At 40.9% G+C, this 123,828-nt stretch overlaps 6 protein-coding genes across 14 annotated transcripts in view; 2 read left to right on the top strand and 4 right to left on the bottom strand.

Moving 5' to 3' along the window:
* Window positions 1-8,457: 8,457 nt before the first annotated feature.
* On the bottom strand, window positions 8,458-87,789 carry LOC113163630 (diacylglycerol kinase zeta-like). 5 transcript variants are annotated; one of them, XM_026362396.1, is made up of 37 exons: window positions 87,334-87,789; window positions 86,991-87,103; window positions 59,573-59,681; window positions 59,083-59,178; window positions 58,058-58,135; window positions 57,755-57,817; window positions 55,926-55,982; window positions 55,719-55,787; window positions 55,507-55,578; window positions 55,298-55,414; window positions 54,524-54,595; window positions 53,634-53,732; window positions 53,020-53,102; window positions 52,720-52,780; window positions 52,410-52,523; window positions 52,149-52,286; window positions 51,953-52,031; window positions 51,742-51,797; window positions 51,308-51,370; window positions 51,134-51,207; window positions 50,471-50,582; window positions 49,582-49,668; window positions 49,340-49,452; window positions 49,150-49,250; window positions 45,334-45,413; window positions 34,000-34,066; window positions 30,238-30,278; window positions 29,824-29,966; window positions 28,757-28,843; window positions 24,710-24,796; window positions 24,333-24,389; window positions 21,457-21,521; window positions 16,126-16,169; window positions 15,648-15,768; window positions 15,460-15,496; window positions 15,051-15,150; window positions 8,458-10,964 (listed from the first exon to the last, which is right to left on the bottom strand). In XM_026362396.1, exons 1-37 carry the CDS (start codon window positions 87,454-87,456, stop codon window positions 10,848-10,850), a joined length of 3,195 nt encoding a protein of 1,064 aa, XP_026218181.1. In that variant the 5' UTR covers window positions 87,457-87,789; the 3' UTR covers window positions 8,458-10,847. The 5 variants fall into 5 exon arrangements, with proteins under 5 accessions (XP_026218181.1, XP_026218178.1, XP_026218182.1 ...); XM_026362393.1 differs by lacking the exons at window positions 86,991-87,103; window positions 87,334-87,789 and adding exons at window positions 61,130-62,424; window positions 72,940-73,037; XM_026362397.1 differs by lacking the exons at window positions 57,755-57,817; window positions 87,334-87,789 and adding an exon at window positions 74,988-75,277 and having other exon boundaries at window positions 86,991-87,087.
* A 4,275-nt stretch (window positions 87,790-92,064) lies between these two features.
* cryaa (crystallin, alpha A) lies at window positions 92,065-94,058 on the top strand. Its single transcript, XM_026363632.1, has 3 exons — window positions 92,065-92,270; window positions 92,725-92,847; window positions 93,849-94,058. Exons 1-3 carry the CDS (start codon window positions 92,073-92,075, stop codon window positions 94,056-94,058), a joined length of 531 nt encoding a protein of 176 aa, XP_026219417.1. The 5' UTR covers window positions 92,065-92,072.
* A 1,089-nt stretch (window positions 94,059-95,147) lies between these two features.
* Window positions 95,148-99,710, bottom strand: hsf2bp (heat shock transcription factor 2 binding protein). 4 transcript variants are annotated; one of them, XM_026363512.1, is made up of 10 exons: window positions 99,574-99,710; window positions 99,280-99,372; window positions 97,863-97,998; window positions 97,622-97,725; window positions 97,326-97,475; window positions 97,088-97,232; window positions 96,595-96,712; window positions 96,065-96,168; window positions 95,620-95,819; window positions 95,148-95,402 (listed from the first exon to the last, which is right to left on the bottom strand). In XM_026363512.1, the coding sequence occupies exons 2-10, from the start codon at window positions 99,301-99,303 to the stop codon at window positions 95,346-95,348; spliced, it is 1,038 nt and encodes a 345-aa protein (XP_026219297.1). In that variant the 5' UTR covers window positions 99,304-99,372; window positions 99,574-99,710; the 3' UTR covers window positions 95,148-95,345. The 4 variants fall into 4 exon arrangements, with proteins under 4 accessions (XP_026219297.1, XP_026219298.1, XP_026219295.1 ...); XM_026363513.1 differs by having other exon boundaries at window positions 99,280-99,365; window positions 99,574-99,645; XM_026363510.1 differs by having other exon boundaries at window positions 99,280-99,349; window positions 99,574-99,636.
* LOC113164283 (ankyrin repeat domain-containing protein 10-like) lies at window positions 99,703-107,342 on the top strand. Its single transcript, XM_026363509.1, has 6 exons — window positions 99,703-100,028; window positions 100,603-100,755; window positions 100,999-101,090; window positions 105,340-105,569; window positions 105,661-105,741; window positions 105,873-107,342. Exons 1-6 carry the CDS (start codon window positions 99,831-99,833, stop codon window positions 106,235-106,237), a joined length of 1,119 nt encoding a protein of 372 aa, XP_026219294.1. The 5' UTR covers window positions 99,703-99,830; the 3' UTR covers window positions 106,238-107,342.
* Window positions 107,343-107,884: 542 nt separating this feature from the next.
* Window positions 107,885-112,815, bottom strand: ccdc14 (coiled-coil domain containing 14). Of its 2 annotated transcripts, none has more exons than XM_026361563.1 (11): window positions 112,664-112,815; window positions 112,208-112,263; window positions 112,036-112,114; window positions 111,811-111,883; window positions 111,265-111,366; window positions 110,107-110,664; window positions 109,818-109,950; window positions 109,526-109,611; window positions 109,269-109,412; window positions 108,969-109,071; window positions 107,885-108,826 (listed from the first exon to the last, which is right to left on the bottom strand). In XM_026361563.1, exons 1-11 carry the CDS (start codon window positions 112,685-112,687, stop codon window positions 108,301-108,303), a joined length of 1,884 nt encoding a protein of 627 aa, XP_026217348.1. In that variant the 5' UTR covers window positions 112,688-112,815; the 3' UTR covers window positions 107,885-108,300. The 2 variants fall into 2 exon arrangements, with proteins under 2 accessions (XP_026217348.1, XP_026217349.1); XM_026361564.1 differs by having other exon boundaries at window positions 108,566-108,848.
* A 5,412-nt stretch (window positions 112,816-118,227) lies between these two features.
* Window positions 118,228-123,828, bottom strand: part of ddx4 (DEAD (Asp-Glu-Ala-Asp) box polypeptide 4) — an 8,450-nt gene continuing 2,849 nt past the window's right edge. Inside the window, exons 7-24 of the mRNA XM_026363573.1 lie at window positions 122,513-122,533; window positions 122,365-122,424; window positions 121,870-121,902; window positions 121,731-121,757; window positions 121,550-121,609; window positions 121,397-121,432; window positions 121,287-121,322; window positions 121,138-121,182; window positions 120,911-121,053; window positions 120,583-120,735; window positions 120,356-120,510; window positions 120,112-120,241; window positions 119,856-120,022; window positions 119,635-119,780; window positions 119,389-119,488; window positions 119,051-119,321; window positions 118,829-118,936; window positions 118,228-118,740 (exon numbers count right to left, since the gene is read on the bottom strand). Coding sequence (XP_026219358.1) covers window positions 118,663-118,740; window positions 118,829-118,936; window positions 119,051-119,321; window positions 119,389-119,488; window positions 119,635-119,780; window positions 119,856-120,022; window positions 120,112-120,241; window positions 120,356-120,510; window positions 120,583-120,735; window positions 120,911-121,053; window positions 121,138-121,182; window positions 121,287-121,322; window positions 121,397-121,432; window positions 121,550-121,609; window positions 121,731-121,757; window positions 121,870-121,902; window positions 122,365-122,424; window positions 122,513-122,533 — 1,769 coding nt within the window. The 3' untranslated portion in view covers window positions 118,228-118,662. The remainder of the gene's footprint in view (window positions 118,741-118,828; window positions 118,937-119,050; window positions 119,322-119,388; window positions 119,489-119,634; window positions 119,781-119,855; window positions 120,023-120,111; window positions 120,242-120,355; window positions 120,511-120,582; window positions 120,736-120,910; window positions 121,054-121,137; window positions 121,183-121,286; window positions 121,323-121,396; window positions 121,433-121,549; window positions 121,610-121,730; window positions 121,758-121,869; window positions 121,903-122,364; window positions 122,425-122,512; window positions 122,534-123,828) is intronic.

The raw sequence follows: 123,828 nt of genomic DNA, 5'->3' as shown, positions 1-123,828 counted from the left end.
CCTCCGCACATATGCCAACACGGAGACAGGACTGTGCTGTTTACTGAGCAACATGAAGGAAACAGGTCGGGATGCTGCAATAATGTAACAACCTTCAAAGGATGAAACTGTTCATTTTTCTGGCACATGGACAGTCGGTACAATGGAGGCGATGGATTCCGTCAAACACACAGCACTTGGATTTAGTTTTACGATCATGGGTCAATATGTCCAACACTGCAGAGTTCATGCTATCAGGTGTGTTTTGGAGGGCAAAAATAAGAACTGTTCACTTGGGAACTCACCAGAGCTTCTTTTTGATGAATTAACTTAAACGTTCTACGTTCACTTCTTCAGAATGTTTTATTGTTTATACAACACCAATGAAATGAGCATTACAAACTTCAGTCCCAGACCGGCACACTACCTGCACTTATCTCTAAAAAAAAAACCTGCACCCAGCCCAGCTCATTAAGATATTAAGTAGGACTAGTTGGATGACTGGTCTGGTGATACCGTCCCATTCAGATGTGCAAAACACTCACACAGTCAACTCCGAGTTTGATGCTACATACATATAGGCTACATATCTGTCAGGGAGCTGCAGACTCAGTTAATGATGAAAAATAATATGATGATTAAAGAATGATGCTGAAATTGTGTGTGGTTCTACTTGTGCCCAAACCTGTGATGTTAAATTAATTAATATGTTTTTAACCACATTACAAATCTATTTAGTGGGTTACCTGCGGATACCCGAACCGGTGCAGGAATCCTATTGGCTGACGTCATTCACGCTCTTCGGGATGTGATGTGCCAAGGTCTGCACCTGGCATTTGTGTTGTTACTTCTCAGTGCAAATTGGCAAACTGGTATTTGTCTGCTTTGTTCGGTGAGATAATTATAAGAGAGGAAATGTCAGACGTACTTGATCCATTCAAACAGCCATTGATTGCTGTGATCAATAGTCCCACTGTGTGGATGATAAGCTCCTGTATTTAAAGTGGAATTTAGCAGTGACATGTTTTTAAAAACACCACCCTGAATGGTGATTAGCTGGGGAAAAAAGTGCAGCAGCGTGCACGTTTTCTGAACTGTATAATTAGTCCTTGACACAAAGAATGAAACCTAAACCCAAGAGTGTGTCAGTCCACTGTAATAGTACTCGATGATGGCAGTTCCAGAGTAATCAATGAGAGAAGGATATTAGCAATACACGCCGCTTAATCCGAGGAAACAATACAGCTGCTCATTAAATATATCAACAACAAGACAAAGTGATCAATAGATTCGATCCGGGCGGAGCGGTTGAAATATCATACTGATTGGGTGTGGAACGTGAACAGAAGAGCGACCAGCTTGGTAATCTATTGCAATTCTTGACAAGTCGTAATTAAACCCATTTCTCCTGAAGGTGAGTGTCCACAGGGTGACAGGCAGGATGAGGTCTCTATAGTTTGAAGCTAAATTATTAATGCTGCACCGGCCAACAGGTAACAACTCAGAGACGAGGTCAGAGGACGAAGGACAGAAGATGTCCTAAGAAATGGCGAGGACATAAAGTGTCTACATGAGTGGGAGAAGTGAGAAGCATTTAGGAGTGCAGGTTGAAGAAAGAAGCTGCTTTAGAAAACAACAGGTTGAGGAAAACGAAGATTTTCAAGCACAAGTTCATGAACAAAAAGACAGTGGAGCCACAGTTTAGGAGAAGAAAGTTTAACAAGGAGCAGCATTTGTTTCCTGGTTTAACAGATCTGAAGTCTGGGGCTGTGGCTTGGGAAGAATATTTCAAGTTCAATTACAGGATTTATTTATTTATTTTAATTTACAGAAAAGGCTTTTTTCTGGTTATTAGGGACATGTTTACTGTATGTAGGACTAAACAAAGCTCACACACACTCCCAAGCTCAGTCTCCTCCAGTCCACTTAGTTTGCATGAGATTCATTCGAGTATATTATAGTGTATTATTATACTGTTTGTATACACGTGTTTGTCTGTGAAAGCATCTGATCAGGGATCATTTAATGACTGACTGATGAGTCAGTTCTATTTGAGCTAAAGTAGCATAAAAATGATAATAAAGTGCAGTGTAGACACTGGTAATGTTGATGACTCTTTGAGCTGGAAACATGTTTTTAATGGAATATACAGTAGGTCCATCATCAGCAAACATTAGTGCTGTGTTCCAAAGACATGTGCGCTGTGCTGATTCATGTAATAGGCTGATTCAAATATGCTTTTTATTATGTTAGTACAAACGAAAACTATTAAAAACTGATTAAAGATGCAATAAAACTTCCTTCCTCTGAAAAGCTGAGTATCTGCAGCATGGGTTCAATTATAGACTTGAAAGGAGCTGAAAAAACAAAATACTTTAAACAATACTCAACCTGATGCTGCTGATAACACGAATGTACCCGTCTAGTCCAGATCTGTTCCACATGTGCCTTATAAATAAGGTTTCTGCAGAACCATTAACTGTTTATCCTGCGGGGAGCGTCGCTGTGGAGCTGGACTCGATCCCAGCAGTCTGTCACAGAGCTGAGTCCGACATCGTGAGTACCATATGATACCACCTCATATCCAGCTCAAACTCAAATAGCTTTAGTTTAGAGCACAAACAGAGGAATTAGCCTTGATGTTCCATTACGTTTGGAGGAGACTAATTACACCCATGGCACCACATGAAACCTATTGGAGACTTTTTTTTTTTTTGAATGACGAGTTTAATGCTGCTTCCCTGTTTAAATTGTAATTCTTAGTCCTTGACTAAGGTTCTTTAACTAGCGTGCACCTTTCTACTACTTCTTATCTCACAGTTTTTAGCAGTGACAGTTCTGCACATCTCTAATAAATAATCTCGCCTGTCTTGCTGTCACTTGGACTGAACAGCGGGTGAAAGGTGCTTTCCCCAGCATCAGCTGTCAGCTTGGCCTCAGCGTGTTACACGAATTAAGAAGGAAGAGTGAAGGATACTGTTTCAGGGAATTGACCTGGCAAGAAATGTAATTCCTCCTGTTGAGGCTGCTATAGACACGGACGATGAATAAAACATAATGAGAATAACATTAATAAGAATAATACAGTAAGCACTACTGCAATAATACTTTATGTATGTGTCCAGGTGATATAGTGATATAACCAGTCTATTAAATGTTCATGCACAGTAGTTGCGATTTAAGTTGTAGCTTAAATTCTAATTTTCTTTCCAGTGATTTAATCCTTTTCTTTAAGTTGTCGTAATTTCTCCATCTTATTCAGCTGCAGCCCTGACCTGGGTCAGCAGCTAAAGCTTTTTCACAGCTCTACTTTTTACTTTATGCTACATATAACTAAAGACACACGCGTTCAGTTAAGAGTGAGAGCAACCTTAGGATTTCAGTCATGTCACCATCCAATCCCACTGCTGGATAAAAAATGGTATTAAATGCATTATACTTTTATATAAACTTTTAAATGCTCGCAGAATTGACACAATATACTTTAGGATGGACATTTATTTTTTCTGTTGTTGATGAAATACCTTTGAATGTAGTAATTTTTCTGTCTTCTCCAATAACAGCCTGCTGCCTGAAGCATGCTGGAGTGTTTCTCTGAGAGTTAGTATCTACAGTAATATATAAAGTGATTCATTTTTACTGCATTAAGTACGAGTGGAACTTTATACCATGGTCATACAGGTCTTACAAATTTGTATTACAGTGTATTAGTTGAAAGCAAAGTGCTGAGGGCCACAAACTTAATTAGATTTTTACATTATTACACTAATAAAATGTTAGTAAGTAACCTTTAACATCAGCAAATTATTTTATTTTAAGTCCAAATCATTTGAATTTTACATTTTCATCCTATTATCCCCTCCAAAAGTATTGGAACGGGGAGGCCAGTTCCTTTATTTATGCTGTAGACTGAAAACATTTGGGCTTATTTACGTTATTAGTAGTATTGTATATATATATATACACAGTGAGGGAAAAAATTATTTGAACCCCAGCTGATTTTGTAAGTTTGCCCACTAACAAAGAAATGATCAGTCTATAATTTCAATGGTAGGTGTATTTGAACAGTGAGACACAACAATGACAAAAAAAATCCAGAAAAATGCGTTTCAAAAAGAGTTATAAATTAATTTGCATTTCCATGAAGGAAAGAAGTATTTGATCCCTTCGAAAAACGTGCTTTAGTACTTGGTGGCAAAACCTTTGTTGGCAATCACAGAGGTCAGCCGTTTCTTGTAGTTGGCCACAAGGTTTGCACACATCTCAGGGGGGATTTTGGCCCACTCCTCTTTGCAGATCCTCTCCAATGTTTGGCAACTCGAACCTTCAGCTCCCTCCACAGATTTTCTATGGGATTAAGGTCTGGAGACTGACTAGGCCACTCCATGACCTTAATATGCTTCTTCTTGAGCCAGTGATTTGTTGCCTTAGCCGTGTGTTTTGGATCATTGTCATGCTGGAGTACCCAACCACGACCCTTTTCAATGCCCTGACTGAGGGAAGGAGGTTCTCACCCAACATTTGACGGTACATGGCCCCATCCATCCTCCCTTTGATGCGGTGCAATTGTCCTGTCCCCTTGGCAGAAAAACACCCCCAAAGCATAATGTTTCCACCTCCATATTTGACAGTGGGGATGGTGTTTTTGGAGTCATAGGCAGCCTTCCTCCTCCTCCAAACACAGCGAGTTGAGTTGATGCCAAAGAGCTCGATTTTGGTCTTATCTGACCACAACACTTTCACCCAGTCTTCCTCTGAATCAGTCAGATGTTCAGTGGCAAACTTCAAACGGGCCTGTAGATGGGCTTTCTTGAGCAGGGGGACCTTGCGGGCACAGCAGGATTTCAGTCCTTCACGGCGTAGTGTGTTACCAACTGTTTTTTTGGTGACTATGGTCCCAGCTGCCTTGAGATCATTGACAAGTTCCTCCCGAGTGGTTCTTGGCTGATTCCTCACCGTTCTCATTATCATTGAAACTCCACGAGGTGAGATCTTGCATGGAGCTCCAGACCAAGGGAGATTGGCAGTTAATTTATGTTTCTTCCATTTGCGAATAATTGCACCAACTGTTGTCACCTTCTCACCCAGCTGCTTGGCGATGGTCTTGTAGCCCATTCCAGCCTTGTGTAGGTCCACAATCTTGTCCCTGACATCCTTGGAAAGCTCTTTGGTCTTGGCCATGGTGAAGAGTTTGGAATCTGGATTGATTGATTGCTTCTGTGGACAGGTCTCTTTTATACAGGTAACGAGCTGAGAGGGCTGCCAATGTCAGCTCGTTACCTGTATAAGATCCACCTGGGAGCTAGAGATCTTGCTGACGGATAGGGGATCAAATACTTATTTCCTTCATGGAAATGCAAATTAATTTATAACTCTTTTTGAAACGCATTTTTCTGGATTTTTTTTTGTCATTGTTGTGTCTCACTGTTCAAATAAACCTACCATTGAAATTATAGCCTGATCATTTCTTTGTTAGTGGGAAAACTTACAAAATCAGCTGGGGTTCAAATAATTTTTTCCCTCACTGTATATATATATATATATATATATATATACTGTATATTATATAGTAGTATTTATTACGAGCACGTGATAAACTATATTTTGCGATGGGAACTATATGGTAAAACAAGGCAAAAATCCCATTGGCTTTGCATTGAGGGAACTGGGGTGATCTTAAAAATGTAAATTAGTTTATGGACTGACGGCGTTCATTCGTACAATGGGACTGTCTGGAATGTTTGGAGAGGGTCCATTGAAAGTCTCTGCGAGCAGCTGGAAAGCTTTGGAAAGGTCTTGAGGGAGTCCACAGAGTACAACTGAGAATAAGGGATATGAAGGTCTAACCCTCTGTGCGGCAGCACAGCTTGAACAACAACAACAGTCTTAGCAGCATAAAACGTAAAGCAGAATTGTCCAACAGTTCAACTCGATGTTGTTAATTTCTCAACAATTCAGACTCACACTTGAACTTTTCCTCTAACAATCTAACGTGCTGTACGTGCTGCTTCTTCTTGCAGCATATTGCAAGTTGAGTTTCAGCCCAGTATAAACAGAGCCAGTCTTGACAGTCATGACCTCATTACACATTTCTTTTCTATATAAAGTCCAAAACAGGCCTTCCTGTTGAACTCTTGAAAACCTGAAGTGCTCGAGTGCTCTTAGTTGAGAGTCTGTGAGCATCCAGTTGAAGGAAGACCTTCTAAAGCACTTTGAAGAAGGCTTTCATTGCTGAGGCTTAACGAGGTTCATTACATACATCCCAGCCATTAGGAGTGCACATGAAGAGGCTGTGTGTCCCAAGTTACGGAGCACTTCAACACCCTCCATCACTGGTCCAACAACGGCTGGAGGAGCAGTGGCATCACCTCAGTCAACACTGTAAATGCCAAGGACAACTTGTTCAAGCTGCCACTGAGCAGCTGTAACTTTTACAATGTGATAAGTCTTCAAACACTGCGCTGTGTTGAAAAATTAACATGTGCTCACAGTGTTTAAATTGTAGAGACATCATTATACAAGTTTAGGTGGTGAAGTAGAGTAGAATCTAGGCTGATGAGAAAGTTATTAGTTTTCAGATACGTGTGGACCCACTGTATGTGGTCAACTGTGAGGATGGATGTGTTAAAGATATAGATGTATATAAGCTAAATAAAATAGGAATTAACGTTATATGACCAGTCTGGATGGCGTGACAGGGTTTGTCTGTTGTTTCTTTACACTAGGCAGCAACATTTAGTCCATATGTTTGTGTTTGTTTCTCCTGGTAATCAGGACATTTTTGGGAACAGACTCTTTGGTTTGTCGTTTTGGATTTGCTTCACCTTCTCTTGCTCCAGTCTGGTTCACACATGCACCTTGATTAACATGGCATAAGGACTAAAAACTGATTGCAGACTGTGCTTCAAATATGACTCAGTGTGCCAGTGTTGTAGAACTGACAGGTGAGGAAGAAGACAACCATTGAAGTCCCAAAACAATTAAACCAGCTGTTCTAAGGAAACACTCCTGAGAACACCCCTCCCCTCATCCATAGTCTGTCCAGTTATCACTCCTCCATCAGAATAAAGGCCTACAGTCTTTAAATGTTGCCACCACAACGTTAAATGAATGTTCACACCGAGGTAGAGAAATATAGCGAATATCAAAATAATGTGTGGACTCAAATTGTAGCTCGATTTCAGAATAGATGGTACGATGCAGCTCTTAGTGTAGTCGATTCGGTGCCTGAGACAGCAGGGAGTGATGACACTAAGAGTAAAGAGATGCCAGGCCTTCCAGGTAAACGGTACTGCCTGCAGGGGCCATAGGAATCACCTGCTACCATTGTTATGGCCCCTGACAGCGTACAATGTACCTATTTCTAAGACAGAGGAGCTGGAGAGCATGTTTAGCATTTCACGTTTGAATGTGGCTGTGAGCCACATGCTGCCTCAGCAGTGTGGTCTTGTGCGGAGAAGGGATGATGGAGCTCCCTATAGCCACTTTAAAAGAGGAGTGTAAACGCTAGATAGGAGATGACGGCATACAGCACCTACAGGCTCTGCAGGAAGGAAGAGGAACACGAGGGAGGCCGTTTTGCAGGCTCAGGAAGCGCTTACACAGCGATACTGTAGGGCAGGTACAGAGTGAAGGTGGTGGGTTTGGTCTAGGCACTTAATGTTTGGAGAAAAGCAACAGCGGGCGATATGAGGAAGCTGGCTGTAGAGACAAGAAGATACAAGAAGATACACTAGAAAGGTGATACTAAACCATTGTAACATCCACCCAGCAAACTAAACACAGTAAAGGAACGGACAGATATCACCACTGTCACCACCCTTTTTTCCAAAGACTAGTGAATGAGACTGGGACTGCCTGTGTTCTGATCCAGCTTCACACCCATATGATCATTTTTTATGTTGACTTCACTGTGTTAGTGTGTAACCTTATAAGAAAAAACATTCTCAATGTGTAATGTCAAATATACAGAAACTGTTTATTTCTCAAAAACAAATTATACAAATATCAAACAACATAAAAACAAGTAAAGATTAAAAAAAAAAACACATCAAAAACAATGAAAGATTTCAAACTAGATTGGCCATAGATGTAAGTTTTAAAAAACAAAAAGGAAAAGAACCTGCTATTACAGCAGATGAATTTATTGTCAATGCAAAGCTAATCTGGAGACACTAACGCAGTGCGAATGCAGAAATCCACATGCAAAACCATAAAAGTTAGTGAAATTAAGTCCTTTTGGTTTGTTATTCTATTCTATTCTAATAATTTACTGTACAAAGTCTAGCTAGAAATCATTCAACCCTGAAACTCTTGGCAAACACAAACTCTTTTCTTTGGACTATGAATAAAAATGGGTTGGAGATCACTTGCTGCACAGAATTTGCTTTTCATCAAAGCAGCGTTCAGATCTTCAGTTTGCATCTCAGAGTTGGCTCCAAATACAGAGGAGAGGTTCAGCTGGTGGTCGCTCCCTGCTCCAACATCACCCACCTGGCCAACATGCTGAATGAACACATCCCAGGAAAGAACTGGTCTCAGGTAAACCTGTCTGAATAAGTTAGGTCACCGTAAACTGCCAGTCGTGTGGCAGAGTGAATAAGAGACGTTTGGAAAAAATATGTTTCTTAAAAGAGACATAAGTTTTAGGGAATGTGCAACTGGTGTTAAAACCAGAAAGATAGTGAAGTCTGCCGAATGTATGATTGCAAGAATTCCTTCAAACTCTCATGTAGAGATCAAAGGTTCTACACGTGAACCATCCTCACACATGACAAATCGCTGTCATGTAATGAGTGATGTTGTGTCCAGATGTTGACACGTGCATCAGTATCTCAGCCTTATCCTGGTTTTGTTCACAGAGAACATGAGCAACCTTATTCCACATTACTCTGTGGTTAAAGCTCATGTTTCCGCTTTTGCCTCTCGCTACTTTGCTGTAATTTATGACTGAAGGAAAGGTGTTCTCTCACAGCTCAGCTACACTGTCACTTCTGGACAGATTGAGTTACCTAAGCAGGCGAGGACGGCTGCTGGCTATGCCTTCATAAGCTGATCAGCAGTAAAGGAAGGAAGTCTTCAAATTACTGGCTGCTGTCACTTTTACTTGACAGTGGAGAGTTTCCAGTTTACCAATTAAAATGTGAATAGGACAGAAATCTGAAGTTGGTACAATTAAGTTTGCTACAAAACATATTTACATTTGCAGTATAGAGGGAGACAGTTGTAGTCTAGGTATTAAATCAATTAAGTCAACCAATTAAAGGATTGCAGCAGTCTTCAAGGATTTTGTTAAGGTTTTAATTTTTGACTTTGCTGCAGTGTGCAAAATATCCCAAATTGTCCAAATCTCCAAACTGGTCCTTACACCTGAGCAATGACGAACTCAACACATAACAATATTATTATAACATCAGCGATTAAGCAAACTGTGGTTTGGATTGTTATAACACAGCACTATAATTCTTTGTCTTTAATTAATAAAGTTTTTCTTCACTCAGACACTCCTCTGTACAGACACCAGAGTTTGGATGTTTGATACCAAATTCTGTATAAATAAACTGATCTCTAGAATATGTTCAACAAAATACAGTACAGGAATGTACAACACATTGATAATGTTAAACAGGTGAGGTACGAGCACCCAAAATGTAAAAGTAGAACATGATGATGATATTTATGTTCAGAGAAATAACCAAACACAGTTGGCAATACTGTATTCAGGGTCATATAGCCTGGTATTGGCATTCAAGAATTCTTATGATTTCAGTAATCAATCCTCTTGGTAATACAGGCCACACTAGAGTCTTTCCTAAAGCCCTTACAATTAAAGTGATGAGGGGCCAAAACCCACAGTCCTTCTACGTTCTAAAATGTATTGAATGTAGCCAAAGCTAATATGTGGCTTCAGCAGGCTGAAATTATTAAAGATTAGAGAGTCGGCCCCTCTCACTTTCTTAGGAAGGAGGTGGAAGTAGTTTCTGTGTTTACATGTGCACCTGACAGAGGTTTTAATATAGACTTGAAAAACTGTGAAGCTCTCCTTTAACACTATCACATTGAGTTTTTAACACTTTGGTCAATGTCAAGGTATTTCTGAAGCTTAGAGTCTCATTTCCATGCAATTCGCCGTGGACATTCACAGTCCCCAGAGGATAAACACAAGTGGTTTTGATATGAGTTTCATACCAAAGCCGTCATCAAATGTTAACACTACGCAGACCATTTATTTCATAAGCTCATCTCAAAGAAAAACTTTAATTCTACATTTTGGTAACGTTTATGTTGAACATTGCAGTCTCCAACTGGGCTTTACAGTTATATTCTTAGGTTTTGCTGCATGGCTGTATGAAATAAATCAAGTACATGTTCAGATATTCTAAAACTATGACATGAGAGTGTGCAAAGTAAAAGTTCAATCCCTCAAAAAAAAGAAAATCCTTTGAATTTGGCTGATATGAAGGGGTTTTGAAGAACAAACCTGTCAACGTTTGACTTTTAAATTACTATTCAGAGTCATTGAGGTGTTTCTATTGTCACCTTTATAAGACGGCGCTATTCAAAGTGAAAAATGACATCTCATGATCTTCACCATCATTAACACAAGCTTCAGCCCTCAGTGTAACTGTCATTACCGTCATTGTTTCCATCATTTTAATCACTGCCATGGTCATTATTAAATGCGTGTTGAGATCAGATTTGGCACAGCTGCACTCTCGGTCCTCGCTGACACATTGGCCATAAACAGGAATGTGAGTTCCAGTCCTCCTGTCACGCAGGCATCAGTGAGCTTCTGTCGGGCTAATCGTGATGAAGTAGAAGACAGCGCCTTCTTCATCCACGTCCGATTCATAACGAGCGCGACACTCTCAGACAGCTGTTTCCTGGTCCTCTCTCTGTATCATCTGGTAGTGCTGTCTGTTTTCCAGATAGGCTGCCAGTTCAGCATCATGAGCCTTCTCAGCCCTGTTCTTAGGAGTATCACCCTGAAAACAAGACACAGAAGATTAACAGATACTGTATTTCTATGTTTCACCTCTCTGTCCAACAATTACAGTCCACATAAAGTTGTCCCAGCAGCTACATCAAGACAGTAGAACGACTGTAAGCCCTGCTGTCCATTGTTTTTACTTGATTTGATTTGAACTAATGTTCTGTAGTTTGCATTACTAAATGTGTTCAAGCTTCCAGTGCGGCTGTGTCTACAATGTGGATAAGAACTTGTGGCAGAGGACAGATTTGACCAGTACTGCTGTATGTGTATAAAGTTGTAGCCAAGTGCACGACCCACCACAGGAGGCCAACTCATCAGGCAAGACTCAGCAGTCCACCTACATCTAAAGAACCTGGGACACTCCTCTGAGGACACCAACATTACTGTTCTTTGCTGCGAGCTGTTTGTGTGCATCAGCCCACAAACGCTCTCAAAGGTGCTAATCACAGGCAACTGGACTTGGTTGAGGTTCTTGAAGATACCTCGCAGACAAAAGAGGAGTGAAGTAGACCACCTACATTAAACAGGACTGTGGCTTAGTTTACTTCATTACTCCCTGGAGAAAATAATTTGTTGCACGACTCTTTACATTACTTTTGCGTTACTCTGCAACACCAGCTAACTGCCAGTTAATATAACATTAAACCTTACACATGCCCACATACCAGCAGAAATCCTTATCCTTATAATGAGAACATATGCAAGATGTTTCTTTTATGCTCTTTAGTAGATAAAAGTGATTTATACAAGTCTATAAAGTGACAGTATAAATAAAAATTGCCTCAAATGATGGGACTTTCAGACACCATGATGACAGATGTAAAAAGAAAAACCCATTTTGACTGAATGTGTACCCCGCATTTCACCTAATTAAAGATGGAATCGGCTCCAACACCCTGGTGAGAGGTTTAGATGATGGATAGATGTTTAAATGGGCCAAATGATCTCAAAAATCACCCTGCATTGCTCGCTCACCAAACCATTTGCTTTATGCTGGTCCAGCTTGTTTGATGTGTTTAGGCATGTTTACACCTCATGAGGAGGAGTGTCTAAAAGCATTTATCAAACCGATTCTCCTCAGAGTCGGCTCAAAACTGCTCAGGCTGAAGAGCCTCTCTGTGGGCACGGCAGGATTTTGGATGAGAGGTGAAAGGTCTTCAAGAACCTCAAGGGAGTCCACTTGCCACTCAGTAGCGTCTTTAGGACAACCATGACTTGGATTACTGAGAATCTACGGTAGACTGGTGTACATATTTTCCACAGCTAAGCTACAGTAGATAAAAGAAGCCGTTCACCTCGATTGATCGTTAAGTCTGTTAGTTCTCTGACATTTAATATGCTCGTACTGTTCCTCTCGGCATTATTTAAACCTGGCTGCTGACCAAATGAGACAGAATGTGTCCACATGAGCAGGAAGTGGTCAAATCTCTTTCGTGTTGTGTCACCATCAACCCTTTAAATGGTCAGACCTCTGAAAGGGCTCTAGTCTAGCAACTGCACCAGCATACTGTTAATTCTGTCTAACACACAGACACAAGAGTTTAATAAAACAGGCATTTTGTTAAAGTTTCATTCCCACATGCCACAATGACTAGCCTTTCCTGTCTGCTAGAAAGACTGTGGCATTTCATTAGGCTCCAGTAACAATGACTAAAAAGTGAGTTTACAGGCCAGCTGATGTCTGCGTCCATGGATTTTCCTCCTCACATTTCTCTCTAATTGAAAAAAGCTGTCATTGTTAAAGTACAACCGTCTCCAGCTGACAAACACAAGATCACAGGAAACAACTAAATTTGCAATGAAATAAACAACATGTGTCCTTGAGAGGAGCAGCATGTTGCGAGTGGATGTTTATGGGGGAGAGGCCACTAAATCACTTCCAGAGTTTAGAGCAGTCTCTAATTAACTGAATTCAGAGAGTGTGTGTGTGTCTGTGTATGTGTGCATTTGTCTTTGGGCTTCTTCCAGATTTGGAAACATTCCCAGAGAGAGACACAGAGAGAGAGAGGAACAAGAAGAGGTGAGAAAAGCAGCTAAGCTAGCGAGCAACACATCTGTTTCTAAAGCCTCCAGTTTACATTAACCATTCAGACAGAGAGACGAGGCTGGTGAGTGCACAGAGATGTCAAGATGAAACACGGTACTTTACAGTGAAAGTCAAGATCATAGTCTCAAGTCATTTTTCTCTCTTTCCACTGCACTCTCTCGCTGCCTCTCTCTCTCTCTCTGCATCCTTCTCACTGTAACTAGGTCATTGCTGCGTCCAGACAGTTAGGAGCTTTTGAAATCAACATGGGAAACTGTGAAACAGAGAAAGAAGATGCATCACACACACACACACACGCATTACACATACATACGAGGAGACAGTCCTTTTAGTGAAACACTCCAGAAAAGCCAGTCTTTACTTAAAGAAGCCAAAGTGTTTTTTTACATGCTGTGATTTAGCCAGACAGCAGTAACCACAGCTGGAGGTGCAGCAGGATGTTCAGTGGCAACCCAGTCTCCTAAAAATGACAATTCTATCTAACTAAACCACAACTGAAAAGATGGTTTTGTAGGGAACGTTAATGCAACCAGCTTGTTTTTTGTTATTATAATGATGAAATGTTATTAACTTATGTAGATGGCAGAAATACTGGTGCATTTCAACAACTAAAAAACGTTTATGTTCTTTTAGAGAATGGTGAAATCCGTCTATTCTGGTTTCATTACAGATACACGTACAGTGAAATATTACGAGGTTCTTTTATTTTAACTTTAGATTATAGTATACAGTGAAAATCCCGCCTCAATATTAGAATATTTTCTAAAATATCATCAAAACATGTTAACTAGTGATGCACCGATCACTAAAAAAGACAATGTATTACGAGGGCAGGTGGAAAAAAGTGAAGGTAACCTCTGGGTGGTCTGACTTGGTTATTAGTGTTCTCACATGCAGCTCGTCTGGGTAATATCTAAATGTGTTCAGGCTTTCAAGATTTTTTTTCCAGGGACGTAGGTTATTTCTTTGATTTTGAATTCCTGTTAGCACTGAATAATCCAAGTTATGTATTTTAATAATAAATAACAGTTTAGAACATTTATCTATGTGTTAATCTGTTATATTGTGTTTCACACAGTCAGGACAGCAATGTTTAGGTCAAGGCTGATGCCTTCATAGTGGTCCACAAGTTGAGGGAAACTGTTTATTAATTCAACAACTGGGTCAGATCTGTATCAGGAACCAGCCGCAAGACCAAGTATCTGTATTCAACCTGGAAGAGTCCAATCGGTGCATCCCTATTTATAACGGAGGTCACACAACAGAAAATGGTAAAAAGAGCGGCAAAGTCCATGTGGGGAAGAGGGTGGGGGGATGGGTGGGACGAAAAAACGTAGAACTTTCAGCTGTTTATTTGCCACCAACAGTCAATGTGGCTTCTGTAAGTGATTATTTTATTCTAATAATATTTCCAAAATCCCAAACTGTTGTTTTTGCACATAAACCTACCTAAGAAGTAAGTAGTTAAGTACCTAAGTGCTAAACTAAGGAAAATGATGGTCAAGCACATATCAGCAGCATATTAAGCTGATGATACTGGGAGCTTGAGTAGGACCCTATTAACCCATATCTGTAAGTAACACACTGCTTACACTGTAGATATCCCTACAGATATCACAAATTACTAGTGAGTATTTCCTGAATTACTCCTAAATAACTAAAAAGTACTGTGATATGTTAATGTATTAATTAATGATTGAGAAAGTATCAGTGACATTATTACATTATTATTACATTATTTGTATTTTTGACTACTGGGATGATACCAGTATACCTACAGAAATAATTACACATGTGCTGAGCAAGTGGTTATTAGTGAAAAGTGTCCAGTGTGACACTACTAAGGGTTTACAGGCATATTGGTGGACACCTGAGGCTGTAGTGAGGAGTGATTTTTGCAGTGTAAATGAAAGCAAACTTCCATAAAGGCATGTCATTCCAAAGGGTTTGCTTTCTTTATAATACAGTATGTAGTCAGCACCTAAAGTAAATGGGGTTCTGTAAATGTTGATCTCTATAAATTGAACCTACCTGCAGGTCTGTTTTCATCAGTGAGGCTCCTGCTTCTACCAGATAATGACAGATGGTCCTGTGACACAGCGATGCAGCTCGATGAAGAACAGTCTCCCCTCTGGTCCAGGGTTGAGAAACAGCAAGAGGGAGAGAGCGAGCATGAGATAAGAGCATCTCACATCTTCTGGGAGTCCAGCACCATTGATGACTAGGCTCCCTACTGTTGTTGTTTGCTTTCCTATGTTTATTCCCTTTCAAATTTAACACACTAGAAGGCCCAGTACATACAGAAAGACAAGGCTGCAGTGGAATACTGTCAAAGTTGGTCCTACAGCCACAACACAAGGCTTTAGAGTTTTATTAAGTTTAGAGACAGGCCTACAGTATGTTCATAACATACAGGCCACAATCACATGATTGTACTCACTGTAGTTTTTCTGTAACATCAAGCAGGTCACTTGGAGCTGGAGGACAGACACATGAGAAGAGCTTAGTGTAAACCAACTTCAGATCAATGGCAGCCATTTGAGTTTGATCATTAATTTGCAGAATACTGTATAACCTAAGATGTGAGGTGCTTAGAGTAAATTGTTATTTATAACGTGTGCTTGTTACCATTGTCAAGAATGTAGCGGACCATCTCTTTGCTTCCTGCACTGACAGCATGGTGCAGCAAACTGCAGCCTGATTTGTCCAGCACTGTGAGGTCCGACCCCTTGAGGTGCAATTCCTGCAACTTTTAACAAAAGAGCGGTTAAATGGGATTTAAATAGTTTAAAAAATGCAATTTGTGGAAACATTTTGATTGAAATAACTTTTTTTTCTGTTAAACAACTGCCTAGTTACACATCAGCCACCACAGAGGAACTTTAGTATATAAAGTAATGTTTTTAATCATCTGGTCAATATAATTCCAATATTCTCCCTTATTTAGCTCACTTTTGTTCTCCACCACTTGTTGAGGGAGCCAGCTTGTCTTTGACTGTGACCAGGGAGTGTTTAGTTGCTCTGTCAGAGTCATCCTCCACAGTAGCCTAAAACCATATCTTTAACACTGATGATGAATGGGTCAATGAGATGAAGCGTTACTCACCTTTTTTATGTCCTGCCTCTTCACACACTCAATCAACTCGATCTCTAGCATGAGCGGGAAAGAGGGAGACAATCAGAGAGAAGTCAGAGTCAATACAAGCTCCTGTAATGACGTAAATGAACAAGTGAAGATACAGAAATCATATCACTGTCACGATCGTGCGGAGCAGCATGATGTGAACACATAGCAGCACAAATTCATAGCCAGAGGCAGATGGTGTGGGATTGTTTAACTGTCAGCTAGCACAATGACAATAATAATTTATTCACGTTTGCTGAGGCAGTTGATATGCTCATCAGTTCGTTGGTGTGCAGTGCAGTACATTTTAGGAATAAAACATGAACCAGTTTTAAGAAAGGAAAAGCTGGAGATGAGACTGTGACATATGGCGTCAATGAGCTCTGGTAATCCGATGTCTGCTGCATTGTGGGCAAAATAAGAACCAGTTAAGACTTAATGAAACTCGTTTTTTGAAACTGTGTGTGGTTTCTGTGTTTAATTGTACATAATATTGATAACATTAAAGGAAGTAGTGTACATAGGAAACTGGATTTGAGTTTACGTATGTGACAGAAGATAATGTCACATACGTAAAACAAAAAACAAACCTGACAACTTCAGGTAGTTCAATTGTGCCTCATAGGAGACCTGATTTGAAATTAGAGGCAAACTAATTTGCTAAAGAGCTATTTTTTAAGCAACCATGTACTAAACAGTGAGTTAACTTCAACTATGATAACCAGGTATTTCTACTCATGTACTGATGGTCTCTACTGACAAACACCTCAGGGTCAGCACATACATTTGTTAATGCACAGAAAATATATACACAAGAAAAACATTTAACTGTTATGTTACTGTTGTTTGTGTCATCAGCGTACATTTGATAGGTAACGCCAGAGGGACAGACTACAACAGCAGCAGGCTCAAAACTGACAGCTAGAGGAAACTGGAGGTGAGTATTGTTATTTCCTACAGTTTCATATGGTAACACAGAGCAACCAGTGTGGAAATAAGAGTATATACAGCACCAGCTAGGGAATTAGACAGTGGCGACGAAACATATATCCTCATCAAAACCATTTCACCGGTTAGTGGTTGAAGCACATGCTGTGTGTATGGCTGAAGCCAAGCTGCGATATGAGATGAATGTTTATTAGGTTGACCTCAATACTCGCTCTCACTCCTCCTCTCTCTAAATAGCTGAGTCCTAATCCAGTTATGTTAGGCTTAGTGTGAGAAAGAGAAAAAGCAAGAGAGGAGGGGAGAGAGAGAGAGACAGAGAGGGAGAGAGAGAGAGAGAGAGAGAGAGAAGGAGAAGACTTCAAAAAAACCTCTAAGAGCTTTTGTGCCTGCAAGACGAACCAAAAACAACACACACACACACACACACACACACACACACACACACACACACACACACACACACACACACACACACACACACACCACAAAACCCAACACACACTCTGAACGTAGGAATTAAATAATTTAGCCCAGGGATGGAATTAAGTAAACCAGAGAAAATGAGAGTCTGTCTTAAGACATGAGAGGAGAGGAGAGGAGAGGAGAGGAGATTTATGTAACCAAAGGGGCTGTGGATGGACCTGCCCCTCTCCTTCTGTCTCTGACAGACTCAGAAATCAGGCACATCTTTCCCTCTGTCCGTCTCTCTCTCACACTCACACACACACACACACACACACGTCACTTGCACCATTGAACTCCTCAGTTTGATGCACTCAACCTGTCTGACCCATATGGGAGCTGCCTGTGTCTGTGTGTTGATGAAAGAGACAGGACGAGTGTCAGCGTTAGAAAGAGAAGATGCACGCGTGTTAGGCAGAAAGAAAGAGAAATTTAATTTCAATGATTTTATGACTAAATCTGTTTCTTTTCAAAGCTAATTATGCAAATTAAGCAAAATATCATCCTAGCAGTCTGTGTCATAGTCAACAGGCATTCAGGTACAGTCACGGCAACAGAATTTCAGTTCACTGCATGGTTGTGTTCAGATCGACAATAGTGCTGCTTCATAAACACAAACCTCTTCATTCATTTCTGTGAGAGCAATGTGTTGGAGCAGCAATGATGCAACCAATGCCTTTAGCAAGAAAAAAAAAAACACACACACACACACACACTCATTATCTGTCATCCAAAAATAAAATGGAAATGGCAGCTTCAGAGTCTGTGTCTATACCACATATTCTTATTCCACAGCATCAGACAGTGTCCCACGGTGTTCACTACAGACACTTTGTACGTCCTTTAGCTTCTCAAAGAAACGCTAAAGGTAACGTTTGGCGTCAACATGTGAAGCCTCAGGAGGGGCACAATTTGACACAATGGAAATAATGGCGTACGCATGTCAAATCCATTGTCGATTCAATATGCTGAGGTGGCTGAAAAGCCGCAGACAGTGGTCTAACTGGTGTCAACATTGGGCACACACTGCAAAAACTAGGCTGACAGACTCTCACCGACAGCCTTACATTGGCCAATGGCCGACTGTTGGCTTGATATGTAATGTCCTTATGCGACATAATCTGATGCCCTGGGAATGAGAACCAGCTGGTCTCTCTCCATATACAGAAATACTCAAGTCTGAGTTACACTAATTAAGTTTACATTCATTTAAGGACCATAGTCTGCATATCCTTGTGCCACTGTGCATCCTGGTACATACTGGTGGAGTGCTATATTAGCTTCAGGCCAACTTGTTTTTCACTGAACAAGTGACAGTTTCAGTGGATTTTTTTTTTCTGCATCTCTCACACGATACAGTAATCGATGTGACAAGGACTGACTCCACAGTCAGTATGAAGAGAAGAAATGATTACAGCAAACAAATCCCTTTCGATGTACTGTATCTATGGCATGTGGGTATTGTTTTAAGATTGACTTAAAAAGAAACTGAGCCTCTGCTTTAATCCAGAACCTTCTCCTTTTCACTGTGCCAGGCATGGATGGTCCCCATGAATCCTGGTATTCCAAGAGAAATCTGAATTTACTTACAGATTAAAGACTCGTCTAAATTTATTTATTTTTTAAAAATAATTTTATTATTTTATCTTAAATACTTTTGATATATAGTTGAAAGCTATTTTATTACAGAAGGTGAGGCTTTTAAAGTGGGCTGTCTCGTAGCAGTCCCAGTGGATGTGTAGCTGTCTGTAAACCACTTCTAAGGTTGGAAAACAAGGCCAAACACTTGAGGCAAGCTTTTAGAGGCAGCTGCTCATCCTCTAAGACCAGCACTGGTCAACCTTCTTTGGACTTTTGCTTTGCTTATGTTCGTCACTTAGTAAATTTTGTATCTTTGATGAAATTGCTTTTCTGTCTCTCAGTGAACAAGGCTTTGTTGTTGTGTTTATTGATCATCTGATGCTGTGGTTGCTTTTCATCTTGATTTTATTCACCTTGAAAAAAAACATCAGATCTGACCTTTTAGTAGAAAACAGTTGACACGGTCAGTGCCAGTAATTAGCTTCGATTTGATTTCTGACCAAAATAGTGCAAAATCTTAAGTGTGTCTCCATTTAAATGTCCTAACTTTTAATGTCTCTGATTTCTTAAATCCCACTGTAGACGGTACAAAATCCACTAGAGGTCCACTAGTCCTCCCGTTCTAGAGGCTGGACTAACCTACACTCCAATTATGCAATAGTGCAATTAATTTGTGATACTGTATATTTGTTTGACAATGCCGAATGTACTAGTAATAAAGAATAAAAATTTAAATAAAAGCGACTACTAATACAGACACAGTGCACTGTGTTGAAGAAAGTGGTCAGCTATGAGTTATGTGTAGTTATGTCTGTGTAAGTTGTGTGTAAACCTCTCCACCTGCTGTTTTGTTTCATGTAGCTGCAGAATCACAATGAAAGTCATGTCCAGGCACTTTACAGTGTTTAATGTTTAAGACCTTACAAAATATAACTGTATACATAATTGTATACAGGTAAAGAAAACCCAACAACCCCACTTGAGCGGCACTAGACAAAAGTAAAGAGGAAAAACTCTCTTTGAAGAAACCTCCAGCAGAACCAGGCAGGTATGATGAAGGAAGCTCAACTAATGAAAACCCAACTTCTCCAGGATGTGCAGCTGTCACTCATCTACTGTCTGGCATGTCTTTTTACTTTATTTATATTTTTTTTCAGAACTCTGTTGTTGCTGCACATTTGCTAAAAGTGCTGTATTTTCTCTTGTTGACAAAAATCATCTAATTGGCAGCAGATTGAGATTGCTACTAAAACAGATGTGGTTCTGTAACAACTAAGACCCAATTTCTATCAAAATACCAACAACTTGCTCATTTGAATGAACCTCCCATCTGTTTGTGCTTCTCCTTCCAACTGTGTACCATGTGCTTCGTGCAGGCCATCAAGCAGCGAGCAACTCTCCTACCAACCTGACTGTTTGTGTTTCTTGCCCTGTCAGAATTCGTTTTTAGTCACAACCTAGATGTCAGGCATTAACTTTGTGAGTATAACTGGCAGAAATGACAAAAATAAATAAAAATTATAAATAATAAATAGGACCCGTGTTGTAATGAACCATAATTATGCTTCATAGGTGTGAGTTTATGCACAAAATGGTAAAATGAACGCCGTTCTCTGAGGCAGCTGACTCAGCTGCTGTCAGAAACAGAAGCGGCACTGTATTAGTTGCTGTAGTTGCAGGATGGGACTCATTTCCATAGTGACTTTAATCACTGACGGCAAGAACTGGGTTGTGTTCACGTCAAAATACAAAACACCAAGACTAGAATAAAACACAGTCGAACCGGCAAACTCACCCCCAAGACAGAAATGGAACCTAACCGTAAAGTGAAAACATGCAAGTTCCCAGAGAATAAAACCACAGTGAAGCTGACAGAACAGAAAGCTCGGGCTCCCACACACCTACCCAGCGTGCACAGTGAGCATGAGGAGACGAAGGTTGAGGAAAATATGTGTCAGAGAAGAAAACAGTCTGTCTGGAGACGCAGAAGCCGTCTTTCTTATCTACAGCCACACACACACACACACACCTGTCAGCTGGTACTGCCATCTCTACGAGGACCTAGTTCACTTTTAAACTGTCATATCTGTATAATGAAGATATTATAGCTGATCCTCACTACTTCAAAGGACTGTTTGTGGGTTAAGACCTGGATTCACGTTGGAATCAGTTTTATAGTTTGTGAGGGTTAGGTTACACGTTGGGGTACGGCATCTAGTTGTGATGATTAAAATTAAGGTTAAGCCAGAGTAATGAAAGACAGAAAGGTGTGTGTGTGTGTGTGTGTGTGTGTGTGTGTGTGTGTGTGTGTGTGTGTGTTACCTTTTTCTCTGTCCCTTTCTGCTTGACTCGTCTTCTGGTTACTCGTCTTCTGGTTGCTCTCCTGTCTGAACATGGAGACAAACAGACACAGTTTGCAAGCATGTTTAACAACTAAGCATATCAGTTCACTCCACATTTACACCCATGTCTATGCTTCTCAGTCTCAAACACACACACACACACACACACACACACACACACACAATTTCTTTATCTCCTGTGCAACCATATTGAGTTTTTCAACATTGGACCAAAACATATACTGTGAATTTATGGTTCTTCCTGTTTGCTGTAGAGCCCCACTGCAGTGGCTAACAGGTTTTGACTCAGTCCCACACATATAGCCATAATATAAAATAGCCTTTTCTTCAATAGACCTTTAAGACATGGTCAATATAACTTTAGTCGGACCCATTCCATTAATGTTTTGACAGACAACACATGGCCCAGCCCTACACACTTCAACACTGGCATCTCAGTATTAGTGGAAAGTTACTACCAAAATGTCTACGTAGAGGCCAAACTGGCAACTTTCTTTTGTCCACATTCCTCAGTCTGCTTGCTTTCAGATAGATGCTTTATATCCTTCAGTGAGTATACACCGGCTGCTTCTCTCTCCCATACGCCAATTCATAGTCTCACTAATCAAACAAGGATTTACCATCTTTGCCATGTTTTTGTAAGTCCAATATTATTGGATGTACTGTCAGGTTGATTTTAGAGTGTAATAAGCCCTGGCATATTTGAATAAACAGTGTTGTTATATATTATCCAAATCCATCCCGTGCTTTCGCCACATTCTTATTTTGTTCATAAATCTGGTTCTGAACTAGCAGCCCATTCTCATTCTCAGGAAATGAGGAATTGATGCTTTGTCAAGTCCCTTCCACATCTCATATCGAAGGTAAAGGGACCTTTTGGCATCAATATTTGATGCCCCAGGACTGTCAGTATTTGACGCCATAGGAATGACAACAGGTAGACATCTCTTAAAATAGCTCCAAATTGGCTGCTGTGTCGAAACTGTCTTCATGACAACAATCATAAATACTCGGTAGCAAGCTGTGAAAACCTCACGGTTTGGTTGACTTTAAACACAAAGACAACAGCGCTAGGGTTTCACACTAAATAATCAGGGGTAGGTTAAGTGAAAAGAGTACAAAGATTCCTTGTATTGTAATGTTAATTGTTAAAACACGTCTCACACTCATCCATCCTCATCCTCCTACATACCGACATCTGAGAGACTGATTTTTATTTGTGTGTTTACGTGATATTTGTCAGACTGATTTCAAAGAAAAAAAGGAGGAAAAGCCGGGAGGAAGGACTGACCAGATTCCAGCCGAAGGGTGTGAAGCTGAGATTGTGCTTGAAGGGTGTTTTCAAAACACTTCTGAAGACAAAAATGTTTATTACAGATCGTCCTATTGGCTGCATTTGAAGACAGCATGAAAAGCCTGACACCACAGAGAGTAGTGAGATGTAATGAATTGTACAAATGGGCATGTTAAATGATTTATTCATTTTGACAGTGTAGTGACAGTAAAATTATGCAGCTCGGTAATGACTGCTGGTTAAGCTAGTATTTATGAGCTCTGATTTGATTCGAATTTCACACTGCTTCCAAGGTATGACAACAGAAACAGAAGATATGTAAATGAGAATGACTTCATTCTGAATTTAGCTATTATAAAACACTGTACATGTGGTGACAAAATGTTAAGGGGAGTGACCTGCTCTCTCTCCTGGACACATAGACCTCCGACATCGACCAACACCCAATAACATCACAAGTTCTGGAGTTTAATGACTATAAAGTAACAGAAGATGGAAAAGTTATAGATGGTTTAGATGAAACCTGACAAATATCCTACATTTGACCATGATCGGTGTTTTTAAAAAAGTCGTTCTGAGATGTCGTGTTGGCCAAAAAGGGACGAAAGGACAGACAACCTGAAAACAGGCTGCCTCTGGCCATAGCTGTGTGTTTTCATGTTTTCCTATGTCCTATGAAACAATATTTCAGTGTTGAATTAACATGAAATATACTGCACCACTGTGCAGACATACAGAGACAGAGCCGAAAGAGCCGTGCACGGCCACACAACTGCACGTGCACGCACACAAACACATGTTCCTATTTGTCTGTACAATAGTATTTAATGAGAAGAGTACTGTTTCGCTTTAACGAGTACTGCTGTTTTAATGAGCAAAGAGTGACAAAGTTTCGACTCGACTGACAATACCAGAAGAACTTGGCATGGGGCTTGTTAATGAATGAAAACTTTAAGTAGAACACACACTCAGACAAAAAACACACATCATCATCAGACTGCCAACAGCAGCTAACACCAGACCGTGTCACAGCTCTCGAAGCAGCTTTCCCACACCTTCGCCTCTCACATGTCGGTTGGTGTTAGTGTATGTGGTAGCCTGAGCCATGTTACAGGTTACAAGAGTCAGGGACAAAACTGTCAGGGTACTGGCCCATACTTGTAGTACTCTGTGGCACTGGCACAGTACATACAATAGAAACTGTATGTATGTGTATATGTCTAAGTACATGAATGGACTGCATTGTATCCAAAGATATTTCTCGCCCATTTTAAAGCAGGAAATTGAATAATGTTTATTCCTCGTGATACAGTCCAACATTTGTTTCTGATGTCATCCAGTCTAGGCCCTAATCAAGGATATTCCCATCAGTGTATTTCACCGTTTGGATGATGTTTTAATGTCGGTATGCAATGTACTTTTTACCACATGAAGTGCTGCATGCTCTTCCCAAGACCAATAGTGACATAATGAGCATACAGGTAATGTTTAAACACTCACTGACTACTTCTTACTATACCACTGTAAATAACAGTACTGACCTCACTCTGGGTTTGAAATCAGCACCAGTGGTGTTGGAACGGTGGATACAACCTGTCCTGCAAAACACAAACAAGGGGGACTTGGCTGAACAAGTATTTAGCAATCAAGATAGTTCTTAACATGTACTGGATCGAACTCAGACACATACAATAACGATAGCTCTGTCACACCAGTTTAATCTTCTACTTGAGGTTCTGTTAGCTGCCCTTTGTATGTAATTATGAACATTTTGTTCTGTCATTTCAGAGCAAATCACAGTTTATTAGTTTAGTTTTATGGCTTAAAACTTTAATTTCGCTAATAAAAACAAAAACAGTACAGTCTGACCACAGAAGCCCCTGCAGTGCAGAGCGTGTGTGTCTAAGAGTTTACTAACCTGATGAGTTTGCTGGGCACAGATGTATCGTGTGTTAAAGCTTCGGCTGCAGAGCTATCGCTGCTGACTCGCTGCCTCTGGGAAGAACTAAGGCAGAACACAGAGGAAAGGAAGTCACTCTGGCTCGGCCAGAAACAGCTTACGGTTAGTACTGAATGTTTCCTGCACTGAATACCAGTGGGTGCTGAGGTTTTGAACTAGCAGAGAGCTCCATGAATTTTGTACAGAACAATATGCTGCTGATTCTTCTCATACATCATATTTTTAAATCAAGAGTTTGAGAACTGAGACACTTTGCAGGAACATACTGGATTTGTGTTTTTTAACTATAACTTTTGTGTAAAGTTTTTGCATTAAATTATCTGGTAAGTTTGGATCCTTACAAGAGAGAAGTGTTAAAGAGTTGGTAACTGAGATAACGAGAGAAACACAGATGCTGGTAGAGAAAATGAGAAAGAAGAGGAAAGCATTCTGAATGCTGTTAAAATAGGGCCGAGAGCAAAGCAGAAGAAACAGAAGGTACAGTATGTGAAATTCTCTCTGAACTTTCAACTCATGAACAAACTATCAGCCAGGATGTTGCTAAAAAGTAATAAGTCTTGTATAAAGTTCTAAAACTGCAACCACTAGAAAGAAAATGGGATACAGAGGACATTGGGTTTAACAGAGCACAGAAGTACGGAGAGACTCTGAGCAACAGATCCAACAGGTGTTCAAGAGATCCTCTGAGGGGGACAAACAGCTTGCCCTGCTGCTGAATGAGTTTTAAAGATATCCTCAGCTTTCCGTAACCTATGTTCATGTTTCCCTGTCAGGTAACCTCTGGTGGAAAGCTGAATAATGGCTGTCCTCTCTCAGAAGGCGCAATCAAATACAGAGGACCTGAAAAACATGCAGTGATAAAGCACTATCTTTAAAAGTCCCTGTATGCTCATCTAAAATCAGTGTCAGTGAGTTATGTGCAGCGGTGAAACAGCATTTCCTGCAACTGTGAAACGTCCCGCAATTAGTGAAAATGCGAGATTTCTTTCCTGAAATAACCCTCACTAATGTCAGAAATCCCCTGACCTGTGGAGAGCCTAACTGTGTCTGCTCGGATTTTCACCTGATGCTCAAGTGTAAACTGACAGCGTGTGAACTTATCCGCTCAAAAATCATTTTAACAAACAAAATGCTGTGAGTGTGTGTGTGTGTGTGTATGTATGTAGGTGTCTTTCAGTGTGTTTGTCAGAGAGACGGAGGTATAGAGAGAAGCAAAAGAGAGAGGGGTAATTATAGTGGGAGGAATAATGTTCAACTCTCACCCTGCGTGGGCAAACTGCTACACTGTTTGTTTGAGAGTCTGTGTGTGTGTGTGTGTGTGTGTGTGTGTGTGTGTGTGTGTGTGTGTGTGTGTGTGTGTGTGTGTGTGTGTGTGTGTGTGTGTGTGTGTGTGTGTGTGTGTGTGTAACTACAGCAGATCCGTGTGACTCTTGAGTTCTCTGACATGCATTCCATTTCTCTCTCCTGCCGCTGCTTTTCTATCTTTCTCCTAAACCCATCTCTCCCTCGCTCTGCCCCTGCCTCTCGGTCTCATCTCTCCTCCTCATCCTCCCACTCAGTGCACTCAGCATTGCAAATCAGCCCGCCAACACACATGCACGCACGCACATACGTGCACAGAAACACACACGCACATAGCCAAAGGGAAGTGTTGTTAGGATCAGCAGGTTGTGTTGTTCTGCCTATACTTTCATTGTACCTGTTACTTTATTTATTCTCTCTTTCTATTCTTTATGCTAATTTTGATATGTTCACATTTTGTTCTTGACTTCTGCACAGCAGCTCAAATATCTCACAAAATACAGAGAGAAAAATGACGATGATTAAGTTTTTATTGTAGCGTGCTGTCATCGCCGGCATTATTGTTACCACGGCTCACAGTCCAAGTGTTTCTGTCTATGAGACGTCACATAACTAAACTGAGGTGACACAAAAAGTAAAACACCAGAGCAGCGTGCCCACTCATGTTTATACTAATAACTACTATTCACACCTAAAGTGGTATTGAAGAGTACTGATGCTGATGAGTAAATGCATTAGGTGATCAGGGATAGAGACAAGGTCACATTAACACGTTTGGAGCAGCTAATGGAACGACACAACACGTTTTTGTTAAATGAACCTGATCATATTATTATCTTATCCCTCGTCATCACAGTTTTATATCAATATCTTTGTAATGTACAGCTTTTCATAATCACGATGGTGTTTGAAAGTCATGTGAGGAATCTAGAATTGCAATTTCTTGTTCTCCCAGTTGCATCTGTTCTGTTTCCTTCTCTTTTGTCTCCTACTACTCTCGCACATGCAGAGATCCTTAGCTGGGAGAGGAACATTCACCTCCTCAACACTGTTCAAATGCCTAAAGTCAAATGTCTATGTTTAGCTGATGACAGCTGACAAGAACCTTTTGGTCATGTGAGTGATCTAATGCTGTGTTTTAACGCCGCAAAACCTCTCCGGGAATCGTCCAAATGTTAAATTAAGAGTTAAAACAAGAGTGTGAACACATTTTAAAATGTCAGGCATCTTTCAGGCATAAATGATCTTTTATAAGGGAGGGTGGGGGGGAGGGGTATTTCATACATATATATTGTACATATTCTAGCAGAGATTAAATAAAAGAGGGATTTTATACTTGAATTTGGAAGTTGTTTGGGGGTTTTGTCGGTATGTCCACAGTGCCAGGTTCTGGCTCAGTGTTTTTTTCCAAGTTCGCCTGGGGCTTACTCAGGATCAGCTAGGTTATCTGGTTAAATCTATGGGATACTTTCCAAGAGCAACACAACTTACTTTAGAAAGTAAGAAACTACTGTCTTCAAATGTTACTTTTTTTTTTGTTTTGATGATGTACAATTCTTTTCTCTGAAAAAAAAAAAAAAAAGACTTCTTTCCTCTCGTCTCTCTGAATCTCTGTTTCTGTCTGTACTGTCTTCTGCGCCTGGTGTTTAAAGAGCATCAACAGACAGCTGCTCTAACAGGTTCCTGTAGGTGAGAATTTAATCTGTGTGAGAGTGTGTGTGTGTAAATATGGTTAAAAGGATTGCATATGGAGTCACGGCAAGCAGAAATAATGTGTTATCCAGAGACACAAACACCGAGAACACACACACAGCTCATGTTATACAATAGTAACACTTGACTGTTTATATGTAGGAAAAGAAACCGTGGAAAATATTAATCTACAGCATTTACACGCACACACGCTTACATTTTAGAACCATGCAGCTCCACCTTCTGCATGTTTTGTCTTCTAACAGGCTCTTTAGCTTTGATAATTCAAACTGTGCAGCAATGCAGTGAAATTTGCATATACTTGCTCGGCCAATCAGAGTGAGCTGAGCCCCTCCCACAGTACCAGCCACATCTGTGGATGTTTTAATGTGACTTGACATCCACTTCCATGACTGAAACTTTTAAATCTTGTGTGATCAGAAGAATTTAGTGAAATATCTCAACTTTCTTTTACTGAAGTGTTTAAAGGGTGATTCACTCATTCAGTAGACTTGTTTTCACATATGGACTCGGAATCGGGTCTCTTTTCACATATTTAACACACAAAAGGAGATTATCTGTGTCAGACACTTTCTCATTTAGTAAAATGGTCTGCTTGGTCTGGGTGAGGGGGGGGTTCCTGGGCAGGAGATACGAGGTGACACAAAAACTACATAGTGGAAATCCCAGTGTTTGCTTACAGCACATCAAAGCAGCGCTAGTTGCATGGCTAGAACCTGTTATGTACTTAACACTGGTTTCCTGAAGGAGTAAAACATGACACAACACCAGAAAGCATGGTAAATATTTGCCGTACATTCTGGTGTTGTGCTGAGTGGATCGACAGAAAAGGACAATTACCTGCTGTATTCACTCAATAGGACTATATTTAGACTAGTAAGCTGGTGGGCTAACAGACGTTTAACGTGTGGGACCGCTGACTCTGACATTTGTGTTATTGCATACAGCTGCTCTAAATAATGCATGTCTGTGTTTATTGAGTGTTTTTACCTGGGGCCAGAGGAGGAAGGTGAAGGAGAAGAAGCAACGGCAGAGTTGACAAAGAGTTCGCTGGGGGACTGATTAGAGGTGCTTTCCCTAAGGATCATTAAAGAGGACATATGATGAAACATGGCAAAAAGCAGAGAGATCCTTCACTGTGTCATAGTTGTGAACAAAAACTGAGCAGTGATCTGACAGTAAAGGCTGTTAATCTCTAATCTCGGATGGTAATGCAACAGGTAATCTATGTGGTCCAACAACAATACAGATCCTGTCCACACTGAGGCAACGACTACTAATGAAAATACCACTTAGGGAACAAAAGCAGAAGAAACGGGGGAGCAGTAAAAACACACATCCTCTCATTAAAATAGAAGTTAAATGTTAATGGTTGACTGTGTTAAGTACATAAAAACAGAAGAGTTAGAGGATTCCTCTCAGCAACCTGCAGTCCCACTGAGGCCACCCTCTTGTTCTCTGGGGAGAATGCCATCACAGCAGCACTCCAGGTTCACGAGTATTTTCACACCTGCCTGGTGCCTCTGTGGGCAACTCCAGATAACAATAGATTCACAGTGGACCCGAACCTAACACGTAGTCCTGACGGTGGTGAGCCCACATGGTGGCCGCTGCATGTGATCTTGGGCTGTGTCTGACATGGGCAACAGGTCAGTGCCGAGCCACCAGACACTCTTGAGCATGCCCCCCTCCTACGTCTAGGTCTCCTGATCCCCTATAACATTTTTCTAGTGCACTGTACAGCAGCCCTTTATTTGTAAGTGCCATTTACTGTATTTTTAGTTCATTAATCTTTTTCCTTAGGCAGGTATGTGTCAAATATGTATGCGGACTGTGAAAGAAGCGATATCAGAGTATTATATCCTACATTACATATCACTGTACACAACAGATGAACTGATTCCAGGGTTTCTTTGTAAGGTCATAGCTGCTTTAGGTGCCATTTTAACCACAGATCAGGAAATCGTCAGTGTATTGTGCTGTACTAACTTTTTAAAACGCTTAACGTTCAACCAGTGCTGACACTGGCAGAATAAGTGTGATGGTGTTTGACCTACCTGCTCTGATCCAGGCTGGAGGCGGGGTTAACCAAGTCAGGCATGACTGAGGGGGAGGTGCCTACTGATGTCATAACAACCAGTTCAGGGTCTAGGATGAAGATCTCTTCCTGGGAGATTTCTGATACGTAGTTGAGATGTTCCTGATAGAACATGAAAAATTAGAAAGTTTCAAACAGAGGTTCATTTAAATTAATACTCTGCATGTTATAGAACCATAATGTGCCATTTTCAGGACCAATGACTCAACATAATAACGTGTACTGATAAGATGACCTACTGCCTCATCGGTATAGCACTTGCAAATGCGACTGAAATTATAGTTGTGGTGTTTATGATCATATTTCACACACAATATCACAGATAATGCCCCTTACTGTACCTATTAAATAGTGGAAAGTGAAGTGAACATACCTGTGCTCTATCTATCCTGTAGAAACGATCTGCTGTTGTAGCTGAGGAGACAAACAGAAAGACAGTGTTAACCCATTAAATATTATATACAGTGGTAAAATAACCTTTACCTGATATAAAACCTTGTTTTTAAGTCCAGGTGATTTAAAGAAGACTGTTTCCTGCAGTCTCACAAAAATCATTAAACTAAAATAATTTCTTAATGCTGCAGCAATATTGGTTAAACTTTTTACATGATCATGTGTGAAAACATATCACAGACATACCCAAAGAATGCATTTCAGAAAGACAGTAAGCGGGTAGGTAGCATACTTGTTATGCAAGCATGTTTTCTCTGTGCAACAATTGTGCCACACAGCTAAGATAGCATTCTAAAAATAGACATTTTCCCTGTGTGATTACTCAATCTACAATCAGGTACGTTACAAGGACCCAGCTACTAGATCAAGGCTGGCAGTGGCAGAGTAGTATCAACGGTCTCACTTGTGCAGGAAGTGGCTTGTTTTATCTCAGCTGCTACTGTGGGTTTGGAATACGAGGCTACAAGCTGTATGTTTATTGATGTTACTTTAAAGCTAGTTACAGCGCTAATAATGAATGAAATTTCCCTTTAAATCCTCCTCAAACACTACTCCCTTCTCTCGCTCTTTCATCTAGTCTTTTTTTGACTCCAGTTCTCTGCTAAATTCCACCAGGACGCTATCTAAGCAGAGGTAGGTATGTGTGTGTGTGTGTGTGTGTGTGTGTGTGTGTGTGTGCATGTTTAACATTGTGTAAGACTCTACTCGTTTACTTTTGATATTTTTGGTTTTGATTCTGTATGAGATAAATATTTATGACATCCTGCAACAAATATGATCTAATAGAACTCTGCTTTGTTTTTGTGGGAGAGTTCGAAGCCTGTTTGCATTTCTGCATTACTTTGTGTTACTTTAGCCTTCTTTAAACGAAAATGAGACTCTTTTATGATCCGAGTTTTACCTTTGCACTCCTGGCCATTATTGCTATTGGTTATGATAACGCTACTTAGTCCTGAGGGTGGTCCACTGTTTTCCAAAAGACTACATTTGGCAGACGCCTAAATGATGTGACAGGTTTTAAACAAAGCCCTAGTCAAGCATTAAATTAAAAAACAAAAAACAAAACAAAACAAAAAACCCACAATGAATGCTGTGAGTGTAGCTTAGAATATGTTTAACAATGTGTGTGTGGGTGTATGTTTATCAGTATCAGGAGAGTTTCACTGCAGTACGTGCTGATAGAAAGAACAATGGCGGTGTGTGTGCAAATCTGGTGGTAACAAGATTGAAAAGGTGGGCTTTTAAAAAATAATGAGCTGTGTAGGTTCCCCCTCTACAAGCTGTCAAATACTGATATTATGAACATCATTGCAGTTTATCTGTACACTTGATCACTGAGTTCCATCAGCCTCCAGACAAACTCATACTTACTAACAGATACTGACAGAAATCGATCGAAAATTGTTTCTGTATTGATAGGTAAACCCTCCACATGTCTTTGTAATGGGTTCACCTCCATGTCACACTCCCCTCTGATGAAACCTCTTAAAACAATGAACTGTCATCAAGTTGGGAAATAACAGTATTTTTAGGTTATTGCTTGCATTAAAATGATTCAAGGTTGTGTTAAAACAATAATAATGTGCTCATACTGAACCAGTACTATAATCATTCCTCCTGATACTGGCCATTAAGAAAAACATAGCTTCCAGTTCTTCAAATGAAAGAGAAGGGAACAAAAATTCTAAAGTTTATTTGTCTAACTCAGCAGTGTGTGTTAGTAAAATCATGTGGGTATCTTCTAAAGTTTCTTTTTGTTACTGTTGCTCCAACTCAGCTAAGCAAAGAAACTGAGGAACAACAAAGAGGAAATGTCCTACTAAATCACTTTTCAGAACATCCACTTAATTTGATCACCTCGTGCTGCTGAAGTCTAATTTTATCTTGAAATATATTTTTGCACATGACTGTGGAGTTTGTTCTCCACCACCTCCATGGGAAGCTCAAGAAGAAGGGGTTTCTTAAAGGTCAATACAAACATGAGGAATGATTAACGTCACCATTATGAACTTATTGCTTCTGTAATTCAAACTACACCACCATCTTTCCCTAACCCTAACCACACACTTTTGTGCAGAAACCAAATGACATGGCAGTGCATAATGAGGCAGCTAGCCTGCGGAGCAAGCACCTACTGGGCCTAATCTATAGGGATGATCACAACTGGTACCATTACAACTAATACCACTATTAGTCCAACCTGTCTTCCCTGTAAGAAAACACTTCTACGCTGTGAGAAATTCTCAGAAAATGTCTTAGAAACAACGTTTCTCTCTACTGTTCAAGTATCACCAGTTTAGAGAGAAGTTAATTTACCTGTATAATAATTTTGGAGACAGATGCACCTAATAAACCTGCATTAGGAGGGGAAGCCACTAATGCTTACTGGGACTAGTATACGGCACAATGTAGGGATAGAAACTGATAATACTGTATATTCTACTGATTATTTCTGTGACATTTTAACAAATACATGATAGATTTAGTAAGCTGTAGTAATGCAGTCTCTTGGGAAAAGGTGATGCCTGAAAACATCTACAGAGTCATTTCAAATTAAATTGTTGTGGTGAAGTTACACTGTTAAACTGCTGATTGCCATTTCAAAATGCTATAATGGAGTCAGCAGGGAGTGTGGGTTCAATCCTGTTACATAAATAGTTGTAGGTTGGGCTAATACATGCTGAGTGAATCTTTCCTTGATTTAAAAAACTGTTCTGACATTACTGGAGTAAGGTATACGTTAAAAAAAAGCTCCCCATTGCTGCTCTACAGATGAATTGAGTATAAGATACAGAGTTTTGCAGTTATCTTTATCACACAATAAATATAATATGCTAAATCTCTGAAGCGTGTTATGTGTTGAATAACAAACCTTTCAATTGACAAAAGGACAAAACAAGTATGTTGCAAATGTATGCAAGTGCCAGTGAGTAAATACCTAAAAGGATCTCTCTTTACATGTTGAATTTACCATTTGTAACTAGATTATGAGCGTTAAGATTTAAAGTTACACTCAAATATAAGAAGTATACTTGTGTGTACTTTCTCCCTGTTACACTTAAAACAGCAGTGTCCAAAAATGAAAAAAATGCAATGTATGATAGGAGAAGACTGTAATAAAACACCAGTGTACATCACGGTTGTGCATTGTCAAGTGTACTGGTGAAAACCGATGCACTTGGGCAGTTTTGGCACCCTTCAGGACGGTGTTCACATGTGAAGCAAGAATTACTGTACATGACTGTGCTGGTCCCCGTTCCAATGTAAAGAGACAATCCTTATTATTTAGAACATGAACACTTTCTCTTTTTGGTTTTGTTCTGTAAGCTAGTTTGGACTTTTAAACTCTGGGATCTCTTTGTCACTTCACATACATTGGGGCTCAGCCAGAGATACTAGATCCAACCCAGATGTGAAGCACTGCACATCCCTGCCCACTGTTGGAGCTAGCTGTGGATCATTGATTTAGGACAGCACTAGCCATCTGTATCCCTGTGATAGGCTAATCAATACAGAGGCTTCATTCTCTGTCATCACCTTTTTGAACTATTTTTAAAAGCATTTTCGTTTTAACAAGATTATATAAATGACTTCCCCTTTGCTTTTATTAAAAAACATTTTTGCACAGAAAATGTTGGAAACATGTTAGATAAAGAGACAAAGGAGTCCAGGCAGTACTTACAGTCAAGGAAACACCACTTTGGAGATAATCTCTGAGAGGAAAGAATCTTTGGCTTGGCTGCCTCTTCCTGAATGACAGACAGACAGAACAGCAAGATTACAGAGCAGGTAATAACAGGCTGACAGGGGAACAGGGGCTCAGCTGACCTGAGGATGAAACCTTTTGTTAACAGTCATCCACCAATCTATTGAACAGACAAACTGACAGGCTCAGAAGAATGGAACAGGGAGAGGAAGATAAGAAATACAGAGAATGGCTGGGAAAGGATTGGTTCTTTGGTTAAGAAACCCCGGGCTCGCAGGTTTTAATAAATTGTCCTCTAATTCAAGTTTTTTTTTCTTTCTTTTTTTTTGCATCTCAGCCTGTTGGCAAATTGCCCGACACCATGTTTGTCCCCATTTGCAGTAAAAGCTGCAGCTGAGCCTGTGTTTATACTGATCAGGTGGTGAAGTGTAGTTCTGGAGCTCATTTTCACATGACATTGTGTTAAAACCTACTTAGACCACCTCTTATCACAGATGCAGCCATGGGGCAATTTTCACGGCACAAACACACACACACACACACACACACACACACACACACACACACAGACACACACAGATCTCTTTCTGTTTGCTGCTTCCATCTGCTGCACATTGATATAGTGTATGCATCAAAATATACTTACTGACTAACAGTGATTACCAGCATCATTAGTCTCAGGAGTGCGAGCCTGTGACCTGGAGAAGCGTCAGTACTACTCTTATATGTGATGACTGAGCTGCTCACAACTACTTGTGAAACGTTAGATCGTTTTTTCTGTGTAGCTGAAGTTCAGAGCTGATGCTGGACAGTGAAAAAGAACCATACAAAAAAAGACAACACTACGCTCACTTGTTTCTCCTGTTCAGAAATAACTCACTGAGCACAGGCACATACTCACACTTCCTTCCAAATCCTACTTACTTTACACACTACTGGCACAGAGCGGATACCCAGGGGGCTGACCATTTCTTAACTTTCTGTTACCCCTGAAAGCTTCTTTCACTGTAACCTCTTTCTAAGCTCTCTTTATCAACTATTTCTGTCACTAATCATGTACTGTGGTTGCTAGAGCAGACATAATGGTTCTTGAAAGGTTGCATAAATCATAGTCTTGTGGCAACGACATTGAAGCAAACTCAGCACATTTTAAAGGAGGAACATAAAGACTTCGAGTTTGAGGAAGGGTGAGCAGGCTGTTTAATAATCTCAAGGTTGCTAATTTGTTTGAATCAAATAGATGTCTTACACTTACTTTGGTTCAGAAATTGTCACAGTCACTCCCGTATCTGGCGAGTTTTTTGAGGTTTTTTTGGATAAAAAAAAAAAACAAATGAAGTACTTCCTGAAGTTAAATGTCTGTCTCCTACATTCTACTGTCTCATCCAACCACCCCATTCTCCTGCATACACAGACTTTTGGCTTAATATTTTACGTCACAGGTCTGGGCGTCCAATATTGATGTGCCTGGTTTATTATTGCAGTCGACTGACATCCCCATGCGTCTCATAACAATGCACAGGGGTACCTTTAGCGTTGTTATGCAATGCCAAAGCATCATTATCTGCTGTCCTGGGAACAAAAAGAGGCTGGTATCAATATATTTTCAACTTGCCATTTACATTAACTGTCAACATGTGTTCATTATCTTAATAGATACTGTAATGTGAAATTTGCTCTGCTGCTTACGATGATCCACAAAGCACTAAACAAAAATCCTCATTTACTACTCTGTCTCAACATCTGACACATTATCTTATCTCAGTTGTGGCAAAAATATGCAAAACAACACAGTCATATTCGACTTGTATTGAAGTTTAAAAAAAAAAAAAGATAAATAAGACAGTTAAATCCAGCTTCAGTCGGCTTTGTAATGTTTGAAAACTCACTCTGGAGCATTCTGTGTCTGTGACCTTCGGAAAGTTGTCAACACCTTCATATCCACTTGCCTCATTACTGCGAGTAAGTTTTTCTTTTTCTTTTTTTTATTTTGGCATCACTCAGACTTTTTTTTTCCTATCTAGTCTCCAATTAGCTCAGAATGCTGCAGCAGGACTTTTAACAAGATCAAGAAACAGACACCATATCACTGAGATTCCTGCCTCCCTTCTACGGCACCCTGTTAGCTGCAGACTGAAGTTTTAAATCATCTTCTTTGTTTACATAGCACTAAATGGTCTTAGCGGTTCTGTCTGTGAAGTCCTGCCCCCGTACCACACTGTCAGACACCTTAGATCCTCCAACCACAGACTCCTGTCTGTCCACAGATCAAGCACTAAATGCTGTGGTTGTGCTTTCTCAGCAGATGTCCCACGGTTTGTCTCACTGGTGATTCTAACTGAAAACATACTTTTATCCACACGTAACTGTGCAACTTTCTTTGGATGATGTTTGTGCTAAAACCCCTTTTTGAGAAGTGTGGATTTAATTATGTGGTAACCTCGGAGGTTGTATGTGCCGTTTAGTGCTGTGGAGAAGTAACATGAAACCAATGACACTACTGCTTCAACTACATTTCCCAGTAGCATCTGGAACAGGAACTCTATAGAGCTTCAAAGTTCCACATGCTCCATCATTCAACCACTCGGAGACTGAGCACCACAACAATTTGTTTGTCATTGCTTCAAAAGGCTACATCACATATAAGCAACCAACATTTAATTCATTTAAAGCTTTGTTGTATTTATATCTTGTTTTTTTAATGTTGCAACCCTAATCTGAACTTATCTTATGTTAAAGAGGGGATGTTGACACCTCTTGACTCACAGATCAGCCTGGCAGAGGTGTGAGGATATTGGATAAATATAAATATTTCTGAGCAAGGCTTGTTCTCTAACTAATCTGCTTGATTATTAGGTTCGGCAGCCTCTTATTAATTATAATATGACAATGACTAATAACCTTTGCAGAGTGTGGCAGAGCACAGCAGTTGGTAGAAGACCAATGCGAAGCAGGGAGAGGGAGGGTTGGCTGGAGCGGAGTGGATTGATTTGGATTCTTGTGCTAGAACTAGCTCAAGTTGTATGTTGTAGCTTTAATGATAGTGACTTTTAAAAGTCAGTGTCATTAAGTTACCTGTGGTATAATAACTTATACTGCAAAATAATGAGTGCATGTATTCTGTAATGGATTTCGGTTTCTTAGGATGACACAGTTTCAGGTTCAGCTCCACTTTCCGAGTAGCTTGAAAAGCAGCTTACATTCAGTGAAAGTGTGGTGTTGCTGTAGTTAAACCATTTCCAGGGACGGGAAGGTGGGAGCCGCTCGTTTTAAATGTCAGTATAGCCCAAAGCCCCTGTGAGCAACAACAATACAAACGGCTGAGTGTGTGTTTGAACTAAATCAGTGAGAAATGAAATGTATAATTAAAATAATTTCAAGCTTCAGAGACATGAGTTGGTCAGCAAAAGTTGGAGATGTGCACACACATGAACTGCACAGTCACAACAGAACTGGGTCACAGCCGGATGCTATGGACATTGCTCTGGTGAGCAGGCATGAGGAGAATAGAGATGCTGAGTTTTGGGACTTGTCAGTGTTGTCAGGTGGAAAAGGGATCAAAGGATCTGCCTTAATTTAACTTTATATCTAAAAGGTAATACCACAACAGGCATTCATGGCTTTAACAGGTGATGATCTGCTAATAAGCATATGTAGATGTTTGCTAAAATAATATCACATTAGATAAGAGTAACACCTGTAACCAAGGTAGACCTTGACTAAAAACTGGTCATCGTGTTGATTAGTTACTACTGAGTCTAAAACACATCAGTGCTGTTTTAGAAGATTCAGTTCAATTCACAAAAGTGACAGAATGTCAAAAAGTCACCGCACGTCCCCGAAACAAGAGCAAAACAAGTCAAAGAAAGTACGGCTATCTTCCTTTCATGCCGACGTAAACACCTCTCCAACTCTCCTTCTCTGTGTTTGTCTGTACTTATCTAATCCTGCTGTCAGGTTCAGCAGCAGTCCCGAGCCGAGTAAAACGCCCTCAGGCTTTTACAGCAAACCTACAAACAGAATCAAAAGCTGAACTTGTCTGACTGACTCTTCTCTTCTTCACCTCCTTTCTTCTCCTGTCTCGTCTCCATTCACTCCTGGTGCTTGTTGAGTTCCTTCGCAGTTACGGTCAGATTTACTAGGCCTTTTGGGACTCGTTTCTCATTCGTTCCGTGCCTGTTGTGCATGTTATTTATCAATCTAGCAATGTCACTTTGTGGGATGCACTTGCTCCTCTCTTCTCTTATTTTCCCCTCTCTCACAACTTCACTATTAATGGTAACTACAAAAGACTTTAGAGGAGAACAGACAAATAAATTAACCCTTATTCTGCAAAAAGGCTTAAGGACTGCAGACAAACATACTAGGACTCAATAGGCTCCATTAGGGCAATTCCAGTGCCAGGGAAAACATTTATGTGAGTTTTTATGTAATGTTCCTCAGGTGCAAGTCTATTTTTTGAAACAGCTGGAAATTTTCTGGCACCAAACAAACCAACTTAGCATAGTTGGAAAGTTTTTTTAAGGCAATTTCTAACTCTGTAGTTATTTTTACTGAACGATAAAGTATAATTTTAGCCTGTTGGAGATGATGATTTGCTCTCCACAAAAACAAAAATGACAACAGGAAATGAAATTGTCTCTCAAAAAAGTTTTTTTCACTTATACTTTATAGTTATTATATACAGTTGTATTTGCCCTCAGCATCTTGTTATGTTTTTCCTCAAATTGATGCTAAATTTTTGTAAAGAAAAAATTGTCATCCCGGAGAATCGTTATATTTTTCCTGGACCACAACAGCTTTTTTTTTGACTCCAACCACCTAGAAGAGTTTATGACTATTCAGGGAATACCTTAAGAATTTGGATGAGTGTTGTCAAAACGACTCTACAGAGTTAGAAACGGTCACACCATGCACTGTAGTACATGACCTCACAGAGCTACAATTCTTCTCACCCAACAAACGGTGACTTTTGGTCCATAAACCAAACGGTAAAACACCCCATGTAACGCTCTTCATTTCAGTGGTCGCACAATAGTGGAACAAACCACCTACCTATGAACGCTCAGCAGATATATCTTGTGACTGACAAAGATTTCCAAAAATATCATCCACATGGGATTAATTCTGTATGGTATGTACTTCTGTACATGACTGAGCTTCTCAGCTTCAACCTGTAGAATGTCGGGTCTGATTGATTGCTTAATTTTACACATGGAGGGCAGTGTAGCAGCAACTTATTCAAATCGCTGCATTAACCAGTAGCTCTATTAGTGCAGAATTCACTAGAAAATTAACAGGGATACAATTTGTGCAAATAATTGAGATTCAGGCAAATTCATTTAATCTCCCATGGGCTTAGTCCTGAGCGGAACAAGTGAACATAAATCACTGAAATTATGGAGAGTGTTTCTGTTCCTGTATGCACTAGTGAAGACACGTCAAGTCCACATGGAATTGATTTAGACATAATTGCAGGTAGCACATCAGTTCCTGTTGAGTTTGCCCAACTGGGGCGGGAACAGGTTTGCAAATTGGCACATACAGCAGAAGAAGAAAAAAAAGACCTCACACATGTATGTGACCCTGTTTTAAAAATAATTTCTCTGACACATTTTACTCATCTATGGAATATCGAATTTTGTGGATATGCTTTTATGCATCTAAGACACAACTGGAAACTCTCACAACATAAAGGGAAGGCAAAATGATTTTGTAAATTACATCACCATTATATAGTTAGCCATTTTTTTGATGACTCATTTGCATATTATTTAAATAAATTAAAGGTAAAATTTCATTTACAGTACATGTATATAGTGACGAGAACAATTAGTTCAAGTATGCAAGTGACTAGCAAACCAACATTGTTTGGGTGTTTGTATAGGTCAGGGTAGCACGGAGTCCTCTCAGAGGACTCTTTGTGTTTTATCATCTTAGAATAATATTATGTTTGTTGATATTTGTTACTTTGGTGAATGTCAGATTACATTTATGACTAATTTATGCAGAAAACTGGGAAGTTCACACAATTCACTTCCTTTTTTTGCCGCTGTACTGTATATGAGATTTAAATATATTTTTTCAATAAAAACATTTTGTCAACACATTTTGATAATATTTAAAAGATTTCAACCATATATATTGTGTGTAAAAGCTAAATTTCTGGTCACATTTAGCTTGTTTCTGCCCAGTTCTACTAAATCCTGTTGCCATGACATAACAGACCTCCATCCATCTATCCATTAGCTTTACCCACTTTTCTCTTACGGGGTGAAACTGTTAAGTTGACCACAATAAAGAACAGAGACACACCAACGCACACAAGAGAGCCTCTTGTAGGAGAGTTGGTCGTTTAACAAAGTGACTCCCTCACTATGCCGTAAATGCCTCTAGTCACTGTCGAAGCTTCATCATGACACCAGTGAGCATCATCAGACACCACAGAACTGGAGATCAAACAGTGAAACAAATGTTACATCGTTGTGGTTGCTATGCAACACAAAGTCTCACAATCACTCATGAGCTGTCTTCTTGGTATCAGTGACCTGACCTACAGTAAATAGAAACAGGAACGTGCTGTTAAAAATAACATTGACAGGGTTTATATTGCTCTGCTTGCCCTTGAAGAGGAAAATTAAATGCTCATTTGGAAATAAGCTGATGTGAGTCCATGATATTGAGTTTTATTTTATTCACAGTGTCAGAGTAAAGAACACAAGAAATTTTACTGTAAGTGTAAGAATGCATCAATAGGCATACGTGGCCCTTTCTTGTTCATTCTCTACCTGCTCCCCAGGGGAAATATCATCCACAGCCATGGCCTCCATATCCACTGCTATCGACATGGACCACTCTACACTCTCGCCCTGCCCACATGTATGCAAAGTCTATGTAATCCTAGACACCAATCTGTCTTTTGAACACTGAACCATAACCACAGAAACAAACAACATGCTGGAACAAACCAGATGCAAGATGCAAGAAGTTTTGGAGTTGCAGGTACTGGCCCCAAATCAGCCTGTAGCTCCAAACATACACTGCTAGGCAGACAAAATATTCTCTCCTATATACATATTATCTCCGATGTTTCTTCCGTCATTCCAATTTCCAATATACGAACACCACTAGTAAACATGTTCTTGACACATTCCTTCATTTCTCCTCCTCGCCCGAATAACAGCAGTCATATATGTGCAAGTAGACTACACCTGCTTTTGAAACGGATTAAATATAGATGCAGTCACTGCAATCGCTTTCAGGCTTGAAAGATCACATTTCATGTTCTCAATTTATGAATTTGCATTTTCTCCTCCCTGTATTTTGCACACTTGGGCAAAAACACCTCACTTTGCATATTTATTAAAACAAATGTACAAAATTCACAGTTTGCAGCATTTTTTGTGGGTGATACTACATTTGAACATGTTTTTTTTTACATGCAGATCTTTAAAAATGTTTCATTATATGTGTACTAAATTAACTAAATGCTTTTTCACTACTGTGATCTAGTTACTTTGTTACTTTAGCTGGTTACCTGGTTTTAAGTCTGCTTCTATAAAACATAGCAATAGAAAGAACAGCACCTCCGACTGCTTCCTACAGACCACTTTGTGAACACAATTCAGGTTGCACAGGCCAGTAAGCTCTCAAAGCACAGCAACATAATTCCCTCCATCACACATGTGAGGGTGACAGAGCATGACAGTATTGCGTCCCAGGAGCGAAATCCCCCCGGTCACTAAGAGGAAAGAAAGGGAAGAAACAGACATGGGAAAAAGAAAATTCCTGAGACTGACTCACAGCAGCAGCAGCAGCGAGCAGGTGAGCTGCATTTGTCTCCTTTTCTGTGGTACTTAAATTGAATATGTTTTACTGACCCCCACCATACTTCATAGCAAGAGATCACGTTGTAAAGAAAAAGGACAGGCGTCCCTGTTAACCTGCATAAATCCATTTATACCAATGACTTGTTATTCAAACTCTGTGTTTGGATTTATGATCCTCCACTTTTCTACAAATGATCTTTAAAGGAAAGGATTTTCAGTGGTGTCTCTCGGGTCCCCAGGAGAGAGAAGTGTGGGTGTGGAAATGTATTGGCTGACCTTAAGGTGGGTTTGCTGACAATTTGATCCAGACTGCCTACATGATGTCCACAGACTCCACACTTGCTGAAACCTTCTTTAGAAGTCTTTAACGTCTTGTTACAAAAGTGTTATTATTAGTCATGATTTTAGGCGTGACACTCATAATCACATCTTACAAACTGTATATGGTCTATGTTGTGCTCTTCTGGAAGCACATATATATGTGATTGTAAATGCAGACATGCTAATGGCTGCCTCAGATAAGAACAGTAGTTGCATATGCAGATGTGTGGGATGATGTGTTGCTGATTTTTCTTATCTATACTTTGGAGAACTACTGTATGTAACAGCCTACGCCATCATGCCAGACGTTTTAAGCTCAGTCGTGCCCTCTCGTAGTTCAATCACAGCCAAAAAAGTTGAAGTGAAGGGTTTTTAATCTTACGTAAAGTGGAATTAAAAATAAACAGGTTAAACAGACTACACTGATCTTCTAAAGTACCACAAAGCACAACATGGCACTGAAAAACAGGACTGTCTTTGGAAATCTGTCTTTTATTGACTGATCAGTCAAGGTCACCTCTGTCACTGTCTAAAGAGGAAACCAAATGGCACAAATCTGCAATATTAAAGTCTGCAACAGAATGTGAAAAGAAGCCAGATGAGTACTGGCAGAACATTTTGGTGAAATGAACCTAAAAGAAAAAATAAGAGTGAATCAGACAGAGCGACCAGTGACCAAATAATGTTGACTGTGGAACAAAGAGGTGTCAGTGCACTGGTAAATGGTTGCATTAATGCAAAGGCTTTAGGGTAAATTTACGTTTGACATGCATAGATGTTACTGTGAATCAAATTCAAAGGTTACAAGCTATTTTTATTTATAATATAATAAATTTATAATTAGGTTTTATGTGTCTCCCTGTCCTCTGTTGACTGTGCTACAGAACAGAACTGTGAAAATTGTGTTTACTGAATGAGAAAGTTACCCTGAATGCAACACTAAAGAGATGTCAAACGCAGATTCGGGTTGTAAATTGTCTTTGACACTTCTTGTCATGTTTTTGCCCTCAAAGCTCTTCTGAGCATAGCGGGACCTTGAAAAGATTACCTAATTAACCCTGTAATTAAATTAAGCAACAATTAAACATAAAAGCCTAACTTTTAGTCACTGATCTCAGATTTCTGATCTCAACATCCTCTGAACAGAAGAAAACACTTCCACAGTATCCAACAAACTCACATGCGCACCTGCATACGCACAAAACAGAATAAACTGTAGATGCCACAAGCACACTGACACACACAATTAATCAATACACTACTTCAGGTAAAGGTCACACACACACACAAACTCATGCAGACATAGGCAGACACCAGTTCATGCATCATGCTGTAACACTGAGACACACGAGGGAAACTAATCTCTATGGAAAAACTACAGTGTACATGTATTTTTGTCTCCTTACAGGAGGAAGGAGTCAAAAAAATGCCACTGATGATGCACCTCCATTAAATCTTGGTTAATAAGTGTGAGTAAAATGTGATTTAAACCAGAGGGAGGCTATGTCAGGGACAATAAAGCATGATGAAAAAAGGCTCAATGCCATACAAACTGGCCACATCCCTACTAATTTAACACATGCTTCAATCTACTGTTTCCTACAACAAGTTTCAGTCGAGGAAGGGGATTATGGGCTCGATGTACTTGAACCTGGAACCCATTGTTATCTGACGGTTTGTTCTGAGTTCAGGTGTACATTAATAATTATGTTCAGGTAAAGTTCAGTCACTCATACCGATGTAACTGCACTTAAATGTTTCAGAATTTGAATGCTGTCCAAATTAAATTGATGAGGTGGCTCAGTTGCTTCTGGAAGAAAAACTCCCCACAGACCAACTTGTATTGGTTTTGGATATTAAAAGCTCTTTTTGGATCCGGGTCAGGTTGAACCACTATACTGTCCAGAACGGCTTTGGGCAGAAATATGTGGCCCCACCTGTGCTCAAGTCCAGCAGTAGCAATTAGAGCCATCATGGATGAGCTGACAGCAACAGCAACATCACGACCCACGGTATGAAAAGCCTCACACAAAGTGAGCACACCTGAAATGCCAGTTCTCCCTCACTGGACAGGAAGACGTCACCTATCTCACCCAACGAAGACTTAAAAGTCATCACCCGAAGCAGAATTTGAAATGACTAAGAGGATGTTTCTTCCTGAGCCGTAAAATGTGGATTTTTCTGCATGTCAGTGGGTTGTGTGATGCATTCTGTGCTCTGTAACCCCTAAAGTACAGAATCTGCTCTGTTTATACGTGTAGGTGTTTGTTTGTTGCAAATGGTGTGTGTGTGTGTGTGTAGCAGGATTTCATATCGGTAGAACATTTAGAGCCCACAGTAACAGACTCCTTCAGCTGTCAGTCACTCACACTCAGGACCATCAGCAGCACTGGTGTCAGCTGTGTCAGATGGGAAGCTTTCTTAGACTTAAACAAGCCTGAGAGAAGTGCAGCAATGTGAGCAGTCCGATTCCTCCTGCTTGAATATTTCTCCTTATTGATGTAAACCACAGCATCAATAATGCCTTTTAATGTACTGCTTCAAGCCGTCTGGGAGCCTGTGGCAGTGAAACAGGTCCAGAGAGATCTTGGGGGGTTAAAGGGGCTTAAAATCTTTTAACATACATTTCACTTCGTGTTGTGTTGAGTTTAATAGTCAGCAAGTTTCTTAAACATGTAAACTATCACATACAACTGAATCATTTTTTAAAAATTAAATGTTGAAGTGTAGTGGTATCAGTTATCAGTTAGTTTCCCGTGTGCCTCTGAGCCGAACAAAAACCACAGCGAGGAAACATCTAACCACCAACCTGCTGTCCCATGCAGGTAAAGGAGGGATGAACAGAGCAGAAATCCTAGAGGAGATGGGAGCGTATGAGAGTGGAGAGGAGAGTAGTCCAGACATTGAGGTATTCAGGTGTACACACACACACACACACACACACACACACACACACACACACACACACACACACACACACACACACACACACACGGTGCCTAATTAGTTCCCAGATTTTTAAAATTGGTTTCTGTTCCCTCTCGTCTTCATTCTCTTCTCTCTACTTACTTTGTGTCACAACCTTTTTCTTTAATTTCAGACACACAGCCACGACCTTTTCATCTCCACCTCCCATTTTCTCCTCCCCTCTCCCTCTTACCTCCTGCAAACGCTGGATGTGCTCTCTGCAGGTTTCCAAGTCGCTGTCACCGGGAACCACGATCAGTCCCAGAGGAATCGCTGGAGACACAGAGGAACAAGACAATTATCCAGCAGCACTTTGATACCTAATGGAACTGTGGCGCTCAACTCCAGCCCCCAGGACTTGGCGAGTACTGCTAGTTTTGATCCAGGTTATGTAGCAAGACGCAAACTCCACATAACTGTAATTAGATGTATGACAGCATGGACAGCTTGTCAACTGTGGCCACATCAAGTGAGGTGCAAAACAGAGCCGCATTAAGGAAAAATGCAGGAAGTGAAGACAGTTGCAGAAGGGACAAAACCCAGCATAATCATCAAACTTCTGATTAGATTCACTTGTCCCTGTGTTTTAGCCAAATCTTTGAATTACTTTAATTTAACAGTGTACAATATAATCACAGCATGGCATGTTTATTTTTCCAAAATGATCCTGTGGTGTGTGCTGTAAATTACACAAGTACACTTTCAGGAGTTTGCCCCTGTGCTGTTTCACCTCGTCTTTCTTGTTCTTGATGCCAGTGAGTTGCTCAAAGTGAACAAAAAAGCAAGTTGAAAAAATAATAACAATAATAATACACATCTAGCAAAGACATTTCCACTACCACTGCCAGTCCTCTATTAGCAATAAAAACAACAACGCCAATCGCACCACATTCAATGAGGGAATCTGTTAATGCCTGTACAGTATGGCCCTCAGCTGCTCGGTATCACAAAGTGTAAGCATAATTACTGTGGGGAATATAATTAAAACACAATACAGCCTGATAGTGTGTGACAGCTCGGCCCAGCGTCTCCAAGAGTAACACATCTGACAACGTACGCTCAGTGCCAAGTTGATGTTGGCACTGGTGTCTTTTATTTTATTATAAAAAATGAACCTGACCAAGCTAGCTTATTAAGCGTAAGCCGACATAGGTTGCTGAAACAATAAAGACTGATCCCAGAGGAAGCGCAGGCCGGACACCCACTTCTCCAACACAGCCCTGCTGGCTGAATATCACACAACTTGTGGTGCTGGAAGAGCTGTCAAATCAAACAAGGAGCTCCTGAACCCACACACACACACACACACACACACACACACACACACACACCTCTCATTGATACTAAAAAGCTTCGTGAGGAAGACAAAGACTACAATGGGAGACAGCAAGAGGAACTATAGTCTCAGAAATCCAGTCAGATTTTGGCAAACGGTATTTGTTGTGTTGTCCATTGACTTCTTTGGTAAATCACTCATCTCACATTATTTAGTTCTATCCATCTGAATGTTCAAACAATTACCACAGCACCACTTTCAAATAGTAACCATTACTTTCTCTTTCACAGACTCTCTTTGAGGATGTTCCTTTTTTTAACTGACCTTTTCCAGCGGCACACACACACACACACACACACACACAGCGACTGATTGGTTGTTGTTGTGTGTGTAAAGAGATGCTACAGCTCTTGTAGCATTTTAAATGGCAATGTTCAGGATTTTCATAATCACGCAATAAACTGGCTGAACAGTTTCCAAAGTCATACCCAAAACTAAAACACAAATTTGATCCCCCATAGTAGTTATATATCATCTATTCAGTTATATGTGAATGTTTCTCCTTCACTCAGTCTAGCCTGGTCAACCTGTTCAGTTGGAATATGCCAAATACTCCAATGTCACTGTAAATGGATGGATCTCTAATACAGTACAATCATTTCACATTATCCCCAGCTAAGCAGCTCCATCTGCAGCAAGCTGCGATGTTCTGTGTGTTGTGTCCATGATAGGCAGCAGTACATTTACCCCACGCCAACCCCTGTCCAGGACAACATTAAAACTACCAGGTGGTGTTAATACTTTGGCTGATGGGTGTATATGCAGAAAGAGGCTAAGGATAACTACAGGATAATATAGTTATTTCACATCTTCTATGAAGCAGCTCACAATACAACCTGCTACAGCATTTAGATATTTCTAAATGCTCTCTCCTTCCGTTTCTTTGACGGGTTTGTTATTGTAATTTCTACATTTGCTACTTTTGTTTTTCTGCAAAAACTCTGTGCCTCTGGGTATGAAATGTATTTTTTTACCGTCCCTCTACCGAGTGTGACACATCTACAAGTTGAGAGCAAACTGCTTAATGAGGAGACAACTAAAGTTTCAGAGAACAGAAGAAAAGAATAAATTATAAAAAAACACCTGAAACCAACAAAACAGAAAAGACGAGTTAAACTGACAAAATAAGAATTTGTGACAAATATAGATACATATGTATGGACTTACATGTTACCACTGTGGATTAGATTGAAGTCCATGTTTACTGTAATGTATATACCAATGAGATGCAAAACACAAAAAGGAAAAGCTCAAGATCTACACTATGATAATGTTTATGTCTATGTAACAGCGCCACCCAGTGTTGAAACTCTGAACTAACATGAATTCACTGAACGTACGTTTGCTCTGCTGCAAAGCCAGCTGAGTGTCACTGTGAGAGAGGTGGAGCTAAACAGTGGACAGCAGAGCAGTGGGGCCATACAGACGTACATACAAAGGTAGCTGTATGCAGTATGTGAATCAGACAGTTCCACAGCTAGACGACAGCACCGAGGAATGAGGACTGAGATGCAGGATGCAGATACAGCTGAAAATGATCTCTTTGACATCCTCATCCTACTCTACTCTGCTCTACCCTCCTAATCATCAAGCAGTTTTATTCCCACTTCAGCCTGCAGATGCTGCCGCCTTGACGCCACTCTGACAACAGAAGCAGCTGATTGTTACATCAGTTTGTTGCTTCAGTTTGAAACGTGAACTAATCTGAGCACTGAGCCCAGTTCCGTTGTGTCTTTGTCCATCTGTCAAGAGCTCGGGTGAATCTCTGCGGCTTCCTTCTTGCATAATAGAGTTTCACAGCGAACCACGACAAGTAACAACAGTTGTCCAAAGAACCTGAGCCTGTGGCTATAATCACCACAGCAGCAGGACAGATACTTAACAGTGGCAAAATAAAATCTATTATTTGTACTTCACCAGATAAAAGGTTGAAGCTGATTAACTTATCTCAGATTGTAGTTTTTATTGTACTTCAGAAAAGGTCCCACTAGTTCTCTAACTCCACTGCTCAAAAAATAAAGGAAACACAAAATCATTCTAATGTAAGTCTAAGTCCATCACACTTCTGGGACGTCAACCTGTCCAGTTAGGAAGCAACACTGTTACTGTTTCACCTGCTGTTGTGCAAATGGAACAAACAACAGGTGGAATTTAGAAGCAATTAGCAAGAAACCCCTAGAAAGGAATGGTTCTACATGGAGGCCACAGACCATTTCCCTCAGGAGAACATCCATCGTCACATCAGGAGTATGCCCAGGCGTTGTGGGGAGTGCATACAGGCACGTGGAGGCTACCGAGCCTTAATTTGAATTGTGTTTATTTCCACAGTTGGATCAACCTGTCATTTGACTTTTCCACAATTATTTTAAGTATGATTCTGAATCCAGACCTCCATGGGATAATGATTCTAATTTCCATTGATCATTCTTGTGTTATTTTGTTCTCAACACATTCCACTATGTAATGAATGAAGACTTTCAACTGGAAGATTTCACTCATCGAGATCTATGATGTTGTTTAAGTGTTTTCTTTATTTGTTTGAACGGTGTTCATTAGATAAGTCGTCCATCATTAAAGAATATAATGTATGTTATACTTCAATTACTGCAAACATTGTAGGCACCACTGCAGACATGGATGTAAGTTTGTTTGTGTCCGTGTGTGTTTCCTTACATGCTTGTCGTAGTTTGTCCTTGTCATAGTGCAGAGTCTCATAGTCAGTCATACTGATCCTGCTGACTCTGATCCTGAGTCTCTCTGGGACTGGCTGCTGACTACAACACAAACAGGGACAGACCAGTTTTACCAAATGAATTAATAGAAGTTATGTGAATCTCTAACTACATCTCTATGCATATCTTACTCATTGAGATGTGGCAGTGATGTCCGTCGTTTGGTTTTCTGGACCATGTTGGCCTGGTTTCTAAGGCTGATGCGGATGACAGAAGGAGCAAGTCTACACGGTTCACCATCCACCTAACAACAACAACACGAATCAACCAATCAGACAATTAGGTAACTGAAACATTTTTATTAGGAACAGTAAATGAATGATTGAGCAGTTCAGTAAAGCACAACAGAAACACGTGTGTGTAGAGTACGTACCTGCACTGGAAGAGGTTTGGTGGTGGTGAGGGTGACTTCTCTGCACTGGTTCAACCGCTCACCATGACCTCCAACCTGCAGAGTAGCCTACACACACACACACACACATCATCTCACTTAGCAAGTATTCAGTAGTCCAGCTAACACTTTTTAAATACTGTAATATTCATTGGATCCTCTTATGCCTTCAAAGTGTCTGTGGAAATTCTCGTTTATACTAGTCATGGTTATCCCATGGTGCTGATGCTGTTCAGTGGCGGCTGGACTTAATTACTTGAGTTCTCTCATGTGAGAGGCTTCTAAAGTTCTATTTGTCTGGTTGGGAGGCCCATGCCGATAACCTCTGGTGAGTCGATAAGTTAACACCTTGAAGGTCACTGGGACTACCTGTGGGTTGTTGTTCCACCTGACCGTCACCACTCAAAATGTGAAGTGTGCCGAAACTGCATTGTATCAAATTGAATATATCAATTTAGGCTTCATCACTAATCAGAACTGATGCATTCTTTCAAGCAAGTCCATTTGCCAGCAGCTCTGGGATTTCAAAAGCTCAGATCTCATTTACCTAAACTTACTGCTGCTGTTCAAAACTCTCTTCTGACCACCTAGGTGGGAAAAAATATTCTAAATGCTGCACAAAAAATTATTTCCTTACATCTTTCCTGAGCTGTAACTACAAATACTATATTTCACTGTTTATTATGTACAACAGGATACTGATGTGTAATTGTGCATGACAAAATAAAGTATGCAAAGTTAAATAATACAGACAACTAGCAACTATAGCATAACATCACAATTCAACAAATCAGGCTCTCGCTTCTTATAGATTAAAGACCTTTCCTTCCGTGGTTTGAGTTACTAGCAGGACATAGTGAGAGCTTCATACCAGTGAAGTCATAGTGAATCCAATGACCTCGATGTATCCGTCATCATGGCGCTGAGGTTCAAAGTCGTGATGTTCACCAGGGTTTCCCCACGGTGTAGTGCCTGCACAGTACCTGAACATGCACAACAAACACATGTTGTGTTATAGAAAGAAGCAGTAACACTAATCATCACCATCAATCTCCCATTTAATAAAAAATCTTTATGAGTGATTTCAGGATGGAATTTCTTCATGACAATATGTACAAAATGAAAGGGGTTCACAAACTTTATGGCACCTCATCATAACAGATGTCATTATCCTAGCTGATTTCAACTTATTGTCTCAGAAACAAACGAGTAGAAAGTAGCGGCTAAGTCTCCAGTATCAAATGCAACTTCCAAAAAACGAACCACTCGTCTCTCTCTCTCTCTAAATCCACTCTGCTGTAAATGGGTCTATTCCAATTATCAAACAAGTCTTATTAACATATAACTCAAACAGAATCGTCACTTTTAGGGTTTAGTCAAGACAGCGTGGACATTTAATTATATGAAATGAATAAACAGGAAGATAAAATGTTGTGTGATATTTGGTTTGGGCACAAACAGTGGTGTATTAGGGTAAAACGTAGTGTAGAGAGCAGCAGCTGCAGCAGTATCACTTCTAACAGCTCTGACTAACCTGGGGATGTTGAGGAAGACCAGACACTGCAGCTTCAAGTCCTGAACCTTTGATGTTAAATCTGTCCCATCACACTGGAGACAGAGGAAGACAGTGACAGAAAGACGGAGACGGAGAGGGGGTGACTCAGTGGTTTCACATAAATGACTGACTGTTTGATTGACAGCTACTCACCACCACTTTGATGTGCTTCGACAGGTCTTTGGAGCTTCTCATCAGGAAATCAGAGAAAGCTGTCTGCATGAGAGACGGAGCATACACAGACAGAGAGACAGACAGACAGACGGGTAAGCAAGATTCTCTCAGAGGACTTCAGCAAGAAACCCACAGTAGGATGTTTTCTAGGAGTTTTCTGCCTCCTGCATCAGCCAAAGTCGGGGACAGACTGTTCCCAAACTACACACTCCGTCACCACTGCACACATATCTTTAAGCTGTGCATCTTTCACTACACTTCTACACTCCACGTTTACCTCACACAAAGACCTCAGGACCAACATTTAGACACATGAAACACAACCTGTCCAACAGCAAACCCTTCAGCAACCGTATGTATGTAAGGTATGCATAATCTATCTACATGAAGGGAATGGATAGAGAGACACTCACCCCAGCATAGAACATCTTATTCCTAAATCGACTGTTAAACTTCTCTGGATTAGCCTCTAAAACAAACAAAGAAAGGGAAAAAAAATCTCATCAAGTGAACGTATGTAGCTGATTAAACCCAACGGCAGCGTTTTCCCACCTTTTCCACACATTAGTACCAACAGTCAGTAACATTTGTTTATCATTGTTCTCATTAGTCATGTGAATTTACCTCTTGATTCGTGGAACTCCAGAGTCACATGAGCATCGAATCCAAGGCTGAAGTAATTGTTGAAAACATCCAGAGGAAGCTGAGAGAGCAGAGAGACGTACAGGCACTCATTTAATTCATTTTATTTATTTATTTTTTGTGTGTGTGTGTGTGTGTGTGTGTGTGTGTGTGTGTGTGTGTGTGTGTGTGTACTGACCTTATCAGCTTGTTGTTCATCTGCTTCAGCCCCTGCAATGCGGTTTGGTTCAACATGTAGATTCCACCTGTCTAGCTGGACAACAGTTCCATCTTCAACATGGGACAGGATCTTAGACAGAGGTTCATCTGTATAGCCCTGGGATACATGCAGACTTACATGAAGCATACAGATGCATTTCTACAAATATTTACTTACCGAGTGCATTAATATTAGCTAAAAATATTGGACTGGTCTTTTTTTGTCAGTGTCTGTACACACCCCTCCCCAGTTGAGGGTCCTGGCGAGATCATTTCCTGTCCCAAGTGGTAACACGGCAACAGGGGGCTGAGGGTTTAGTGCCAGTTCATCGAGGCAAGATAAGATCCAGCCCACCTGGTTCAACACACACACACACACACACACACACAGACGTGCAGTTACAGAAATGAAAAAGATTCTCTGCTGTATCAACATCTCCGGGGGTAAAAATACATTGTTCACACTTCAACTTTCATCTTTTTTTGTTCCAGAGATGCATCTTGGCTCGAGCTCATTTCACATGTGTTATATGTGTTTTGTCACTCCTCACCGTGCCGTCTCCTCCACATGCCAGGATCCTCAAGTTGTGGACTTTGCGATAAAGCTCCAGGCTAGAAGATTTACACTAGTTAGTGGGTGAGTCAACCAAATGTATCTGACATGATGACATCATAATTTGATGTTTCCTATGTTGTGTGTGTTTTAGGAATGTGAGACGAGTTAGTTCAGAGCTCTCACCTGCTGTTTGAGGGTTATTACATGCTTTACGTGGTTGTTTAGAGGTAAATGTTTGGAAATGGAAATATATGTCCTGTTAACTATACAAAGACATACAGTACGTGTGACCTACCCCTCCTTTGGTCCTTCTTGACTCAGGTCAAACACCTGCCTGGGGTTCAGATACCACATTAGGGACTGCAGTATCTTAGTGCCCTGTCAGAAGAAATAACCAGGATGTTGGAAAACTGGAAAGTAACTTAAATTAATTATACTATAACAGCTGAAATGACACTGATTAATACTCAAGTCTTGTTCAGTCCCGAGTTGAAAGCAGTCAAGGTCCACGTCCTAAACACTGAGATTTTGTGTGACTGTGTCAGTGTAACTTGTCCTAAGGATGCCAAGTCTTTCAACCTGGCGGCTACAAGCTGAAACGCACTGGCCTGATAACATTGTTCTTAAAAAATGTTGCTGGAATAGTTTCCTCCTCTGAGGTTTTTCAAAACATAAGGGTGCCAGTTAATGATTATAGTAAACATCACCTTTAACTGTTTTTCAGTAGTAACTAGTGTCACTGGTTTAGTGACACTATAATTGCAACTTATTTCTAACTTATTTCCTGACTGGACAAACTGAGTAACTGGAAGACATGTTGGTTGGTTCAATGTGAACTGCGGTTGTTTACACACTGACTGACTGACTAACCTCTCTTAGAACCAGTCTGACTAATCTATTGTTGAATACCTGGTTTCCTCCACTCTTGGGGTTGACAAACACCAGAAGTGGTTTCATCAGTGGTGAAGGGATAGGTCGGATTATAAATGGTTTCCACTGCCGTCCTTCCTGTCAGAGAAGAAACAGACGACCCATTCACTGAATTGTATTAATATCATTTCATTTTCAACAACAGTAACAGCTCATTAATCTTTCATTTGTAGCTCTCTGTATTTGTCAAATGGGATCTTCAAACAAAAAATAACCATGTCCCTAAGTCCCTTACTATCTATTAATACTGCTTCAAAGTTTCAGTGTGTCACACACAAAACAAAAAGACTACATCACCATCAGGTTTTCTTATCTGTGCACCTTCAGCCATTAAAATAGATTCCAGTATAATAATGTACACATTCATTACAATATTATGTTGGAGAGTCTCACAAGTTCAAAAGACTTGGTTTTCAAAAATATTATATCTGGGTACTTTGCCTTTATATGATTGAAGTAATAGTATAAAGGCAGACGAAACATGGTACGAGAGAGGCTATGACACGTGGCAAAGGTCCAGGTTAAAGTTTATACAGTAAAGAGTGTTGGACATTTACTGATGTGATGGTTAAGGTTAGAGCAAGAGGCTGTAAGTGTCAATATGTGTCCTTGCAGCTGCAGAAAAAGGGAACCTCTGGAGTTTAACTAGAGAAATTGGTCATGTGTTTATGTATGCCCAAATAGGCAGATGTATCTCTTTGCTAGGAAACTGAATGTACCACTTCCCTAAACAGCAGAATGAAATCCAACCCTCACCTTCAGCAACACCGTGGATGATAACAGCCTTTTCACTGACATTAAACACTTGCTGTTTATTTCTCTACCATGTTCTGCTGGTAGAGGGTCACACACAATATTGCAAAACTGACCTCTGCTCCTTTCTTGCTGCTTTTCCTCTTGAACGACGTTCTCTTCTTTTTTTTACTTGATTTCATAGATGACTGTCAGAGACACAGAACACAGCCAGCTATTAATCACTGCAGGTGGATTTCATTAGGAAATGCAGCCTGTTCTCATAATGAAATAAACAGTGGTTCCCTTTATTCAAACAAATGCATGTGATCAAATGAAGCAGAGCCCGAGCCTGAATGTGAAGGGAAAGAACCTGCTGCTGCACAGTTCACCAGGATGTGTCATAACAGTAGGATTGCCTCTAAATTTCCTGTTTTTCACAAACATAGATATCTTACAATAAACAAAGTTGATAGTGTTATGTCATGCATTGCTCATTATGTGGCTGCACACTCATTGAGGGGTGACGTATGTGCACAATGAGCAGATTAAATGTAATACTCCAAATGTACAGAGCTGAACATACAGTACTTTGGATTAATTAAAAGACAAAATAATTCATACAAGAACAAAGGATGCAGAATGTTATTTTTTGTTTTTGAAATACAAATGAAGAAAAAAGGTTGTAAAACCTCTAAAACTTTATTATACTTACAGAATCTACTACTACAACGGTGAAAAGTAGAAAATAGAGAGGTCCTGTTCATTAAGTACATTATTGTTCAGCTTCTTGAAATATTTGAGATGTTCTTGTTGATTTCTAGGTCTTTGCTGTTCACAGTGGGCACCTTGCATTGCTGACAGTTAAGACTGAATGTCAGGAAATCACTGCGTTGTTCTTCTCCAGTTACCTGGTGGCGTCGGACTCGAATGATCCATGTGGGTGGAACAATGAGGGCAGCGTGTGCTCCTACTGGACAAGCCTCCTCAATCTGCTGCAGCATGAAGCAGGAAACCTTGTTGTGGTACTACAGAGAGAAATACACCATTCTAAAAAAGATTCATTGTGTTGCACAGAAATAATCTTTTTGTTGAAAAATTATTTTAAAAGCACACTCACGGCCTGTTTGCACCAGGAGCAGCTGATAGCGACAATCTCTTTACTGTGGAAAGTAAACTTTTGCTGGAAGCCCTGCGTAGATGAACACATGAATTCAGTTTTCTTCATTTCTGTTTAGTTAAGGGGATATTCCATTTCCTACATCTGGTGGGTTTGCAAGAAGGAAAGATAAATAAAAGGGATTCTGAGGAAAGTTTTAAATCAGTACCCACCTTACCACATTGTTTACATTTGCCTTCTTGCCTTCTCCGATGCACCCAGTGATGATGCACCACAACAGGCTGTAAGAGGACACAAATTATTTTACACCTAAACTTATCTAACATTTGCAACAATGGATCACAGTGAAAAACACATATCCCTTGATTTCTGAAATTCATCAGTTTTTTCTTCTGTCAGAAGAAGCTTCTTGAACTCACCTCTCGATAGTTCCTGGAGCCCGACTCTCTGAAAGACGGCTTACACCTGAAATTAATCTGCAGGAGAGCAAAGGAAGAGTAGAGAGGTGTAAATACAGAGACAGAGACTAGGCTTTTAAATCTGCTGCACAGACCATACTGAGTACTGGGAGAGGTTATAAGGAAAAAGCATGGAGCTCCAGGACAGGCGGCCGTTACCACACGGACACACCTGTAGAGCCATGATTGTAATGATTTCCAATGATCAGGTCAGCAAGGCAGAACATGTTTCAGGAGAAAGAAGTAGTTAGGCCAAAGACAAAGACACAAGTGACTTTATAGAAGTGAAAGTGGGTTCTGCCTCCAGGGGGAAGCATCATGATTCCCCGTAATGAAGTGACCACAGAAAAAAAACAAAAAACAGAGCAGGGACACCACCAGGCATCTGTGTCTGCCAGGCTGAACACACTGTCAGGTCAACCAAACTGTCCCGTGGGCCTTGGGGAAGGCACATGGAACAGGCCTGTGATCTGTTTTAGTTTTAGCTCAGTGTGATGACATTGTTCCTGCTTACAACGCATGGTTCAGCCCAGCACATCACAGACATCCACATTCTCACAATGAATAATGTATCCATTAGGGGTTAGTGTCACACAATAAGAGTAACAAAACGCCTCAGTTTTATTTGGGTCTTTTATTTTAGTGATGGATCCATCATTAGCAGAGTGTTATTCAAATGTGAAGTTAAAAAAAGGAGTCCTAGCACGACTGTGAGGAAGCTTTTAATCAACAGCTTCTGATTCAGCTTCTTGTTAACAGTCAAATTATTTACTGATCAATCTACAAAGCTTTCAACAAGACGTGGCCAGTACCATGCTACAAAGATGTACCACAGCGTAGGTGTGATTTTCAATGCCACCCTTTTCTTTTAAACTGATACAGACAGTTTTTAAACGCCAAGTACTGCAGCACACAACATGTGCCACCACAGGTCAATCATCATACAAATCAAAACATCATCCATTACATTCTGGTCACCTTATAAATGTCGGCTTCATATCCATCCATTAGTTATATCAGTTATTTACAGCATTTTAACTGATGGTATCTGTCCTTCTCAAAAAAGAACCTAAGAAAGTTAGGTGACCTATAATAGAAGTGAGAAAATGGAGGTGATGTTTTTGTTGGATTTGCACCACAGTGAAGTGTGTAACTAGTGAAGGGGTGTGAATACTAAGAAGAGTCGGAGGTGGCTAATAAGTGTTGCTGATTTTTGTTTTACCCCTAGACAACCGTACAGTCTAGATGTTCTCAGTCAGCATTGTGTGCTGATTTGTTCATTCAGACTTTGTGAGCAGTGCTGTGTCTCCAGCTCCACTTCCTGAATGAAATCATACCCTTCCCAGAGAGAGACCTCCTTCAACTTGTTATTATTGATTAAGAGACCAGGAGATGAAAAGAGAAGAAGAAGATTCTATGGAACGGAAAAGAAAGGGCCCATTTTAGGAAGATGGAAGAACAAAAGTGGTGATTTGTTTCAGAGGGTGTGTGTCTGAACTGGATCAGCTTCATTCATTCATTTTGAAAGTGGATTATCCAATAACTTGTTTACCCATAGAATTTATTTCTCTCACAGTGCAGAGATTTCATTTGGGCAGCAGGCCTCCGATTCATTTGCTCCAAATAAAATCTCATCCTGTTGGAAACACGGGTATAATTTTGTGCACTGGTTTCATTATGAATGAACTGAAGGGATGTTGAGACACCTCCTCTGATCTGTGTATTTCGGTCAGCTTGAGGGTCACAGATGAGGAGAGAGGAGAGAAAATGAGTTTTTTTGTGTATCTCACTCTAAAGTTGGGGTCATTGAGGGGCAGGGGTTCTTCCAACAGACTGGGTCTAGACCTTTGAAGCTGCAGGTTAGACAGGAGGGACAGTTAAAGACAACCTACCGTCCTCTCCTTCACATATAGACATGAATAAAAATAAATACATAAAGAACAGCTATGGGCAGAAAAGCAACCACTCTTCAATAGACTGACTCTTGCGTCACTAGGTTTCTTTGTTCCAAGAAGTAATTATAAAAGGTGAACATTCGTCCTGCATGAATCATTCCACTTATTAACAGTATTGTGAAAGCACAGCGACATTACCTTCTCCAGCTGCTCTATACACACGGTGTGAGCGACTATCTTACAGGCAGCACACTTTCTCCGACCGACAGACTTTTGCTAGAAAGAGCAAGAAAGAGAAAGAGAGCACATTTTGTAAGTAAGGAAAGACAAACACAGAATTATAATCACAGGTGAAAGAAGCTGTATTATGGCAAAGATCAGTAGTAGTAATGCCATCTGTGAACACTGGGGGTCAGTCTTGAAAAATAAAATGTTATTAACAGGAATGACCACAGACAAGCATTATGATTATTTATTTTGTTAGAAATGAGGAAAAGAAGAAACTATCATGCTCAAATCCTTTGCATTGTTTTCTGTCTGGTGTCAAAGTGGAAGAAATACACAAAGTACCACATAAAATCCTTTATTCAATATATCAACATTCAATCAACATGTATAAGTTTGTTAGATTGTGTATTAAACTGAATTTTAATATCTTCAAATACACTAGTAAAAGTACAGGGGCCTAAAAAATGTTCTTAAGTACAGTAATGCATGTAACGTGAGGATAGAGATCCACGTAGGTAAGGTGTGCAATACAAACAACTGGTGCTTCCAGAGAAGATGACTGCACACTTGTTTGCCCAAAGATTGAACTGTTGAGGATACACGTATGCTAACTCTACCCTCAATAGCTGATACACCGGTTCTGCAAAGATCTGATGCTACTGAATTGTATAGTGCTGTAATCACCAGCTGTGGGACCTCAGTTGTTTACTTGGCGCAGATGTTGTGGAGTATCCGACTGAAAATTTTTGGCAGTGAAGATTTATCAGACGTGTAAACACGCATGAGCTGCAAACACGTACTCGTATAAACATTTGGCCAGATAAACTGAAGAAAAGCACAACAGATGGGTAACTGATGCTGCACCCCAAATATACTTTGAAAAACAGCTGCACGGAAATGTAGTTTGTCACAAACGCTGTTGGTGAGAGCACAAAGTGGGAGAGAGGAGAAAGGGAGGAAAGCAACAAGAGAGATAATCAACGGGTGATACTAACCAGTCCTCTGGCAACACAGTGTTGTTCTCCCACATAACAGTAATCTCCAGACACATTTGTCTCAAACCAGATATGATCCCCATACACAGCTGATTCCTGCAGAGACAAAGAGAGGAGACTCAGAATCAGAAAAAGAGCCTCGACTCCTGGAAAGCTGTTTCATCATCACAGAAAAACAAACAGCCTCTATCACGGTGGTCCATCACCATCACTTTCCTCATACTGAAGCATGAGGGTAGGGCTATGCAAAGACCGCATCGGGCTGTGAGGGTCCTGGCACATTATTTAAATTTTTTATTAATCAGTCATTAATGTGCGACAAACAATTGTGCCAGTAACAGAGGAGACCTGTAGTGATCCGTCTGATGCCATGGACATATTTCCTGTGTGATGTCAAAGCAGCAAGACATGAAGTAAATGTAAAACATAGATAACATTTTTGTGTAATGCCTCAGATTCCCTGTTCTGGTATACTGATACCCAGACTCACAGTCCAGTCCACAGTGCTGCGGATATTTGCTTCTGGGTCGGTCTTGTTCAGAGTTGATGTACTGGGCTGACAGGACAGGTGGTGCAGGCTGGACTTGGCTATTGCTTTCCTGGAAACACAAAGAGACAGAAATTTAGAAAATTAAATTCAAACAATATTCACAATAATCAAGCTAAAAAAATCCACATTCAAATGTCAAAGTCAGAGAGTGAAGATGAGATTAATGTGTGAGACTGGTGATGTCATCCATCCTTCCTCAACAGTACATAAGACTTTTGCACCGACCATTTTTAAATAAGCCTTTAACCTATAAAGAGATACATACAACATTATGCAGTACACACATTAGAGACACTTTGTGCAAGCACACATTAAACTGTGTGCTATTCCGACCTTTCTGGACTATCCCGGTTTCTCTGCATTCTGCAGTATGTAGAAGATTTCTGTATATGATTGGCTCTTGATACAGCTTACCTGATCTGGGATTTACTTTAAATTGCCAATAGGGATGAATGTGAGTGTGAATGTTTGTGCATCTCTATGCGTCAGCCCCGTAATAGACTGGCGACTTGTCCAGAGTGTACCCCGCCTCTCGGCCTATGACATAAAGATATGTGTTTCCAGGATCTTCTTTTTTCATTGAAGAAACAATTGACCCAAAAGTTCAAAAGCATTTATCAACAGTACATACACTTCCTCATCTGATGATGTACAGTTTCTGTCCCCCCGCACCTTCTGCTGTACATGTAAGGACTAAAACCCCTCCAGCATCAGAAGCAGCAAAAGCACAAAGAAATGAGGAAAACAAATTCCCTGACAAGCATGAAGTGCGTCACACCTTCCACAGTTTGTTAAAGAAAAAGCAACAAGATCACTACCATCTAAAAATTTAATTCACCTGTGGGTTTTTTCAAATATTTTTAGGCATTTTTAGCTTTTATTTAATTGACATTAGAGGGCGTAAAAGTAGAGAGAGAGTGGGTGTGACATGAAACAGGTCCCCAACTGGACTCGAACAAGGTACGCTGTGGTTACCTGTGTGATACAGAATCAACCATAAGGGACTATGAACCTCCACTGCAATATGTCCAGGTTCCTTCTAAGACTGATGAGACCACAAAAATGGTGATAAATGATAAGTTACCATCCTGTAACATACAATTTGGGGTAGAAATCAGTACCAGCAGCTACTTTGAGTGGCTGGTGAGAGTCCCACCCTACTAAAAACAGACACTGACAAGCATTAATTTAAAGAGCTTCCATTATCAGTTGTCCTCTTAACCCCTAATTGCTTTTCAGCACAGAACATTAAGCAATAATCTGTAGGTCATGCTGACTGCAGATTTACTGCAACTATGTTGGTGAACACAAGACGGTATTGACAATGAATTTGACACCACCGTGCTGACATATAACCGACCATCAAAGCAGTCCACCGGAGCTCTCTCATATAACACAGAACATCCATTCAGGAAAACTAACCATTCAGTACTAGCTATTGTGCTAATTAGAACAACTGCATGTGTATGTGTGTATGTGTGTGTGCACGTTACATACGACAGGAAGCTGTCCCATGTATCCAGATAAGGATCATAGTATATGGTTCCCTCTGGTCCCGCAAGAGGTGAAGAACAGCTTTTATGCAGCGTAGACCCGGGCGAGGCCAGATCTTTTTCAGGACTAGCAGCGGAGCTCAGACCTGCTGAGGCCAGCTGGCCCAGACTGGGACTGGTCACGGAAGTCTGGATTGGTTTAGTCTGCGTCAACTGAACCTGATTTGAACTTCGTTGGTTATAACGGCCGTAAACTCCACAGCCCATCTGACTGCTCTGGAACACAGAATCTGCTGGGAGGAGATGTGAGGAATTTCGTCTCAGACAGCGAGGAGGGCGGAGCAATGGGCGGAGTTTAATGTTTTCCATAATGATTGCCTGGGTTAGGTGCATCTGAGATGTGGTCCTGAGGCTTGCATCTTTTATTCCTCCGGTGTTGTTCTCCGCTTCTGCATCACTCCCTTCCTCTTCATCAGACTCAGAACAGGAGCACAGAGAGACGTCTACATCCTCCTCGTCTTCCTTCGCTTTCTCTCCTCTGCCCATCTGAACGACACTTGCAAGTAACATAGAGGATCCAAGCAAATGAGGTTCAATGGAATTTACTTTAGAAGGTCGTCGATACCGCACGGCCAACCCACGTCGTACACAGGAGATGGTACCAGAGGCACGGCGAGGATGATGAGGTTTGCACTGGAACACCCTTCTTCCTCTGTTCGTAGCTACATTAAATCCACTTCCTGGTTCACTTGTGTTTGTTACTCCTAGCTCTATGATGGAGTGTCGCTTCTGTCCACTGGCCACAAGTAAGCCAACACTGGCACGTCTTCGCCCATCAGTACACACTGGAGGCAAACCAAGGGAGGACCGTCTGGACTGAACTAATGCTACAGAGGGTAGACCAACACTAGAGCGCCTCCTTGCTTTGCTAGTCGGAACAGCAGGACCAGCAGGGTGCTTCTGAATTTTTTGACGGCGTCCAAAATGACGGTGAAAGAAAAAATCCATCATGTCTCAGTGCACTAGGCAGGGAACTATAAAAAATATGTGTCATCTATCTCAGATGATAGATAGGTATTCTCTAGAAAGACACAGTGCAGCGTAGTGCCTCTCTCAGATCTTTCTGATAACAAGCTATGGTAAGTCCTCCAGCTGCTAGTCAGATATCAGTTCACATGATGTTTTAACCATGCAACAGGAGACCATATCCACAACAGCTTGGTTCCCTCCTCCAAACGCCAGTATAAGACGATGGTCAAGTTTCTGTGAATACATTGCCTCTCCTTCTCTGCAGTGTTCCTTGAGGGAGCAAATGAATTAAATTCATGTTGTTTCATTAGCCGAGATACCTGTTACAACAAAGCTTATTGACATATTAAGTACGTCCTTGCCAGATATAAACTATTATCTGCTTAAATGAAGCTACATTTTTCATCTAAACAACTTCATCAGATAGATTTTTCTGATGTTTACTGAGCTAACCCACTTTAAACTATTAGTTTAAGGGATTATTGATGCAGTGCTGCTGTCTTCAAAGTCACTCAGACTATTAAAAATAGTATCAACTAGTGGCCCGTGTACAGGTGATAAGTAATGAATTTATCTGCAAAACTGGGTCTTTTGTCCTGTGTAAACACATTTTTGGCAACCCTGTTTCCTAAAAATTGCAATTCTGTACAACAAACTGCAACTGTAAATATGCTACATAAATAAAAATAGGATATGTTGACAGTTAACATACATGGGAAGTTACAAAAATACTAAACATACTAGTAAAATGTTCCTAGAGCACATATTTATTTTCACAGCAAACTATCCAGCATTAACAATTAATTTTTCGATTCACCTATTGATTAATTTTGTTCATTAATACTTTCATTATTCCGACGACAACGAGTCTCAGATACTGATACCAACCCCCAATCACACAAAATCTACTGTAATAAATACGTACACCTCTGTAGAGCACAGAACGCTCGATAAAATGATTACACAAGGTGTTCAGTTAACATGTTCCGCAGGTTTGACTCTGCCCAAACCTGACGCTGCCTCATCTGACTCATGTCCCTTTTTGACAGGAGGATCTTTTCCAGGACCCAGAAACATTTCCTGTATTTTGACTGCAGGATCCTATTCTATTCTTGGGTTTTAAAGGTCACTAACTAATCAAAACAAACCTGGCAACTGCAACAACTTTTATACAGGATTCGTAATACAGCTCTGCACCATAGGAATGTGATTTTTACTTTATTCAGTCTATTAACAGCTGTGGGATTACTATGTCACATACAAATCTATAAAACATGTAAAGTACCCTAGACAATCTTACTCATCCCCTCAGCATATCTCCTTTCCAATACATAGCAGACATCACAGTCACAGCAGTTTACAGAAGCAACTGATGACCTGTGTTGTGTCTCTTGTTGCAAAGATTAGACATGTCTCCATGTCTTGATCGGGAGCTTCATGTCAATCACACATGCATTGACTAATACATGGTTCCTCATTTAGAGTTTGGGTCTCTGTGTCTAAAAGGGGCAAAGACCTAATTCAGGGGTTCAGCCAGATTCACGTCCGGTTTAGCTTAAGTTCCCCACCTTGATGGGAATTCATTTTTTTCTTAGAGGTGTGTCAAGGTAAAATGAGAAAGCAGCCTGGCCACACCATGAAAACTAATCTCAACTCTGCAGCTTCACATTGAACCAAGGCCACAGATTTACAGTAACTGTAGAGTAGCACTGCATCACTCCTGCCTCCATCCACTGATGTGAGAGTGTTCACAGTAACATTTAATTTACTGCTGTTACTGGTTGAAATTAGAGAGCTCTGTTTGAAAAATGTTTTGTCAGTTCTTACAAATCTCTGTCAAAAGAAAAAACACAAATTAAGGCAGCATTTATTGCAGCACAGACGGAATTTGTTTTAAGTAGGAGGACAGTTTCAACCTTGAAACTGTACATTTGTTCAGGATGACTCATGTTGTCAAACAATAGGCACTTTTTGTATACTGTATGACACATCAAGTCAGTGGGCCTGAAACCGCAAAATACACAAGTAGTAACTCAAAAACTGCAATCATTTGATCTTAACCTTTAGTGTCCTTCACTACCAGTTAAAGGGATCAAATAACTGTTGTGTTTCCTGCTGCAGCTTCAGTTTACAGTAATTATATGTGGATAGCAATGAGCGCCATAAAGTTGTGGATTATGATGCTGACCCCATAATGTCTCTGACAATGATACAGAATCTCTAACCTGCAAATGAGTATTTGCAAAATAAATTTTTTCACTCATATTCATCTTTTTTTATAATGTTAAAGACAAATAATTAAAAAAAACGAAACAATAAAAAAAGCCTGTGGTTATGGCGAGCATGGAAATGTTTGTTTAGTTGCACCACTGACTTTACAAGAAACCCAATGAGTGAGTCAAGGTCATATACAGACACTGCTGCAGACCACAGCGCCACAAACGAAGCTAGCTCAGTACAACAGATGAAACGGTGACACAGAAAAGGAGACAGAAAATATGGCGTGATGCATATGCTATCAGTGTACCGAGTAAATAAGAACAGAATAGAATACCATGTCACACAATACATCAGATGAGAACAGCGTAATATGAAAGTGTGTGCAGCTCTGTCACTAAAACCACCATACATTCTGACAGGAAGTCGCATCACAGAGTCATCGGCACACTGAAACCTCTGCTGTTCACTTAATCCCACCGCTGACATTAAACAGACACGCACTCTGCCTCTTAATGCTCTGTCAGAAAGGTCAGGGGTCGTCACAGCGATGACTGGCTTCCATAGCGCTATGGAGCCATAGTTTGAGGTTCAACTTCAAACAAAACTATTATTGCTACATACTAACACTAATCCTATTAATCATTATTATGTGTTCTTTACTGAAATGATGACTGCAGGTCAGCTCACATTTGAAAATGTGCTTATTTTCCTATGCACGCTTAGAGCAGAAATAACTAATCGCTTCAGTCTCCTCGCTTCACTGAGCTCAAACAGCATCTGTATCGCACTAGATAAAATGTCACGTTGAGACCATGTGGTCAAAAATAAACCACTCTCACTATGTTTGGCATTACTGCAATTTAGCCGTCTCATGTCACAAGATAGCTGATAAAAGGATGCACAGTCAGCGGACTCTGTGTCTCAAGTGATGCATTGATGCAGATGAAGTTAAAAGAAAAAACAAAAACACTCTGGTTCATTCGCTACCTGCTCCCTGTTGAAAGCATTATCTGCAGTCATGGCTTCCATATCAACTGCTACGCTGATGACATTCAACTGTTTAACTGAAATGCTCACAAATCCATTACTAAAATTCTTCATGAAATTTCTGTATCAGCATCAACAATTCCTTCTCCCACACCCCACATCCCCCCTCCAAACATATCTGCAACCTCTGTGTAGTCCTAGACACCAACCTCTGATCAACAACATCATGTGAATCTCATCACCAAAACTGCCTGCTTCCACCTGAAAAGCATAGTTAAGACTGCAGCCAATCCTTTCCCTGCACTGGTATGTCATCTGTAGAGCTCAATAAACTCCAGAGCATCCTGAAGTCCGCTGCCCTTCTACTCACTCACTCCTGCTTCCGTAACCATATCACCCCGTCTTATAGAACCTGCACTGCCTTCCCACTCTTCTTCTCGTCCTACTTTTAATGTGCCCCTGCTACTCCTGGTTATTTTTAACTCCTATCCTACACTCCTTTTAGCATCTTCTGAATATTATATAGAACAAAACCTGATTATTCATATCTCGGTATGACTCTCACATTATGAGGTTTCTGTTTATCTATGTCTTTGATCATAACAGTCAGCCTTATTTGTGTCATTTTTGTACTGAGGAGTGGGTGTTACTAATATACACTTAACACAAGTGTATGTGCTTAATGTGAACACGTTTTATAACAATATTTTTTTCTTTAAATATACAACTCACAGTGCACATTTTAGGATTCCAGTATGAATCTTTACAAGCAGACAGGGCAGGATTCAGACAGACATTACTTAACCCCAGCATAGACAAATAGACAAACTCACACCATCATAGTATGTTCTATAAACTACTCAATCATCTGTAAACCACCTGGATTTGTAAGAACTTGTACGAAAGGTGGTACACTAAATAAATAAAGTTTGATTGATTGATAAATGACTGACTACATGACAGGAGTTGCACTACTATCTAGATATCATTAGATCAAATAACAATATGGTGTTTGCACGGAACATTTGATCTATTTATTCTAATGCGATTCTTACACAGCGGTGTGAGCAACGAACCGTGCAGTCAGAAAGGTGGAAAATCTGCAGGTTATGTTGGAGTTGGCCCGCGGCAGAGTGTCCTTCCACAGCCTGACTGCAGTGCCCTCTCAGGGGTTTGCTGCAGGAAATCTTTTTAAGTATTAAAGAGGTGTGAGTAACATGTTTTTATTATAGTTTACAAGTAACTGGCAAACATTTCTTCCTCCTATTTTGATGCATAGTTGGCAAGAGACAGAGCATACGTGCTGAAGTTGCTGGAACCGTTTTCTTCCTGTCATTTTAATCTACAGGAAGTAAATGGCTTTTTTCCACAGACTACTTACCGACATAGTTAGACTTGGGAGGAGCAAACAATGTTTATTAACTAGACAGACTGCATACACCACTAACCATCCAAATTATTATCAGCCTAAAAAATCTGATCTGGTCATGCTATAAATTTCTAGCATGTTCAGTTGTATCATGTAAATAATGGAAGCTTTACAGTGACTTACTTTCCTTACGGTTTAAAAGAGCTTTGCTCTCATCCTTTCCTCTCTATCCCTCCTCTCCTCTCTTCCTCTAAACAACTCTATTATGACTGTGCTGGTCCCCGCTGTGTGTGTGTGTGTGTTGCCGTTATGTAACAGAAGCCTTCTACTATGTTAATCCTCTACCATAACGGGGATGTCTGAAGCAAGACTGAAATCACACAGGGGTGTACAGTTTATAACAGGAACCCATATACACAATTTACTGCTCCCTGAGTACTGAATCACCAGATAAGGTGAACATATGCCTGTTACCCTGTACAAAAGTTACAAGATCTAGCATCACAGACCGTAAATTTCTAAGTCCCGATGTATCCTGCATTAGGGACAATAAACAGTGTACTAAAAATAGCCACAGACACTCATCTTCTTTATATTAATGTCTCACAACCGACTTTACCACACTTGAGTTGTTTAGATCTTGCTATGGCTTCTACATTGGTCTAGTGATGGTAATGTGACACGCAAAACATGCAAGCAAGCACCTGGTAGAGGGGCTGTTTCTCCCTATCAGCTGAACAATAAGGCGAGGATTACCGGAATGCATCATTAAAGAAGTAGGCAGCAATGAATTCAAGGACACTGAGACCTGCGAATGACGCACATGTCCGTCAAATGTTGGCAACAGAGAACACATTTCTTAGAATTTGTACAGAAAGGAAAACATAGTGGTGATTTTCCCCCATTCTTGGGACCAGAGGTGGGCACGACAGTAAATACCACCAGGATATCAAAAGGCTTTGTCCCCTTAAAACCATGAGTTGCAACGTTGCAACACTGTCTTCTAAATTTGACATTTCTGTGTCACTAAACTGGGTTACAATCAGATCTATTAAGATGATGATTAATATGTTGTCATCATTTATCTAAGTGGCAAGTTGCAAATGCGTCAAACATATCAAGAAAATGCTCCCACACAACATATTCTTTATACATCCAGTCTTTTCTCTTCCTGCATCAGCAGATCTTGCAGTAAAACATAATATAGACTAAAGCGTTATCAATCTTTGCATGGTTTGGTTTAGGCCCTCACAGCACTTTTACTATACAGAAGTTAGGGTTAGAGAACGTTTAGCCAAACTAAACTCCTGTTGTGTGCCAGCTATCAAATCACTGCTGAAAACGTTATATGACATGGCTGTGGAAAGTGGCTAAGACTGGGTTTACTCAAGAAACAACTTGGTTGTTTGCTTGATAAGTGATATATGTGTGTGATGCTATTTCAATACTCGTAAGGTAAAAGATTATTTTCACTGGACTTACAAAAGAGTGTAAGACCTCTGTTGAATGAGCAACCAGGTCAGGTGGACTGCTTCAGTGCACTTCATGGAAAGAATAAAGTGGTTTTGTCAGCGTGTGTGAGAATGTGTAAGGTTATCCAGAGCTCTGAGCTGGTGGGTTAAATATTTACATGAATAATAGGGGTAAACTATGCAAATACAGAGACAAAGAAAGTGCCGTGTGGTTTTTCCCTACAGGGTTGTGACAAACAAAATTGGATATCAGTACCAATGCAGTGAGACGTCTACAACACTCTGACATATTGTTTGACTTATGTTATTATGTGTCCCAGAATGCCTTTTTAACTACTGTACATCTGTTTGGCTGACCAGACACAACACACCTGTATCCAGTGCAGAGAGGCATCGGCCTTGCTGCCACAATTCAATATTAAGTTAAACAAAAATCCTACATAATGACATAAACTATCATTATGAATGATATGTCAGAAACATGCTTGTGATTAAACGTAAAATACCGCACCATGTCAAGAGTCAGCGTCAATGTTTAAACCATGAATGTTTATCATCTGCAACAACCTCCAGCAGCCTACAAAGGCTATTTTTACACAATGTCATTTCAGAGTAAAGTCTGAATGTGCAGGGGCAACACAATGAGGAAGAAAACCTCCATCATATTCAGATGATAGAAAAACATCTGTTATTTCATATCATTTTCTACTGTAAATCCCTCTTGATGGCAAAAACTGTGAGTTTGACAGAATGGGATAATTCTATATGGGAGAAAGTTTGTTACCAACCGAGAAAAATTAGCTCCTACTTAAACAAGAGGCTACTTCAGTCACATGTACGTACCTCGCGTATGACAAGTCAAACACAGTCTAGAAAACTGTACTTATTAAAGTAGGCCACAGACCAGTCCCCACGACCAACTCAAACCCCAACCTCAGACACTGCAGGAGGCTTTTTGCCACCACACGATAAAGCAAAGAACCACAAAGAAGAAAGCAAATAAATGTTGCTCTTCCTGCTTACATAAACTGGATTTGGTAAGTTGGATCCAACACTTGGTACCCATCTTTAGCTTTATCTGGATATGAAGTGACTTCTGTCAGATTTAAGACTTTGGTCATATGGCACAGCCCTAGTTCTGACTCATCTGTTTCATCCATAATATGACATTATACCAGTGCCTCTGTCATAAACTTCATCCAGTCCATCTGAATTCACCTGGTGCCACTTTCACATTTTATCATTAGCTGTAGGGAACACATCTCTCCTTGCATATCCATCTCACACAGTGTTGACCAGGCTAACAGGACTGGCCACAGACCTCACATACAGCAATGCGCACTCTGTGAATTCTGTCAAACGTAATGTCTACTCTCCAACAGGCTTGATATTTAATGAGAGCTCCACTTGCCTTAAAGCGGCTGATGGAAATGCTGCTACTCGATATAAAAAGACAGGCTTCAAGATTTTACAGATACAGATTTTACATCTAATTAATTTAAGAGAGAGCGTGGAAGTGAAAGGCGCTCCTTTGACTTTACTTAATTATATTATGTATTATAATATAGTGACATATTTTATTAGTATAGAATAACAACATGACATTTAAAACAGATCACTATGTTCACTTACGGTGTATTTTATATGCTCTTGAGTCTGTTCAGAACTCACTTCCTACTAAAGGTCAAAAGTAACTTGAATCATGCAACATTTGTTTTATAAATATTTTTCCCCAAGACCATGATCTTCTTCTAACCTTAAGCAAAGGCTGGATGTTAGCATGGTTTCTAGAACACAAGCAGGGTGGGTTAAGGACTTGGGGACCTGAGAAGCTGCACCCCTGACAAGCCATCGTGTAACAGTGTTCAAAACACAGCACAGTTAACAGTCGACCTTTAAAACATCAACAGCGAGCTGGACGGAAAGTGAGCTGGAGCACAACAACAAAGATCTGGAGTGTATATTTAACTGTTAATTGTTTGGTTTGGTGGAGCTAGTAATCTCTACAGGCTGCAAAAGACAGTCAAGAGAAGATATAAAAGCACCGACTCCTGTCAGATCTTTACATCAATCTCTGGCACAAACCTTTATCATGTGGTTTTTTATATTATGTTTGGTTTCAGGCTCATACGTGGTCCCTCTCCCTCTTTCTTTTGCTCTCCATGGAGATGCTAAACAGCATCTCACACTCAACACTATGTTTCCACTCATGCCTGATGACAGGTTTTTTACAAAATGAATGAATAAGAACAGAAGCATGGAAAGTGAAGAATTTGAGAACAGGCCAGATAACAAAGGAAACAGGAAATACAGCTTCATAAAGTGAGTACACAGCTGCTGCTTATAGTTTGCTTGTCTTGGGCACGATCCAAGATAAACCAATGACAAGTGCAGAACCAAATTCTCTTTTTCACCCTGTTTTTAAGTCTCCTCAAAGTCCTGAGAAAAAATGCTGCACTGAGTTTTTTAAGCAGCTGAACGTTGCTTAGGCAGGTTGTGGACCCAGGTTGTGAACCGTAACTTTTACAGCCGCCTGCTGCTGCTGGGAATTACACTATACCAACTGTTAGACCGAGAAGTGAGTGGAACCACACAGTCAGGTGATGATGTTCTGTGGGTTCATTACCCATTATAATTGGAAACTAAGGTCATGACTTCCTGTCTACCCTCTCTTCCACTAGTTTCTGTTACAATGCAAACTTTCAATCATTTCTTTCTTTGGCCTTAAGCAGTTTATTAAGTTTTACTTTCCAATTCAAATGAGGGGATATTACAAACGGAAGCATATGTAATGGATTACTTTGTAAACACTGTAAAAAAAGTAAAAAAAAAAACAAAAAAAAAAACAGAGTTGGTAGAAATATCGCATCTATTTAGAGCAAATCTGCTTAAAAAGTACAAAAGGACTTCATGTAACGACGTATTTCAAAAAGTATTGAATCTGAAGGAGAAAGTTACGCCAAAGAAAATGAATAAAAGCTAAGGCTCAGTTTTACTGTAGAGAGAACAAAAATAGCAGCTTGTTTTATTTATTTATTTAATGAACAGCTGCTTTATCCAAAATTAACACTACATTTTAAATTGACTATATTTTTTGAGAACCTACATCTGCAAAAAAGACCTAACGTAAGACTTGCAAGTACAGTAGATGAGTAAATGTACTTAGTTACTAACTACCTCTGCACCTTGTCAGAATAAAAGACAATGATTTGAACTCTACCTTACTGAATAAGACTAGTGGGCACTCAGGATTGTTGCCATGCAGGGATTCACTCATTTACAAGTTATATTCACTGATTTCTTTCGCTTTCTACACTATTAAATATAACTTGTTGCTACAACTTAAAAATATGAAGGAAACGACTAAATTAAAATGTTAGGTCAGGTCGAAAGCTTCTGTTTGTTCTTCTGGTATATCCAAATATTACCTTCATTAAATACGCCATGTTGTGTAAACTCTCGTCTTTGTTTGGTTGATTTATTTTTGTTAATTTACTAAAGTGCTTATGTAGTTGTTGAACTTCCGCTTAATTAGAACGGTCTGTTGTGCAAATCTTTTTTGTTTGATTTGAATTTGTTGATTTACAATAGTAGCTCTATGAACTTAATGATAATGTTGGGAGGAGCTGGCAAAGTCATGAGCAACACTTGCCCTGCGAACCAAATTTATACTAGAATGGTATGTTTTGAAGTTTTCTCTTGTATGCTAACGTCCTAATGATGGGCAGAGCAAGGCTGGGAAGGACGAGGAGGGGACTGAGCGGAGCAGAATTGATTTTGAGTCTCGTGTTTGCATATGGTTGCACACTGTAGCTTTAAAAAACCCATAAACAAATGTCTCATAATAAATGTCTCCTGCCTGATGGATAACAGTGCAGCAGGCAATGGAAATTATTAAAAACATCTCACGTTGATATCGGGAGCCTGATCAGTCATTAAAGATACCAGTTTAAAAAAAAGTTTTCAACACATAAGTAACACTTTGCCTTTACAGAGTAAGTCCATTAAGCTAAATCTGTTTCATAATTAGGGCATCAACAACACAAATCACCTTTCCTTTTAGTCTCTTTATGGAGTTTATTCACAATAACATAAATATGTAAAATAATTGAATGCTTTTTTTTTTAAACCACATTCAATAAACCTAATGTTTGCTGTATATTGATATTCATCATAATGACACCACAAAGTGGTTTTCTTATCAAAATCTGGGTCGGAAATTCCGCTGAAGGCCAGTCCTGAATGTTGTTGTTGCATATTTATAATTAATCTAGAGAACCATTAGACTGTACCTGTTCACATTTGAACAATTTCACATTATTTATGTGGAAATAATTGGGAAAGTAAAGTGCTCATTCTCATATCTCAGTGTGAGACAACATTTTAGATCACTGAGAGCCACTGTATTGTGACCAGACGCATTATGATCCATATTTTTGCCTTATTTGTCACGGAAGCTTTCTCGTATTAAGTGATTCTGCCCCCCACCCCTGTCTGACTGAGTTGACTAAACACTAGAAGAACACAGCACTGCATCAACCGGCTACACACACTGACATCACTGAGGATTTCTTCTGTTCACTTTCAGTTGCAGACTAAACAGTTTTTTGTTTTTATTTTTCATAGTCGAACACAAAACTCAAAACAAGCTAATTCTTGTTACCACAGTGTCATGAATCCTTGCTAAATTCTGCATCCTAATAAATACTGTTAACAAAGAATGAATTGGGAGCCAACCTGACAAATGAAGAGAAAACTATCCATCCATGCTTCCACTCCTCTTTCTCATCTATCTACCTATGTGTCGAGCGCAAGCTAAACCCTGGTGTGCAGTGGCGCTAACAGGGAGCAGAGGGGGAGAGAAAAACAGAGAGGCAGGGGGAGGGAGAGTGGGTGTTGCCCAGAGAGACAGCAAGCTGGAGAGGACTAAAATAACTTACTTCCTTGACAAGCTGGGTGCAAAACGGTCTGATAAATGGTAACACACGTTCATGCACAAACACACACACACACACCAAACACACCGTGCGAAAGAGGAAATGGAAAAGGCTTAAGAAAATTTAAGTAAAATTACACCATGAGGTGAGTTACATCCCCTTTTTTGCAGCACACTGAGTAAATCATGTAAAGTAGAGGTGAAGCACAGTAAGAACAGTCGAACAGGAGTTCCTACAAACCCATGTAAAAAGTCATGTTTTTTTAGATTTTTATCAGTTTTTCAACTTTTTCAATTTTTTTGGTGACAAAAACAGTGGGTTTCAAAAAATAATAATTATTGTGTTTTCGTGAGCATAAAGCTTGCTCATCCCCGCTGTTCAGTAACAACTGGACTTACTTGAAGTTCTCTGAGGCATTTCACCTCATCCCATCACCTTCTCACTGATTTGAAGTCCCAGCTATTTAAACTTGAGGTTCACTGAGACCAACTGTGGGTTTTTGTTCAGTTCGTCGTAGGATCGTACTGCAAGTGGCTGATAAATAGTGTCATAGGGTCACACAAACTAGGTTTGAATCAGGAGGTAGGCCGTCTACATTAAACTTGAACAACCATCTTAGCACATCACAGTCGTTCACACGTATGTTCACACTTACGTGGCTGACATGACTGATGTAATAACACATCATGTCTCAGAGTAACACCAACCACAGATGGTCTCAACGGCCCTCAAGGTGTGGACGGCTTAAAGACTCCTAACCAGTCAGTTAGAACTAAACGAGCTACGACTGAACAGCACCTCTGGGGGGAATTTTCCTGGATGTTTTTACACTGCATTCATGCAGGGGATTAACAGGGTGTAAAACGCCAGGAACGCATGGACTAATGACTTTTCTACTGACATAACAAGACTACGAAAATGAATGTCTGTGGGAGTCGTGATATCTGGACAAACAAACAAGAATAAAACATGAGAGAAGTTAAAATAGATGTAAACATTGCAGCTATGAGAAGTAGAAGACTGAAGACTGATGAGTTATATCCAATATATCAAAACACACATACTTCATAGTTCCCCTTCAACCCCAACATGCAATGTTTCAGCTACGCTGCCTACCAGCCGGCGGCCATCACTCCGCAAAACAAGAAACCACTGGGAAATTACTCAGGCAGCAGCTGAGTTTATATGGAAAGACATGACGCCCCTCGATACAGTGACCATGGCTGCATTTGAGGCCTTGACGTGGATACTGAACAAGCTCAACCTCACAAACACTGGCTAGAGTTTACCACGGCCTCTAGCCAAGCTGGAGGCACAGGCTGCCATCGTTGTTTCTGCTGGCAAGACAGCTGCGATCCCCGCTGCCGTGGGAATCGTGTCCCTGCCATTCACATGATGACTAGTGACCCAGATGCAAGGTTATCCACACATTCACACACAAACATATACACATTTAGAATCCTGCCCTGACTCACTGGTTCAAAAGGAGATAGCGCTGTTGATCATTTCCCAAACGTGTTAAACTTAATCTTTAAGAAGACAGAAGGCCTCGTTGTGCGGGTGTGTTCTCTAATATCTGCAGATCTATGTGTGTGTGACAGTCTAAACCTATACTTATTTTACTAGAAACGTGCAATGTATGTAAGAGAGGGTGAACAGCACTACATACTTCAAGGATGTGAAGGCGTAGGTGTGCGTCTGTGTGTATCGGGAGCTCGGCTGCTTGTGTGGTTGTAGACATCCTGTTTAATGTTGGTGCTACAGCCAATGGCTCCACCTGCTGCTCAGTGTTAGGTATCACATCAGTGCACTGTAGATCGTTTTGGACCTTTGTTTTTACCGTCTTACCTCCTGCCGAAGAGCTTGAGCCCGGTGAAGGACTTGGAGCAGCCAGTCTCCTTCTCTTCCTCCACAAAGACTGGGGGGGACATCGAGGACGTGGATGGAGGGAGGGTGGAGGGCAGTGAGGAATGAGATGACGAGGATGCAGAGCTGAATTCTCCATCACTTGCTTTTACATTTAGTAACCCTTCTGTTTCTGCTTCTAGCCTGCTTTCTTCAGGTGCACTACTACGGGCCTCCTCCACAGTCCCACGTCCGTGATCAGTGTCTGCGTCTCCCTCTGGATCCATGATGTTCTGTCACATTTTGAGAGGATTAGCTACAGATACTGGAATTCTGAATAGTCCTTGCAAATTGTGTAATGTTCTTAGAGAGTAGAGTCCTTAAATGAATATCCTCAATGTAGTCCAAGCAGTCCCAGAGGAAACGTGTCCTTAAGCATACAAATATTCCACAAGGATTTTTTGGTGTTTAAATGAACTTCATTTAGAGTTTCACTTGAATGTCTTTGCAGGAAATAGTAGCAAGAAGTTTGTATAATGAGACTGGGAATGTATTTTATATATTAGACCCGTTTCAACTGCAAGAAGTTCTTCCACAGACCAGGAACCTTTTATTTATTCCCCTACCTGTGTTTCCACCAGAGCCACAAGGGTTCCAGGACTGTTGTTCCACCCCCTCAAAAAAGTTCCTGGTTTAGGGGAGTGTTTTCTGCTGGTCTGCTGTGCTGAATGTGTGAAAGCATTTTACAACCTGGGCATTTTTTAAAAACCAGCTGTACCCAGAGGTTGTAGCATTTTGCTTGTTTGACACAAAAATCAAGATGAAGCGGCCCAATGAAGTAAATATGATGACATAAAATCTTGCCTAATCCTGGGGCTTTGGCCCTGCTGTGGAAATGCAAATAATGCCCTGGAGGACTTTAGTTCCTGGGAAAGAAAAGTACCAGGAATTTTCCAGGGGGAACACACCTACTTCACTACTATTCTGCTCCAAGTACAGCAACAGCAGTACTGTAAACCTTACTACCAAAGATGTGACAGTTATAGTCAACCAGTATGATAGATTAGCTTTAAAGCAGTATTACTACCAACGGTCATTCTTAAAAGTATTACGCTCAGTAATTTTAACATAATCAACTATTACTCCACTTCAAATATGGCTACGCTGCAGAGTCTACAAAGTCAATAATCCACATGCCAAAGGTCACACAAAGTGTGTCTGTGTGTGTGGAGAGGGATTAGTTTAGAGTCCTGAGGGAGAGATAATCCATCCCAGCATTCCTCTCCACGTCTCCACTCAGTAGTAGAGCACAAAGCACAATAGTAGTATCAGTATGAGTAAAGCAAGAGTCCAGTGTCCCTGTGACTGTCAGCGAGTGTTCACTCTCTTCTGTTTGTTTTTCAATCCTCTGACTTCCTCCTTCCTCTCTTCTTCTCGCTCCCTCTTCACTCACTTTAGATTGTCTCCTGTCCTCCTCCCTGTTTTCTTCTTCAGTTTTTTGCCAAGTTTAATTAGACTCCGTGCGAGGCGACACACACACACCCACACACACGTACACACATACAGCTGAGTTGCACGCTGCTACACACACACACACATTCGTAAACACACGCTGATCCTCTACTACCCGCCCGGCTAAAACCAGGAAGTGGATAATGACAACAATCAGGGCCTCACTATTAGCTTCCCTTCCACATGCCTGACTGAAAATCTCATTGACTTACTGCTGCTCACTCAGCCACTGTCCTCAACTGACCACATGCACATTAACCAAACAGATATTAAAAAAAGGATTGGTTGAAGATTTTTTAACCTGTCAGTAGAATATTAAGGCACTTTTATATATTTGATATTGTGAGTATTAGAATAGACAACAATGTGTCACGTTTTATAAGATAAACATTTTGTTTTGTCATTTTCATTTACAGCAAGACTGAACTGAATAAACCAAAGCCATGATTACAACTGTCCAATAAGATTTAAACTCATCATATTAATCTAAATCTGAATTTAGACAAAATGATCATCACTAAAATAGTTACTGTGCAGGTACCATCAGGAGTAGAAAGCTGGAGGATTTTCTGATCTTACGTGACAAAAGGCAGCCTTTTTCTGATCTAGGGTTAACGTTTGGTTCAGATTTCAGGACAAAAACTTGTGAGTGAAAACAAATTACTGGTGGGGTTTAGGGACCATCATAATCAGAACAGTCATGGTGTAAAGAAATATTGACTATGAGTAAAAAACACAAAATAAAGAGCAGCTACCGGTTGGTGAATCATCCAACCAGCCGGCCTCTGCGTCTCTGGCTTTGCAGCACCATCACACTCATCACACTGTGTCTTCTGACGGCACTAATTGCTATGACCACTGGAGGGCACTCTCACTTGAACATAAACAGATGAATGTTTGCTCAAAGGTTGTAAAACAGTAGTAGGTGGTAATAAATATTCATTTTATCTATTTTTTAATATATTATTATTATTATTATTATGTGTTATATTAATTATATCAATATAAATTAGTTTATTTCCAAGGACTTCTCCATTAATTAATTTTTATAGAGGGGTATCAGACTTTATCTAATATCACAGGTTAAATAACTGTTCCTTCCTCAATTTCAATACATTTTATGTGCTTTTATTTTGCTTTTACTGTTAACTGTTCCTTGCCTTTGTGGCTTGTAGTGACTTGTAAGCTGTATTTGGAGAGCACCACACACCTATCACATTAATTAGCATTTCTCTTACCTGTTGACCGTTTATGGAGTCACACACTTTGCCTCTTTGACAAAAACCACATGGCCATATACACCCATGTAAATACTGCTGTGTATTTTAACAGACCCTGACAAGACCACAAGCCAAAACACTTTGGCTTTGACACTTTAACAATAAAGTAAACTGAAAGTTTCACCAAACAAAGGATGTGTAAACTGATTTTCTTTCTAAGACAGGATCACTCATTTCTGCAGGAACCATTAAAAATAGACCGCTTTATCACACATCTCCTCCAGTAATTTAATCAAACAATATATTTACTGGTACGTCAGTTTTGCTTAACTGTCCTGACTGTTATAAAAATATATTCTTTAATATAGCAATCACATTTCTGCTGTATGCACTGTACTGTACTGGACTGTACAGTAAAAACAGAGCAGAGTGTTATGGTGCAACGTGATTATAGTTTCAGTCTCTCAGACAGACAGAGCACATCTTGGTACTTTTATACATATGCACACACACACATACAGACACATACACACAGACACACACCTGCTCCTCTTTGTTCTGTTATCACTGTTCCCTCTCATCCTTCGCCCACTCAGTATTTCCATGACAAATAAAAATGCCACTCGACAGCACGACACAGAATGCAGAGAGATCCTTTTTAACTTCCCCACACCCACAGCCGACCTATTTTCTCCGTCTCTAGCGTACGACTGATTATAAACTGTTATATTAATCCTAAACCTGACCCCAAAGCAAACAATTTTCCTAATGATTCGCACAAAGCAGTCCACAGGCCTCATGTCTCTCTATAGTCTTACTGACATTTACATCAGTTGAAATTTATGACATGAACTGTGGTGTTCACAGGCATTTAGTCCACTTACAGCTGCAGAGACTAGCAAGATGTATGAAATAGTGTGTAAATATAACTGCATTAAACCTGCTGCCAGCGATGAGGACTGGAGGTTTGTTGATGAAGATGAATACTTAGTTCATCCAAATGGTCCATTTTAGAATCAAGTCAGGTTGCAGTTTGCAGTCGTAGTACTTGCCAGATCAGTGTTGGAGAATACTCAGTTATATGTAATTAAAACTCAATCAAAGTGTAATTCATCATCAATCGCCATGACGTATTTTGGCATATATTTCTATAAAACACAGGTCTCCATGCATAAATGAGATCCATTCACTTTGAGCGTTGTTTTTGGTTCTTTTGTTTGACTTTGCACTGCTTCATATCTGCCAATCACATCGAGACATGTTGCTTAATGGCCCGCATCTGCCATGCCAAGCTGCAACCAGCCAACAATGGTGGGTGGCCATGTTGTCAGACAAGAATTCCTTTCAGTGCCGGAAATTCAACAGTATTTTCCTTTTGACATCAGGAGAGGCCGAACATTAGTGTGCAGTGTAAGTTTGTAAAGCAGTGAAAGTGCTGCCAACATCAACAGACTTAATGTCAAAGTTGAGGAAATATCTTGGTTTGAGGTTTATAACACTACCAAGAAAAGTAGTCAAATGAGACCACAGTAAGTTAGATCACTTTGATTAAAAAATAGTTACAGCACATTAGATATTATGTTTTAACAAGGTAGAGAGGAACAACATGAGCTGTAGATTGTAACAGCAGGGAGAGTTAGTGCAGGTGTAGTGTAGGTGTAGGTGTAGCAAGTGTTGCCTTGTGTATTATAATTATTTAAAATATTGGGTATGTGTGTGTCCAGGTATACTTCAACATGTGGTCAGGAGGATCCAGGACTCAAACTACAAAGCCAGGTCACCCAACTCTCCCAAGAAGTGTAATTTGTATAAAAGTGTTGAAGGCAGTGTGTCTGTGAGAGCTGGTATCAGCAGCAGCAACAAAATGCTTTAAAGACATTTACGTGTCAGCTGAGGTCCCGATACACACAGACACACACCTACGCCTTCACATCCTTAGACGTTGTACTGTTCACTCTCTTTCATATACTGTATGTTGCACATTATAGGTTTGGACTGTCACACACACATAGATCTGCAGAAATTAGAAAACACCCTGACATAACGAGGACAATATCTAACCCTGAAACCTTGCTTAAAATGCACAATAAACATGACAAACCACTAGATTCTAGATGAAAAGGAACAAGACATTTGAATGGAAACTGCATTTAACAGCAGCTATAGTGATTAATTAAGGGGAAGTTTAAATGTGTGTGTTCTGGTTTGGTGTTGTGACAGAAGGTGGCTGTGTTAATAGTACGCAACGGTCTCAGCAGACTGAGCACATCAAGCTACATTAAGCCCCAAGCAGAAAATGTGTCAGTCTACCATCACATTTAGTCATTTGGCAGAAGATTTTATTCAAAGTGATTTACATAGTACAAAGGCAGGCAGAGTAAGCGTTACAAGGTCTTGCCTAAGGACCCCTACTGGAGGGAGGCCACAGCTGGCCCAAAGTTTAACTTTGTCACAAAACACTCAAGTGAGCATATTATGTTTGTATATGTATCTCCTCAGCTCTTCCTGTACTCAAATAAAACAACGAACCCCAGACTGCTCGTCATAGTAGCTCCTTACATGGTAGTTCCCTCTCCATCAGCATGTGTGCCTTTTTAGTACAGTTGTGCAACATGGGTTTTCCCACTGTGTTTACGGAGTACCTTTTGCACTACAGGTTGCTAATACCAATTTATGTATTTAGATTAACTGAAAACATAATAAACACTCTCTACTCTCTATTGTTGTGGAAGGACAGTAGTGATCAGTGAAATTGATTAACCTAGTTACTTCTTCTGGCTCTGCAGACTGACCGCTAATCCTGCTCACTGCAGCACTGTTACTGTTATCGGGTCAAAGAGGAACAGTGCGCTGACTGTAGGTGAATAGATCAAAGTTTTTCACTTCCAGTTGTTGGGTGCTCAACGCGGGTCGATGGTTTCTGTGTTATTTTCAAACTAGCAGAGACAGAAAGACACAGATTTACCAAAAGTTGGTAGGCAGTTGTCTATAGCCCTCCATAAAATAACAGTATCTTCTCTAGTTTAATCATGGCTGTCTGCTTTCAGCAGGACAGTGTAGTACCAGGAACAAGCCCAGTTATCAACACAATCAAATTTCTGCTCACTGCAGTAATAAACCAGCCAGCGTTTCAGTAAAGTAAGCCTGCTGTGCATCTCATTATTGCCCCAGACAAATAAGAGATGGGTGACAATAAATCAAAAAAGCTAATAACTAGGAAGCACACATGCAGGCAAAGACATCAGTTAGCCAGATAGCATTTGCTGTAAGTAACTATAAGCTTGTAGGTTAGACGAAGAGCTAAGGTCACACGTGTAACAGCAATACTGTACGTGGGTGTACATCTCTTTTGCTGGACTGCTCTAGTTCATATTTGTCTTTTCAACGTCTAATAAGGTCGGGTCTTCTACAGCGATAATGTATACGGACAGTTCAGGTTTACACAGTTATCACTGCGTCAGTGTTGAAATGTCTGCAGCAATACGTGAAATCCATGCATACTGAAAACTACACAAAAAAACCTGCGAACAGAAGGAGTTGTGCAGTTTTGTATTGGTGTTGTTTGTTTGGGTGTTACTGCCTGTTCTTTTTGCTGTTTATCTTTGCCGTCCGCGTTTGCTTCCATCTGGTGTACTGTTGTGCTACATTATGCAACTTTTTGGCTTGAGGCAAGAAGTGCATTGTTTTTCCCTTCCCACTCCCTCAGCTGTTCCAAGTTAATGCATCTACACATGTCACTCATGATCATCAATAGGATCATCACTGTGCTGCCTAAGGCAAAGGTAAAACCAGGTATCGAATGGCAAACACAGACATTAAAAACAATTGAAAGACTCAAGTGGTGCTAGAGGCTAAAAGTTTCATGGAAGCTCACATTACAGGCCAAAACAAATACATTAATTCACTAATCTTCCAGTCCAACTAGCAGTTTAAATACTGCAGGTGCATCTGAACAACATTTGAACAAAGATGTTTTTCCTCTATGGACTATGACTGTTACGAGGCTAAAAACACAACGGCCAACATTGCCTGTTGCTGTGCTGTTCGATTTCTTGATCAATGTCTATTTACAGCAGGTAAACAGTGCAGTGGCTATGGCACATGTTTGTTCTGGGCTATTTTTATCACTTAATTGACAGACCTCAAACCTGACACAAACCCTTATTACTCATCTTTGTCTTGTCTGTTTTATTTCCATTACATATCATTCAAACAGCAGATATAATTACACTGAACAAATAGAATCTTGTTCCAATTGGTCTTATAATTGCCAGGAAGACAGCATTCAGTGTCCTCTTCTTGTCAGGATCTGTCATCAGCAACAACACATGTACTGTGTGGGGTCCTTGCCTTTCAGTTAATTCAATGTTCAAGCTGTCTGAAAGAAACAGGTCTGTTTTATCTGGAGGCTCTATAGTCAGTGACGACCATTGTCAGTATGTGATTATAAATAACAGTTTCAGTGGTAACCATGATTACACTTGCAATAAAAAGTAGGTAAGATATAAAAGCAGGATAAGACATCTTAATACTGTATCTTTGTCATTATCTCAGATTAATCAAACACTATGGTTACGTGTTTACTGAAATGAAACATTCCTCTTTGTCTTTTGCATGTTGACACATGTCAAACCACACTCAGGCCAAGCATGACACACATCCTTTACAGCTCACAACTGGTACTTTCCCTATTACATTTAAGAACGTTGGGAACATCCCACAGTTTAAAAAGCCTGCACTTGTCCCATTCCATGGAGAGAATTATGAACCTGTCCCTTTGCATCAATTTCCGTCCAAGAGCCTTAGAGGTCTTAGAATTTCTATCTCTGAACAATGATGTCAACCTTTTTGGCCATAGAAAAAATGTTACCTCCTAGCAACTTTGGAAGCTCTGCAGGTTCCAAAAACCACAGACCAGCCCAGGTCCTCCATCTCACAGTGGTACTTTCCTCAAGCCATCACATTAGACCAGTGAAATAGAAAACATTCTGACATCCTATACATCTTTCTGTATGAAGGCAACACATATGCTGCATCTATGGTCTTCCTCTATGATCCTATGAATTTTGTTTATGACTCTCCACATCCCTTATTAGATGTATATCCTGGGGGGGGATGTCACTCTTTATTTCCATTATTCTATCTGTAATGCCCTGTTCATATTGAACATTCTCACTTCTTAGCTTATCTTTATATTGAAGAGAAGACAAGCAGACTTTGATGAATGGACAATGAGCACCAAACCATCTGAGAAGTAATGTGTGGAAGATTTTTGGATTTGAAACCAAAGACCTAGTTTTTGTGGAGTGACTCCTGTCTGCTGTTTCAGCAGGTTAAATCAGTGGTAGACCCCACTTTGTTTATGGTTTGTATATATGCAGTCATAGCTCTTCTTGTGCTTTTTGAATGGCAATAGACTACCACCACCTGCTGCTATAGAGAATTTCCTAGGGCCAATTTTTGGACCAGGCAAAGATGACACCAGGCAACTCAACAGTTGTTCTACGTCAGCCCTAATTCTTTGATGTTGGCTTTGTGTGTAACAGTCCTTAGGGTTAGGTTACAGAAACTGGAAAATGCTATTCCCATGTTTCACTCTGTAACAAAATCAAAAGATAATTCAAATTCCCTGTCCTCTTTCATCACTAGCAGCCTCTCAGGACGTGTAGCAGCAGTGAACAAGAAGACAGTATCAGAGCTGAATCACCACTTCTCAGATTTTTCCAGCTTTACCCAAGAAGCACATTAAACAACATGTTACAATGTTCCTTTAGAGCTAATAGTGTTTCCAGGGTTAGTAGTCCACTTTGAAGTTAGTAGTGTGTTGGGAAGATTTCTGACCTGAACTGTCAATTAAAATCTCTACACTCAAGGACCGTTTACATGTCCGCGCAATTCCTAAATGTCCTCAGAACACCGCAGAACAGAAACTTGTCCACACAACCATGGAAGGACATGCACGCTCGCACACACACAAACACACCATGCTGCAGCGCCACAGATACAGCTGATCCTTACATAAGTCCTCTAGTGAGTCAGGAGAATTGACAGCCATGCCAACCTTCCCTACCCCCCACTCACTCACACACAGACACACACACACTCACACAATCCCATCTGGCTTACCGATTATACTAAATAATGTTAAGATTATGCCTCATGCTGGCAGTGACATAAGAAGTCCGCTGATATGCAGCTTTACAGTGACTTGCTATGTGACCTCCAGCTCAGTGATGGAAAACATCCAGCCTTTTTCCTGAAATGTTACACCTGAAATCAGACACCAGTGACATTTGAAAGGCTGAACCAAAAAACACAAATAAAACAACTGAAGTAGGACGGGAGAAAATCTGTGCATGTTATGTAATGTAGCATTCAGTGCTTGGCATGCGTTTGTTTGTCATGTTCTGTTCAATATCAGGCTTAAAACTGGGTCTTTCACTGGTTGTCCCATGGAATGCTACTGGACTTCATCCAGCCACATCCCAAACTACAGAGAAGGCAAACTGTTATCATGTACTGCATTACAGGTATATTATGTGTATTACACTAGAACATTTGACAAGGTTATATAACCACAGTGTTCTCTATTCCATCTTATACCAGATTTCTTAAAGATTTCTAAAGTTTTTCTTTAAGCTACATCAGGAGGTAGTGTCAGAAGCGAGGTGGTTACTTTTTTTTCACCCCATAGCCTGTGTAAAAGACCAAAGGCGATATCCAGTGTATGTGGGAAGGTGTGTGAAATTTCTAGTGATATTTCATTATGAGACCAGCTTCTTCTTACATCTCCGGGGAGACTGAAGCAGCATTTACGACATTATTCCACCTCAGCTGAAGTTACTATAAATTGTGTTCAGTATATTAATGATTAAAGTTACATTTGGCACACACATAATGCTACTATATACTCCATACTGTACGCAGTTCTGTATTATTATATTTAATTAGACCCCAGTCCTACTCCAACTCTAACTTTCTTTGCAGCAGACTCTGATGCAGAGAGATAATTCTGAAACCATAATCAACTGTGTTTGAGACCAAATCCTGGAGCACTTTTAAGTTCAGTGTAAAAAGGTGTCTTAAAGAAGGAGCCCCCTTCTCAACAATATGGCTTCTTTTCTCGAGATTCTGTATGTGACTAAAACATGATTTATCTTGTCTGTTGGTGGGTTCACATGCCTGTTCACACTTTGCATATGTTCTGGCTCACTTATTCTCTGACGCATCATCTCTCTGGCTCCAAACTGGTTAAGTTGTCATAGATCCTGCTGTTACATGTACATGCGGGTGCTAAAACGAGGTTTAAGGTGGGAACAGAGAAATCAGCTGAGAAGGAAAACTGTTTATCAGAGTCAAGAAGCTAGAAAAACATATTTGACAGGACTTACTGGTTGCTTCATCACATCTCATAAGCTTCCATTGCATGTTCTCGTTGGTCTTGCACGTTTACTTTTCCGTTGCATGGAAAGTTTGCAGTATGAATATAATAGGAGGTCGTATATGTGGGGAGATGGCAACGCCGGTCAAAGATGATCTCTGGTGTTAAGCACAAGCTAACTAAATCTAACTGTGAATTAATTGATAGATTGATCTTTCTCCAGCCATAATATACTGTGAGACTCTGGACCAAGAGGCACAACGATGAAGAGACTCCTGGGTAGATGCCAAATCTTATGCACCAGAAGTCAGGTTTTAGTTTTTTATGTCTGTTCAAATGCACTAGTTCTCTGCCAGTCATGTTCCAGTGGTGACTGCAGGATCAATGGGGGGAAAGAGTGACATGAAGCAGTCTAGCTTGTTGTTAAATTAGCCTTTAAATAATTCAGACTGAATATTCATCATCATCTGTGTGTTTAGCTGTGTAGGTTTGTTTCTCTATGACAACAAGAAATGACAGAAAACGTTTAGACACTGAGGGTCAAACTTCACTCAGCGGGTTTGTCTGGAGCAGTGAGGGGGCAGCTATTAACGCGAGGAGCGACTACAATTCGATCAGATATTCACACATAGCATCTGTTTCTAAGGTAACAGACAAGCCAATACTTCATTCACAGAGAAAACAACTGCAGCAGCTTAAGTAATCACAATAAAGTGGGCCTGTAAAATACAGCATCATCAGCTGGTAACATTTATTCTACACAAACTCACTCGACATCACAGGAGCTGCTGGTAAATGAATAACTGAGTTTAACATTCAGAAACATATTTGGCTAGAACCCACTAATGTTTCACTTGCCCGACCCAGTGACTTGACTTGACTTGACTTGCTAATAAGAGAATGTGGACGGTCTCGCTATGATTATGTGCGATGACACTGATTATATGATGCTGGAGATGATAACTGAGCAGTGAATAATAATGAATAATAATAATAATTATTATATCTACTTATTGTGTAAACTGACACAATCCACGACCACTCCTAGGAAGGGTAGCAATAGAGTTGAATGTTCTCCATTAGTACATGATGTGCCTGACAGTCGACTGGTGCAGCATCAACAACTCTTCTAACGCTTCAGAAATCTCTGACTTCCCCTTGGTAAATTAACAAACAAGTGTAATTCTGTAATTTATGTAGTTTGAGAATTTATATAAAAAATACTGTTTTAGGTCATATTTATGCAGAAACAGAGATGCATCAAAATGATACAGTTGTGCTTTGATGTGTGTGTTAAACTCATAAAATTCACATTTGTGAATGTTATATTTTAAATTGTGTCTCTTCTCTCTGCGTGAGATGTAAATACGCAGTCTCGCTGTTCGGTGCTGATTTTAAAAATAGGCCTACCAGTTTCTGTGTGGGATGTGCTGATGCTTGGCTTTAGTGCATCTGCATTCATTACACATCTGATCCGAGGAGTGAGTGAACAGATGGTGGAAAGATCAAGGTGACCAGAGTCATCCAGTGCCAGAGATCATCTTTGAATAGAGGCGGAGGTTAACTTATCGCCTGTTATTGTTTGGATTAAGATACTTAGATACTAATGAAGAGTTCACTAAGCCCAGTTCAGTCAGAACTACGTGCAACAATCACCTGTTCTTGTTCATGTTAGCATGAGGTAATGTTAGCACAGATCACTGCGATAACACTGATCTACACAGTGGATAAGAGGGGCCATTAAACGTGAGGTAGTACTTTCAACGGCTGTGTCACACACACACACACACACACACACACACACACACAGGCTGAGGAACAGGTTACAGTGTAACGTCCTGGTAAAACAGGTTGGCAGTAAGCATGTCTGGTATTGTCAGGAATGTGCTCTACCTGTAGGACACCTGCTTCCTGAGGTTCAGCTGGGCAAACTCGGCCTCCATCTGGGACACGGACATCTGGCCTTCCTCGTCCTCGTCCTCTTCCACATCCTTGTCTCCTGGTGCCTGTGATAAATCCATGTATTAATTCTCTATTTCACTTCTCAACTTCTAAGTTGACAGAGCTCCCTTGAATGCACCCCCTGCCGTGCACAGTGTGGCTCTGCTGTCTGCTGGTACTGGTGGGTTTGACAGAGGAAGTCGTGGACACAGCTCAGAGTATTTTAAGGATGTCCTGGGTGAGTGTCAATGAATCTGGCTGTGGCCTGAAAGACGGACGCACAACATTGACTCACCTGACAGCTGCTGGGGTCCAGCGTGCTCTTCGAGCTCCCTAACGCCGCGAACGCGTCCTCCTCCTCGGCTACGTCCTCCAGCTCAGGCCGCTCCACAACCGCAGGAGTGGAGCCTCTCATCATCCCTGCGGTGTCCCTGTCCCGTCGTTGTCCACCAAAAGCAAGTGACTAATAACGCTATGAAATCCCAGTTGTGCTGTCAGCAGACTGTCTGTGTCCTGACAAGTTGCTATTTCGGCGCGAACTGAACTAAAGCTCGTCCTTGTCCCATCCTCTGCGCACAAAGCCCGAGTTGTCTCGGTTTGGTCGAACCGAGCGGGACCACGGAGCTCGGAGAGCGGCGAGGACAGGACGAGATCCGTCCGTGAGGTCTTAACGCAGCACTGACAAGTTGTGGTGAGAGGTGGATGAGCCGTGTTCTGCTCCGTCACCCAACTAAATGTTGCAGGAAATAAGCTGTGAAATCCCCCCCACCTCCTCTCTCCCTCCTTCTCTCTCTCTCTCTCTCTCTGCTCCTCTTGAATAACACAAGTGTGAAATCATAAAGACAAATAATCAAATCATGCATTCATTAAAAATAATAATGCAGTGATGATGAAACGTGTCTGCAAATCAAATCCTGGATTTTCAGAGACCAGCACAGAGACAACTTTCTGTTCTAGATATTTTTGTCAAAATCATTTGAATTTGAACAGGTTGGACGGTGAAGGGTCCCTGAACACAGACTGGGCTTGTTATTAATTTTATTGTTTGTCTTGGATTCATTTGTAATCTCTGTGGTACCTTTATGTCTACGTTGGGTCTTTTCCTCTCTTTGCTGTGGCCACTAGCTATGACTTCTATTTATTAACTCCCTATTGAAGCCAGATCAGACTTTATGATGCTTCTGATGACATGTCCTAACTGGAAGTGCTTCTTCATACCTGTCTGGTCTATCTTAACTTTATACTCTTTGCTCTCACAATACAGGTCTCCCGTCTGTCCCAAGAGTTTAAAACAAGTCATCTTGCTGCAGAGCTTTTAACTGTTTTCTTCCAGTTGCTTACCATGCTCACTCACGTCACTTTGAATCTTGTTGAACTTTTTTTCTCACGCTTTCCATTCACCCCAATCGATGGCCACACACACTTTAGCTGTGATTTGGTAATAAACAGTATAAATAAAATGGAAATGTGTCTATAATCTGTGCCATCATGTGTACAAACCTGCTATCATCTGAATATTGTCGTTGTTTGCTAAGTTCTTGGGTGTGCACATCACAGATGTGACCTGGCCTGGACCCTAAACACCTTGTCTGTAGCCAACAAAAGCTCAGCAGCAGCTGCACTTCCTGTGTCAGATGAAGTGAGCCAATCGCCCCCTTCCCATCATCACCACGTTCTACAGAGGCTGCACAGAGACTGGTTTGCTGTGCCTCAGATCTCCTTTTCCAACCAGCCAGGACATACGCTGCAAACACAGCCACCAGGAAGACTCCACCTACCCCCACCACAAACTGTTCACCCTTCTGCTTTCAAACGATACCGCAGCATACAAAGCAGAACTGCCAGGCGATCACACTCTTAAACCTGAACAGTCAGAATAGAATCTGAGCACTGGCGGTGAGGGAAGTGGGCTGATATAAACACTAAGAGGCTTAGGAGCGAATGAGGAACAGGTGAGCAGAGAGGTGGGGGTACATCAGGTGACTTGAGTAGTGAAAGTAGGGAAAAGCCAGGTTTACTGCAGGACAGATGGGTGTGGCAGGGTCTGAAATGACAAAAGAGTTGGTAAACATGCACATGTAGTCACAGGATGAAGAAATAAACGGACTGTGAGAAAGTCACCTGCGTAAGTGAGAAACCCTGAGAGCAGCAGCATGCTCTGGAAAATCTGCAACAACTTTTACACCATGCATTTCAACTAGTAGTAGCAGGAAAATCACAGATGAAACTAACTTCTCTAACAATGCCTGCACAATCCATTAACAAAAATCCAATAAAAAACAGAGACAAACTAGCTGGGAGACAGGTGTTGTATGGTTAGCACATTCATTTCGCTCCAAGTCTTTATGAAATATTTGGATGACTGCACGATTCAATCAAACACATTTGATCATATGCAGTCTGCTGTGGTCCCACCTGCTAATAGAGGGGATATCATGTCAGTCCAGCAGGAGGCAGCAGAGGCCTCTGTGAACGTGAGAGAGGAACTCTGACAGGAATATGGGCATGTAGGTCTGTTTAGAGACAGCTTTCAACTATCATTACAGCTGCTACTGTTAACTTTCTCTGTCTTAAAATACCCTTCACACGCTTCTACCAGATGTATGCAAAAATTAGACCTTACTTCCTTTACTCTTACCCTATCTGCACATCAAGGCTGCACACCATAGCTCCTGTCCCACCTACAACTTCCTGCCGATCCTTTGGGGGGGTTTGATTTGACTTTCTATCCAGCAGTCGTGAAGTTTTCTCAGTATTCTTCTGCCTTTGGATTGTGCTACCTTCACCTCTGCTCTGTGGACGTTGTTGGTGATGCCACTGTTGTTTCTGTTTCCCTCCTCACAGCTCTCACATGTGTCTGTCAACAGCTTTGGTTTTCCTTGGTCGACCCATGTTGCTCAGTACACCAGTGGTTCATTTCTTTTTCAAGACATTATATTAAATATTTGTATTGGCTGTACCCACTGTGCGATGGCAAACATAATGAGATGTAAATACATGAGGATACAAGCTCTCATTCTTCACTTTTGTCTCAGTTTTATCTTTAACATGATGCTCGCTCGTTTTATCCCCTCCTCTATGTTCTCCACACCCTTTTGAACTTTCTTTACCCCTGAAAATGAGTGTGTCTGCCCTGCAGGTTGCCAGGTTGTGGGCCAAAACAGCTTTTCAGAGCTGTGGAAGGACAGAACACACAGCTTTTGTCTGACCCATTGATAAAAACCAGAATGCTGACTCTGCTGAACTCCAGCCAGTCTAAAAGCATCTGTGTCCGGTCTGCAGTAGCTAGCTACCCCAAAACCCCAAAACCTCCCCAACCTGTCCCTAAAGCAGCCCCAATCCCGGCCCAGTTGCTCTTGGCCTGTGGGTACATGGATCAGCTAAGCCCCTGTGCTAGCTGGCTAAAGCCCTGTAGGATTAGACTAATGCAGACAGTGAGAAGCCGCTGGTAGTGAAACAACAGCCATGGGAAGTAACCCTTACCTTGACAACAGAATTCACTCTTGTTTTTGACATAACCCAAAAATTTTAATAATAAATACCCATCGAAATGTGAAAAAGACAAAACACAAAGCTCTGTTAGTTGGTTAGTCAAGCCAAGGGCCTTGGTACACAGAAGAAAACTGAACATCATCTCTTATGAGAAAGGAGCTAGAGAGGGTGCAAGCTGTGGAGCTCTAGCATTAACTGCAGATGTAGCTTACCTCTACATATACTCACTGGAGTTGACTGTCCAGAACTGGAGGTTGCTCCTGGCCTCTGTGGTCTCAGTAAACAGTATGCATTAAAATTCTGAAATCAAACCACAGCAGAAACTCATCACATCATCATCCCCAGATTTATTATTTACCTCTTTTTCCCTGTAGTTACACCATAAATTCTAATATATGGGCTGTAAACTTAAGCAGTGATTACTACCCCCCTTGTTAATACTATAATATAATAAGTACTGAGCAGGTTTCCCGTTAATATCATCTTTTGTCTGTATTCTTCCAATAATGGTAAGTCATTCTGAAAATCATAGATACCCACCTGCCATAGATTTCCAGTTTTGTTGTCCTGTATCCTGTAATGATAGAACAGGTACAAGGCTGGTGTTTAGCTTAGGTCATATGCATAACATGTTATATTATACTGATAGATTACAATGCATACATACATACAGAGTACAGAGTGTGTATATATTATAGCACCTAAACAATCACCACCATAAAGTGATTAACAATGTATGTTTTCAGTTCAGGTTTGTTTTCAGTGCCCCCTTCCTTATGCTTCTTCCACACTGTCCCTGTCCGGCTGTATTCTTCTACAGGTCCACTCTGATTCTTCTCTAAAGTTTTGACCTTACTATGTAAAGTGCTATAGTGTATTTGTATAGCTCAGATCTCCTTTAGTGCTACGTATGTATATGGATCACAACATCTGTCCTCTCTCTGTCACTTGTTGTTGCTCCATTGACATTGGGAAGCATTGTTTCTAAATCTGCGCTCCGTCCACCCACATAGACAGAACAATACAGCAGTATTGTGTCACTGACGGACTGACAGAATAGAAAAGTCTGTATCTGTTTGATGCATTATCATGCAGGTAGAATTCCTGTCTTTAATTAGCTTCCTAACTGCACTGTCTGTGCCATACTCTCCTCTCTCGTGTCCGTCTGGCAGGGTTTGTTTTGGCAGCCCTCAGTGTCTGATGTGTGGATGGCACTGGGTCGCACCAGGGTCTGGACCTAGCAGTGCGCCCTATCCTCAACCTGGATTCTGCTGACAGGGCCCAACCCACCATGAGATAATGCCATTCCAGAGGGATTGTGGTTTAAGCCTCTCTTTCTGGCTCTCAGGTATATAAAGAGGAGGCAGCTGGAGAACAGAGGACAAACCCTCCGGAAACTTCCTACAATCACTGCCTCTCATCATCATTTCTTTTACTCCATCTTGCTTCACCTCCCTTCCTCCAACTGCTGGATTGTGAGCTGAGCAGGTTCACCCTCCAAGCTGAATCAAGCCAAACCAGACCACACTGTCTCTAGTCGCTATGGATATTGCCATCCAGCACCCCTGGTTCAGACGTGCCCTGGGCTCTGCCTACCCTGCCCGACTCTTCGATCAGTTTTTTGGAGAGGGCATATTTGACTACGACCTCTTCCCCTACTCTGCCACCACCATCAGCCCCTATTACAGACAGTCTCTGTTCCGCAACTTTTTGGATTATTCTAACTCTGGCATCTCTGAGGTAACAAGATCTCACACCGGCATCATGAATATAGCAACTTCAGTACTTTGTCCTGAGTAATGTTTTTCTGTGTTCACCAGAAAGTCTTTAGTGATACAAAGACAATTCAGAGGCTCATATTAACACTTATAGTTCAAGTAGTAATCAATATCTTTTTAAATAGAGTCGCACTTTACATTACTACTCACTGTGTACTGAGAAACATGCTTATTCCAACTGAATTCTAAACAATTTAGCTTCAAACTGGAGTTTATCACAACAATGAATACTGCACTTGCATTAGAAATCCTAATATTGTTTGGTTGGTGCACGTATAAAGCTAGTAATGAGTTAACCACAAAATCACATTAAATGTATAAAAGCTTGAGAACTTAAACTTTGAGAGGTTCCTAATAATGAACATAACACAATGTTATTATATAATTGAGCTGCTATGTGTTGTATGTGTCCCCAGGTGAGGTCTGACCGGGATAAGTTCATAGTTTACCTGGATGCCAAGCACTTCTCTCCTGATGAGCTCAATGTGAAGGTCACTGAAGACTATGTGGAGATCCAGGGTAAACATGGAGAAAGACAGGTAGTGCTCATCTTCTCACATACACACAAAATCAAAGTTAGTCATACTGTTTCATAAAGTACAGTTACATATGTAAAAAACAAAACTGTAACCCCCCAAGAAACATTATGTGCATAAATATACCAACAGTATTTAAGGATATTTACATCAAACTGGCAGAATGTGTCCAGACTGTGCTCAACAAGCTCTATTTCAGTCGAGTTGTAGCAAATGATGCATTTAAGCAAATTATTTGAGTCTGTTTCTGACATTAGCAGCCCAGATCTCCTTTGACAGACAAATAATTAGATCACTCCACACGCTGCTGGGATTAAGTTGTTGCAGTGAGAAGGATTCAAAGGTTAGCATTTTGATGTACATATCTGATGTAGTGTTAAATTGCCTCCTTAATTCACATACCTTAAAACCATGTACAGGTAAACACACAGCAGAATCTATGGTGGCTGTACTAGACTCTGCAATGCTATTTTTAAACTAGAAATCTACCTAGAGATGAAAATAGTGTAACTTCTACTATGACCTGCTAATTTCCAGTGATTGAAAATTCATATGATCATATTTTAAAGTCAAACAAGATGAACTACATCTAATAGGTCTATCTTAGAAGAAAATCATAGTTGTCAATAGAACAGCAGATATAGAGGATTCCTGAATTTCTTTACAACACTGAGATCCATGATTTTCACACAGCTTTCGTTCAGTTACGACATTCTGGAAGATATTACAGAAGTTTAGCATTTGATGTAGTTCCTGATAGAACAGTATCTCCAAATCCAAAACGTTCATCGTAGTCTTTTATTATGAAGTTCAGCTGTGACATTTGTTGAGTTTCAAAACATTAGAAGTAAGATGGGAACAAATGTGTGTCTATGACAAAATCACTAAATTTTACCTTTGGAAATAATAGATGTTCATTTATATAAGGCCTTAAACTGCTCATTTAATCATTAGTCTTTGCCTGGACTGACTTTACCATCATTGCACTAACCCTGTTTTTCCAGGATGACCACGGTTATATATCTCGCGAGTTTCATCGCCGCTACCGCCTCCCCTCCAGTGTTGACAAGTCGGCGATCACGTGCTCCCTTTCAGCTGACGGCCTGCTGATTCTGACCGGGCCAAAGCTCACCGGGGGTAGTGAATCTGGCCGCAGCGAGCGCAGCATCCCTATCACCCGTGATGACAAGACCAACGCTGCTGCTTCCTCCTAGAGGTCGAGTGATAGAGCTGGTGGTGCTGGAGTGGCTCGCTCTCCAAACAGCCTGCATCAACCACAGAATTCTTCTTCACCATTTCTCTTAGAGGTGTCTGTGTCCTCCTTGCTTCACTTTCTCCTCTGTAGATTCTTCTTAGCATATTCTGACAGTATTATTAGTATTGTTGTTTAACAAAGATCTCCCAATGTGGGTGGATAAGTGAGGGGCAGCTGGAGTTTTTAAGGAGAAAACTCTACTAAGGATAAGATGTTCACATGACCTGACACTTCATTTGCTGACTGTTGTTGATTTGTTTCAGAGTAAACCCTCTGACAGTGCAGATGGTTAACATTTGGAAGTAAATGTATATGCTTTTCCACCATTGAAGTTCTCTGAGGTCGTGGCTGCTGCAATTCTTGTGCTGACTCTCTGAACCCTCTCCTCTCTTGTCTTAAATATATCCTGCACTGTAGTCTAGGCCTTGTTTACTGGATATCAGCTCATTACTGAGAAGTCCATACTAAAGAAACATATAATAAAGTTGTTAAATTAACAAAACTCAACTCCTGTGGATTTTGTACAGTGTACTGAAGGGGGTGAAGGGTGGGACATGACAATGAGGTTCATTTAGAAGCTGGAAGATACCAATATACTTTGTCTACCTCCACTCCACCCTCATCTGACATGGTATCTTCCAGCTTCTGACTGACTGCATAGCTGGAAAACAAGCAGGGCCTGGGGGGCCTGAGGACTTGGTTTGGGAAAGATTGGAATATTTCAACAACTTTTGTTACTTTAGGTGACACAACGTCACTAAAATATAATACGAATAACCTGTTTAGTTTAGGATATGTACGTATAAGCTAGAATTATTCATACTCACATTAACAACCTAATCAGTCCAAATCTGAAACCTTAACAGAAAATGCTTTGTTTTACTTATATGCTTCTCATTTTGAACAGTGGTGATAACAGTTCACACACAGATAGATCTGAAGTGACATGAACAGAAGGATCGAAGATCCTGAAAACACACAATCATCTCCAAACTTTACCATGTGAGGCACAATAAGTCATTCGTTATTTTAATTAGACCTCCACATGTTTCTATCTACACTTGACAATATGCAGAAGAAATTGATGTTATTTTTTTTGTTTTTTAAATAAGTCCTAATTGTTAGCTTCACATCAAGTTCCCTGTACAGAATGTTGTTGTATGGGCAGAGTGTGTGTTTACATTCATCTGTTGAAGGGGTAATGTTCTCTACACACACAACTTAAATCTCGGCCTCTTCACAGACATCATTTTGGAAAAGCTCCATGGACGAAGCGCTGAAAAGAGAAACAAAAAGCAAAATTCTGCCGAGTTAAGGTGAGCACCTGGATGTACCTGCAGGATTTATGACATAACAACAAGTTTGAAGCAAATTATCTTCTAAGACATAAATGCACATTCATCTTTGTAAGTCACAATGCAGATTTAACTCAAACGTGAGCCATGTGTGCACAATTACAACAACGTCATAGGTTTTAGGCTTAGGGTTAGGGTTAGTCAAATTGTACTCAAATACTGTACCTTTTGGAGGGCCTGCAGATCCTCCAGGGTCTGCTGGGCAGCCAGTCTTAGACGTGGTTGCACATTGGATGTGAGCTGGCTGACACGAGCCTGGAGTTCTGGATCCAGCAGAGGAGAGTCCAGCAGAAGCAACATGTCCTCCTCTAGCAACATTGACTGCAGTAGACGCAAAGAGTGGAGACAAACCTCCCAGTCTCCATCTGTCAGACAAACAGAAGACAAACATAAGAGATGGCAACACTGTTTATGTGGCCGGATAGTGTAGTGAGAAGATTGCTGCCCTCTATGCAGGAGACCTACCTTCAGTAGGGGTCCTTAAGAAAGACCTCCTTATGCTTACCCTGCCTTTGCCTTGTAAGTCTCTTTGGATAAAAGTGTGTGCTAAATGTGAATGTGTGTGAGCGTGTGTGTGTCCTGCAGTTTCTAGTGATAATGGGTTTCCTACCATCGAACAGGGTCCAGATGAGATGCAGGAGTCCTGGGTTTTCACTAATGTACTTGAGCCCTTTAACACTGATGCTCACATTATAAAGAGCCATCAGCATCAACCTGCAGCAAAAAACCAGTACAGTAAGTTTTACTGAAACACTACTGTGTACAGAAGAAGTACAGCACCTCCTGCCCACACCTACATTCTTACATGCCTGACTGACCTTCAAATGATGTTAAAGCTGAAAGATTCAGTATTGTGACAAAGACAAACCATCTGGTTTTCTAGTGTGTGAGTTAAGAGTGATAATATTGGCCGATTCCTCTGAATGTTGTATTAAGACAAAACATGAACCTCTCATTTAAGAAGTCCCACTTCTTTATCTCACTGTCTCACTTGTAGTATCTGCTGGACTTCATTTTATGTTAATTAGAAATCATTTGCTACCTTTGAATCCACTACATACATCATACATAGTGTAACTACAGAACAGTGAAAACAACAGGATTTTAATTATTTAAGTTTATGAATTCAGCTTCACGTACACTTTCAGTTTGGGGAAGACACCAGGCTTCATCAGCCCTAGAAGCTTTATTAGCGTGTCCAGTAGGACTTGAGCTGAGCTGGACAGGAAGTCCCGGCCACACGTCACTGCTGCTATGTCTGATTGGTGGGAGATAAAGACAAGGTGGGTGATTAGGGGATGTCTGATGTGGAGTCCATATAGAACTCACTGAGACATTTTCAGTTTCTGATACATTCAGATCCTGGAGTAGGAATTTCACGACTGACATCAGTGTGGTCACTGCAGGTTTCTGTTCTTCTCCATCACCCTAAACAACAATCTGACCAAACAACCACCCCCCATTGACTACTGTAATTTGAACACATCTTAACTGAGATAAAGAAATCAGATCCACATTTGAGTAGATGCAATTGTATACAGAGCAATCGAAAAGTGGTGCAAAAACAAAATCTGCAAAAAATGTGTGACTAAAGTTACAGGTTGCATTACTAAAGGTCTGAGCGTAAACTCACTAGTGATTGTTCCAGCCAGAGCCAGCACAAACTGGTGCTCCTGAGAGTTTAGGTCCTCGCTTTGAGTTTTTACCTCCTCATCCAGAGACCCAACAAAGCTCTCTAGAGTCTGAGCAGCTACAGTCAGGAAGGACTTAAGTTTCCCCTGCACATAGACACAGAGAGTTTATAGTTTAGCTTGGTTGTCACTGGGATGAGTATAACAAACAGATGCACAGACTTAGGGACGAAAACTCACATCAGCCAGCCACTGCGTCACCGTGTCCTCTCTGGCAGAGCAGCTCCACAGCAGGCCGCAGGCTGCAGACCCAAGACCAGAGCAGAAGTCTGCCTGCTGCTGCAGCTCTGCTCCACTCTGCCAGAGCTGCTCACGTAACAGCAGCTTTTCCTACACAAACAAGTGGTAACGCACACAACAGAACAAGGTTAGTTAAAATGAGAAAACACTACGCCAATGATTATGACTCCCTCACACATGCAATGTGAACCCCATGCCTGGTCAGACACCCTCCCAGCTGGCCTGCCCTCTCTCACCTCTCTTTCTTTCTGACATTCAGTCTGCGCCGCGTCCAACCGTGACTGAAGATGAACACACTCCTGTCGTAACTCCTCCTGCACATGCACAAGCTGCTCCTTCACTACGCACAATGTTTATATAGTTTAGTTTACCAGCTCAAGTTAGTGAAACGCTGAATCCTATGTAAAAGTCTGTAACTAATGGTCAACACAGCATCCCCCCTATGCTGTGTCAAGGTCAGGTTTTATGAAAAAGCACCTGTCTGAGTTGTTCGAGCTTTCTGCAGCGTTTGAATCAGGTCTCCATTCAGAAGTCTGGGCAGGAACTCTCTCAGCTGCATGACCTCTGTGGTTAACTTCTCTAAATCGCTTTTCTTCACTGCGACGAAGCCATCCTGCAAGACAAAAAGACAAACCTCATGCATGTACCTGCAACAATGTTAAGATTATACTTTCCAAGGTCAAGTCAAGAGTCAAGAGTCAAGAAGCTTTATTGTCATTCCAACCACATATAGCTGAAGCAGTACATAGTGAAATGAGACAACGTTTCTCCAGAACCATGGTGCTACATAAAACGGCAACAAGACAAACATGGGGCTGAGGACTGCTAAGTTGTCCTAGGAAAACACAAAGTGCATCCTGTGCAACCTAGTGCAAACAGTGCAAGAACACAAAGAAAAAGTGCAGACAGACGTCAGAAGACAAAACAGAACACAAAACACAAAACAGCAGCGACCAGTAGCGGAAATGAATACAATTTACAACTGAAAGATGGAAACATGTCAAATCTAGCGAGAGTGTGTGCTCAGTTCAGTTTGTTGTGTGTGTGTGTTGAGGAGCCTGATGGCTTGGGGGAAGAAACTGTTCAAAAGTCTGGTTGTGAGGGCCCGAATGCTCCGGAACCTCTTCCCTGATGGCAGAAGTGTGAAGATTGGGTGTGAGGGGTGGGTGGGGTCGTCCACAATGCAGGTAGCCTTGCGGATGCAGCGTGTGGTGTAAATGTCCGTGATGGAGGGGAGAGAGACACCAATGATCTTTTCAGCTGTCCTCACTATCCGTTGTAGGGCCTTGCGATCCGAAACGGTGCAGTTCCCAAACCAGGCAGTGATGCAGCCGCTCAGGATGCTCTCAATGGTTCCCCTGTAAAATGTAGTCAAGATGGGGGGCGGCAGATGGGCTTTCCTCAGCTTCCTCAGGAAGTAGAGACGCTGCTGGGTCATGAACACAATTCACTCATTCGAAATAAGGTAAGGGAGTAAACACAAGTTTTTAGTTCTCGGTAACCCACACACAAGCATGAAGATAATCCAAGGGCTGGAGCTCCTAGGTAGGGCTTCACCTCACACCTGCACACCACTGGTAGGCCCAGTGTAGCAGTGAGGTCTTCTTAAATCAAGTGTAACACAGCTGCACTGAGGTCAAGTGACGGACTAAGTCTCAGTCTTAAATACTTCACTCTGTGCCCAGAAAACACCTGGTTTATCCTGTGGGGGTGTTATGTCAATGTCTGCTCCCATTTCTGATAGTGCTTCCTGCTCGGGGTGAGTCCTTGGGTTATGGATAGCTGTAACTTATGTGTTACTTTAACGTGTTACCATGATGGTATGAACTGCATGTGTGTCTGAATGTTAACTTTATGTTATTACTGTGTAAAGCAGCTGTTTCCTTGACTTTACCTTTGCTCCCTGCCTCACAGACATCTTGAGTTCAGCTCAGTGTGTTTACTGTGGTCCTCTGCTTGTTGTCCTGTTGGAGTGTCAGACTTTGTTCTTAACATTAGAATCAATGAAATGCAGAGTTTGTCACAAATTAGTAATATTAGGTTAGCTTACTAAACCTAGCATAGCACAGTTAACAGGCTAATATGTCGCTATTTAATACAGTGAACGCGGCTATAATTGTTCGCACTACCATAAATAACGTTTGTTTAATTAAGTTCTTAATAAATGCGGGGTTATAATGTTCCTTACTCTGTAGTTAGGTACAATTTCAAGCTGCCTCCGACCTCTGGGGGCGCAGCGGCCGAAGTTTGTAACCAAAACCCGCCAAAGGTGAAGAAAGGCAGCGGTGCGTTCGAGTCCAGTTCGGGTTTTGTGATTCTCCCGCTCGGCAGCAGCGTTGATCGTCTCTTCCTTTGTGTTTGAACGTCTGTGCTGTGCTGTGTGCGGGACCGGGGACACCGGAGACACCGGAGACACACGTTTGTGTCAACTTTGATGGTCCACTCATGTCGGCGGTACTCGAACCCGACTTGTCCAGCGACGAGGTGTTTGTCAGCCGGTTTCCCGTCCATCGCGCCTGTCGGGATGGGGATGTTGGAGCTCTGGTGTCCCTGTTACAGCAGCTTTCGAACCAGGCTCATCTGACTGCTGAGGACTCCTGCTTCGGATGGTCCCCTCTGCACTGGGCTGCTCACCACGGACAGGTGAACACGGTCCCTGTGTGAATAACGACATGTAGCTAGCAAAAGGTCCTTTACTTAATAGTATTATAACGTTACACTTGAATGACTGCTTCGCTCATAATACGTTTTAGCTGCACCATGGCGGTGAACTAACTCGAAGCATTTTAGAAGTTTGTTATTTTATATTAATATAAAACTATTAGTGAATTAAGTATTAATAAAGTAATGTCCTATTGCTGTTAAAGCTGTTACTGAACAATAAAGTTTTCTTGGGAAAAAAACAATTAATGGGTTCCAGGGTTCTGATTGGTTCCAGCTGAGCCAATGACTGTTGAGGCGCCAAAAGTTATGTAGGAAAACAGGAAGACGTTATGTCTGTTTACAATATGGTAACTGTAGCAGGTAATGCTAACATGTCCTGACATCAATTCATCAATCTTCTTAGGTTAAATGTGATGACTTCTTAAAAATATAATTAAAATACTTTGTATTTTATTATTAAAAGCCTAAGCTAAGTATTTCCATAAGACCTCCTTTTACTTAATTTAAACTTTCTGACAATAACCATCAAGTGACAGATGTGTCTGTGTTTCAGCTGGAGTGTGTGGTGCGCCTGGTGGAGATGGGCTGTGAGGTGAACACGGTGACAAGCCGCTTCAACCAGACACCGACGCACACTGCAGCGTTTGGAGGACATCCTCACTGCGTGGTGTGGCTCATTCAGGCCGGAGCGGATGTCAACAGACAGGTCAGTCCAGCAGTACCACCTAGCATCAGTGTATTCAGGTGTAAGACACAGTTGAAAGGTGATATGTCTGTTATTTTACACTCAAGAGCATTGTCATAGTTTTCAGATTTTCCACTTGGCATCTGAACATATTTGTTATGTTCTTGCACTTTTTCCCTACGTGCTACACCTGTGTGCAAATGCTGTGATGCCAATATCCTTCATTATTACCTTCAGAAATGGATATCCATTATGTGTTTTCAGGACTTTGTTGGTGAGACTCCCATCCACAAGGCGGCTCGGTCAGGTAGCTTGGAGTGTGTCCAGGTCCTGTTGATAGCAGGTGCTAAACCCCAGTAAGTATCCTGCAGTCTGACCCGTGTGCAGTAACACAGCAGCTATGTTGGGCAGCTAAATTGATTAAATTGTTAATGTCACATCAGCTGTTTGGGAGGAAGCAGGTGCCATTGTTTAACTTTCATCTCTTATCATCACCAACTTAGTATGCATTCTTTATGAGGTTATAGCTCATTTTACTAAAATTTTAACCATAAAAATCTTTATATTCAGCTGCTGTCCATCAGTGGCACAGTTCTTCAAAGGATTACATTTTACACTGTTCAAAAAGGAATTCTACAATTGCTAATCTAAAAACTACTTTCTGTAAAAATGTTAAAATGAGTCAAATAGAGGATGTGGGCTCATGCCAGTTGTTTCCAAAACAAAAGCCAACATAGTGAAATCTTAGTTATCAGTCCAAAATGTTGGCCTTAGTTCTCGCTGTGATGAGCACTCACAGCTAAGTTAGAGCTTTAAGAGTGTCACAATGTAACTGCAACTGCAAACCACATGTGAACAGCAACCAGTCAGAATACAACATGAAATGACACCAGCTGGCTGATGCCAGTGTTGTTAAGCGCCTTTTGGTGTGTGTTTATCTAAGGCCTATGTGATGTTTCCTGTAGCACACTTAATTATCTCTTTCCATAAACAAGAGTTTTAAGTGTAGAAATATTTCAGATGTTTTCCTGGCTGTTCTCTTCCAAACCAGCTAATTCAAACAACTGGGTCATATTTTATACAATCATAACTTTAGTAATGTTATTTTGTGTGTGTTGTTTGTTTTGTCATTTCTTTCAACAGCTGCACAGGTAAAAAAAATGTTCTCTAATTTATAGAGTTATTCAGTATCAATGTTGACATTATGCAGAAGCAGAAAAGCTCATGTGTTTCTATATATATTTGGTACACTGACAAAATGACTTGGATTATAAATAAAATTGCCTGAAATGCAATAAAAACTCAAATCTATGATTTGTTAATTCACTCAAACACTGGGACTGATAGCTTCTGTTCCTGTGTTTTATCTGTTTTCCTATTAATAATTCTTGTAATTGTTTGGGCACTGATGATGCCAATTGTTTTAAGTGGAATATTTGCCCATTTTTCAATGCGCAAAGGCAAAGGGTGCAGCCTTTAGAATTGTTCTTTCTAAAGGGATTGACAGTTCTCTCACAGAGGAGAAGTGGTAGAAGGTGATGAGTCATAATGAGTCATGATCCCCTTGCTTGTTCCCTATTAACATGCATTAGCTAAATTATGTTGTATTTTCAAAATTCAAGTAGATAAGTAAAAACACTGAAAACATATTCTTTGGAATTTTGCCAGATAAATAAGGTTAATAAGGTAATAAGTGAATTAACAAATCAAATGTAATTATATTTTAGAATTTCTGAAAATTGGATTTTTATTATGTAAATGTAAAAATACATCAAAGCCATCTGTAAGTGTACAGGTATACTACAAACTGTTTCAATCATTCCATCTATTCTTACACTTAAGGAAGTGGAAAGTTGTTTGATTTCTCTTGAAACTCAGCTTTCTGTCTCCGTTTATTTAAGCAAATCTCTTGGACCTGATTTGTGTTTTAATGTAGTGATGCATATGAGCACCTGGCTGTTTATTACCGGACAAAATAACATTTGTTAAAGTGAGGCATAAAAAAAATAGAAAAATATTAATGTGTCCATTCGGTCTCATTCAGTCAAAAAAGATTACAGTAAAAATTTTATATTTTACCTATTTTATTTATTCATTTATGTTAAGATCTTATTTCATTGGGTACACAGTAGCTCAGCATCTGTCTTTCTGATACACAGTAACTCACTTTTATAGAGGTGATACCAAATAAAGTATCAGGTACTAGGTGCGTCAAGTCATTATTTCTGCATTCTTCTAAAAACATGCCACAGGGCACATTACCCGCAGCAGCTGACTGACAGCGAGCAGGTTGTGGTGACTTAAGAGTCCTCTTGATCTTCACTTCAGTCAGGCTTAGGAGTTACTGAGATACTATATTTTCTCAATATAAAATATTTTCCCAGTCAATCTAGACTAAACATTTAGGAGATAAAACCTAAGAAGAGACACGGCCTTTAATGTCAGGAGCCTGTCTTAGGCCAGTGATTTTGAATAAATAAAAGACTAATACCAACTATGACGTGCATTCTTCTGCTGCCCCCAAGTGGACAAACAATCTATGAAGTCAGCTTTAATGTGTTTGTACAAAAGCTTCAAGAGAAATCATCACAGTGGTGGTTGATCAGTGTCACTACTTAGATGCCATGAGCTTTTCAGCCTGAGGGTCTTTTAGAGTCAGCAACAGTGAAGCGGGTGTGTGTAGAAACATTAATCATTTGAGACACGTTGACTGCTCTTAACATGCTGTGTGTTTTTATTCTTTTGAACTCGATATTTACATTTGCTTTTGCACCATGTGCTACAGTATATTCTGTAAAGAAAGGATAACCATGAGCTTCATTTTCAAACTGTGCTGGCAGAGACAAACACCCTGCACGTTCTGATGTTTTACAGCTATTCAATTTGAACATGATTTTCTCAAGTAATCCCAGAAAGAGGGAGCAATCCAAATAGGCACTGCAGAATCTGGCACACGCGCATCAGCGAGCATCTTACAGTTGTGGCAATGAGTGTTCACTATCGCTTCCTACAGTTTCTGCAGCTGGCAAACTGGCGAGGTATTTCCTGCAGTGATTGGTTTCCATGCTAAGAAAGCACTAATGATGATAGTTCATGTGTAGACCTGCATGCTTAGATTAACACTAACTGTTTTCAGACAGCGTGCTAACAAACTGTGAGTTTACTGGACGCTCCTCAGGAGTCAGAGTAGAAAAATCACAGGAAGCTCAGTCAAAGGAGAAGAGTAGACGATGAAATATGTGAAGATGTATAAAATGAAATGCTTCTTTTAACGGTTTCTTATTTAAATATCATGGTTTAACTGTTAACACAGGGTTTCTACACAGTGCTGGTGTGACCAAATAACCCCAACTCAAAGGTCCATTAACTTTTTCTGAGCTTTCACCTGCATCTTGCAGCTCAGGTGTTACCGTCCGCTTTGACCTTAGTGTGGTCACAATACATCTAAGCCATCGCAGTGACGGCTGAACAAACTCTGAATGATGACTATGAGAAACAACTGAAAGTTCAGCAAAAGCTAGTAAAAGCCCTTAAGGAGCTTCCATACTTGAAATTAGTTTGGTACATAGCAAGTAACACTGTGTAGGAACTCTGGAGCTTCTCTCAACACCACACAAGATGTCAGAAGATGATCAGATAAAGCCCATTCAATAATGACATTTTATTTTCCAACACTAAAGTTAACTTTAAACCTACAGTCTATAGTTAAACACACTAAATGTCTATGGAACATTAGAAGCTGGCCATGTCTTACAACATGTCTGTTGGGTTTTTCCACTCTGTAAGACCTGTAAGACCATACGAGACCTAACGACTTCCTGCCTTTCTAAATTACCTACTACAAAATAAAGGCACAAATACCCAAAAAAGGCCTCTTAGTACACTGGCACCCAGGACGATGATGGTGAAGAAAATATTAAACATTGAGAGAATATATAAAGGATAGCATACATTATAATTAGACTGAATCAGTTTTCCATATCAAGTAAACTTAATGCAAATGAAGCCAAACAAGTGCTGTATAATTCCCCTACAAATTAAAACACTCTAGACTGGAGAAATGTCTGCCCTGTGTGCAGAACATACCCACACTTTTTTCACTATACTTTTATTTGTCATTTTGTCTGGTGTTGAGGAAGATAAACTGTGTCTAAATTTGAATAAGTCACAGCCGAGTTTGGAGACATTTCATTTTATGTAAATAACCTCTAGTTGAGATTACGTGCTATCTCAGTCTGATGGTTAAAGTGCAGATTCACTGACTGTTCAGGTTTTAAGTAGTATAAAAATAAATTTGTAACATTAATGTTAATCTGGTCTTGGATATGCTCTCTGAGCAGATGAAGGTGTTGCAGGGGGAAATCATCAGAGCCACAACAAATTTCTAAGTTGTTATTCTCAGCTGTATCTGACGACAGCTCTATTCGATGCCTGTTGATGGGTCATGATCATTTCTCCCTGCAATATTTAGGCTCTTACTTTCAGCTTTAGGTTTGGCTAGATTCAGTCAGCGATGAGTGCAGGATGTAGTCAGACTGTTAGAGATGACAAACTGTGACGTCTAACAGGAAGCAGTTTGTCTCACTCCGTCGTCTTCTTGTTCAGTTTAAGAAATGGCAGCGGGCAGACGGCAGCGGACCTGGCCCGCGCTCACGGCTTCCTCAACTGCTTCCACCTAATCGCCAACGACCAGAAGCACGAGCCGCAGGTCAACGGGCTCTGTGACAGTGGAGAGCTGAACGGCAACCCTCCCTGTGGTCAGGCCCTGCTCAGCAGAAAGAGACTGCTGACTGCAGTGGACAGTGGTCACACCAAGAAAGCCAGGAGAGCTGAGAGTAAGTCTTTTCAGAAGAACTCTGCTGAATCTACTGTATGATGTTGTTTCCATGCAGCTGCCTTCATCTGTGTCACTGTCTCCTGCTGCAGATGTGTTGGTGCAGATGCACAGCAGTGGAGACGAGGAGGTGGAGAGCATGCACATGGAGTCTGTACAGGACCTCAGTTCAGGTGGGACTGCAGCATTCATTTTTCCTTATTACTGAGAAAGCATCTCTGCAAGTCATAGAACATTAAAATCAAACGTTGAAGGTACAGTTTATCAGAATGTTTAAATAAAATGTTGTATATTTAAAAAGCAGATGATGACACCAAAGCCATCACCGACGGCCACCATCACACACTGCCTTACGCTGCCCAGGAGCCGCCCAGAAGCCTCTCCCCACCATCTCCTCCTCCAACAGATCAGCACCCCTCTGCTGACATGTGCGGCTCCCTGCACCTGGCCGGCAGTCCGGGCAGCTGCGTGTCCCACCGGCCAGCATGGTGGGGGCCGACTGGAGCAGATTACGGGGGCTTCCTGCATTATGGACACTACCACGGCTTTGGAGACACAGCAGAGGAGCTGAGTGACAGCAGCTGCCTCGAGCACAACGGCAGCATCCAGACTGAGCCCAGATACAAGAAGGCTGTGACCAGCACCATCCACCTGTACCACGGCTCGTAAACACACAGCCAGACAGGGAAGGATTGATATTCAATATGCTTTTTCTCAGCTTTAAGGGAACGCTGACATTTAGGGAAGTAATCACTTGCTGCCAAATCCAGAGTCACTGCTATAAATATCCAGGACACGTTGAGCCCAGTTTGATGAAATATTCCTAACTCCCAGTCCACTCAGTAGCTCATTTCGTCAGCAGGGATGCGGCTGGAGAACGATTGAAGTTTCTTCACATCTGACACCAAAGATAATCAAATGTTGAAAGTACTGTAGTGTTGCTAGAACTGGAAAACTCCAGATTATGTCCCATAGTTCCTCTTAGTGTGGAGAATGTAGGCTTTTTAAGCACCCACCCCGTCCGAAGTAGATCTGAAGTAAGCCCAATACTAACAATACTCTTTGCTCAGTTGTCCTGGTGACCCATGTGGATATGAAACTGACACTGATCTTATCCAGCTCTGACTAAGACAGCAAACTATTCCCAGAATGTCAGACTGCATCTTTAAGACTACAGTATTTCTGAGTCCAGTGTTCAAGCGAGAACAGCTGTTTCCATGAGAGAGCTCCTCTGTGGCCAGTGTTTGAACTCTGTGTCACCTTTTGATCTCTATACTCATTGGCTAAATGTAGACGGACGCACGTCATTTCCTGTAATGCATTTCTGTATTTTCAACAAGTAAATTGCTACTACTGGTTTGCACTATTATAGGCTGTTAGGCTGGATTATGTGGTGTTTTGTATGTGTGTGGGTGGGTGGAGGATGATGTCTCTGAATGTGCCGTCCTTCAGCAGGGACGAACAACTGCACTGAAACTGAGAACTCCCTGCTAGCCTTGATCCCCTAAAGGGAAACGTTATTGGCCCGTGTGTTATGATGCTAATTTGTTATTTATGTTTCAGACCTGTTTTATAAGCATACTGTCAGTTTTTTGGGAATCTTTCTTCTGATTATTGTAATATACTGTATAGACAGCGTGCTGAGGACAAATCTCTTTTTGTAAACACTATGGGAGATCTGTGAGGATGTACCAAAAACTAATGTACTGACCAGGCACTGCTCCTTCTGACAGCACTTATTCTGGTTTTGTCTCTTTTCCTATTAAAAGCTATTTTGCAGTTTTATAAAAATGCTACAAATTGATGAGTTTTTCTTTTTAAACTGTGGTAGGTTTTCTGCTGGAGATCGAGTAACCTTTTGTCCTTGGAGGGACAGTGTGTGTGAATATACATCATTTAGTATCGGTCCACAATTTCATTTTAGTGAAACTTCACTTACTATTTACTTTTTCTTCCAAGTTAAAGTTAGAAAACAGGTTTTCTTCTGGAAACTGCATTCATATTACCCTCAAAATCCAGGGCTTGGTGTTGAGAATGAAAATAAGCTGAAGGTTAAACTACATCTTCCAAAATGTTAAATCTGTCAAAAGAGTTTTGGTCATAACGTAAGAAGCTTCATGTCCGTAGGTTAGAATGCACTAGTTTAGTTACTTGTTAGTACATGAATATGGGAATATCAAGAAATTAAACATAAACAGCAACTAAATTATAATTAAGTCACAATTTAAAAACACTCCACACCTTCCATCTGCAGCAACCATTAAACCAAAGCAAACACACAGTGCTGTTTTATTTTTAATGTTAAGAGTGGAAGAACTTAAAAAACTGAAATGCTCTTTTTCATCACACCCAAGATAATATATTAAATATATAATAATAAAATATTAGTATGACAGGATGATTTTGCCTCATTAAGTGTAATTTTATAAAGAATGAAACTAAGTTGTGAACTCAACATCAAAAATTCTGGATGGAAGAATTCTCCAGGAGGAAGGTGTATCAAAGTCCACAATCAAGAGAAGACTTCAGCAGAGGAAATACAGAGGATGTCAATCACTGATGCCAGAAATAGGAAGGCCAGATTAGAGCTTACATACAATACAAACATACAAAATGCTTTATTTCCTGTCTTAAATATCAAATAAAATCACCGTACATCATCCAGAAAGTGCAAAATGTAGAATATAATACGCTGCGTTACCACAGAGTATATCATGAAAAGGAAGTGTGCATCACCTCCTCAGGTCCAGCTGGATAGTCTTCTGCAGACTGGCAATGCTAGCATCCAGGGCGGCTAGGCCGTCTCTGAACGCTGCTTCATCTCTGGTGTTAAAGGTCGAGTCTGACCTCATGCTCCAATCCAATCGCACCGATTCCACATCGCAGTGGGACAGTGTCGAGTCCAGCAGTCGGCCACTGGACTCGACTTCCTCCAGACAACGCAACTGGCCGAGATGAGCGTCTGAAGTCTCTGCAGGCTTGTCAGCTCGCTGAGATGTGATGTCAGTGTGAGATGACGTGTCTCTTGGCTGGAATGAGGTCAGTCTCATTTGCCCCGCTGCGATGTCTTCTCTCTCTGCGGCCACACGCACGTGCTCAGTGGGGTCCAGCTTTTCCAGAGACATCAGGTACTGGGTGATGTGATCGGTGAGGGGCCCTGCTGGATTCTCCCTGCGCTGCTGTTGTATTGTTAGCTGAGTGTCTGACACGGAGTCGACCACTGTAGCACAGTCTGATGAATCCTGACTCTGAAGCATTCTGTAACAGAGAGAAGGCCGGACTGAAATGGAGAAGAAAGGTTTTTTTGTTGCTCCAGAAACATGGAGTTACCAAGGGAGATTAAACTCTGTAGTCCTGGTTAATGAGGATGAAAGTTCAACACACACACACACACACACACCTGGTAAGGTTTTCTATCTCCTCCAGTCTTTGTTGGGCGAGTGTGGCCAACTCACTCTTCTTTCTTTCACTTTCCACCAACCTGCTCCTGGTGCTCTCCAAGTCTGCACACATACACACAAACATCCACTGATTTAATGTTGTTAATTATTTCCGACTGTAATTATCAGCAGCTTCATTTTATTTGTTTAAGTTGTATTTGTTTGCTGGTGTAGACGACTTCTTTAAAAAGCCCACACCGTGTCAGAGCATCAGCTCGTAGTGTGTGTGTGTGTGTATGTGTGTGTGTGTGTGTCACAACCTGTCTTGATAGCTTTATTCTCCGCCTCTCTGTCACTCAGCTGACTCTGTGTGTCCTGAAGAGCTATCCGTAGTTCTGTTAGGTCATCATGGAGCTCCTGCAGACGGGACTGGGCAGTGGCGAGCTCGTTCTGCAGAGTCGACACTGTGGAGACAAAGGAGTCAGGTCATTCACATCAACTTCACAGACAGCAACATCAACACACACACACACACACACACACACACACACACACACACACACACACACGTTATTACCTTCTGAGTTAGAAAGAGTCTCTGTGTTCTGCTGTCTGTCTGCTTTTTCCTTCTCCTTTAACTGCTGCTCCAGAACTCTCACACGTCTAACACACACACACAGACACACACACACACACCATGTGAGCATCAAAAGCATTTTTAATGTACCCTACTGATGATACATTCTACGGACAGAATGTAAAACCCACTGAGGCATATTTGGGATTGATCGGATTGAGGATAGTTTAGGTAAATTAACTAGAGTTTCAAAGAGTTGTCTAAGGGTTTAACACTTGTATGAATACGCTACCTGCGGAGCTGAGTGTTCTGGCTGTGTAGTGACGACGCATCTGGTACAGTCTGGATGATCGAGCTCCCATCATTCATCTGTGGTGAAGACACAGTCTGCTCCAGGTGACTGAGCAGCATCTCTGCTACACTGCCTGGACACACAGACACACAGATAAACACACACACACACACACACACACACACACACACACACAGGGTTTTTACTGTCTCCATCTCACAGCATAAGGAGAATCAGCACCTACTCCTCTTGGTTTGTGTGGAAATATTTAACAGGAGACAAAGTTTACCTTGTCCAGCGATCAGAGCTTTGAGTTCTCCCAGCAGATACTGAACGGTCTTCACCTTCACATCTGTCTCTGCGCTACAGTCCTTCCTGCTGTCTGTGTCCTGAGGGACTTCATCGCCCGGTGCAGGCTCCAGCTGCTGGTTTGACATCTTCATTGTACAAGTGTGCAGGTGTACGCCTGCGTGTGTGTCTGTGACAGTGTTTATGTCTCTCACAGGAACCAAATCCTCCTCACCTCCATCACAGTCTGCGTCACAGTGCCTCACAGCGTCTGCTTCAGCCTGAAGGACAGGCAGCTGGCCTGAGTGAGAGGACGACTGGACCACAGACAAAAGAACAGAGGGCTGCGTCTGGAGTGAAAGGGCCGAGGGGGTTTTTGGTGAGAAGAGCGTTTTGCTGCGTGAAGGAGGTGTGTCATGAGACTGCAGCCGGGCGTGAGGCTGCTTCCGAGGTGGATGTAGCTTCACTCCTGAGTGTGCAGCTGCAGCTATGAACCTGTGAGATGGTCTCGGAGTTGTGGTGCCGGCTCCACACTGGGGTGACTGAGAACTCTTCTGGACTGGAGGAGGAAATAAGGGAAGACACAGCAACATATAGATAAAATCATTTGTTCCATGCTGGGTTAAGACTATAACTGGGAAACAGGATAGTGGCTATGAGCCCAGATACTAAGGGGCCATGAAGTAATCGATGAGTCAGAAGCTTTAAGAATAAAAGCTTATAATGACAAACAATTAAAGCCTCTCTATCTACAGAAGATACCACTGAACCGAACTGCTACACTAAAATGTGCACTATACAAGCTGTAATATTGGGAAAAAATTGAATACTGGATAATCTAATGAATTCATAACATCCATAAATGATGGTCTACATTTTTTATATTAAATTCATCAGGGTCAATCTCAAAGAAGTGACTTAATAGATTTGTTTATTAGAGTTTGAAGCCTTAGAAATGTGGAGCTATGTTAAGTTAAGGCTTCATCCACCCAGCACTAGCTCCCTAGACTCTAGACATCTTAACTCTCTGAACATAAGCAACCAGAGTGTCAATAAGTCTTGGACTTGCAGTTGTGAATAATGCAGTGGCTCCTTCTCACAAGATTATCTAAACTACACACACACACACACACACACACACACACACACGCACACATACCTGTCTTCGTAGGTAGTTTCTTGATGGACTTCTTCCCCAGTGAAGTGGATGGTCTTGACTTGGCCACTGCAGCAGTTACTGTTCTAGGGAAGCTTGGGGAGACTTTTACACACAAACACATTTTTGTATGTCATTGTGAGGACACTCATTGACATAATGTGTTCCCTAGCCCCCTACTGTCACGTGGGTCATGCTAATCTACTGTGTATTGATGTTTAGATCACATGTACTGCCTTACCCTAATTTTTACCCCTAACCAAAACGTAATTCTAACCCTAACCTAACCCAAAAACAGGCTAAAACATCCTCACTTTGTAAAAAATTTCCTCATTCCAAAGGTTAAAATAATCATGCTGAAATCCAGTGATGCCATACAAACACACACGTCATTATGGTAGACATCAGATGTCATCAGATAAATCATATAAGGAAAGCAGCTGGAGTTCTGTTTGATTAGGACTACTGTATGGAAATTTTGCTGATCAACTAATTATTTCAGCAGGACTTGTAACAAACATGGTCATCATGTTAGGAGACTCTTCTCACCTGCCTTCTCAGCCTGTAGGATGCCACCGAGCAAGGCAGCACAGCGGTCCAGCCCTTTATGCAGAGTGGTGACCTGAGAGGACAGAACACAGCAGTGAGCATCACTGACACATTTTAATGAAGACCACACGTTCAGATATGATGCTCAGATCCCTCTTAATAAATGATGCCAGTGTGCGAGGTTCCTGTAGCACACTATCAATGTAAATCAGGCCGCTTCATTACCTGGTCTTCAGAGTCTGTGGAGTAGAGAGAGTAGGCCGGCTCAGGGCAGACTGCTGATGCTGCTGGATTTGGAGCCACCCTAGCAACACAGGTTAGACGAGCAGAGCACATGAGCTCAGGGATGGTGAGAAGCAATTACACTAAATAAAAACATAAAGCCAGGTGTGCTCACTGTTTCCTGGCCAGCTGTCCTTTGGCTCCTCCTGTCAGTCGCCCTGATGTCACCACCTGTCAGTCACAAACCCCACATGTCAGCTTGAAAACTGTTTCACAGGAATATCTGGATATGAACTTAGTCTGCAAGACATTTCTGTCCATGTCACTGTGCTGACAGCTGCTGGGTCTGTGAATATTAACCTTATTCTAAAAAAACGCTCAATGAACACGTTTTATTTATGAGCTACAACAATGAATTAACTAATGTCTAATTTCAGATTTTTTCTGACATTAAACTCAACTTAAAGGACAGAATTCAGAGTTTAAGAAAACAGAATTAAAACAGTCAAAAGTTACAGTTTTGAGTGAAGTTAATAAACTTATAATAGGAAAGATGAGCGTAAAGCTGGACTAGGGTTCAGTGTAGGACAGGTAAAGTCAGCACTGCTAACATCACTCCAGACGGTCTTACCTTGCGTCTGTCTGCTCCTTTCATGGTTAACGACAGTTTCAGTGTAGACCACAGTTATCCAGATATAATCAGTCTGCTACACAGCCTGTCTGTGCTGTCTGTGCTGTGTCAGTGGACTCTCAGTTGACTCTCAGTTGACTCTCAGTAGAGTCTCAGTAGACTCTCAGTAGAGTCTCAGTAGACTCTCAGTGACTCTCAGTGACTCTCAGTAGACTCTCAGTGACTCTCAGTGACTCTCAGTGACTCTCAGTAGACTCTCAGTTGACTCTCAGTAGAGTCTCAGTAGACTCTCAGTGACTCTCAGTAGAGTCTCAGTAGACTCTCAGTTGACTCTCAGTAGACTCTCAGTAGACTCTCAGTTGACTCTCAGTTGACTCTCAGTAGACTCTCAGTAGACTCTCAGTTGACTCTCAGTAGACTCTCAGTAGACTCTCAGTAGACTCTCAGTGACTCTCAGTAGACTCTCAGTAGACTCTCAGTAGACTCTCAGTGACTCTCAGTGACTCTCAGTAGAGTCTCAGTGACTCTCAGTAGACTCTCAGTGACTCTCAGTAGACTCTCAGTTAACTCTCAGTAGAGTCTCAGTTGACTCTCAGTGACTCTCGGTAGACTCTCGGTAGACTCTCAGTTGACTCTCAGTAGACTCTCAGTAGACTCTCAGTAGACTCTCAGTTAACTCTCAGTAGAGTCTCAGTTGACTCTCAGTGACTCTCAGTAGACTCTCAGTTGACTCTCAGTTGACTCTCAGTAGACTCTCAGTAGACTCTCAGTTGACTCTCGGTAGACTCTCAGTAGAGTCTCAGTAGACTCTCAGTTGACTCTCAGTTGACTCTCAGTTAACTCTCAGTTAACTCTCAGTAGAGTCTCAGTTGACTCTCAGTAGACTCTCAGTAGACTCTCAGTTGACTCTCAGTTGACTCTCAGTTGACTCTCAGTTGACTCTCAGTAGACTCTCAGTAGACTCTCAGTTGACTCTCAGTAGACTCTCAGTAGACTCTCAGTGACTCTCAGTAGACTCTCAGTAGACTCTCAGTTGACTCTCAGTAGACTCTCAGTTGACTCTCAGTTGACTCTCAGTAGACTCTCAGTAGACTCTCAGTAGACTCTCAGTTGACTCTCAGTTGACTCTCAGTAGACTCTCAGTGACTCTCAGTAGACTCTCAGTAGACTCTCAGTTAACTCTCAGTAGACTCTCAGTTGACTCTCAGTAGACTCTCAGTTGACTCTCAGTAGACTCTCAGTAGACTCTCAGTTGACTCTCAGTGACTCTCAGTAGACTCTCAGTAGACTCTCAGTTGACTCTCAGTAGACTCTCAGTAGACTCTCAGTTGACTCTCAGTAGACTCTCAGTAGACTCTCAGTTGACTCTCAGTTGACTCTCAGTAGACTCTCAGTAGACTCTCAGTAGAGTCTCAGTTGACTCTCAGTAGACTCTCAGTTGACTCTCAGTAGACTCTCAGTAGACTCTCAGTAGACTCTCAGTTGACTCTCAGTAGAGTCTCAGTAGAGTCTCAGTAGACTCTCAGTTAACTCTCAGTAGACTCTCAGTTGACTCTCAGTAGACTCTCAGTTGACTCTCAGTAGAGTCTCAGTAGACTCTCAGTAGACTCTCAGTTGACTCTCAGTAGACTCTCAGTTGACTCTCAGTTGACTCTCAGTTGACTCTCAGTAGACTCTCAGTAGACTCTCAGTAGACTCTCAGTTGACTCTCAGTTGACTCTCAGTAGACTCTCAGTAGACTCTCAGTTGACTCTCAGTAGACTCTCAGTTGACTCTCAGTTGACTCTCAGTTAACTCTCAGTAGACTCTCAGTTGACTCTCAGTAGACTCTCAGTAGACTCTCAGTTGACTCTCAGTTGACTCTCAGTAGACTCTCAGTAGACTCTCAGTTGACTCTCAGTAGACTCTCAGTAGACTCTCAGTAGACTCTCAGTAGACTCTCAGTAGACTCTCAGTTGACTCTCAGTAGACTCTCAGTAGACTCTCAGTAGACTCTCAGTAGAGTCTCAGTAGACTCTCAGTAGACTCTCAGTTAACTCTCAGTGACTCTTCAGGCTTCTACTTTGACGTTTGAAGCGTTTCCTCCTCCGGATGAAGTTTGAAACTTGTATCTACCAATCAAAACGCTCCGCCGACATGACGCGTAGTGACGTGTGGGGACCTGCCCGGAAGTATTTGTTCCACCGAACTTGGCGTTAAACAGCTGTAGTAATGAGTCAGCTGGGTTTATGTGGGCTCCGCGGTGTTTATTTAGTTTCCGCAGTGTTACGGATAATGATTTGCAACTTGGACTTATTTACTTCTTTTGAATTGTTTGCGTTTCTAATTACGGCCCCTAACAACCGTTGCTATGGACACGACGCCGACCAGCTCAGAGACGCTTCGTTTTTCTTTATACATGAAACAGAAATTAACAAATTGTCGAGTTTATTTTCATGTGTGTAGTTTATTTTAGATTTGGAATCAAATTAAGTGAGATGAGTTGACTTATCAGAACTTTGAGCACTGAGATACAATACTGGTCCTTGACAAACAGTCCTGGATGTTTTCAATTCAATTCAATTTAGTTTTATTTCCGCCAATTTACAACAGAAGTTATCTCAAGGCACTTTACAGTGTAAGGTTTAAGACCTTACAGAAAATATTTATACAAAAAATTATAGAGAAAACCCAACAATCCCATTTGAGCAAGCTTTAGGCAACAGTGGAGAAGAAAAACTCCCTTTAGAGGAAGAAACCTCCAGCAGAACCAGGCTCATAGTGGGCGGCCATCTGCCTCGACCGGTTGGGGTGAGTGGACAGAGAAGAGAGAAAAGAACAGCAGGCAATAAAGACAACAACAAGCAGCAAGAACATTGGGCAGATGAACTGGATTCTGGAGATGTACAGCTCCAGGCCGAGGATACCTGCAGAAAAGTACAGAGAGGAGGAAACACAACTAAAAGAGAGAGAAGACACAAAGTTAATGACATTCAATGGTGGCATTTGCATTGATACAGGAGAAAGGAGAGAGGAGAGGAGCTCAGTTTATCAGTAGAGGTCCCCCAGCAGAATAACCTATATCAGCATAACTAAGAGATGGTTCAGAGTCACCTGATCCATCTCTAACTATAAGCTTTATAAAAAAGCTAAGTTTTAAGTCTAGTCTTAAATGTAGAGACGGTGTCTGCCTCCTGAACTGGGAGCTGGTTCCACAGGAGAGGGGCTTGGTAGCTAAAGGCTCTGCCTCCCATTCTACATTTGGAAACTCTAGGAACCACAAGTAAACCTGCAGTCTGAGAACGCAGAGTTCTACTTGGAAAATATGGAACTATGAGGTCTTTAAGATAAGATGGAGCCTGATTATTAAGGGATTTATAAGTAGGGAGAAGAATTTTATATTCAATTCTGGATTTTACAGGGAGTCAATGGAGAGAAGCTAACATTGAAGAAATATGATCTCTCTTGCTAATTCCAGTCAGAACTCTGGCTGCAGCATTTTGGATTAACTGGAGGCTTTTTAATGAGTTATTGGGACATCCTATTAATAATGAATTACAATAGTCCAGTCTGGAAGTAACAAATGCATGGACTAGTTTTTCAGCATCACTTTGGGACAGGATGCTCCTAATTTTAACAATGTTTCTGAGGTGAAAAAAGGCAGTTCTAGAGATTTCTTTTATGTATGAAGTGAAGGAGATATCCTGATCAAAGATAACTCCGAGGTTTCTTACAGTATTACTTGAAGCCAATACTAAGTCATCAAGGGTGAGAACGTGATAAGACATAGTGTCTCTGAGATTTTTAGGCCCAAACAGTATAAACTCTGTCTTGTCTGGATTTAGAAGAAGGAAATTGGAGGACATCCAGGCCTTTATGTCTTTTAAGCATGCTTGAAGTTTGACTAATTGATTAGTTTCTCCTGGTTTCATAGATAGGTATAGCTGGGTATCATCTGCATAACAATGGAAATTTATAGAGTATTTCCTAATAATATTGCCTAAGGGGGACATATATAAAGTGAAAAGAATCGGTCCAAGCACAGATCCCTGTGGAACTCCATATCTAACTTTGCTGTGTTACAGTCTGTGTAATGAAATGTTGTGATCTATAGTGTCGAATGCAGAATACAATTGCTTAGAAACTACCTTTTTCAAGAATTTTAGAGATAAAGGGCAGATTGGATATTGGTCTATAATTCGCTAAGACCCCTGACTCCAGAGTGGGCTTTTTGAGTAGGGGCTTGACTACAGCAACCTTAAAAGCCTGTGGTACGTAGCCTATTTGTAAACATAGATTGATCTGATCTAAAATGGACGTGCTGATCAAAGGTAAGACATCCTTGAGGAGTCTAGTCTGGATGGGGTCTAAGAGACATGTTGATGGTTTAGAGGAATTAATTACTGAAATTAATTCAGAATGATCTACGGGGAGAAAGCAGTCTAAGTACGAGCATGGTCTTGCAGATAAATCTAGAGTTATTGTAGCATCCTCCCCGCATGCTGTATGCGGGGAGGATATGATCAATTTTTCAATGGTTATGATTTTTTTTGTAAAGAAATTCATAAAATCATTGCTGCTGAGAGTTGACAGAATACTAGGCTCAACAGAGCTATGACTCTTTGTCAGCCTGGCTACAGTGCTGAAAAGAAACCTGGGGTTGTTCTTATTTGCCTCCTATTAATGAGGAGTAATATGAGGTTCTAGCTTTACGGAGGGCTTTTTTATACATTATTAAACTATCTTTCCAGGCTAGGCAATATTCATCTAAATTGGTGGAACGCCACCTCCTTTCCAACTTACGTGATTTCTGCTTTAAGCTACGGATTTGTGAATTGTACCATGGAACTAACTTCCTCTGACTCACTAGCTTCTTTTCAGAGGAGCAAGTGTCAAGTATTGTTCCGAGTGAAGCAGCAGTCCTATTAACAAGATAGTCCACTTGTGCTGGAGTAACATTGAAATAACTGCCTTCCTCTGTGTTGGTACATGGCTCTGATGTAAAAGATGGAATCAGTTCCTTAAATTTGTCAACAGCATTTTCACATAAACATCTACTGTAGTGAATCTTATCTGTAGGTTTAGTGAAGTCTGGTACTGTAAATTCAAATGTAATTAAGAAATGGTCAGATAAAAGAGGGTTTTGGGGAAAAACTATTAACTGATCAACTTCCACACCGTATGTCAGAATAAGATCAAGGGTGTGATTAAAACGGTGAGTGGGTTTATTTACATTTTGGATAAAACCAATGGTGTCTAACAGTGAATTAAATGCAGTGTTGAGGCAGTTATCATCAACATCTACATGGATATTAAAGTCACCCACTATAATGACTTTATCTGCACTAAGAACTAAATCAGATAGAAACTGAGAATTCAGTTAAAAACTCAGTAAGGGACAGGAGGACAGTACACAATAACAAACAGGACTGGTTTTTGATTTTTCCAGTTAGCATCAAATCATTCACTAACAGGGATTTAGACGAGAGAGATCTGATATTTAAAAGTCCACATTTGATTGTTGTCTTGTTATTTTGTTCTGAGAGGAGTCGTCTCTCCGTCTTCTTTCCGTCTCTGCTCTACACACCTATTACCTGGCTCAGGTGTGTTCAGCTGATCAGAAAGTACTAATATTGGCTGCTCCTGGACTAGTGAATAACTTTCAGACAGAATAAATCCAGTCTTGGCTTTGAACATATGTATTTATTGTTTGTTTTTTTCCCCTCAGAAAACAAAATCAAGTTGGAATGTGGAAAGTCATTCTTAGGTTCTGACTATCAGACACATTCTCCTTATTAACTACATTAAATACAGGTGATGATCAAAGAATAAAACAAACTTTCCAAAATATACTGGTCACTGAGGACCTGTCTTTCTCACTGAACATCTCACTGGACATTTTAAACGTTGTTTAGCTGGAGACTACAGATATTTCCTTCAAACAAAAACACTGATAAAACTACAACCAGCTGAACACCCGGACAGAAAACAACTCTTTGTGGGATGCTGCTCCAACAGTCCTACTCCCATTCTTCATCATCAGCTGCAGCCTGAGCAGCTGGCTGGCTCATCAACATGTTGACTTCAAAAGATCCTCCCTGTGGACACAGTATGAGGAGGACACACTGAGGACAGGCAGTCACACTGACATCACTACCATTAAAATAGAGAAGCTGGTGCTGCTACCTTTCTGGTGTCTGTGGAGGCAAAGTTCTTCCTGGCTGGGTTGAATCCTGCGGTGCTGGGGGTGCTGAATGCAGACTCCTCTAACCATGATGGCACTTCCTGCTGGGCCTGTCGGGTCCAAACATTAACAACAGAGGGATAATGACTCACCCAGTATACAGTATAAATACTCCAATTACAGCTTATTTATAAAATAAAAGGCTCAGTGTTGATGCTGCTCACCTTAGACAGGATTGTGACCAGGGAGCGAGCCAACTGTCCATCTGCTTCTGGGTCATAGAAAGACACCGCCCTCCCAGTGTTCCCACAGCGGCCAGTTCTCCCAATGCGGTGGACATATTCATCAATGTTGTTTGGGAGGTCAAAGTTCACCACGTGCTGTACATCTGGAATATCCAGACCGCGGGCTGCTACAGACGTCGCGACCAGAACCGGACATCTGCCAGAGCGGAAGTCTGCCAGAGCTTGCTCTCGCTCCCGCTGCTCACGGTCACTGCAACACACATCACAGTCTGCATTACAACAACACACATACAGACATTGGTGTAAACATCACTTACCCATGAATGCTGGTTGTTGGAATCTTCTCCTGACACAAGAAAGTAGCAATAAAATCAGCTTGTCTCTTGGTCTCCACAAACACCATGGTGCGCTCCATTCCTGCAACAAACACCAATCATTTACACTCTGTTCAGATGAGGATCACAAGGCTTAGGCTAACAAGTTCTTCTATATAAAAGTCCTTCAACAGCTGGTGTTTAAATATTGGGAAGAGAAAAAAAAAAAAAAAAAAAAAAAACATTTACCGGTGGTTCTCAGAAGGTCAAGGAGCTGCTCCCTCTTGGAGAATTTGGTCACTTGGAGAAATGTCTGCTCCACGTCACTGCAGGCTCCGCCCACCACACCCACAGCCAAGAACAAATAGTCTGTCTTTAGGAAGTCAGCTGCCATCCTGTAAATACACACATTAATATACTGTATATAACACACATTTACAGTAAAGACTGTGGCTGATCAGTGAGCAGACCTCTGGATATCTTCAGGGTAGGTGGCACTGAACATCAGAGTCTGACGGTTCTCTTTGGAGGGCATTCCGGGGGATCCCACCAAGCGTCGCATGTCAGGCTCAAAACCCATGTCCAACATCCTGTCAGCCTCATCCAGCACCAGGTACCTCAGCTTACTCAATCCAACCTACAGCACATGGTTACAACTGTGAGCCTTCAACTTAAGCGTTTCTAACTCTGATGTTTTTACAGGACTCAAACTGGTGGATCATTTACCTTTCCTCTTCCAATCATATCCAACAGCCTCCCCGGTGTTCCACAAAGCATGTTGCAGCCTCTTGAGATTTCTCTGATTTGGTGTCCAGTGCTGACTCCACCATAAACAACTACAGGACGCACACACGTCCTGCAACAGAAAAATGACACCGAAGTTAAAAACCAGGAAATACCAGTCTACATTTGTGAAGTGTAACATCTGCGTGGGCCATTTTGGGGTTTAACAATTTATGTGTCAACCTACCCAAATGCAAACTTTCTGGCCTCCAGGTAAATCTGGTTGATGAGCTCCCTGGTTGGGGCCACGATGACGGCTTCAGGCTCCTGCAGCTCACTGAAGCGACTGGCTGCCACACCGTCTGCCATCAGCCGCTGCAAAATGGGGAGCAGGAACGCCGCCTGGAGGAAGTTCAAACGTTTAAACTCTGTCCAAACACAAACTTGAAAGCAGTCTCTTCTTTCTCATCTCACCGTTTTGCCAGATCCAGTCTGGGCACAGGCCATGAGATCTCTGCCTGCAGAGATGATTGGAATGCCATGCTTCTGCACAGGGGTGGGCTTTATGTAACCTGATTTGCTGATGTTTTTTCTCAGGGATTCGCATAACATTGCCTCATCAAAGGTCTAAGCACAAAAGATAAAATCTTCAATGGACAGTTTGTGTTTGTTGCCACATAGTGAAATACTCACCTGTAAAGTTTGTCAAACTTATAAAACTTTTTTTTCAGCTGTATACAGTTAAACAGATTTTTCATTACAAACACAAAGGCAGGCGAATCAGACACTCAGCACTTCTTACTGCGATAGCCTGTGGTGGGTTGGTTCCGCTGACGTCCACCATTATGTCATCATATTTGTCAAAGTTGATGCCCGTCTCGTAGTGGGCAAAAATTGAGTCTTCATCTTCAGGGAGGGTTGGAGGAATATATGTGACCTTTGGTCCTGTGAGTCACAGCACAAATACCTTGTGTGGTACAGCAGTAGGAGAAGCTGGATCATTCTGCAGGACTCAACTGTTTAACTTACTGTCACCATCTTCCGCACCGTTTTTTTCCTGATCTTTATGTTGCCCTGCATCACACAAACACACGTCAAAAAATCCAAACTGAAGCTAAAATCATATATTAAATTGAAAAGAAAAAAACAAAGAAACAAAAAAAAAAACAAACATAAACCTTGAGCAAAGACCTCTTCGTCTTTTCCACGGTAGCCTGCAGAGACACAAAACAAAGTATTTATCATAAAATTCTGACTCCTCCAGAAAGTTTACTGACAGATCAGTTACCTCCTCCAAAGCCTCCTCTGCCACCCTGGTCACCACCTACATCACATTAAGACAAGATTAATTAAGAACAATACAATCTTTCTGTAGTTTGGAAAACCCAACATATTCAAGCTAAAGGCGGTTCTGCTTTAGTGAAATGAATGAATCCAGTACCTTGTCTGAAACCACCTCCTCCTCCGCTGCCTCTTCCTCCTCGGCTTCCTCCTCTAAACCCTGATCACATCACACAGTATTGAAACGCAGTCGCATAGAGCAGATATTTGCACAAAATTACAAATTCAGTTTTAAAAACAGTCTAACTACAACCATGACAACCTGTTTTTGCAGGACTTACCATTTTTACAGGTTCCACTGTCATCTCCTGTAAAATCAAATCAGTTCATATAAAGTAAGATAAACGGCTTTAGGTCGGGAGCTGGGTGATGACAGCTGTTAAATTAACAAACAGATGAAAACATTACCACTGAACTCACTTTGATCTTTTCGGACAAATCCTCTGCCATACCCTGATCAAAGGAAATAAATATCAGAAACAATCCAGAAATTCAATTTTATGAAAACTGCACCCAATTCCAAAGTTGTTTTGCTGATTGGTAAAAATTTCTGTTCAGAATTCAAAACAATTATTTCAAAACAATTATTCCTAGAAGCTTCCACTTGTCTTCAGTCTACCATTGTGCCATGAGTTTTTAAACTTTTTATGTATGTTTGAATACTTCTTACTATGAAACTGAGCGAGTGTTAAAACCTTATGTATCTGTCATCTGACAAGATGACATCCTGCCAGAAGAAAACTACATGCTTTTTAAACTCACGGGAAACTACTGTTTGATCTTCAAATCAGATTTTTAGAGAATACATTTTGAAACATTTACTATTAAAACTTTTTTCCCCACAGTATTTTACATTTTGCTTTGCTTACATTTTGATAATCTGAACTTGAACCATCTGTATGGATCGTCTCTTACCTCGGCCTCTATCTCTGAAAGCATCTTTATCTCCTGCTGCACTGTTCCAGTTGTTTCCATCTAGAAAGAACAAACGGGAAGGTCAGAGGTACAAGGACTGACTAGGATACCTTTTGACACCAGTTAATCAAATACAGCCAGTACTCACCATCGGCAGTCTCCTCACCACCTACAAACAAAAACCAAAAACACTTCAGTTACCTCCTTCTACAATACCAAGAGAAATCTGAGTTCCTATTCTCTTAGTTTAAACTGCTACTCAGTTATGTAATCTTAAATCAACACTACATCACCTGGACATTAATGAAAAATGTACAGCCAAATCTGAGGATAATTAGCCTAGACCCAGTATGCTGTCAACCCAAACAGAAAAAGGACACAAATGCTGGCAGCAGCATGATGATATATTAGACTATAACTCCAATTACTAGTGATGATAAGCACGAATCAGACCGCTCAACACAGTATTAACCTTTTAAAGCAGAAGAATCGCAGCTTGTTTCGATGCCTCAGTTAACCCCGCTAAAAATCCCATGACCATCCTTTGTGAACCCTCATTACATCTGTCTTTTAAGGAGAGGTCATGCTGATTTGAAACAACTGGTGTACTTCTCATCCTGCTCATTCACAGTAGTGGAGTATTTTAAAGTGGTCTGATTTCATTATACAGCCTTTATAGATCAAAGCAACAGCATCATATATACCCCTTTTATTCTGCCTAATTGTTTCATGTTAGTCTCAGATTTATTTCACCCTTTGAAATGCAAGAGCAGGTATTTGGCCAGCAGATGGAGCCATTTCTAACCGGGTCAAATGCCTTAAACCAACTATTTAAAACCATTTCTTCACTATGATTAAGTGGTTCAGAAATCTTTGGTTTCTCCACCAATATCAATTACCAAGAAGCCACAGAAACAACAAAACAAACTTACTGACTTCAGAACAAATTTAAAGTCAAAGTAATTTATAAGGGTCTAAAGAAGTGGATGTAAATAACTTAAAAGTTCTATTTCTGTTTCATGCACAAAACAGAAAACATTACAACATTGAATGGGCATATTCAAATAGTGAGAAAGTAAGAAAAAAAAACAACAACTGTAATTTAATACACTATTGTTTGATTTTCTTCAGATATTCCCTCCCTTCATAAACCAACTTAAAACAGGCTCAACAGCACACATGCTGAGTTCATTGCGATCCACCTGGGCACATTAACACAAAGACCTGACACTCAGGTGCCCATCTCAGTTTCTAAGTACCAATGAAGAGGGATAGTGTAGAACCAATTCATTGGATGCAGCAGTAAATGCTTAGTAGTTAAAGCATAGAGCAACACATTTATGTTGCCCTACTGCTTCTGACAATTTATTTCTAAATCTAGTGTCTTACCGCACATAGCTGAGAAGTGAAACCAAGCATTTGATGTTAGTCAAATTACAAAATAAAACAATTTAGGATGAATGT

The sequence above is a fragment of the Anabas testudineus genome, chromosome 2, assembly GCF_900324465.2.
Source record: "Anabas testudineus chromosome 2, fAnaTes1.2, whole genome shotgun sequence".
Lineage (NCBI taxonomy): Eukaryota > Metazoa > Chordata > Actinopteri > Anabantiformes > Anabantidae > Anabas > Anabas testudineus.
This window is presented reverse-complemented; position numbering and strand designations above follow the sequence as displayed.

What these genes read in the sequence shown, in the direction of transcription:
- LOC113163630 (XM_026362393.1), bottom strand. Translation starts at nt 62,136, where the DNA reads ATGATGGATTTTTTCTTTCACCGTCATTTTGGACGCCGTCAAAAAATT. An exon ending in GGAGTTCCACGAATCAAGAG is followed by an intron (nt 51,798 to 51,952) that starts GTAAATTCACAT and finishes TGTTTGTTTTAG; the next exon opens with AGGCTAATCCAGAGAAGTTT. An exon ending in AGAAAGGGACAGAGAAAAAG is followed by an intron (nt 16,170 to 21,456) that starts GTAACACACACA and finishes CGCTCATGCTAG; the next exon opens with AGATCGAGTTGATTGAGTGT.
- cryaa (XM_026363632.1), top strand. Translation starts at nt 92,073, where the DNA reads ATGGATATTGCCATCCAGCACCCCTGGTTCAGACGTGCCCTGGGCTCT. An exon ending in CTAACTCTGGCATCTCTGAG is followed by an intron (nt 92,271 to 92,724) that starts GTAACAAGATCT and finishes ATGTGTCCCCAG; the next exon opens with GTGAGGTCTGACCGGGATAA. An exon ending in GTAAACATGGAGAAAGACAG is followed by an intron (nt 92,848 to 93,848) that starts GTAGTGCTCATC and finishes CTGTTTTTCCAG; the next exon opens with GATGACCACGGTTATATATC.
- hsf2bp (XM_026363512.1), bottom strand. Translation starts at nt 99,303, where the DNA reads ATGTCTGTGAGGCAGGGAGCAAAG. An exon ending in CTGTGAGGCAGGGAGCAAAG is followed by an intron (nt 97,999 to 99,279) that starts GTAAAGTCAAGG and finishes TTTGTCTTGCAG; the next exon opens with GATGGCTTCGTCGCAGTGAA. An exon ending in TCTGGCTGGAACAATCACTA is followed by an intron (nt 96,713 to 97,087) that starts GTGAGTTTACGC and finishes CCCACCAATCAG; the next exon opens with ACATAGCAGCAGTGACGTGT.
- LOC113164283 (XM_026363509.1), top strand. Translation starts at nt 99,831, where the DNA reads ATGTCGGCGGTACTCGAACCCGACTTGTCCAGCGACGAGGTGTTTGTC. An exon ending in GAGCGGATGTCAACAGACAG is followed by an intron (nt 100,756 to 100,998) that starts GTCAGTCCAGCA and finishes ATGTGTTTTCAG; the next exon opens with GACTTTGTTGGTGAGACTCC. An exon ending in ATAGCAGGTGCTAAACCCCA is followed by an intron (nt 101,091 to 105,339) that starts GTAAGTATCCTG and finishes CTTCTTGTTCAG; the next exon opens with TTTAAGAAATGGCAGCGGGC.
- ccdc14 (XM_026361563.1), bottom strand. Translation starts at nt 112,687, where the DNA reads ATGAAAGGAGCAGACAGACGCAAG. An exon ending in CCTACAGGCTGAGAAGGCAG is followed by an intron (nt 111,367 to 111,810) that starts GTGAGAAGAGTC and finishes TGTGTGTAAAAG; the next exon opens with TCTCCCCAAGCTTCCCTAGA. An exon ending in GAAACTACCTACGAAGACAG is followed by an intron (nt 110,665 to 111,264) that starts GTATGTGTGCGT and finishes TTCCTCCTCCAG; the next exon opens with TCCAGAAGAGTTCTCAGTCA.